At 48.6% G+C, this 113,917-nt stretch overlaps 10 protein-coding genes and 2 pseudogenes across 27 annotated transcripts; 7 read left to right on the top strand and 5 right to left on the bottom strand.

Annotated features, from left to right (window-relative positions):
* Positions 1–11,570: 11,570 nt before the first annotated feature.
* LOC111178604 (heat shock factor protein 1-like) lies at positions 11,571–13,406 on the bottom strand (annotated as a pseudogene).
* Positions 13,407–30,400: 16,994 nt separating this feature from the next.
* On the top strand, positions 30,401–33,109 carry SMIM40 (small integral membrane protein 40). The gene is made up of 2 exons (XM_030759811.2): positions 30,401–30,736; positions 32,198–33,109. Exon 1 carries the CDS (start codon positions 30,476–30,478, stop codon positions 30,695–30,697), a length of 222 nt encoding a protein of 73 aa, XP_030615671.2. The 5' UTR covers positions 30,401–30,475; the 3' UTR covers positions 30,698–30,736; positions 32,198–33,109.
* A 99-nt stretch (positions 33,110–33,208) lies between these two features.
* DAXX (death domain associated protein) lies at positions 33,209–37,581 on the top strand. 4 transcript variants are annotated; one of them, XM_022581592.3, is made up of 8 exons: positions 33,210–33,297; positions 34,194–34,452; positions 34,607–35,438; positions 35,564–35,778; positions 35,938–36,166; positions 36,329–36,803; positions 36,963–37,173; positions 37,339–37,581. In XM_022581592.3, the coding sequence occupies exons 2-8, from the start codon at positions 34,246–34,248 to the stop codon at positions 37,396–37,398; spliced, it is 2,229 nt and encodes a 742-aa protein (XP_022437300.1). In that variant the 5' UTR covers positions 33,210–33,297; positions 34,194–34,245; the 3' UTR covers positions 37,399–37,581. The 4 variants fall into 4 exon arrangements, with proteins under 4 accessions (XP_089775004.1, XP_089775006.1, XP_022437300.1 ...); XM_089918878.1 differs by having other exon boundaries at positions 33,209–33,297; positions 35,564–36,166; XM_089918880.1 differs by having other exon boundaries at positions 33,209–33,297; positions 34,197–34,452; positions 35,564–36,166.
* An 84-nt stretch (positions 37,582–37,665) lies between these two features.
* ZBTB22 (zinc finger and BTB domain containing 22) lies at positions 37,666–41,645 on the top strand. 2 transcript variants are annotated; one of them, XM_022581597.3, is made up of 2 exons: positions 37,666–38,323; positions 38,985–41,645. In XM_022581597.3, the coding sequence occupies exon 2, from the start codon at positions 39,056–39,058 to the stop codon at positions 40,964–40,966; it is 1,911 nt and encodes a 636-aa protein (XP_022437305.1). In that variant the 5' UTR covers positions 37,666–38,323; positions 38,985–39,055; the 3' UTR covers positions 40,967–41,645. The 2 variants fall into 2 exon arrangements, with proteins under 2 accessions (XP_022437305.1, XP_089775018.1); XM_089918892.1 differs by having other exon boundaries at positions 37,666–38,099.
* A 172-nt stretch (positions 41,646–41,817) lies between these two features.
* On the top strand, positions 41,818–52,214 carry TAPBP (TAP binding protein). Of its 2 annotated transcripts, none has more exons than XM_022581598.2 (8): positions 41,818–41,978; positions 42,111–42,281; positions 42,515–42,775; positions 48,912–49,310; positions 49,714–50,055; positions 50,146–50,241; positions 50,366–50,403; positions 51,094–52,214. In XM_022581598.2, exons 1-8 carry the CDS (start codon positions 41,942–41,944, stop codon positions 51,103–51,105), a joined length of 1,356 nt encoding a protein of 451 aa, XP_022437306.2. In that variant the 5' UTR covers positions 41,818–41,941; the 3' UTR covers positions 51,106–52,214. The 2 variants fall into 2 exon arrangements, with proteins under 2 accessions (XP_022437306.2, XP_022437307.2); XM_022581599.2 differs by having other exon boundaries at positions 50,146–50,235.
* Positions 52,215–52,967: 753 nt separating this feature from the next.
* RGL2 (ral guanine nucleotide dissociation stimulator like 2) lies at positions 52,968–60,587 on the top strand. Of its 6 annotated transcripts, none has more exons than XR_016394651.1 (18): positions 52,968–53,076; positions 53,301–53,509; positions 54,777–54,860; positions 55,116–55,294; positions 55,425–55,475; positions 55,567–55,864; positions 56,135–56,386; positions 56,469–56,572; positions 56,666–56,750; positions 56,832–56,900; positions 57,067–57,141; positions 57,718–57,750; positions 57,871–57,992; positions 58,085–58,180; positions 58,263–58,374; positions 58,483–58,773; positions 58,947–59,491; positions 59,635–59,654. XR_016394651.1 is itself a non-coding variant. In XM_022581589.3 (18 exons), exons 2-18 carry the CDS (start codon positions 53,342–53,344, stop codon positions 59,844–59,846), a joined length of 2,346 nt encoding a protein of 781 aa, XP_022437297.1. In that variant the 5' UTR covers positions 52,968–53,076; positions 53,301–53,341; the 3' UTR covers positions 59,847–60,587. The 6 variants fall into 6 exon arrangements, 5 of the variants coding, with proteins under 5 accessions (XP_022437297.1, XP_022437298.1, XP_089775009.1 ...); XM_022581589.3 differs by having other exon boundaries at positions 59,412–59,526; positions 59,635–60,587; XM_022581590.3 differs by having other exon boundaries at positions 56,678–56,750; positions 59,412–59,526; positions 59,635–60,587.
* A 532-nt stretch (positions 60,588–61,119) lies between these two features.
* On the bottom strand, positions 61,120–62,530 carry PFDN6 (prefoldin subunit 6). Its single transcript, XM_089918893.1, has 5 exons — positions 62,428–62,530; positions 62,136–62,214; positions 61,796–61,866; positions 61,590–61,714; positions 61,120–61,342 (listed from the first exon to the last, which is right to left on the bottom strand). Exons 2-5 carry the CDS (start codon positions 62,197–62,199, stop codon positions 61,213–61,215), a joined length of 390 nt encoding a protein of 129 aa, XP_089775019.1. The 5' UTR covers positions 62,200–62,214; positions 62,428–62,530; the 3' UTR covers positions 61,120–61,212.
* Positions 62,531–62,725: 195 nt separating this feature from the next.
* WDR46 (WD repeat domain 46) lies at positions 62,726–69,751 on the top strand. The gene is made up of 15 exons (XM_022581587.3): positions 62,726–62,941; positions 63,041–63,253; positions 63,362–63,442; positions 63,583–63,695; positions 63,820–63,907; positions 64,035–64,096; positions 64,318–64,422; positions 64,528–64,678; positions 64,804–64,939; positions 65,259–65,358; positions 68,353–68,666; positions 68,813–68,907; positions 69,046–69,141; positions 69,269–69,382; positions 69,470–69,751. Exons 1-15 carry the CDS (start codon positions 62,741–62,743, stop codon positions 69,566–69,568), a joined length of 1,968 nt encoding a protein of 655 aa, XP_022437295.2. The 5' UTR covers positions 62,726–62,740; the 3' UTR covers positions 69,569–69,751.
* On the bottom strand, positions 68,489–72,236 carry B3GALT4 (beta-1,3-galactosyltransferase 4). The gene is made up of 2 exons (XM_022581588.3): positions 71,661–72,236; positions 68,489–71,481 (listed from the first exon to the last, which is right to left on the bottom strand). Exon 2 carries the CDS (start codon positions 71,456–71,458, stop codon positions 70,322–70,324), a length of 1,137 nt encoding a protein of 378 aa, XP_022437296.1. The 5' UTR covers positions 71,459–71,481; positions 71,661–72,236; the 3' UTR covers positions 68,489–70,321.
* Positions 72,237–72,351: 115 nt separating this feature from the next.
* RPS18 (ribosomal protein S18) lies at positions 72,352–77,247 on the bottom strand. Its single transcript, XM_022581586.2, has 6 exons — positions 77,139–77,247; positions 76,571–76,669; positions 72,977–73,063; positions 72,787–72,888; positions 72,588–72,679; positions 72,352–72,468 (listed from the first exon to the last, which is right to left on the bottom strand). Exons 1-6 carry the CDS (start codon positions 77,139–77,141, stop codon positions 72,393–72,395), a joined length of 459 nt encoding a protein of 152 aa, XP_022437294.1. The 5' UTR covers positions 77,142–77,247; the 3' UTR covers positions 72,352–72,392.
* Positions 77,248–77,301: 54 nt separating this feature from the next.
* Positions 77,302–98,426, top strand: VPS52 (VPS52 subunit of GARP complex). 8 transcript variants are annotated; one of them, XM_022581583.3, is made up of 20 exons: positions 77,305–77,648; positions 78,481–78,565; positions 78,723–78,775; positions 78,959–79,034; positions 79,225–79,292; positions 79,584–79,759; positions 80,143–80,293; positions 80,576–80,676; positions 80,788–80,920; positions 81,066–81,123; positions 81,491–81,624; positions 82,068–82,223; positions 82,682–82,800; positions 83,078–83,201; positions 83,492–83,587; positions 83,698–83,805; positions 84,032–84,097; positions 97,060–97,171; positions 97,389–97,507; positions 97,712–98,426. In XM_022581583.3, exons 1-20 carry the CDS (start codon positions 77,559–77,561, stop codon positions 97,856–97,858), a joined length of 2,172 nt encoding a protein of 723 aa, XP_022437291.2. In that variant the 5' UTR covers positions 77,305–77,558; the 3' UTR covers positions 97,859–98,426. The 8 variants fall into 8 exon arrangements, with proteins under 8 accessions (XP_089775013.1, XP_089775014.1, XP_089775015.1 ...); XM_089918887.1 differs by lacking the exons at positions 97,389–97,507; positions 97,712–98,426 and adding an exon at positions 97,583–97,699 and having other exon boundaries at positions 77,302–77,648; XM_089918886.1 differs by lacking the exon at positions 77,305–77,648 and having other exon boundaries at positions 78,548–78,565; positions 78,888–79,034.
* A 3,647-nt stretch (positions 98,427–102,073) lies between these two features.
* LOC149748219 (17S U2 SnRNP complex component HTATSF1 pseudogene) lies at positions 102,074–108,155 on the bottom strand (annotated as a pseudogene).
* Positions 108,156–113,917: the final 5,762 nt, after the last annotated feature.

The following is a 113,917-nucleotide window of genomic DNA, read 5'->3' on the forward strand; positions in this document are numbered from 1 at the left end:
AACTCTCTGCTTATCCCTAATAAGCCTATCTTTGCTGGAGAAATATCTGGCAGTCTATTTATTTAGGTCAACAGTACTAATTAGAGAGTCTCTAGACTGGAGGACATCAGAGAGCAAGGGTGTCATCCTGAAATAGGAGGATTAAGTGAAGATTTAGAGTTTCCCAATGAAAGTTGAGATTCCCCGCCTTTCCCCCCACTTAGCTCACAGACCCTGACAACCAGACTGCAACCCTCCAGAAAAGAGATTGTCCAGAAAATATGACAAGGACAAAAGAAAAGACCTAAAAATACAGATGGAAGTTCCCAAGTAACAGCCCAGCTAGGTCACTACAGCAGATATCACTGCCCCCACTCGTATCCTCTGGGCAATCCCACTTCACCGTACTCCTGTTGACTTCCAGCTGCCAAAATCTGAGCCTCTTTGCCTGGAATCTCTCTCCAAAGCCAGGTAAGGCGACCTTGCCCAGGTACAAGGCAGAGGCCAGAGGTTCTACGGAATTAATACCTTCCTCCACAGGAGCAGCTCTCAACCAATGACTGTCGGAATTTGATGTATAAATACTCCAGGTCTCTTGCCCTTGTATGCAATAATTCTGAGGTGTGTGTTTTATACCATTTTCCCAAAGTTACTCCATAGCATTAAGCCTCAATCATAGTTAGCTTTACAGCTGTTTTCTCTTCCCTGTCTCACTTTCCTACTCCCCTACTTATGTTTCCACCAAGTACTTCCACTTGAATACATGGCTTTCGGTTCTCTTTTGGGAGAACCCAAACTAGGATTATCATGTTAAAGTTGAAAAGCCCCATGCAAAGTGAACAGATCTTCTAATCAGCTTTTTGGTGCACCATTTAAAAAAAAATTATTTACTTTTGGCTGCACTGTGTCTTCATTGCTGCACATGGGCTTTCTCTAGTTGCTGCAGGCGGTGGCTTCTCTTGTTGCAGAACACGGACTCTAGGGGCACAGGCTCCTAGTGCACCCAGGCTTAGTTGCTCCGCAGCATGTGGGATCTTCCCAGACCAGGGATCGAACCTGTGTCCCCTGCATTGGCAGGAGGATTCTTAACCACTGCGCCACCAGGGAAGTCCCACCATTCTTAAATATAGGCAGACAGCCAAGGATCATCAGAAATTTAAGAAAATTCTCTAACTGGAAATATAGAGATCAAAATAAGAAAATACCTCATAGGAAACAGAGACTAAAAAGGAGGAAGAAAACTTGCCAAAATATCTATTATTAATCTTCAAGAGAGTTAAGAAAAGAAATTACATTTATGAAACAATAACAGAATACTATAAAAAATAATATTCAGAGAACAAAACAGAACTCTTGAAAATGAAAAAAAAATATGATAGAAGTGAAAAACATAGAGATTTGAAAGATAATGTTGGTGAAATCGCCCAGAAAATAGAGCAAAAGGAAAACAATGTGAAAAATGAGGGGAAAAAAGGATTAAAAAATTTATAGAATCAGTCCAAGAGGTTCAGTATCTGATTCTGGGAGTTATATAAAGAAGGAAAACAGCTGGAAGGATATAACCAAAGAAATAATTTAAGAAATTTCCCAGGACTGGCAGATGAGTTTCTAGAATGACAGGGCCCAGCACATTAAACAAAAATATGCCCGTTCCAGAGTTATATCATTTTGAAATTTCACCAGTGAGGAAAAAGAGAAGATCCTAACAACTCCTAAAGGAAGATAAAACAGGTTTTGTTTGGTTTGGTTTGGCTGTACCACGTGGCATGAGGGATCCTAGTTTCCCAAGCAGGGATCAAACCTGCGCCCCCTGCAGTGGAAGCACAGAGTCTCAACCACTGGACCTCCAGGGAAGTCCCCTAAAAAAGATTTTATACAAAGAATCAAGAGCAAGAATGCCACCCGTTGAAAGCAAGAACACAGTGGAGCAATGCCTTCAAATTTCTTAGGAAATTTTTTTCCAATCTAAGATTCAGTACCAAACCAAACTACTGATCAGTGTATGAATAGGATAAATACATTTCCAGACATACAAAGTCTCAAAGCATTTACTTCTTGTGCACCTTTGCTCTGGAAACTTTTACAGGATGTGCTCCACCACAACTAGGAGATAAACAAAAAAGAAGAAGGCTTGATATGTATGAACCAGGAGGTCAAACACAAGGGAGGAGGAAAATTCCTAGGGGACAGTGAAGGGAGACCCCAAACACCAGAGCTGTTCAGCAGGACTGGAGGGCAGCCACTTCCCATTGGAGCTGATCAGAGGCTTCGAGAGGGAATTTCATTCAGAAGATGTGGTAGACTACTTGATGTGTTTGAACAAATTGAGAAGAAATACATACTGGAAGATATGTGGGGGTTGAATTAATGGTAAGAACATAGAAACAATAAACAAAAAGGTAATTATTAGGTCAAGGGAAAATGAGAGTTTATTCAGTGAGTAATGTTTGTGCAGTCATAATAGGTTAATGATGAATATCCATCTGAGCAAAATGAGCTATAATGTACTAACTCTGTATAGTGACAGATGAGAACTAGACTTATCACGGAGATCATTTCATAATGTATAAAAATATCAAATCACTATGTTGTATGCCTGAAACTGATATTATATGTCAATTATAATTCAATAAATAAATAAATAAACAGTTTTTTAAAAATGGGCTATGTTGGACTGGAGAAATGGGCAGATGGGTGGGAGAAGATATGTTTTTTCCCAACTATTTGAATCTTTAGACTATATGCATGAATAACTTTGATTAAAAAATAATAAAAGTATGAAATTAATAGCAAAATAAATAGCTAAGTGAAATAAGGTTGGGACCTCTAAACAGGAGAGGAGATAAAAGTAGGGATCAGCAGTTTACTCTTTTTTTAAAGCCTTTTTAAAAATTTTATTTATTTATTTATTTATTTATTGGCTGCGTTGGGTCTTCGTTGCAGCATGTGGGCTTTCTCTAATTGCAGCGATCGGGGGCTACTCTTCATTGCAGTGCGCGGGCTTCTCCTTGCGGTGGCTTCTCTTGTTGTGGAGCACGGGCTCTGGGCACGCAGACTTCAGTAGCTGCAGCACGTGGGCTTCAGTGTTGTGGCATGCGGGCTCAGTAGCTGTGGCTCGCAGGCTCTAGAGCGCAGGCTCAGTAGTTGTGGCACATGGGCTTAGCTGCTCCACAGCATGTGGGATCTTCCCAGACCGGGATCGAACCTGTGTCCCCTGCATTGGCAGGTGGATTCTTAACCACTGCACCACCAGGGAAGTCCTTAATTTTCTAATTTTTAAAAATTTTTTATTCTTTGTTATTGTTCTGCCTTTTTTTTTTTTCTGCTGTGCCTCACAGCTTGCAGGATCTTGGCTCCCAGGCTGGGAGGTCAGGCTTGAGCTCCTGTGGTGGGAGCACCGAGTCCAGACTGCTAGACTAACAGAGAACCTCAGACCCCAGGGAATATTAACTGGAGTGAGGTCTCCCGGAGGTCCTCACCTTGGCACCAAGACCTGGTTCTACCTAACTGCCTGCAAACTCCAGTCCTGGATGCCTCAGGCCAAACAACCAGTAAGACAGGAATACAGCCCCACCCATCAAAAAAATGAGACCACTAAAAAATATGTTACAGGAGAAGGAGCAAGGTAAAAACCTACAAGACCAAGTAAATAATGAGGAAATAGGCAACCTACCTGAAAAAGAATTCTGAGTAATGATAGTAAAGATGATCCAAAATCTCAGAAATAGAATGGAGGCATGGATCGAGAAAATACAAGAAGTGTTTAACAAAGACCTAGAAGAACTAAAGAACAGTGATGAACAACACAATAACTGAAATTAAAAATACTCTAGAAGGAATCAATAGCAGAGTAACTGAGGCAGAAGAACAAATAAGTGACCTCAAAGATAGAATGGTGGAAATAACTGCTGAAGAGCAGAATAAAGAAAAAAGAATAAAAAGAATTGAGGACAGTCTCAGAGACCTCTGGGACAATATTAAATGCACAAACATTCGAATTATAGGGGTCCCAGAAGAAGAGAAAGAGAAAGGGTCTGAAAAAAATCTGAAGAGATTATAGTTGAAAACTCCCCTAATGTGGGAAAGGAAATAGCCACCCAAGTCCAGGAAGCTAGAGTCCCATATAGGATAAACCCTAGGAGAAACACACCAAGACACATATTAATCAAATTAACAGAAATTAAATTCAAAGAAAAAAATATCAAAAGCAGCAAGGGAAAAGCAACAAATAACATGCAAGGGAATCCCCATAAGGTTATCAGCTGATTTTTCAGCAGAAACTCTGCAGGCAGAGTGGAGTGGCAGGACATATTTAAAATGATGAAAGGGAAAAACTTACAACCAAGATTACTCTACCCAGCAAGGATCTCATTCAGATTCACCGGAGAAATCAAAAGCTTTACAGACAAGCAAAAGCTAGGAGAATTCAGCACCACCAAACCAGCCTTACAATAAATGCTAGAGGAACTTCTCTAGGTGGAAAACACAAGACAGGAAAAAGACCCACAAAAACAAACCCAAAACAGTTAAGAAAATGGTAATAGGAATATACATATCAATAATTACCTTGAATGTAAATGGATTAAATGCTCCAAACAAAAGACACAAGCTGGCTGAATGGATACAAAAACAAGACCCGTATATATGCTGTCTACAAGAGACCCACTTCAGACCTAGTGACACATGCAGACTGAAAATGAGGGGATGGAAAAAGATATTCCATGCAAATGGAAATCAAAAGAAAGCTGGAGTAGCAATACTCATATTAGATAAAGTAGACTTTAAAGACTGTTACAAGAGATAAGGAAGGACACTACATAATGACCAAGGGATCAACCCAAGAAGAAGGTATCATAATTATAAATATTTATGCACCCAACATAGGAGCACCTCAGTACATAAGGCAAATGGTAACATCCATAAAAGGGGAAATACACAGTAACACAGTAATAGTGGGGGATTTAACACCCCATTTACACCGATGGACAGATCATCCAGGCAGAAAATAAATAAGGAAACACAAGCTTTAAATGACACAATAGACCAGATAGATTTAATTGATATTTATAGGACATTCCACCCGAAAGCAGCAGATTACACTTTCTTCTCAAGTGCACACAAAACATTCTCCAAGATAGATCCATCTTGGGTCACAAATCAAGCCTCAGGAAATTTAAGAAAATTTAAATTGTACCAAGCAACCCAGAGAAAAGGAAACCCTCTTACACTGTTGGTAGGACTGTAAAATTGATACAGCCACTGTGGAGAACAGTATGGAGGTTCCTTAAAAAACTAAAAATAGAACTACTATATGACCCAGCAATCCCACTGCTGGGCATGTACCCTGAGAAAACCATAATTCAAAAAGACACACGTACCCCAATGTTCACTGCAGCACTATTTACAATAGCCAGGTCATGGAAACAACCTAAATGTCTATCAACAGATGAATGGATAAAGAAGATGTACATATACATAACAGAATATTATGCAGCCATAAAAAGTAACAAAATTGGGTAATTTGTAGAGATGTGGATGGACCTAGAGTCTGTCATACAGAGTGAAGTAAGTCAGAAAGAGAAAAACAAATATCGTATATTAATGCATTTTTGTGGAATCTAGAAAAATAGTACAGATGAACCTATTTCCAGGGCAAGAATAGAGACGCAGATGTAGAGAACAGACTTATGGACACAGGGGCAGAAGTGGAAGGTGGGATGAATTGGGAAATTAGGTTTGACACAAATATACTACCATGTGTAAAATAGATAGCTAGGGGGAACCTGTGGAATAGCAGGGAGCTCAGCTCGGCACTCTGGGATAACCTAGATGGGCAGGATTGGGGGATGGGAGGCAAGTCCAAGCGGGAGGGGATATATGTATACATGTAGCTGATTCACTTCATTGTACAGCACAAACTAACACAACATTGTAAAGCAATTATACTCCAATAAAAAAAAAGTTAAAAAAACTCAAAAACAAACAAAAATTCATGAAGAAGACATAATAGTCCTAAATGTTCATGCATTGAACACAGCTCCAAAATACATATAGCAAAACTTATAGAACTGAAAGTCAAAATAGATAAATCCACAGTTACAGCTGGAGGCTTCAATACTCCTGTCTCAGTAATTGATGAAACAAGTAGACAGAAAATCAGCAAAGGTAAAAAGATCTGAACACACTATCAACAGATTTGACCTAATTGACATTTATAGAACATTCCACCCAACAACAGAAGAACAACATTCTTTCCAAGGGCACATGGAGCGTTCATCAAGATAGATAATAGTCTGGACCATAAAACAAGACTCAACGAATTTTAAATAACTGAAATCATAAAAAGTATGTTCTCTGACCACAACTGAATTAAATTAGAATGATATCTGGAAAATCTCCCAAATATTTGCAGGTTAAACAACACACTTCTAAATTACCCATGGGTCAAAGAGGAAGTCACAAGGGAAACTAGAAAATATTTTGAATTGAATAAAAATGGAAAAATAACATATCAAAATTTGTGGGACACAGCCAAAGTGGTGCCTAAATGGAAATTTAAACATTAAACTAGAAAACAAAAAAAGTTTCAAATTATTAATCCATGTTCCATCTTAAGAAGCCAGAAAAAAGAAGAGCAAATTAAATTCAAAGTGAATAAGTAAGGGGGCTTCCCTGGTGGCTCCGTGGTTGAGAGTCCGCCTGCCGATGCAGGGGACACGGTTACGAGCCCCGGTCCGGGAATATCCCACATGCCGCGGAGCGGCTGGGCCCGTGAGCCATGGCCGCTGAGCCCGCGCGTCCGGAGCCTGTGCTCCGCGACGGGAGGGGCCACAGCAGTGAGAGGCCCGCGTACCGCAAAAAAATAAAAAAGTGAGTAAGTAAGAAATAAGGAAGATTAGAGCACAAATCAATGAAATTGAGAACAGAAAAATAGAGAAAAATCAATGATACCAAAAGCAGGTTATTTGAAAAGATCATTAAAATCAATAAACCTATAGACAGATACTAAGAAAAACTATTTTTAAAATCTGTAGGAGCAGAAATCAGATCAGCGCTTGCTAGTGGCTTCATGTTGGGGGAGGCGACTGACTACAAAGGAGCCTGAGGGAATTTTGAGGTGGATGGAAATGTCCTATATCTTGATTGTGGTGATGTCTGCGACTGAATACATTTGTCAAAACACGTGGAACTGTACACCTAACAAGGGTGGATTTTACTGTATGTAAATTATGTCTCAATGAACCTGAAGTAAAAGAAAATACAAGAGTGCATTTTAGCACTTTATGTAGAAGGAGAATTTCAGGAAATTTTTGTTTTGGATGCATGTGTTCTGGATTGCAGTAATAAAATGTTTTTTATCCCATAAATTGTAGTTAAAAAAGAAAAAGCAAGTCATTGCCCGAGAACGTGCCAAGGTCTTCCCTGTCTTGCGACTTGACACTAGCCAGTCCCTCTGCCTGAAACACTGGGACAGTTCATTCTCCGACTTCAAGTCGCCCCAGGGAGTCATTTCCAGGCCACTCTATCAAGAAACCCAATGCCTCCCCTCTCTCTATAGCTCTAATTCTCTCTCACGCTGTTTATTTCCTTTATATCACTTACTACAATCTATAATTTTTTTATCTCTGTAACAGTACATTGAGTCTGTGGGCTTGTAGGTTGTAATCAGATAATAGCTTTATCCTTTTCCCCCATTGTCCCTGGTAACCTGCCCTGTGGAGCTAGCTCTTTCTCTGCCTTTGAACAATACTCAGGAAGATCACAAAGCGAATCTGCTCAATCTCTCTATAAAAAGTCCTCCACACTTCATTTTAAATTAAGTTTCTTCCCTCGGCCAGCTATCACTGGCTTGACTTGGAAAGTTGTGCTGGGGAACAAAAGACGGTGTGGCCGGATTCTTCTTTGTGAATTTCTTTCCAGACTCCCGCAGCATCCCACCATACCCATCAGTGCCAGATACAGGGGAGGAAATGCTTTACTTAACCAGCACAGACCAGAAGTGGTTTTGGTTTCCTCTGGCTGTGACAGATGTTCAGATTGACTTTTGCTCTGTGGGATGTTTGTGGGTTTGTATAGCCCCATAACTGCTGGCTATCTCTCACCTGCACTCTGTATCCCAAACTTCAAATTTATCTAGGTGTGGAATTGGCTGCAATTCTCCCCACTTCCTGTTATCTGAGCTCTTTGCAATGTGCTCTTGGCAGCTACTCCATCAAAAGGTGGAGCTTGTTGCCGCACTGCTGGAATCTGGATTGGCCTTGTGACTGGCTTAGGTCAATAAAACCAGGTGGAAGCAACCTTGTGCCAGCCAAGGCCTCAGAAAGCCCTGTACACTTCTGCTCTCAATCCCGAAACCCCGCCAGCCAACAACCTCAGGCTAGTCTTCTGGATGACAAGACCTGTGGCCCAGGCACCTCTTATCACCGCAGCAACACCCAGGCAACCTTCAGAAGCAGAGCTGTCCAACTGACCAGCTGCTGATCACAAACATATGAGTGAGTTTTGCTGAGATTACAAGAAATCCATACAGGAGACCAGCCCATGCTGCCAACCCACAGAAGGGTGAGTTAATTAAATGGTTAAGACACAAAATATTGGGATAGTGAGATACACAGTGTTAGAAAACAAACTGAACAGAGAGAATTTGAAGATCTAATTGGCTTTATTCAATGATTCATGAATTGGGCAGCATCCTATCTAACAAAGAGGAGTGTGCTCAGGGAATTCCCTGGTGGTCCAGTTGTTAAGACTCAGCACTTTCACTGATGTGGGCCCGGGTACGATCCCTGGTCGGGGAGCTAGGATCCCACAAGCCATGCAGCAGGGCCAAAAAACACCATCAAGAAACTGGGGCTTCCCTGGTGGTGCACTGGTTAGGAACCCGCCTGCCAATGCAGGGGACACGGGTTCGATCCCTGGTCCTGGAAGATCCCACATGCCGCGGAGCAACTAAGCCCGTGCTCCACAACTACTGAGCCTGCGCTCTAGAGCCCGTGCTCTGCAACAAGAGAAGTCACTACAATGAGAAGCCCGCGCCGCAATGAAGAGTAGCACCTGCTCGCCGCAACTAGAGAAAGCCCGCAGCAACGAAGACCCAACGCAGCCATAAATAAATAAATAAATAAAAACCAAAAATAAATAAATAAAAACAGCAATTAGCTAACTGATACAGTCTGTTAAGAAGTTATCTGTGCCAGTTGGATTCTTGTTCAAAATTTGCATGGCATACTCTTATCACTTTGCCTTAATTTTGTGTGTGTCCTTATGATTTTTGTTTTTAAATTAAGGGTACTTTAATTAATTAATTAATTTATTTATGGCTGTGTTGGGTCTTCGTTTCTGTGCAAGGGCTTTCTCTAGTTGTGGCAAGTGGGGGCCACTCTTCATCGCGGTGTGCAGGCCTCTCATTGTCGCGGCCTCTCTTGTTGCGGAGCACAGGCTCCAGACGCGCAGGCTGAGTAGTTGTGGCTCACGGGCCTAGTTGCTCCGCGGCATGTGGGATCTTCCCAGACCAGGGCTCGAACCTGTGTCCCCTGCATTAGCAGGCAGATTCTCAACCACTGCGCCACCAGGGAAGCCCCTTATGATTCTTTTTAAAAAGCCAAATAACAGAACCAGAATTATTGTTTATTTTGGTTTTCCAAGCTAACTATCTTTTCTTGGCATAGGCTCTTTAACTCCAACTTTGTGAAGTAGAGATTATTATCTACTTTATGGATAGTTAATTGAGTCAATGAAATTTAAAAGATTTGTCCAAAGTTACTTAGTTAGCAAGAGGCAGAACTGGAACATGAACATGGCAGTCTGGCTCCAGAGCTGATGCTATTAAACACCATCTACTCTGTTCCCTGCCACACTGACAAGTATTTCCTGGGATGTGTGTAAACCAGTTTGAAAAGCATGGTTTAAAATAAAGTATGTGTATATTTACCTCCAGCCTTTACTTTCCCGAAGTTATTTCTAAATAACAGGCAGCACTCCCCAACATATAAAAATCTCTTTCAAATCAATAAGAAAAATATTGACAACCAATAGAAAATGAGCAAAGACATAGATTATTTATAGGAAAGGAAATTCAAATAGATTTTCAACCACTTGACTGAAATAGAAATACACTTAATTTCACTAACTTTTAGAAGTAAATTAAAATAACAATGACACACTATTTCTTGCCCATCATATAGATACAGATATAGAAGTTTGATAACACTCTCATTTGGCAGGGGCCAGGGAACGAAATTAGTACTGTCCACACGTTGATGGGAGGGTGCACCGGTGCAACCTCTACAGACAGCAATTTTATAATATCTACTGAAGTTAAATATTTACATATTCTTTAATCTAGTGATTCTCCTTCAAAGAATATACATCTACACTGGACATTTTTGAGAATCTAAGGGAGCACTGTTACAAGTAAGGACTACCCCAGACACCTGCAGGTATGGTCACTCTGACTGTGAATTACATACAAGGTTATTCATTGCAGCACCCTGTGTATTGGTAGAATAGTGGAAATAACTCAATTATTCATCAATAGATGAATGTTTACATAAAAGTACCATTATCCCTACAATAGAATGTAACACAATGGTTAAAAAGGAGGCAACTCTTGTAAATACTGATTTCAAGATATGAAGTGTAAAAAAGCAAGGCAGAGAACAATGAATATGATATACTACTGTTTACGTATTTTTATAGAATATATGCAAATACATGCTTGTATATGAAGACACCGTCTCTGGAAGCTAGCAGATTCAGGTTTGAGGGGCTCTGAAACTTGTACAATTCTGGTGGCCCTTTTTAAGAAAAAGAATACAAAAAGTACAAATACAAAATTCGGTATAAGGCCTGGGGAGGGTCCTAAGCAAGCAAAGGACGCTGATGCAGAAGCATAGTTGGCTTCACAGTAAATTGCCTCTATCTGGAAAGATGCAGGAGAAACCAGTGAAAGAGTTGGCTCCTGAGAGGTGAACTAGGTGGCTGCAGGACACGAGAAAACAAGCGATGCACCTTTCTCCCTTTGGGATTTTGCAGTATGTTATCTATTCAATAGGAAGAATTCCTTTGTGAATTAATTGCAGTGTCAAACCAATACAATTCCTTAATAACCAGAACAAACAGTAATTTCTCAGAGTAAGATACATTTCTTTCTTTAGAGACTCCCTTCATTTTCAAGACAGAAAAAGAAGATACATACCATTTTTGGTTGGTTGAGCTAAGGATAATAATGCCAACTGTTGTTTTTTAAATACCAGTAGCTTCTTTCCCTCATAAGAAGAAAAGTCTGGATCTTAAAATGGGCCTTAAGGTTTTATTTCTCATATACTGTTGATCATCTTACAGCACCTCCTTGCTGGTGTTTCACAGCATCCTGTTCTTCTTTCAGAGATACTCTAGCTTATCTATGAGGAAGTTTGTTATAGTTTATGTGACATTCCCGTCTTCTCTCTGCCTCTGTTTGCTCTGTATTTTGTTGTTGTTTGTTTTTTGCCACAGACAGAGCCCGTTGTTCTTAGATCTCTGCCTGTCTTGTCCGTCTGTCCATCCACCCGTCCGTTCTCGTATGTATCTGTATATCTCTATGGAAGGGGAAAGGGGGTTTCTCATGTAAAAATCCAAAATATAGTTCTATGAACACCCGTGTACTAGTCAGTCCAAGTGTGGCTATGAAGCCCCAAGCAAACCTTGGCACACGGGGCCGGACCCTTGGTCTGGGGGGCCATGCCCAGACATGGGCCTCTAGGAGACAGTGGGGTCCCTGGCTTTGGGGGGCTCAGAGCCCATCAGCAGGGAGATGGTGGGGTCGTCGGCATGGTCGTCCTCCTGCGAGGTCCGGGAAGATCCCACATGCCGCGGAGCGGCTGGGCCCGTGAGCCATGGCCGCTGAGCCTGCGCGTCCGGAGCCTGTGCTCCGCAACGGGGGAGGCCACAGTAGTGAGAGGCCCGCGTACCGCAAAAAAAAAAAAAAAAAAAAAAGAGCACCGGCATACCGCTGCCCCGCACGTCCACGGAGCCCGCGTCCAGCAGGAGCTGCTTCCCCAAGTCAGGGCTGCTGCCCTCTGCCTCGCGAGGCCTGGGGGTCTCGCGGGCCAGGCTGCTGTCAAGGTCAGGCAGACTCCTGTCAGGCAATGTCACCGAGGGGCCGAACAGGTCCGGCAGGGCACTGGTGTCCACGCTGAAGCCGTGGCTAGTCGGCTTGGTCTGCAGGTCGCCCAGGTTGGAGTCCATGGCGTCCAAGTGGTCCCTGAGCTGGGTCCCCTGGCTGGACTCAAACACACAGAGAGGAGGAGGGGCAGGGGAAGAAGCGGGCGACCCCAGACATCTGTGGAGCGCGAGTCAAATTGTCCAGGCGGGCTATGCTGAGGCACTTCTGGGAGGGATGGGGTGTAGGGGCGAGACGGGTCACCCCCTTCCGCCCCCGCGTCTGTGAAGGGTGTGGCCGAGGCAGCCGGCGCAGGCTCTCCCACAGGATGGAGTCAATGAGGGTGGTTGGGGACAGGGGCGTATCCACCATGGTGGACGGGTGCCCGGGACCAGCATCCTCTGCCCGGGGGCTCCGAGGTGGGCTGGGGGGGCTCCTCCTTGACTCGAACCAGGGTCCTACTGGACAGGGGCCTCTAGTCGTCTATGCTCCTTCCTGGAGAGGCCAAGGGGCTACTGGGGTAGCTCAGTGATGTCAGAGATGAAGGGTCCCGAGCCGGCAACAGCATCTGGGGAACAGAAGCTGCAGCCGCTGTAGGCCATGCCGGAGCCGAGTAGGGGCCCAGGCTGTGGATGTGCTCCAGGGAGTACTGGGCATGGAATAGCTGTCGTACAGCATCAGGGGGTTCTTTCTCTTCACCCCCAGGATCTAGTTCCACTGCACCAGCAAGATGAGGAACTGGATGAGCTTGTTGACGACTTTCTGCTTCCGCTGCAGGCCAGCCACCTTCCGCCACAGGGCCTTGTTTTCTTGCTTCACGGTCAGCAGTTTGGAATCCATGCTCTCCTGCTTCCCCCTCATCTGCTGCACGTCGGTCAGCAGCTTGGTGACCCTGTCCTGGGGAATCTTTATGTCCTCGCTCTGCAGAGTGGACACGCTGGTCACTTTCCTCTTGACCAGGGGCTGCTCCTGGCCGCGCAGGAAGCACGGGTGCTGGAACTCGGTGTCGTCCCCCTCTGGCTTGACCAGGCTGCCCTGCTCAATGCGGACCACCTTCCGGAAGCCACACATGTTGAGCTGCCCCACGAAGCTGGCCGTGCTGCTGTGCTTGGAGGACTTAGGTGGCACCTCCTTGGCAGACGGGCCCTGGTTGAGCACGTGGACGCTGCTCCTGCTCGGGCTCCAGAACGTCCGTGTCTTCGTTGCTCACGAAGGTCCACAACTTGGTCAGGAAGACCTGGACGTTGCTGGGCTCCGCCGTGCCCAGGCCCACGGGCAGATCCATCCCGGGCAAGGCGGGAGAGGCGGAGGGAGTGACCACGAGGAGAGACCACGGGCCAGCCGCCACCGCGGGCCGCCCGGATGTAAACCGGCCCGGGGCCTGCGGCCCACATGGCTGCCGCCATCTTGCGACGGGTCAGCTCTCGCCGGCGCCGCCCACTGGCCTCTTTTTAACTTTTTATTTTGATTTTTTGTTCATGTCCAAAGTCTCCCTCAAATACAGTATACAGTCCTGACCTGAGTACTCCTATTTAAAAGCAAGACACCCACAAGCTGGTGGGCCACTCTGGAACCTAGGTGGGAACTAGTGGCCTTAAGGTAATTGAGTGGGAATCCAGACTTTTAAATTTTTGAAGCATGGAAATTCCCTGGCAGGACAGTGGTTAGGACTCCGCGCTTTCCTGCACGCAGAATGGCAAATTTTTTGAATCACATTCAAGCGTCAATACCTGTGGGTATTTTTTCTTGAGGGAGTCAGTTGCCTCCTGGGGGGTGAGAGTGGATTGTCAGTCTTCTGGGAACCAAATGGGGAAAGGGGGCTGGTGGTTCACTGCTTGGGATATAGGTCTTGACTAAAGGCCCCTGTGTTCAGTATGGAGCCTGCTCTCTGCTCATTTGGACTTGGTGTCCCCAAGGCCAGAATCTGTCTGGTTTGGCCTTTCCCCAGTCTTCTCTCAGCATGATGGGCTGGCCTGGGAGTTGCCTGGTTACCAACTGTGGGGGGAATTAACTGCAGGTATCTCAGCTTCTTCAAAAACTTTTAATCCATCCTCTCCTTGCACCTCTGCTTTCACGGGAAACTAGAGCTGTGAAATTCCTACATCTTCCCGAAGTTCTGCCTCAGGAATTGCTTCTTGTTGCCCACAGCTCCTGCTCTCACCCTTAGGTTTTGCTTTTTCGGATTGACAAGGTCAGTAATCACTCTTCTCTCAGCTCCACCAGTTTTCCAATTAAGATGTTGTCTTCTCCTGTCTGATATTGTCTCTTCCCCTGTTCTCTTTGTGCCTTTCTTATCCCATTTCAGGGAGGTTTGCGGCACGAGGTGAGAGGAACTTGAATGTCCAATTCTCAAGATTTAACCAAAAGAGCTTAAAATTTCTTTCAAGTTCAAAGAAATGAAGCACAAATTTGTCCTTGGATCAAGATATATCTTTGTTTGGGGATGGACTACTTCTGTAAACCTTTTGTTTAGCATTGGTTTTTTCATCAATTGATTCAAAAATATTTCCAGTGTCCAGTATACTGCACAGACTGGACAAGACAGTGTTGGTTGCCAGCCTCATAGAGCTTTGATTCCAGTTTCTTTTTGTTTTTTGTTTTTTTTTGCGGTACGTGGGCCTCTCACTGTTGTGGCCTCTCCCGTTGCGGAGCACAGGCTCCGCATGCACAGGCTCAGCTGCCATGGCTCACGGGCCCAGCCGCTCCGCGGCATGTGGGATCTTCCCAGACCGGGGCACGAACCCGTGTCCCCTGCATCGGCAGGCGGACTCTCAACCATTGCGCCACCAGGGAAGCCTATGATTCCAGTTTTGAGAAAGGAGACCCACAGATAAAGAAGAGAAGACAATATGTGTGTATATATATATATATAATAAACTGCAGTAAACATTATAATGAAAACCAATAAAAGGGATAAAGAATAATCCTATTGTCCTCCTCCAAATAAGAATTGTTAGTATTGGCTTTTCCCATCCCCCACCTCCCACTCATTTTTCACAACCCACTCCAGTTGGGCTTCTGCCTCTTACTCTCCTAAATCCCCCAATGACTTGGATGTAACTAAATACAATAAATTTCCAGACCTCCTCTTACTTGATTTCCCCAGCACCAGATAAGTGGACTTCCACTTTCTTGGGACACTTTCCTTGGTCTCCAAGACCCAACACTTTCTAACATCCACCTCTGTGATCACTCTTGACCTCCATTGCCTTCTTTATCCTGGTGATCTTGGAGACGCAGCAGCAGTGAGTGGTGGCTTGAAGCAAGATCTTAGTTCCCTGCCGAGGAATTGAACCTGGGTAGCCTGGATGAAAACCAGGAATCCTAGCCACTAGACCAGCAAGGGCTGGAGACTAGAAGTAAATTTTCTGTGGCTCTTGCCTCCACTGAAAAATGCATTTCTCAGGGAGACAAAAACTGTAAAAACAGGTATGAAGTTTATTATTAGAGACACAGCACAAGTGGGAGAGCACACAGAGAAACAGTTTAGTTAAGACAGAAGCAAGGCAGAGATAACACACCCAGAGAGAAAGGGTGTGGGCGTTCTCCCTAATGAGGAGGAGTAAAGAGTCAGTTAAATCATTTATACAGCGTGGCTCTTCCCAGTCTTTGTTTACCTTTGGCCAATTATCCGGTTTCTTTTTCCACACCTGACCTGTCCTAGGACCCTCCCCAACTTGTGTGCACAACTTTTTTCCAAGATGGATTCCAGCCCAGAGGCCTATGGGGGCCCTTGGCATCACCTATTCTGGGGTGTTGACCCCTCCTTTTTGACCCCCAAGGAGCCTTTCTGTGCATGTACAGTGTCTCCTTTGCCCTAAAGATGGGAAATATAGGACCTCTTGATCTTTTACTCAAACAGGGTTTAGCCCCTCTCTGTTCCCGCCAAGACTGTTATCTTAAAGTGTACCCACCCTGTTTCTGTTGTTATTCCTATTTTGAAGTGCAAACAGGAGGCTGGTTGTAAATATCTATCCTGGAGCCCACCTATCTCCTGTTTCAGGAAATGCAAACAGGAGGCCTGTTGTAAATGCCTAGCCTGGAGCCCATCTACTTCCTGCCCCACTGACATTAAATATTGGAGCTGTCCAAAGCTTGAGCCCCCTTCTTTTCTCATTTTGCTACCCTGGGAGAGTTCATCCTTAAGAACTGGAAATTTTAGGACTCATCTTCCTGTCTGGACTTCACCAATAATCCTGATGTTACCTTGCATACAGCCTTGACTCCTTTGCTCCTTCATCCTTTCCCAGCACTCTTGGCAAAGTCCTAATTCTCTGCCAACTCTGCCATTGCATGCACGTGGCTGAACATATCTGGAGGGAAAGGAAAACACGTACCATGCTGACTGGTCTCATTTTGAATTTTTGGTTAAGTCTCAAGTACACCTTGTGCTGGCTGACAATCATACTACATGTCCCTAGTCCAGTGGTCTTCACCCTGGAGTGTGCAGACTCCAAGGAATACACAAAGTCCTACAAAGGGACAGGAGGACATGGCCAGTTATGAATGTATCCATTTTCACATTCTCTATTTCTGTATATCCTTTTCCTAAAACTGATTTACCTGTGAACTTTTGTGCATATTTTCATTTCTCTCCTCCTCTTTAAGGCCGTTGCCCATTTGCCATTCTCCCAAGATGGGGAAATATAAAAACATCTGAGTTGCTAAACTAAAGTACAATTTGAAATTTTTTTTTTTTTTTTTTTTGCGGTACGCGGGCCTCTCACTGTTGTGACCTCTCCCGTTGTGGAGCACAGGCTCCGGACGCGCCAGGCCCAGGGGCCATGGCTCATGGGCCCAGCCGCTCCATGGCATGTGGGATCTTCCCGGACTGGGGCACGAACCCATGTCCCCTGCATCGGCAGGCGGACTCTCAACCACTGCGCCACCAGGGAAGCCTAATTTGAAATATTTGAAATATTGTTTTTGAAAGTAAATGACTCTAATAATTGAGTAATGAATCCTTTAGCAAGTCAGGTGGTTTTCAATTCGTTGCTTTCAACAAAATTAATAGAGAATCTAATTGAGTTTTCAGCTTGAATATCATTAAAATACATTTAATGATGGCTTATTATGTGATTTTTGGCATATAATTCAGAAGGAGTTCAAAGAAGTGAGTGTCATTGCTATAATAAAAGTATTTCCATTCCCATTTACTTATTTATGTGAACAAGAACTCTCAGCTTTTATTCTGATGAAAAGAAAAATAGAGAGAGAATTGTTACTGAAGGTTGTCTCATTCCAGGTATGCTATTCTTACGTTTCAATGATACATGAACTGTTACCTAAAGCAAGCCCCCTGAGGCACAGTGAGGCCAAACAATACCAGAACGTTGTTGTTGTCAGAGTCTGGAGCAGAGAAAGGTTTATTGCAGGGCCAGGCAAAGAGACAGGTGGCTCATGCCTTAAAAAGCCCAAACTCCCCAAAGGCTTTCAAGCAAAGCCTTTTTCTTTTTCTTTCTTTCTTTTTTTTTTTTTGGCCACACTGTAGGGCTTGCGGGGTCTTTGTTCACCGACCAGGTATTGAACCCGTGCCCCATATAGTGGAAGCAAGTGTGGAGTCTTTACCACTGGACCGCCAGGGAAATCCAGCAAAGCCCTTTTAAAGGCAAGATGAGGGAGTGGCGTGGTTAGTTGTTGCAAACTTCTTGGTGTGGGATCGTTTGTTCTTGCAGCTGTCCAGGTAGGTCAGTTCACAGGTCACGATGTTCCTCTAAACCTCCAACAAGACAAATACTATTCTGTGTTCAGGTCAGGTCAAGGTCAGGCTATCCTGTATACTTGAAGCTATAGGCAACATTCTTTTACAAAAGGTGCAGAGCCAGCATGACTAAGCACAGGCAACAGAGCATAAAGATTAAAGTAAAACGAGGACTTACCTGGTGGCGCACTGGTTAAGAAGCCGCCTGCCAATGCAGGGTACACAGGTTCGAACCCTGGTCCTGGAAGATCCCACATTCTGTGGAGCAACTAAGCCCATGCACCACAACTACTGAGCCTGTGCTCTAGAGCCCAAGAGCCGCAACTACTGAGCCTGCATGCTGCAACGACTGAAGCCCACGTGCCTAGAGCTCGTGCTCTGCAACAAGAGAAGCCACCGCTCACCACAATTAGAGAAAGCCTGTGCGCAGCAAGAGACCCACTGCAGCCAAAAATAAATAAATAAAAATTTTAAAATAAAAGAAAAAAGTAAAAGGAACAGATCTAATATGGAGTCAGATTTCTTCTTCCTTAATACAGAACTAGCTAAAAACCCATTAAAAGACGCATTGTGAATAAAATTTTATATGTTTATTGATAGCTATCAAAATGTATAATATATTTATGTGATTTTGATCAATTTGCTTTGTTGCTAATAGTTCAATCCAAAAGAAAAGTTTAAACATTTAGAGTATTATGGTTAAAAGAAATTAAAAAGAACTAATTTTAAAAAATATATTTTGTTACAGAGAAATATAGAAAGATAAATACAAGACTTTCACATATAAAATACATTAAGAAAAAATTATGTAGTGGAAGTGAACGAAATATGAATTCAAGGAAAAAGTAAATAATGTAAAATGTCCAGCTGTTGAAGAAGAGTTTATTCATATGTTCTATCTGGTATTTTTTTTAAGATTTTGTTTTTGGATGTGGACCATCCATTTCTTTTTAAAGTCTTTATTGAATTTTTTACAGTATTGCTTCTGTTTTATGTTTTTTGTTTTTTTGGCCTGAGGCATGTGAGATCCTAGCTCTCCGATCAGGAATTGAACCTGTAACTTTGCATTGGAAGGCGAAGTCTCAACCACTAGACCACCTGAGAAGTCCCTATTCATATGTTTTTCAAAAGGATGATGTTGAATATCAAAAAGCTATGGCATTGGGACTTCACTGGCGGTCCAGTGGTTAAGATTCTGCTCTTCCACTGCAGGGGGCACGGGTTCAATCTCTGGTTGGGGAACTAAGATCCCACATGCCTCATGGCACAGCCAAAAAAAAAAAAAAAAAAAGCTATGGCATTTAGGTTCTATTGGTTACATTTAAAACAGTAATATAAACAGTCTTATTTTTAAATGTTGATATTTATAAGATACTAAAATTTTTACACTGTTTGTAGTTATTTAAATTTACAAGGAAATAAATTAGATATGAAGTAAAAGACATGCAGGAGGTCACATAGTTTTCCAAAATGTTTTTAGGGAACATGCAAGCAAAAAAATTGAAGACTAATGAACTAGTCCTGGTACTATTAGTACACCCAGGCAAGAAGGGACTCTGCCTTGAGCCCACATTTAAGACGACACCTCATGTCAACACACACAAACAATTTCGAAGGGACATAGGGGTATCTCTGTTACTAAGGATCTGACACTTAATTCTGGCACAGTGTATTAATTATCTCTTGTTATATAAAATTACCCCCAAACTAGTAGCTCAAAACAACACACATTATTTCATGATTTCTGCCAGTCAGAAACCTGGGAGAAGCTTAGCTGGATCCTCTGCTTCAGGGTCTCCCATGAAGCTGCAATCAGGGTGTTGCCAGTGGTCTCATCTGAAGGCTCAGTTGGGGAAAGACCTGATTCTAACCTTGCTCCGTGGATTGCTGGCAGGATGCAGTTCCTTAAAGGTTGTCGGACTGAAGGTATCAGTCTCTTTTTGGCTATTTCCCAGAGGCCATCCTCAGTTTCTTGCCATGTGGGCCGCTCCAAAGTGGCAGCTTGCTTCTTCAAAGCCAGCAATAGAGTGCCTACAAGACAAAAGTCATGACTTTTAATCTCAGAATTGACATCCTGTCACTCTTTGCCAAATTCTATTCAATAGAAGCAAGTCACTAGGGGACTTCTCTGGTGGCGCAGTGGTTAAGAATCTGCCTGCCAATGCAGGGGACATGGGTTCAAGCCCTGGTCTGGGAAGATCCCACATGCTGTGGAGCAACTAAGCCTGTGTGCCACAACTACTGAGGCTGTGCTCTAGAGCCTGCAAGCCACAACTAGAGCCTGTGGGCCACAACTACTGAAGCCCATGCGCCTAGAGCCCGTGCTCTGCAACACAAGAGAAGCCACCACAGTGAGAAGCTCGTGCACCACAACAAAGAATAGTCCCCGCTCGCCTCAACTAGAAAAAGAAGCAAGTCACTAGATTCAGTCCACACTCAAGGGGAGGGGATTACATATGGGCATAACCATCAGAAGGTGGAGATCACTGGGAGCCATTTTAGAAGGCAGCCTACTAGACACAGCATGACCATAAGTCTAAACATCTGCTGTTATAATTAACACTATTCAAGTTGCAAGGAAATGTGTCTCCTTGCCTCTTGTCCTTTATCATTGAAACAAAAGGTGATGGTGACCAAATGCTGTGAAGATTCATAGGTTTTGCTGTTGCTGACCCTGCAGATGGCCACTTGTTTTGGATGCAGGGAGAATTTAGCAGTGATAGTGATTAAGTAACAGAAAAGACAAATCAATTAACTTGTCAAACCTTCTCTCAGTCAGTATGAATGTAGTACCTTCTTACATAATGATGTATCCTTTCCCAGTAGGGTCACAGTTGACCACAGTGGCTGAGGAACATGTTCCTGTACTAAACAATTAATATTACTCTTCAATTTGTATATATGCATATGTATGTATAACAAATATGGCACATGAAGTTACACTGGCAACTAAATAGGCATCTAATACTTGAATAGTTTTATTTTTATAAAAATATTTCATAGGATTTAATTAAAATTTCAAAAAGTTAAATTTTCAACTGGCAGCTTTCTTTTTTTTAATTAATTAATTAATTTTATTTTATTTTTGGCTGTGTTGGGTCTTTGCTGCTGCTCGTGGGCTTTCTCTAGTTGCAGCGAGTGGGGGGCTACTCTTCCTTGTGGTGCGCAGGCTTCTCATTGCAGTGGCTTCTCTTGTTGTGAGCACGGGCTCTAGGCATGCAGGCTTCAGTAGTTGTGGCACGTGGGCTCAGTAGTTGTGGCTCACGGACTCTAGAGTGCAGCCTCAGTAGTTGTGGCGCATGGGCTTAGTTGCTCCGTGGCATGTGGGATCTCCCTGGACCAGGGCTCAAACCTGTGTCCCCTGCATTGGCAGGCAGATTCTTAACCACTGCGCCACCAGGGAAGCCCTCCCTTCAAATGGCAGCTTTCTATAAATAACTTTTAATATTTATTCAGTATAATTTGCAATTTACACTTCAATTTTAATAGATGATTTAAATATTAGAAAAATAACATTTGAAAGCATGATAATAATTTTAATTTTACATTAACTTCATTATATGTCTTCATGAAAATATATTCAAATTATGTAAAGTTTGAAGTCAGTTGCATTTAAGTTTTATTTTATTTTTAATTAACTAATTAATTTTTGGCTGCGTTGGGTCTTCGTTGTTGCGTGCAGGCTTTCTCTAGTTGTGGCAAGCAGGAGCTACTCTTCATTGCAGTGTGCAGGCTTCTCATTGTGGTGGCTTCTCTTGTTGCGGAGCATGGGCTCTAGTTACGTGAGCTTCAGTAGTTGTGGTACGTGGGCTCAGTAGTTGTGGCACGTGGGCTCAGTAGTTGTGGCTCATGGGCTTAGTTGCTCCACGGCATGTGGGATCTTCCCTGACCCGGGCTTGAACCTGTGTCCCCTGCATTGGCAGGCGGATTCTTATCCACTGTGCCACCAGGGAAGTCCTGCATTTAACTTTTAAATTCTTTAGCCCATTACTGTTAATAGAACATAGATTATATGAAAATCTCAGTTATAACAACATAATTAGTGACTTTGCAAAAATGAAGATAAGAAAAATGGTTTGAAATATATATTTATTAACTTGTAAATAATGCATGTCTCTTTTAAATTGAGGTAACATTGGTTTATAACATAAGTTTCATGTGTACAACATTATACTTCTACTTATGTTTACACTATAGTGTGCTCACCACCAAAAATTTTGTTTCCATCCATCACCATAAAGTTGACCACCTTTACCTCTTCACCCTCCCCTCATCCCTTCACCTCTGGTAGCCACTGCTCTGTTCTCTGTATCTACGTGTTTGTTTTTGTTTGTTTTGGTTTGTTCATTTATTTATTCATTTTTTTTTTTTAATTCCACATATGAGTGAAATCATACAGTATTTGTCTTTCTCCATCTGACTTATTTCACTTAGTGGAATACCCTCAAGATCCGTCCATATTGTCTCAAATGTCAAGATTTAATCTTTTTATGGCTGCATAGTATTCCATTTAATATACATACACCACATCTTATTTATCCTTTCATCTGCCAGTGGGCACTTAGGTTGTTTCCATAGAGTAGCTGTTGTAAATGATGCTGCAATAAACACAGGGGTGCATATTTCTTTTAATTAGTGTTTTCATATTTTGGGGATAAAACCCAAAAGTGGAATAGCTGGGTCATATGGAAATTCTATTCTTAATTTTCTGAGGAATCTCCATGCTGTTTTCCACAGTGGCTGTAGCAGTTTACATTCCCACCAACGATGTACAAGAGTTCCTTTTCTCCTCCACATCCTCATCAACACTTGTTATTTCTTGCCTTTTTGATAATAGCCATTCTGACAGGCATGAGATTATATCTTGTGATTTTGATTTGCATTTCCCTAATAATTAGTGATGTAGAACATCTTTTTCATGTGCCTATCGGCCATCAGTGTGTCTTCTTTTGAAAAATGTCTATTTGGCTCCTCTGCCCATGTAAAAAAATCAAGTAGTTTTTGAGTTGTATGAGTTCTTTATATATTTTAGATTTTAAGGCCTTATCAGATATATGATTTGTAAATATCTTCTCCCATTCGGTAGGTTGTCCTTTCATTTTGTTGATGGTTTCCTTTGCTGTGCAGAAGCTTTTTAACTTGATATAGTCTCCTTTGTTTATTTTTGCTTTTGTTTCCCTTGCCTGTGGAGACATATCCGGAAAGATATTGCTACAATCGATGTCAAAGAGCATACTGTGTATGTTTTTTTCCAGGAGTTGTATGGTTTCAGGTCTTACATTCAAGTCTTTAATCCATTTTGAGTTGATTTTTGTAAATGGTGTGAGGTAGTGGTCTAGTCTCTCTCTCTCTCTTTTTTTTTTTTTTTGCATGTTGGCTGTCCAGTTTTCCCAGCATCATTTATTGAAGAGACTATTCTTTCTCCAGTAATGCACATCTTTATTTTGTTACTCATCCAGCCATATCTGGTCCACCAAAAGAATACCTAGATACATGCGATAATAATTAAATGTAGTCATTTTGATATTTTTTCCAGCTGTGTTGCTTTACACACATTCTTTTGTTGTTATGAAAGTAGACTTGGTAAAGTAAGAGTAAAGAACATACCTAACAGTTTATTAGCTTGATGATTAACTTTAAAAAATTTAGACCTATGATATGTGAGCCTCCATTTTTATTCTTGCCCTGGGGCACCTTCTTTTCTCTCCTCAAATCAACTCCCTCATGCCCAGCTGATGACATTACTTCCTAGTTCACTGAAAACCAGGGACAACAGAAAAGAACTTCTTTTTCCACTTCCCACCTTCTCCTACATTTCTGCCCTTAGACTCTGTCTCCCTCCAGGCATCACAAATGTGTCTATCTAGGATCACCCCCTCCACTTGTGCACTGAATCCCAGTCCTTCTCAGTCAAGAGCATCACTCCTACAATTGCACTCCTTGGTCCCTGTCCCTGTCTACTTTGTCATTCCTATCAGCATATAAAAATACCAAAATATGCCCATTTTAAATATCCTTCCTCTGAGCCCACATTTCTTTCTACATTATGCTGCATTTCTTTCCTTCCCTTTATGGCAAAATTCTTTGAAAGGACTGGCTGTACTCTTGTTGTCTTTCTCATCTACTACTTTGTCTTGAACTCTTTCCATTTCTTCTGTCAAGAGGTTGGTTTATAGACTCACAGACATAGAGAACAGACTTGTGGTTGCCAAGGATGGGGGGATGGGGGAGGGGAGGATTGGGAGTTTGGGATGAGCAGATGCAAACTATTATATATAGAATGGATAAACAACAAGGTCCTACTGTATAGCACAGGGAACGATATTCAATATCCTGTGATAAACCATAATGGAAAAGAATATGAAAAAGAATATATATATGTATAACGAAATTAACACAACTTTGTAAATCAACTATACTTCAATAAAATAATTTTAAAAAAGAAGTGGGTTATGAGGTCCATACCTCCTCCCCTTAAATCTAAACATGTTTGTAACTGTCTTATAACCAACAGAATGCAGCAGAAGTCATACTGCATGATTTCTGAGGCTAGCTCAGAAAAGATTATACAGCTTCTGCCTTACTCATTTCAACATGCTCTTGGAGCCATGAGTGCCATGTAAGAATCTTAACTATCTCAAGGTTGCCATGCTGTGAAAAAGCTCATGCTACATGGAGAGGACAAGTGCAGGTGTTCTGGCCAACATCCCCAGCAGAGAGCCAGCTGACGGCTACCATCAACTGCCAGAAATGTGACAGAAGATGCCTCCAGATGATCCCAGCTCTCAGTGGTTAAGTCACCCTCAGCCTTCAAGTCTCCCCAGATAAGGACCCAGACATCACTGAGCAAAGACAAGCCATCCTTACAGTGTCCTTTCTGACACAGTATTCCATAAGCATAATAAAATGGTTGTTTTACACCAAGTTTTGGGGTGGTATGTTAGGTGGCTATAGTAACTGGAACAGTGTGTGTGTGTGTGTGTGTGTGTGTGTGTGTATGTATGTGTATACATATATACATTCATATATTTCCTAGCTCTATTTGCTGAGAAGGCCTAGGAACGATGGCATCATTGTAGCAATGAAGATATCTGGCACCCAGGTCTTGGTTTCCACATACTGCCCTTTGTTAAAAGAAGCCAGAGAGGGCTTCCCTGGTGGCACAGTGGTTAAGAATCCGCCTGCCAATGCAGGGGACACTGGTTTGAGCCCTGATCCGGGAAGATCCCACATGCGTGGAACAACTAAGCCCATGAGCCACAACTACTGAGTCTGCGCTCTAGAACCCTCGAGCCACAACTACTGAAGCCTAGAGCCTGTGCTGCGCAACAAGAGAAGCCACCGTAATAAGAAGCCCACGCACTGCAATGAAGAGTAGCCCCCGCTCACTGCAACTAGAGAAAGCCCACAGACAGGAATGAAGACCCAACGCAGCCATAAATAAAATAAATAAATTTATTAAAAAAAAAAAAAAAGAAGCCAGAGGCTCTTGAAGAAATGGTTGATTCCTGGGCTGAGTCAGGAAAAGTACAAATTGAGCCTGAATTACCTCTTGTACCAGAAAGTAATCAAATAATGTTGTAGACATTGCAAAAGGACACAGGAACCAGCTTGGAGCACTTTCTCATTTGCCAAATTTGGGATAATTTTTTTCAACCTTACTTTCTGTTTAATTCATTTTGCCAAACAAACATAGTGAAAACTTTAATCTGACTAATTGTGCAGAAAATAGAATTTGTAGCAAACATAACAGGATAGATTTACGTCCCTGGCAAGCTGGATCTCCACGAGATCCCATAGATTGCCTTGTAGATGGCCTCCTGGGAGGGAGGTCCTAGGAGGGAGAGGCACAGATCTGCCAGTCCCTATCAGAAGCACAGGCTGCACGTGGGAAGGAAAAGCACAAAAAGTAGAACTGATGTTACTTGGATCTCTTATCACTACACGTGGAATAGTTCTGATTACTGGCCAAACTCAAGGTGTCGTCTTCCCAAACCCATAGTCCTTGGGCATCCTGCCTGCATCCGTAGGGGATAAGTTTCAAGTTCAATGGTTCTGAAGCCTCTGCTTCACCAGAACCTGCAACGTAAATTTGGGGGTGGGGGTGAAGGTGGGGAGGGGTAGACAAAGTCATAATTGCTGGTGTCACCGGTGCAGAGTCTGAGATCCCAGACTTCAGGAGCTTGCTTCAGGAGGAAACAAGAGAGGGTGCCAGGTCACCAGCAAGAGCCCAACTGCCCTAAGCCTCAGTACTCTCAACCAGTGCCCCAGGAGTATGAGAGAGTTCAACAGCGGCGGCCTAAGGTCCCCACTAAGCTGCTAGGTGTCTGGGAGTTCCGAAGGCCGAAATGGGACTTGTTCACATCCTGTGCTTTTTGCGGATGACAGCCATAGCCAGCAGCCGATCCCTCTCGAGGAGTTCTTCACGGAGCTTGGCCTCAGTGAGACACAGGTGAGGATGCTGCCCTTCATCTCCTTCATCTTCACCACCATCAGCGCCAGGATGTCCAGCTGCTCGTCCAGCTTGCAGGAGCTCCTCCTCCGTGGTGCCTGACGACAAGTAGAGTTGTTCGAGCCAGTATCAGAGAAGCCCTCACAGCCCTCCCCCCCCCCCACCAGCTGGGGGCCCTTGGGGCTGTGGCAGCCTCCAGCTCCGATGCTGCGGCTGCGGCTGCGGCCTATGAACTCCACTTGCACCACCAAGCCCATGGGCTTCCCATCTTCTCCCGTGGGAATGGTGGGCGCCAGGTGGCACGGATCCCAGAGTCTGGCGCTGCCCAAATTTGGGATAATTTGTGCATGAAATTAATGATGATAGTAACTAACTACAATTAATTAAATAAAATAGAAATGCATGGGTCCAGGCAATATAAGTAAATATGGTAGTAATGGATTACAAGTTATTGAGTAAAATTGGAATCCATGAGTCCATATGATATAAATAAATAAATGAATAAATGAGGGAGAAAGAAATGTTCTTTTATAGTCGATTGTTGACTGAAAACTGAAGAAGAAATGACGGAGTAAAAAAAAAAAAATCACCATTTAATAAACATCATCGGGCTTCCCTGGTGGCGCAGTAGTTAAGAATCTGCCTGGCAATGCAAGGGACACGGGTTCGAGCCCTGGCCCGGGAAGATCCCACATGCCGCGGAGCAACTAAGCCCGTGCACCACAACTACTGAGCCTGAGCTCTAGAGCCCACAAGCCACAGCTACTGAGCCCACGTGCCACAACTACTGAAGCCTGCACGTCTAGAGCCCGTGCCCCACAACAAGAGAAGCCACAACAATGAGAAGCCACAACGAAGAGTAGCCCCCGCTCACCGCAACTAGAGAAAGCCTGCGCACAGCATCGAAGACCCAACGCAGCCAAAAATAAATAACTTTTAAAAATAAAAATAAACATCATCATGCTTATTCCGATGAGAGTCATAAAGGAATGCTAAGGCAGGTAGGTGGAGATTTGGTGATGTGCCAGATACTTAGGAATTACAAAGGGACAGTTAGGACTTTAAGGTGGAGAACCTGCCAGACTGGTTTGGCAGCATCAGGAGTGAGATGGTTTTGCCTCCAGCAACTCCTGATGTGATACACAAAGGCCGCATCATTTCTCTCTTGCCCCAACATGTACTTAGGTTGGAGAGATTGTACAGAAATGAAAAGCCTGTACTCTTTAAAACTAATTCATGAAAGAGAAAGACAGAAGAACTGCCCACATTGAAGGAGTCTGCAGATATGTGACTACCAAATGCGATTTGCAATCCTGGACCAAAAAGGACAGAGGCATTAGTGGGACAGCTGATGAAATCTGAATTGTACCTATAATTAGACAGTGGTGTTGACTTCCTGATTAGGGTGGTGTATTTGTTTGCTAGGGCTGCCATAACAAAGTACCACAAACGGGGTGGCTTAAACAGTAGAAATTTATTTTCTTACAGTTCTGAAAGCTAGAAGCCAGAAATCAAAGAGTCAGCAGGGTTGGTTCTCTCTGAGGGGCTGTGACAGAAGTCTCTTCCATGCCTCTCCCCTAGGTTCTGGTGGTTTGCTGGCAATCTTTGGCGTTCCTTGGCTTGTAGACACATCAACCCTATCTCTGCCTTCACATTCACATGACATTCTGGTCTTGACGTATGCTGGTCTGGACGTGATGTTCTGGTCTGGACATGTCTGTGTCCAAATTTCCCCTTTTTATAAGGACATCAGTCATATTGGATTAAGGGTCCACCCTACTGCAGTATGACCTCATTTTATTTTAACCAATTACATCTGCAACAACCCTATTTCCAAATAAGGTCATATTCTGAGGTACTGGGAGTTAGGTCTTCACTATCTGAATTTTGAAGGGACACAATTCAACCCATAATAGATGGTTATATTGGGGTTGAGAGAAATAAGCAAATATAACCAAATGTTGACAAATGGGGAATCAGGGTGAAAAGGATACCAGAGTTCCCGATACTGTTCTTAAGCGTTTTCTGTAAGTTTGAAATTACTTCAAAAATTTTTTTAAATTCAATAAAGTGCTGAGTTTATGTATTACACAAGATCTTAGTGCTGAACCTACCATGGGGAAGGAACTATAAGGAGATGATAAAGGTGTTTGGGTGGCCTTATTGCAAACTTGCCTGAGACATAGTGAGGGTATCAGAAATTAATACATTATGTTTACACAGCACTTCATAATTTACAAAAAAAAAAAATCTTATTTCGTTTGTCCCTCCTGACAACTTTGTGAGGCAAGACTTTTTCAATTTTATAAAAAAACTAAAGAAAGGTCAGCTGACTGGCCCAAGGTCTCCATCATACAACTGTTAAAGGTAAACTGAGGCATGTTAAAATTTTAAGTTTGAGCAAAAAATGCATTCAAATGGGGCCGCGCCAAACCAGAAGTGGTTATGAGCGCTCCTCAGACCTCAGCCAGAGGAAAAACTTAAATGGAGAAAGTGTGGAAACAGAGAAAGGAAATTATTTGATTGGCTATAGCTTAGCCTAGTTGGCTGTGTGTGATTGGTTGTCCTTTAGTGTTTTTTTGTTTTGTTTTGATGTTTTGATTTTATTTTTGTGTTGCCTGTGCCTCCCAGCATGCAGGATCTTAGTTCCCCAAACAGGGATCGAACCTGTGCCCCCTGGAGTGGAAGTGCTGAGTCCTAACCACTGGACTGCCAGGGAATTCCCTCCCGTGGCATCTTGATTACATGACCTTGAGGCATTTACAGGTTTAGATTTTGGCTTGCTTAAGTAGGCCGCCATGACATTAGAGCCACTCAGTCTGATGGCCTCCTTGTTTAATTAACACAACTAATAAATGATTAGTTTGGACCCTGATCCAGTTTTTTTTTGACTTGTAATGACCTCCTGTGGCAGTAGCAAACGATAACACGAGTTGACTCTAAACAAAACTGTGACTTCCCTGGTGGTCCAGTGGGTAAGACTCCACGCTCCCAATGCAGGGGGCACTGTACGATCCCTGGTCGGGAACTAGATCCCACATATATGCCTCAACGAAGTCAGCATGCCACAACTACGACCCAGCGCAGCCAAAATAAATAAAAAATATTTTAAAAACAACAACAACAAAAAACCTGTGACATCCTTTGTACCATTTTGGGGTAAACAAGTTCTTCCCAAGAAAACAATGTCTTCTTCTTAAGATCAAACTGGAGTTTAGGTAAGAGACCATAGAGGCTCCAGATATGAGGTTCACTATGGGCCCTTTCCTCCGCTGTCCACACTCTACCCCCCAACCACCACCTACGGGGCGGGTGTGGGCCGGTCTCCATATGGACTTCGATTTCCCTCACGAACTTTCAGGCCAGTGCCTGGGGAACAGGGTCAAGAAAAGGCCTTCAACCCGTGCCACAATACAGCCTCTTGGACATTTCCCACCAGCAACTCTCAGACCACGCCCCTCACGCACAAGCTCGCTCTTCCTTATTATTGCCCCAATAGTTAAGTCCCAATCATTCTCCTTCGCACCGCTGGCCAATCATGTTCTTTCTCTTTTTATAAACCTCCGCCCTGGCTCCTGCAGTCCAATGATTGATATAATCGTCTTCAAAGTCACGAAGCGAGAGTGCGGGGTTTCAGCGCCGCAACTTCGGGGCCCCACAGACCTGGGGAAGAACTACGAGCCTGCGCGGACTGTAGCCACCAATGCTCGCTCTCCCCCCTCCCCCCACCTAGGTTAGGCGTGTCCCACCCCCACCCCCCCAACCACCCAATGTAAAGCTGAAAAGGGCCTTAGGTGCTTGACTAGCATACTAGGTCCACTTGCCCACTCTGTCTGTAGGGGCCCAAGACCTTGAGCCTTAAGCTTAGAGGCCCAGAATGACTTGGTCAGCTCCAGCTGGCATGTCTCTGTTGGGCCTTCAGCTTCCGAAACACAGAATTATAAAACGGTAAAGCTGGACAGACTTTAGGAATTGTTTAATCCAGACCATTCACATTGCACTGACTGTTCCAAAGGCTCAGAGGCCCTCCTCTCCTTTCTTTCTCTTGGTTGGGGGAATTAGGGTCAAACTCGGCAGGTGCAGGACTTGCCAACACCACGCCCCTTAATCCTGGCCAGGCTGAGTAAGGGCTTCCATCCCAGCCTCCGAGCTCCAGCCAGCTGTCACACAGCGGGTTAAGAGGGCTGAGGAGGAGGGTGACATGGACGAGGAGGACGTGTTCCTGGCGTTTGCCCGGAGGCCCTCTCCTCCCAGGGGTCCCCTGCGGCAGGCCATGGACAAGGCCTTCTTTATCTTCCTGGTCCTCATCCTGACACTACTGACGCTGGAGGCTGTTTATAAGCTGCTGTGGCTGTTACCATGGGCAAAGTTTGGGGACTGGCTCCTGAGAACACCTCAGATGGAGGAGGAGCTGGAACTGTGACCGCCTTTCCTATAAACGTCCTCTTTCCCTGCCACAGAGGTGAGAGGGGAGAAAGGGGGAAATGGGGGCTTTGGAGGGACACTTGGAGAGCTGAGAGCAGCTATCTTAAAATTTCTGCACCTATACTCCGGGAATTAATTTTGAAAAAGTTTATACTCCTCAAGTATTTTTAAGTAAGCACCTAAAACTTTTCATCATACATTAACATTGTTTCAAGGATGTAATTCCTGGCATACAAAAAAATTCACATTTTAAAATAAAACAAATCAATCTTTTGTGTGTCCAGGGGAGTTGAAATATCAGAGTGACTTGATATTCACCACCACTCGTTTAAAAATATAATTGGGAATCCTTCCTTTTCTTCTTCCATCATTCTCTTTTCTCCTAGAACTTCTATTACCATTCTACTTCTCCACAGACAATTTTATGCTTTTATACTTGAAAGTCTTTTATTGACCAATCTGTCACTCTTTCCTACATAAACATATATATTAATTGAGATGAAAAATATTTTTCTTTCTTGTGACCATAAGACTCTAGTTTTTTAGAAAAATTTCTTCTGGGTTATCATTACAATTATTATGTGAGCAGAACTGATTAAATAGCATAAAGATTGTACACATTTTCATAATTGTTAATATTAAAGGTACATTTTTTTTCTGTTTCAGCTTGCAGGATCTTAGTTCCCTGACCAGGGATCAAACCCCGGCACCCTGCTTGGCAACACAGAGTCCTAACCACTGGACTGCCAGGGAACTACCTAAAAGTACATTTTAAATGAGATAGACAAGGTGGTGCTCATGGTGCCTTGAAGAAACAGGTTACATGTCTCTTTATTTAAGACAAGGTAAGGGAATTCCCTGGCAGTCCAGTGGTCAAAACAAAAACAAACACAAACAAAACCAAAAAGCAAACAAACAAAAAACATTGTAACATTATCCCGAGGAGATTTCATGATTGAGAACTACAGTATCCTTTTTTTTTTTTTTTTAAGAGGGAGAAAGTCTATTGTAAAAGAGAAAAGGAAGAAGGAGAAGCTCTACTGCAGGAATTTACTGAGGAAAACAAATTTTGGGAAAATTGAGAATCTGGAAATTAAGTCCCTTATATCTCCCAAATCCGAGTACCCTTGGGCAAGTCTTCATGTCCCCCAATTTGAAGACTATAGGCTTAGATGACTGGAGAGAAGTGGTGTGGGATTCTTTAATGGAAGGGAGAGTTTGAGGTTCTGGGACTCTGAGGGCTTGGGGATGTAAGGGTCTGTGGTCCCAGAAAGTGGCAAGATGCTCACCATCTGTGGAATTCGCAAGGATGCAGGAGGTGGGAAACTCAGCAGTTGGAACCGTATTAACATTTCCGGTTTCCCCAGAAGCTCACCTTTGGACCCAGCTCTGCCTCCACGAGTCCCTCCAGCTTCCCTAAAGCTGGGTTAGGGGGTGGGGTGGGTGGGGGCGAGGCGGGCGTCAAAGTCGGTTTCTTCTCTCTTCCTTCTTTCATCAGCTCTCTCAGAGGAAGAGGACGAGAGAGACTCGAGGTATTTTACGAGCCTCATTTCGTCTCACAGCCTTCACAGCGGCAATTGGCACAGATTCTTCTCAGAACCCCCTCCCCACATCGCCCGTCCTCAGGCCCTGGAGCCCCTGGACAAAGCGCGGCCTCCTGGTCATCAGCGCCTGCGCCTCGGGGATCCCCTCCAGAAAAGGAAGGAGAACCACCCAGGTCCCACCTACTTGGTTGGTCATTAGTTCTGTGGTGGAGCTTGAAAAGCAAACCAACAACAATAGCAGTAATAATAACACATTTGTACAGCGTGTTGTGCTCATTTGTATGCATGTGTTATGACTTCAAGATTGGGAGATGTAGGCAACTGGATGTAGAAATAGCTTCTGGACAGCGACAAGGGAGCGCACAGCCCATAGAAAGGAATGACAGGCGCATTCGATTAAGCCGTGGAAACTGGTACCTGGCAGGTAGGAAAGCAGCGCCAGAAGTCTTGTCAATAGCCCAGTGGATGCAAAAAGTTTTATTTCCCTCTTAAGAGATTCCCGCCCTTCCATGCACCCTTGTGCAGCCTTGGAGGGCCAATTCCTCAGCTGCCCTGTTCCGTTCCCCCCTCCCCTGCTTGGACAGGTGGCTCAGTCCTCCCGGCACGCGACTCGCTGGCAGTTGGGCCAGGATGCGGGAAGTTTCTGATTGGCGGAGTGGCAGAAGCACCGGGTGAAAAGAGCTCCACTGGCGGCGCGCCCCAATCCGGGCGTAGCCAGCGCCGTACAGCAAAATGGCGTCCTCCAGGCATTTGGGACGCCCGGATGGGACAATTCCGCCCCCTGCAGGTCAGGGGGAAGGGAGCCGCAGACTATGTGGGCGGCCTTAGAAGCCCTCGCGGGGCGGGTCCACCGTCACTTCCGGCCACCGGGGGCGGGGGGGGGGGGGACTGGATTCCGTACGACAATATGGCCGCACCTAGGTGCCTGTAGCCGGAAACTCCGCGGCTTCCGGTCCGGAGTAGGGCCTGCGGTGGGAGGGGGAAGGAAGACGGAGGGAACCATGCGAGGTTCTGAGATCAGCGGCGAGGGTCTTCTCGAGAGACTGTTTCTGAGGTGGGGGCCGGACGGTGCGGGGAGCGAAGGCGGGGGCGGGAATGTCGAGGGACAGGTACTGGGGGGTTCTGGGCGCTGAGTCTGAGGGGCAAGCTGTGGTACCCTCCTTCCTATCCCTGAAGGGGAGTGGGGCGGCCGGGGGCTGAACTGGGGGAGGGGTACTTGGCGGGAAGCTCATCTAGGGGAAGGACCGGACTCAGGGCTGGAATCTGAGTGGAAGCAGGAGAGCCCAGTGTGGGGCTCACTGTCGGTTACAGGTCCCAGAAAGAGAATGGGGAGAATTAGGGTGGGGTGAGAGGGAGGGGGACTTGAGGTGAAATATCTCCAACCTAACGCCCCGGTTTGAGGAGAGCCATCAGAGAGTAGAATATGGAGGTAATTTAAGTAGGAGAAAGGGGGATGGATTGTTGGGAGGGAACCTTCTTCGCCTCAGAGAGTCTCGGAGTTGGGGTGAACCTTCAGGATGGAGTGAGGATGTGGATTTGATGTGTGTGAGAACGAAAGGGGAAAACACCTGAGGTGGTGCCAGCGGGGGTGTGGTATCTGTTCGAGGGGATGTCAAGGAAATCTGGAGTGCAATGTGAGAGGTCGTCCAGGGGTTGAGAGGAAGAATCAACTTGCCAACTATGAGAAATAGTGGGGAAATGCAACTGAAAGACCGGATATCGACGTGAGGGGTGGAGCTGGGGGTGGGACTTAAGGTTTTCAGATGGTTTGGGGCTCCCATAGTAAAGGGCCCAAAAAACATATGGTACTAATGGTTGCTGAAGATAGGCAGTGAGGACACTGTTGGGCATGGCTGGGTGTTTTGAAACCCAAGAAGACTGAAAAATGTGTGAGATGAAGGGATGGGGCTATGCTGGAGGGGCTCTGTCTGAGGCCCCATCCCCTTCCAGCAGGAATTACGAAATCCCCAACACTTCCTCCCTCCGGGGGATTTGATCCCCCATGGCCACCGCTAACAGCATCATCGTGCTGGATGATGATGACGAAGATGAAGCAGCTGCTCTGCCAGGGCCCTCTCACCCACCCCCCAGTCCGGCCTCACCCAGGGCAGAAGCCCCTGGCTCCTCCCAGCCCCATGGGGCTGGAGGAAGCTGTAGTTCGGGCGGCAAGAAATGCTACAAGTTGGAGAATGAGAAGCTGTTTGAAGAGGTGAGCTTTAGGGGAGAAGATTCTTGTACTCCAGGGAGGGGGATGGCTGACTGGCTCTCCTGTCCTTTCTTCCCCACTAACCCCACCTCACCTTCTTTCTCTCAATCCCATCCCTTGTCTCTTTCCCCCTCCCTTTTTCTCCTGAACCTTCCAGTTCCTTGAACTGTGTAAGACGCAGACGGCGGACCACCCTGAGGTGGTCCCGTTCCTCTATAACCGGCAGCAGCGGGCCCACTCTCTGTTTTTGGCCTCGGCGGAGTTCTGCAACATCCTCTCTCGGGTCCTCTCTCGGGCCCAGAGCCGGCCAGCTAAGCTCTATGTCTACATTAATGAGCTCTGCACTGTTCTCAAGGCCCACTCAGCCAAGAAGAAGCTGAACCTGGCCCCTGCTGCCACCACCTCTAGTGAGCCCTCTGGGAATAACCCTCCCGCAGACCCCTCCTTGGACCCCACAAGTGCTGAGACCACTGCCTCTGAGGCCTCAAGGACCCATGGTTCCCGGCGGCAGATCCAGCGCTTGGAGCAGCTGCTGGCACTCTACGTGGCAGAGATCCGGCGGCTGCAGGAAAAGGAGTTGGATCTCTCAGAATTGGATGACCCAGACTCCACTTACCTGCAGGAGGCGAGGTTGAAGCGTAAGCTGATGCGCCTCTTTGGGCGGCTGTGTGAGCTGAAAGACTGCTCTTCACTGACAGGCCGGGTCATAGAGCAGCGCATCCCCTACCGTGGTACCCGCTACCCAGAGGTCAACAGGCGCATTGAGCGGCTCATCAACAAGCCAGGGCCTGATACCTTCCCTGACTATGGAGACGTACTGCGGGCCGTAGAGAAGGCAGCTGCTCGGCACAGCCTTGGCCTCCCCCGACAGCAGCTCCAGCTCATGGCTCAGGATGCCTTCCGAGATGTGGGCATCAGGTTACAGGAGCGTCGCCACCTTGATCTCATCTACAACTTTGGCTGTCACCTCACAGATGACTATAGGCCAGGTAGGCATTAGTGAGATGCTCCTTGGTAACCCTCATTCGTCAGGTGTGTGGTGGAGGGGGTGTCTCTCTAGTCCCTTCTTCTAGGGTTCTGGGTGAGTACACTGACTTTATATCTTTCCACATAGGCATTGATCCCGCACTGTCAGATCCTGCCCTGGCTCGGCGCCTGCGGGAGAACCGGAGCTTGGCTATGAGCCGGCTGGATGAGGTCATCTCCAAGTATGCAATGATGCAAGACAAGAGCGAGGAGGGCGAGAGACAGAAGAGAAGAGCGCGGCTCCCCCAAGCCACCTCTTCCCACTCTGCAGACCCCTCCAAAGCCTCCTTGGATTCTGGTGAGGTATGGAAGGGAATACACCCTTCAGAGAGACCTTGTCCTTCCACTGCACTGGCCAGGAGGGAGTACGTGGTGACTGATCATGGCGTGTGCAGAAGGAATGCAAGAAGCAGCCCCTCTGGGGCAAGGGATTCCCTAGAGAAACTCCTTTGTCCCCTACAGGGCCCTAGTGGGATGGCATCCCAGGAGTGCCCTACCACCTCCAAGGCTGAGACTGATGATGAAGATGAGGAAAGTGAGGAGGAGGAGGAGGAAGAGGAGGGAGAGGAAGAGGAGGAGGAGGAAGATGAGGAGGCCACAGATTCCGAAGAAGAGGAGGATCTGGAACAGATGCAGGAAGGTCAGGGGGACGATGAAGAGGAGGAGGAGGAGGAGGAGGAGGAGGAAGCAGGTATGTCAAGGAAACAGTCTTCTCGTCGGTTCCCTCTACTCTGTTGGGCATGAGCCCCCTGTTTGAGATCCTTCCCTTCTTCCTCTTACTCCTAGTGTCCTCTCAGCAGTCTTCTTTCCCCTAGTTCTTTTGCTACCCCTCCCCTCTTTTCTTCTTTTCCAGGGAAGGATGGAGATAAGAGCCCCATGTCCCCACTACAGATCTCCACTGAAAAGAACCTGGAACCTCGCAAAGGGATCAGCGGGTCGTTGGGGGAGCAGCAAAACAAAGGACTCACAGTGTCACCATCTTCACTGGCAGAAGAGCCCCCGGCCCCCTCCAGCGTAGTTGCTGAAAGCAGTGGAGAGCACCTCGAGGAGTTGCCCCTGGAGGAAGAGAGCCCTATGTCTCAGCTCTTTGAGCTAGAGATTGAAGCCTTGCCCCTGGATACTACTCCTTCCCCTGAGGAGAGGGACGTTTCCTCTTCCAGGAAGCAATCAGAAGACCCCCTCACCACTGTCTTGGAGAATGGAGCAGCCATGGTCACCTCCACTTCCTTCAACGGAGGCGTCTCTCCTCACACCTGGGGAGATTCCAGTCCTCCCCACAAGAAATCTCGGAAGGAGAAGCAAACAGAAGCCGGGCCATTAGGAAAGAGGTAACAGCAATAAGGAGGAGAAAGAGGGAAGCCAAGGAGGGACTGCGGGGGCTTTCTGAGAGCCATACTGTGGAACGGAGTCTGCGGGGAGAAACTGGAGCTCCCCCTCCATCCTCAGTCTCCATATACCCTTCCACCCACATATGTTTCTGTCTCTAGCTATGTGGAAAGGCAAAGGGCAGTGCATGAGAAGACACATACTCTGCCCAGCCCGCCTTCCCCCTTGGCTTCCATGGCTCCAGTTGCCGATTCCTCCACGAGGGTGGATTCTCCTAGCCACGGCCTGGTGACCAGCTCCCTCTGTAGCCCATTTCCAGCCCGGTTGTCCCACACCCCACAAACACAACCCTCCAGACCTGGTACTTTTAAGGTAAGAGGGGGAGGCTGTGTTTCCTGACTTCATTCTCTTTCATTGTTCAGTTTGGGGTATTCTGTCTGCTGCACTCATCACCTCCTCTCTCTGATAAGTCCTTCCCTTGGCTTCTCGTCCGCTGTGTTCCAGACCTCTGATTCTCTGTCTCTCACTCCCCCGCAGATGAGTGTGGCCACACAGTGCGATCCAGAGGAGATCATCGTGCTCTCAGACTCTGATTAACTGCCTCCCCCTCCTCCCTGCCTCCAAAATGTTTTGGGATAGTATTTGGAGGACGGTGGGAAGCAGATGACTGAGGAAGGGATGGACTGAGCTAATCGCCTTTTGGTGGTTTCTTAAAAAAAAAAAAAAGCTTAAGTTTTACACAGAAACATTAATAAACAATAAAGTTCTTTTCTTATTGTATCCCTGTCTTTTCCTTGTCCTGCTCTCACCAGCTGGTGATTGGCACGAGCTGTTCTCTGGCTCAGGGTTAGCCGTTCCCCCGGGATAGCCCTGGATCTGCCCTTTCCAGCTGCCTTCAGCACGCCTCTCGCGGAGTTTTTCTCGCCCTCAGCCCTTCTCCTTGCCCTCTGCCAGGCGCTGAAAAAATGTACTTCAGCCTCCTGAACGCGCTTTACTTTCTCACTTCGAGCGGTAGCAGTAAAAAGGCCAATCACGGGCCGACTCAAGGTTATTTAGCCAATCCAGGCCCGGAGGTAGGGGGCGGGGTTTCAGGGGGACTGTCAGAAGCTGGGAGACCGGGGCGATTAGATCCCGCAAACCCGCTAATGGCCACAGCTCAGGGGCGGAGCCCAGTCAGCGACGGCCTAGACCCATCGCCAGTGGGAAGAGGCAGGCTTACCGAATTAAAGGGGAATGAGAGCTTCGGCCGAACCGAGTCCTGCGTCCTCAGCGGCGGAAAGAGACCTGGTACCCTTAAGGTGGAAGGAAGAAGCTGTTCTTTAAAGGAGAAGTGGCCGAGTCGGCCGAGTATTGCCCAGCGGGTCGGGCGGGGTTCCCGCCTGTGCCTTTAAAGCCTGAGGGGCGGGAGGCGGAGCGGAGGCGGAGGGCGGAGGGAGTCGGCGCAAGATGGCGGCGGGAGGGGCCCAGGCTGCAGCTCTGGCCGCCGAGTGAGGGGCGGGGGGGCCCGGGGGCGCGCGGCCCGGTAAGCGGGGACGCGCGGGGTTGGGGGGCGCCTTCCGGGTGGGAGAGGAGGTCGAAGTAGCGCTTGGGGCGGAGCAGAAGGGGGCGGGGTCCGATGTGGGCGGGGGTAGATAAGGGGCGGAGCCCAAAGCCATGGGCGGGTCTTGAGGTGGGCGGGGCCTAAATGGGCGGGGTTAGGGATAACCGGGGGCAAGGTGCGTGGCCTGCGAGAGAGCCGTGGGGTGGGGGGGCACGCCCTAAAGGGAAGTGGAGAGAGGGGTGGTTTTCAACACCAGAGCCAACCTGCCCCCCTCCCAAGAAAAGGGTACAAAACCCCAGAAAGGTAAATTTTGGAAAGTCGGGCTCTCAGGCAAATGGGAATTTCTGAGGGGAGGCACCCCACTCCCCAAGAGCACCTTATTTCTGCAACGTCCAAGGAAAGATCACTGGATTTGGAGTTAGGACACCTGCGTTTGTGGGTGCTGCCACTTAATGGTGTAACCTTGGATAATCTCTTAATCTTTCTGAGCCTCAGTTTCCTCATCTGTCAAATGGAATTGAAAGGAATACCTACCTTATAGTGTCACTGTGGGGAGTTACTCAGATAATGTGTGAACATGTTTTTAAACTGTAAAGGGCTGTGTCATTATGGGTTGTTATCATTCTTCTCTCTTTCTTTCCAGAGACCCCCCCCCGGCCGCCCTCCTCCTTCCCTTGTTCCTGTGGCTGGGGGGGTACCCCTTCCCTCCACACCATGGAGCCATCTTCCCTGTCTCCCAGCGGGGCAGCACTCCCCCTGCCTCTATCGCTGGCCCCACCACCACTGCCCCTGCCTGCAGCGGCAGTAGTGCACGTGTCCTTCCCCGAGGTGACCAGTGCCCTCTTGGAGTCTCTCAATCAGCAGCGGCTGCAGGGCCAGCTCTGTGATGTGTCCATCCGAGTGCAGGGACGGGAGTTCAGGGCTCATCGTGCTGTCCTGGCTGCCTCTTCCCCTTACTTCCACGACCAGGTCCTACTCAAGGGCATGACCTCCATCTCGCTGCCCAGCGTCATGGACCCAGGCGCCTTCGAGACTGTCTTGGCTTCAGCTTATACTGGTCGCCTCAGCATGGCCGCTGCTGACATTGTCAACTTCCTCACAGTGGGGTCTGTGCTCCAAATGTGGCACATCGTGGATAAGTGCACTGAACTCCTCCGAGAGGGCCGGGCCTCAGCCACCACCACCACCATCACCACTGCTGCAGCCACATCGGTCACTGTCCCTGGTGCTGGGGTCACCTCAGGGAGTGGGGGCACCGTGGCCCCTGCCACTGTGGGATCCGTACGCTTCCATGCCTCCAGCCGGGCCAGTGAGAATCAGTCCCCCAGCAGCAGCAACTATTTCAGCCCTCGGGAGTCCACTGATTTCTCATCTTCCTCCCAGGAGGCTTTTGCAGCTTCTGCAGTGGGCAGTAGGGAGCGTCAAGGAGGTGGCCCTGTATTCCCCGCCCCTGTGGTTGGCAGTGGGGGGGCTACCTCTGGGAAGCTGCTGCTGGAGGCAGATGAGCTGTGTGATGACGGTGGGGATGGGAGGGGTGCAGTGGTCCCTGGGGCTGGGCTCCGCCGGCCCACCTACGCACCCCCCAGCATTGTGCCGCAGAAACACTGGGTATATGTGAAACGGGGTGGAAACTGCCCAGCACCAGCGCCCCTCGTTCCCCAAGACCCAGACCTGGAAGAGGATGATGAGGAGGAAGACTTGGTGTTGACCTGTGAGGATGATGAAGATGAAGAGCTGGGGGGTGGCTCCGGGGTGCCAGCAGGGGGAGGATCTGAGGCTACCCTTAGCATAAGTGACGTCCGGACCCTGTCTGAGCCTCCAGACAAGGGAGAGGAGCAGGTCAATTTCTGTGAGTCCTCCAATGACTTTGGCCCCTATGAAGGTGGGGGTCCTGGGGCAGGGCTTGATGATTCAGGGGGACCAACCCCTTCCTCCTATGCTCCCTCCCATCCTTCGAGGCCCCTGCTTCCACTGGACATGCAAGGCAACCAGATCCTAGTCTTCCCATCCTCTTCATCCTCCTCCTCCTCCTCACAGGCTCCAGGCCAGCCACCAGGGAACCAAGCTGAACATGGGGCAGTGACCCTGGGGAGCACATCGGCAGGGGCCCTGGGCATGCCGGGTGGCACCGGCGGGACTCCTGGAGGGACAGGCAGTGGGGATGGAAATAAGATCTTTCTGTGCCACTGCGGAAAGGCCTTCTCCCACAAGAGCATGCGAGATCGCCATGTGAACATGCACCTCAACCTGCGGCCCTTTGATTGCCCCGTGTGCAACAAAAAGTTCAAGATGAAGCATCACCTGACAGAGCACATGAAGACACACACAGGCCTCAAGCCCTACGAGTGCGGCGTCTGCGCCAAGAAGTTCATGTGGCGAGACAGTTTCATGCGCCATCGGGGACATTGTGAGCGCCGGCACCGCCTAGGCGGCGGGGGCGGGGCCGGACCCGGACCCGGGGGGACCACCGGGCCAGCCTTGCAGCCCAAGAGAGAGTCCCCCGGCGGCCGGGGTAGCGGCGACGAGGCGAGTGGGGCCACGCCCCCGTCCACTCGACGGGTCTGGTCCCCGCCCAGCGTCCACAAGGTGGAGATGGGCTTCAGTGGGGGCGGAGGAGCAAACTGAAGAGGCGAGCTACTGGGGGTAGCTTTCCGGGAAGAGGGATTAGGGATCACTAGCCAGGGGCGCTGTGGCCCGTAGGTGATCTCCCAACACACTTACTGTCTTCCTATCTCTATGGACTTGTATATATTCTGGAGAGGGAACCGCCTCGCACCATGGGCCACCCCTTTCTACTCCTCAGCCCCTCCTCCCTAAAGTATCACCGGAACTCAGCCCTTCCTTCCCTTCAGATGGGTACACTGAAGCCCCAGCTCCCGAGTAGGGTGCAAGTGGTGGGGTGGGGGGGAGGGAGAGGGGACTTGTTGAGCATCCTGGAGTCGCTGGGTCGAGGGTCAGGTGGTTGTAGTCTGTACCTGAAGTCTGTGTTTGCGTAGTTGTGGGGACCAGGCCTTTGAGCCCCACCCTTGTCCTAGAACATACCCTGCCCCCCAAAAGGATGTGCCCCTTATTTCTACCCTAATCCCTCTTCCTCCACCTTGGGGGTCCCCCAACTCCATTCTCACTGGGGAGTGGGGGAGTGGAGACAAGGAGTAAGTCGTAGGAGTACAAGGGTTTTATTTTAAATCTTATTTTTTTAAAACGGTGATTAAAATATTTATTGGTCATTTCAATTGCCTTCCCGAAAACCCCTATGTGTTTGCTGGGGACCTGGCCCAGGTCGGGGAAGGTGGAGTAAGGGTTCTCAGGGAAGTGGATTCGGGGTTGGGGTGGACAGGAGGGGGTGCCTCTGGTGTGGGAAGGCTCCCGGACTCTGTGGTGCTGGGTGGTTCAGGAGGGCTGGGCGGGGCTGAGTTCCCCAGATCAGAACTGGAGAGGATGTTCCGGGATCTCTGCCCAGCCGGCGGAGGAAGCACCTGCCTCCCCCGAGCCTTCCCCTAACCGGAGCGGAGATTTCCTCCGCCCCTCCTGCCGGCCTTTGGAGGAAAGTGAAAGTGAAAGGGGGAAAGGCGGCTTGGGAACTGAGAAGATCGCGGCGCCATGAAGCCTGTGTCCCTGCTCCTCGCTGTGGCTCTGGGTGAGCGAACCCCGCGACTCTTAGCCTAGGGAAGCGGTGGGAGATGACTGCCACCACGTCTGGGGGTGGGGTGGAGGAGGTAGGGTCACCTGACGTTGGGGCCGTCCCCTCCCTCGCGCCCATACCCCTCAGGCACGGCGACCGTCGTCTCGGCGGGACCCGCAGTGATAGAGTGCTGGTTCGTGGAGGATGCGGGCGGGGGCCGGTTGTCCAAGAAACCCTCTGCACTGCTGCTGCGCCAGAGCTCGGAGAGCCCACCTCCCCGGCCGGACCTCGACCCAGAGCGCTACCTCAAAGTGCATGGTGAGTCATGCTGGACTCGCTCCCAACTCTGTCGCCTCCACCGAAACCCCCTGCTCTTTAGGTCTCACAGTGACCTCGGGCCTCAGTTTCCCCCTCTGTAAAATGAAACTGGATCACTTTTAAATCTCTCGCTACCGGGTAGTCTGTACCTTTAAAATTCCCTGGACGCTGCCCTCCCCTCCCCTTTCCTGGCGGAGATTCTACGGCAGCAACTTTTCTCTCTGTGCTCACAGACCCCGCGGGCACCCTCCTAGCCGCCTTCAGGCGATACCCGCGGGACGCCCCCGCGCCACGCTGCGAAATGAGCCACTACGTCCCGCTTCCTGCCTCGGCGATCTGGGTCAGCGGCTTGACCCCGGAGCAGAGCTGCCCGCGGGCCCTGGATGGGAGGTGGCTCATGGTCAGCATGTCCAGCCCGGTCCTCAGCCTCTCCAGCCTCCTTCGACCACAGTCCGAGCCTCAGCCGGAGCCTGACCTCATCACCGTGGCAACAGGTAGCTACCGAGGGGAAGTAGAGATAAACGGGTAGATTCTAAGGGTCCAGATCAGCCGTTAACTCGCTATGTGGACTTGAGCGAGTCATTTCCCTAGTCGGGTCTCAGTTTCTTTATTTATAAATCGAGGCAGTTCAGCTGAAGTTAAGATGTCTCTACCGCTTCTTCTAGTCCCAGCCTAGTTTAAACAAAAGTGCGGTTTGGGGCGGGGCTTTGGAGCCAGGCGGGGGTTCCTGACACCCGACCTTAAGAAACTCGCTAGGCGACGGAGTTGGGAGGGTCTCAGAAACAGGAATTTTTGCACCTTTCCTCCTAGATCTTGCTAGGCTCCCCCACATTTGCGGTTCACCCAGTTTAAAAAAACAGCCTTCGCGCCCCACCCGCGCCCACATCCGGCACTGCGGCAACCAGCAAAGCGCAGGCTCTTGAGCTCTAGCGCGTCGACCTCCCTTGACAGCCCCTTCCCTATGGCGCGTGATGATGCCCTGACTCTGTGGTCACCGAATGGTGGGCTTGAGTGCGTGGAAGGGAAGCGGCAGATCTAATGGTTCCCGCTGCAAGGGCCACTTACTGCATTGTGTGACGCAGTTTGAGGCCCAGGGGTCGGGCACCTTGCTGGGCTGGGGCGCAGGGAGGGAGTGGACCGATAAAGCAAGAATGGGGAAGATATGACCGGGATTTGGGATTTCTCGGAGGTCTTCTCGGGAGGGTGGGTAGGATATTAACAGAGTCCTCGGCTTCCTTCAGTCTTGTGCGATTTTATGGAAACAATACAGCCTGACCGGCTGGTCAACCCCAGCCGAACCCTACACCCTCCCTTCCCCAGTACCTTCTCCCTGCCACCCTCATCACTGAGAGAGAATCACCCACGGGGCTCAGCACCCACCCTGAAACCCTCACATCTGCCTAAACCTCCATTCTTAGTCCCCAGACCTCGCCGTGGGCAGGGGCAGAGGCAAACTGCTCCTTGTGGGGACAGTAGCTCTCTCTAGTGGGTAGGAATATTTCCCAGGCTGTTGGCTTCACAAGGTGGGGTGAGAATGTCCTTTTCTCTCTGAATATGCTTTTCCAACTGTAAAATGTGGATGGTTATTTCCCATCTGCCTTCCCATTGTTGTAAAAATCAAGCGAGACACTTTGTTAATTTATTCACTGATTAAATATTTATTATCACCAAGAATAAATTAGGGCCCAGTAGTTCTCAGTCCAGGCTGCAAATAAGAATCCTTTTGGAGGTTATACTGAAATCCGAGTTTTACTCCAGATGAATTAAATCAGAACCTCTGGGTGGCCTTGGGTACTTTTAAGGGTCACAAAGGTGACCGGATGTAGAGTCTACTCTCAGGAAGGTTCCCATCAGATTTGTCTTGGGTAATTGTAGAGTAGAAAGTGACTTGGACCGTAAAAGAAGTGCAGATAGGGAGCCATGGGCGTGTGCCCAGGAGAGAAAATTATTGCATCTCACCCACCACCAGGGGTGAAAACTAGCTGCTGTGTTCAGCCCTCCTTTTCAAGCATTCCTACTTGATTAGGGATTTAAGAATGTGAAAGTTGTTGTTTCAATGTAAAGTTAAAAATGAACTCTTTCCAGGGTCACAGATCATCAGTAATTTTGCTAGTATGCATTTATACTTTATTTCTTACCAAATTAATTGTCAAATACTCTAAAATGTTTCTTGAGAAATATACTTTTGTAATATACTTGTGTGTATAGTATTTAATTCTCATCATTCTTTTAAAATTGTTATAGAAAGTTTCAATGACACACTAAAGTAGAGAACAGTAAAATGAACCCCCCATATACCCATTATCTACTTGTATAGTTATTACATTTTACCAAATTGTTTTACCTATCCTCCCCCAAACTTCTATTCTTTTTTGGAAGTATTTTTAAGTATATCCCATCGTATTATTTTACTCGTAAGTACTTCAGTAAGCATCTCTATCATATAAGGACTTTAACAACCCCCCCCCACACAATAGCATTATCATACCTAACAAAACAAACAATAATTCCTTAGTATCATTTAACTCCTGGCTCATATTAAATTTCTCCCGATTGTCTCAATGATGTTATTTCACAGTCTGTTTGCTTCAGTCAGGATAAAAAAGAGGCCTATATATTCTATTTGGTTGTTGCAGCTGCTTGGGCTGCCAAAACAAAATATCATAAACCAGGGGGCTTAAACAACAGGAATTTAGTCCAAGATCAAGTCCAAGATCAAGGTGCTAGCAGGGCTGTTGTCTGGTGAGAACTCTCCCCTTGTGGTTACAGATGCTGCCTTCTGGCTGTGTCCCCACGTGGAGGGGAGAGAGAGAGCTGCGGTGTTTCTTCCTCTTCTTATAAGGGCACCAGCTCTATCAGGTTAGGGCCTACCTTTATGACCTCATTAACTTTATCACCTCCTCCTAGTCCCTATCTCCAAATACAGTCATATTGTGGGTTAAGGCTTCAACATTTGAATTGGGGGGGTTGGGGGAGGGAGAACCACAGACATTCAGTCTATAACAGTTTTGTCTCTCTTTTTTAAAAAACTTATTTATTTTTGGTCGCCTTGGGTCTTCGTTGCTGCATGCGGGCTTTCTCTAGTTGCAGTGAGTGGGGGCTACTCTTCATTGCGGTGTGCGGGCTTCTCGTTGCGGTGGCTTCTCTTGTGGAGCATGGGCTCTAGGCACGCGGGCTTCAGTAGTGTGGCTCGCGGTCTCTAGAGTGCAGGTTCAGTAGTTGTGGCACGTGGGCTTAGTTGCTCTGCGGCATGTGGGATCTTCCTGGACCAGGGATCGAACCCTTGTCCCCTGAATTGACAGGCGGATTCTTAACCACTGCGCCAGCAGGGAGGTCCCAGTTTTGTCTCTTAAGTCTCTTTTATTTGTAATTGCCCCACCCCTTTAAATGCTATTGATTTGTCATTTGTTCTGTAGAAGTTCCCACATTCTATATTTGGCCAATTGTTTCCTCATCCTGTCATTTCCTTTGTTCCTTTTCCCTCCATATTTCCTATAAATTGGTAGTTAGAGCTAGAGGCTTGATTAGATTTGGGTTTAAATTTTTTCAGTAATATATATATATATATATATATATATATATATATATATGCAGTACGCGGGCCTCTCACTGCTGTGGCCTCTCCCATTGCGGAGCACAGGCTCCAGACGCGCAGGCTCAGCGGACATGGCTCACGGGCCTAGCCGCTCCTCGGCATGTGGGATCTTCCCGGACCGGGGCAAGAATCCATGTCCCCTGCATCGGCAGGCAGACTCTCAACTACTGTGCCACCAGGGAAGCCCCAGTAATATTTTATAATAGTTTTTACCGTTCACTTTTTAACAGAAAAGCATAAGCCTATATAATACAAGCTGCAAAACAGGTAGAAATTTCCTTACCAACAGGTCCTGGCCCTGTTGTGTTTACATTTGTATTTTTACAGAGTCCAGGTTGTGGGATGCAGGTCTAAAATTGCTTCATAAACCCATATTAAAGAGCACTGTTAGCTTAAGGTTGAACTGTAAAACCTTTAGGTTTTGTTTATGAATCCTACAGATTGATTCTTACAATTCAAAACTGTATTTTTGGATTTTAATAAACTAAATGAAATTGCTTACTTTTTTTTACTCTATTGAACAAAAACAATCGCATGAAGTTCAGAGAAGTTTAACCTTATACGCCTTAGAAGCTAGGATTAAAAATTACACAAAAATAGGGAATTCCCTGGCAGTCTAGTGGTTAGGACTCTGCTCTTTCACTGTCGAGGGCCTGGGGTTCAATCTCTGGTTGGGGAGTTAAGATCCCGTAAGCCCCGTGGCATGGCCAAAAAAAGAAAAAAGAAAAAGAAATTACATAAAAATAACCACAAGAGGCTTCCCTAGTGGCGCAGTGGTTGAGAGTCTGCCTGCCGATGCAGGGGACACGGGTTCATGCCCCGGTCCGGGAAGATCCCACATGCCGCGGAGCGGCTAGGCCTGTGAGCCATGGCCGCTGAGCCTGCGCGTCCGGAGCCTGTGCTCCGCAATGGGAGAGGCCACAGCAGTGAGAGGCCCACGTACCGCAAAAGAAAAAAAAAAAATAACCACAAGAGAAAAAAATTACTTCTACCTGGAAGACCCAGACATTTCTGGCAGTGGAACAGATCTGAAGGACATGAAGTAGTTAGATGTTGGAGAAAATGGGGGAGGGACATTAGAAACTGAAGGAACCAAAGCAAAGAAAAGCCCAGTGACTAGAGTTTCTACTGGTCGCAAGAAAGGGATTCTATGTGGCTGGTTCTTAGGGTGCAAGAGAAGTCTGGAAAGATGGGTTGGGGGCTGGATTACCAAGTACCGTGAAAGCTGGAGTTTATAAATGATAGTGAACCATCAGGAGTTTTGTATGTTTGTGTGTGTGTGTGTGTGTGTGTGTGTATGTGTGTGTGTGTGTGTGCCATTTTCCCAAAAGCCTGTTATTTTACTTGATTGCTACAAAAGGTGGCAAGGATTAGATCATTGGACTAATGGGGAAAATAGAGATTAAGTCCTTTTCCCAAGATACCCAGCAAGTCCATCATGATGATGATGGCAGTAATGAAAATAGTAACAGCTAAGCATTTTCTATATGCCGGCTCCTGTTCTAAGCACTTTATAGGCATAATCTTATTTATTCCTCTCAACAACCATAAGAACTAGGTACTGATGTTATTCCCATGTCACAGATGAAGATATAGGAGACACAGAGCAGTTAGGTAATTTGCCCAGGGACACACAACTTGTAAGAAGCAGGGCTAGGAATTGAACCCGGGCCATCTAGCTCCAGCCTGTGCCTTTAGTTGCTGGCTTCCTAGGTAGCTGGGATTTTTAAACAGGCAAGTGCCCAGATCAGACTTGTAGCCACGCTATTTGGTTTCAGTGTGGAGGATGAAATGAAAGGGAGAGAGATACTGATAGAGGATAGGGAGACCTGAGAGGAGGCTGTTGTAATTGTCCAAATGTATATTGATAAGAACTTGAGTAGGAAACATGTAAGATCTATTTGGGAGACAGAATTAGGGCCTGGTGGGGAGAGCACATAGCACATTATATTTGGCAATCTGTCTCCTATGCAATTTGAGGGCAGGGGCTGCCTGTCTTGTTTACCACTCTCGTCAACCGTGAACATCCTAGGTGCTCAATAAATATTAGTTGAATGAATTAATTAGAAGAAGGAGTCTTAGGGACTCCAAATGCTTGCCTTTAGCACCTGGGGGCTGGTGGTGATCATTGGTCAAGGCAGGTAAGATGGGCATTGGAGCCGAGTGGGGAAATGTTCTAGAGATGCTATTGAGTTGGGGCACGTTACATTTGTCTGGCAGATGGTTGGCTGTAATCACAGCAAACACTTTTGTAGTCATACTGTGTTCCAGGCACTGTCCTAAGCAGCTTTCACATATAGGTGTCTTTGTTATCCAGAATCAGGAACTGCACACGTCTGAGTAGCAGGTGTTAAATGATTTAACCTTCCCTGCAACCTCATGGGATAGGTACTATCATCATTATTATCCCTATTTAGGAGATTCAGAAACTGAAGAGTAAAGTAACTGTTCCAAGGCCATATAAATAGCTGCAGAGTGGGGATTAACCAGGGCAGCCAGGCTCCAGGCACTCCACCAGCATATACTGCCTCAGTAGATCACAGATGTCTGTGTTCAGGTCTAGTCTAGAGCCAGAACCTTCCAGAGTCAGTAAATGCTCTGCATAGCACCATAGGGTTGACAGTCATGAATCATCACTTCTTCACCAGCAAACCAAGAAGGGCCTGGCTCTTCAAAGGTGGGCGTGGAGGCTGGTGGGCTGGTTCAGGTTGTGTCAGGGCACACTCAGATCCCGCTGACCCCAGAGCTGGTGCAGCACGGGCTGTGTGTTCCGAGCAGCCTTCAAGGGTTCAAGGCCACTCACTGCCTCTATTCACCGTGAGACCCCTCTGCTCACTCTGAGTCTCACTGGGTCCCACCCAGTCCCAGGGCAAAGGGGATTTGCAGGGAGGGCTGGGAGATGGTGAGCGTCAGAAGGGAGGTGTCCTCAGAGGGGTGGGTAAATTAGAGTCGAGTCCCCCCCGTAACTCCATTTCTCTATTTTATTCTCTTTCTTCCTCTCCCCCTCCCCACCTTCCTCTCCTCATCTTCCCCAGCTGTGCTGACCGTCCTCACTCACACCCCCGCCCCTCGCGTCCGAATCGGACAAGATGCCCTGCTGGACCTGAGCTTCGCCTACACGCCCCCCACCCCCAAGGCTGCTACCTCTCTGGCCCCAGGTCCCCCTCCCTTTGGGCTGGAATGGCGACGCCAGCACCTGGGTAAGGGGCACCTGATGCTGGCTGCGACCCCTGGGCTGAGTGGGCCGATGCCAGCTGCCCGAGAGGGGGCGGTGGCATTTGCTGGTTGGGATGACGATGAGCCCTTGGGGCCGTGGACCGGAAATGGGACCTTCTGGCTGCCTGCAGTGCAGCCCTTCCAGGAGGGCACCTATCTGGCTACTGTACACCTGCCGTACCTACAAGGGCAGACCACCCTGGAGCTTGCCGTACAGAGTGAGTGAGGGGACAGGGGTCTCTGTGGGTAGAGGGTGATCACTGGGGTTATGGGGACACCATGATGGGGGAAGGATGGTGGAGAAAAGGGTGCTGGGTGAGTAGAGGGAGACAGATTGGGGGTCCCTGAGAGTCATGGGGGGCAATGGGTAGAGGGTCCCTGGGAATCTGAGCGGCTTTGGGATGAAGGTTCCCAAATCTGAGGGAGTAGGGGTCCCTGAGAATGGGGGCTTTGGCATGGAGATTCCTGTGAAACACCAATGGAGAGATGGCAGGTTCCCCATCCTGGGAGGAGAAAACCCAAACCCCTCAGTATTGGGGAAGCCAGAGGGCACACTGAGGGCCTCTGAGAGAGGACAGTGTAGATTGATTCCCTCATGCTGCTTTCTTACTCTCTCCCCAGAGCCCCCCAAGGTGACCCTGACACCAGCACCTCTTACATGGGCTGCCCCCGGGGAGGCACCCCCGGAGCTGCTCTGCCTCGTGTCCCACTTCTACCCCTCTGAGGGCCTGGAGGTGGAGTGGGAGCTCTGGGGTGGCCCAGAGGGTCGCTTTCAGAAGGCCGAGGGGCAGAGGTGGCTCTCCGCCCTAAGCCATCACTCAGATGGCTCCGTGAGCCTCTCTGCACACCTGCAGCCGCCCCCGGTCACCACCGGGCAGCATGGGGCACGCTATGCCTGTCGTGTCCACCACCCCAGCCTGCCCGCCTTGGGGCGCAGCGCCGAGGTAACCCTGCAGGTAGCTGGTAAGAGCCTGAAATATGGAGAAACGGGGAGGGGTGTGGGGAGAGGTGCCTGGGAATTTCAGACTCATTCTTGCCCCTTCTGCCTGCCAGGTCTCTCTGGGCCCTCTCTGGAGGATGGCGTAGGCCTCTTCCTGTCTGCCTTTCTCCTCCTTGGGCTCATCAACATGCTGGGCTGGGCCGGTGAGTGTAAGTCCCACCCAGACTGGGACCCTTGACTGGCAGACATTCTCTTCCTCCTCCCAGAAGTCTGACACCCATCCCTCTGCCCCTCTACTGCCCCAACCCATCCCTTCTAAATTTCTCTCCACAGCTGCCTACCTGGCAACTTCCAAGGATTCAGTGGAAAAGGTAACGACACTCTACCTTCCTTTATTTTTCCCTTCTCATTTTATCCCCTCTGCCCAACTCCTCACCCAGGAGGGAGGCTGCTGGCTTGGTGGGCAGAACCCAGACTTGGAATTCACACAGACCTGCATTAAATCCTGCCATCTCAAACATGCTACACCTCAGTTTCCTTGGGTGTAGGGGGAAAAAACTGATTAGGCAGTGCTGTCCAATAGAATTATAATGCAAACCACATACGTAAATTTAAATATATAATCTAGGGACTGCATTAAAAAGGTAAAGAGATATCTAATATATCCAAAATGTTATCGTGGCAACATGTCATCAGTATAAGAAATTATAGTGTTTTTTCCATTCTAAGTCCTCAAAAACAGGAGTTTATTTTAAACTGGCAGCACACGTGAATTTGGACTAGCCACATTTCAAATGCTCAACAGACACAAGTGGGTGGTGGCTACCCTTCCGGCCAGCAGAGCCTCAGAGGGCTCTTGGAATGATTAAAAGAGAAAGGGCATCTCCTCTGGAAGATGCAAGAGCAAAAGCACTTGGCACAGTGCCAGGCTTAAAACACAGAAAATGTTAGCCTCTATCATCCGCCATCCTCTGTGCCCATGATGTTCATTTGTCTCTGGATTGACCATGAGCACGTCACCCTGCCCCGAATTCCTCACCTCCTTTTCACTTCTCTTCCAGAAAACACAGTGAGGCCAACTCACCACCATCCTGGGGAAGCCACCATCATCTCTGGTCTGAGCCACTGTAGTAACTCCCCCAAATTGTATACCCTTGGTTCCTGCACCCTCCAGTCTCTCTCCAGTGAGCAGCTGCTTTCTGAAAAGACAAAAGCCATTGACCTTCTTAGGGCTCTAGAGCAGCAGTTCTCAAAATTTTTGTTCTCAGGACCTCTTAAAAATCATCAAGGACCCTGCAGAGCTTTTGCTTATGTGGGTTATAAACTATAGATATTTATTGTACTAGAACTTAAAACTGAGAACAATTTAATACACAGGAAGACACAAGCACACGTTCCATTAGCTGTGGGGACGATGTCAATACACGTCATGTAGCTTCAGGAAAACACTGTACGTTTTTTAGAGAATGAGAATGAAAAGGCAAATAACAGTTTGGGATTGTTATGAAAATAGGCCAAACTTCGCATACCCCCTGAAATAGTCTCAGGGACCTCTGGGACAGAAACGGGTGCTCGAGAGGCAAAATCCATTCTTCTTGTCCTGGCTTGTGTATCCCTGCGCTCCAGCCACTGCTTACCTCTTCAAGCCCGCCTCGTGCTCTCTCCGTCCGGCCCTCTTCTCAATGCTTATCACACCTACGGCTGATCCTTTTCTTCAATAGCCTCCCACCCTCCCTGCGTCCCAGAGCGCTGTTCCCTCTGCCTGGTCCACCCTCGCCCTTCCTGGGCTCCAGACCAGGTCAGCCTTGTCATTCCCTCAGATCGCCGCGTGTCCCTCTTGTGCAGTTCACCACGGTTGTATTTAAGTGATTGTGCGAGTCGTTGTTAAATGCTTGTCTCCCTGCCCGGACTGTCGTCTCCTCGAAGGCGAGGATGAGCCTGTCCGTCCCCTGGTGTATCCCCCGCGCCGGCACAGGGCCTGGCGCCCGCTGGAGGGCGCTCAATATAAGAAGTTAGTCTTTTTGCGTCCTAAGAATTCAAAAGCAGGTGTTGGATCAAATAACTATTGGAGGAAGGAAGCAGCGGCTCGGCTTAGGGACCTCCGAAGGTCGGGACGGTCGGCCAGACTGACGCGGGGAGCGGGTCTAATCGTATGGGAATAAACTTGTTCAGTGCTTCCAAAGGGTGCCTTAGTTCTTCCCCAGGGATCCCCTTTGCAAGCGCAAGAACACTTCCAATCGCGTGTGGTTCCTTCCAACGACCCCGCCTCTCAAATGCCTCGGCTGCACCCAATCCCCCTTCGGAACTGATTGGGGTCGGGCGCCACTAATGGCGGACAGGACGCCCTCAAGCAGCCGGCCCTAGAGGGGTGACCGTACGTGAACCGAGATCCAGGCCCTAGCGTCGGAAACCCCCGAGCGCCGAGTCCCTAACCGGACGTGGCGGCTTCCTGCTCCGCCCCCTTCCGAGGAGGCGGGAACCCAGGGCTCTCAGGAAAAGCCGGAGTGGATTTCGGCCCGCTACACGCGCGGGTGGGGGTGGGAGTAGAACCCCGCGGGCTGGAGTAACTGTGTCCGTCCCCGTCTAAAACGCTTCCCGCGGGAGTTTTAGCCTAGTGGTTGTGTTGGGGGAGAGGAATGTCAAATTTGGCTCCTGCCCTTCCCCGGGGGCTGGAGACTGAAATCTTTATATCAGTTCAGTGCGGGGCGACTTGGGTTCCAGGATCCCCGAGTCCGGGGGGCCCGAGGACAGCGGAGCTGGAGACCCGGGCTCCTGGGTCCCGGCCCCTGAGTGTCTAGCGCTCCTCTCGTCCGCGGCCCTGGCTCCTGTCCTCACTTCCTTCCCTTTTTGGCTCCTGCTCGCGGAGCGGGCGGACGTGGGGGGAGCGGAAAGGGCGGGAGGGCCCGGGAGTCTGGCAAGGGGGTGGGGTACAAGGGGGTGCGGAAAAGCCAGGGAAGGGACTCGGTCCGGGAACTTGATCAGGGGCCGGAGACCTACGGGAACAGCGGCCCGGGACCCGCGCTGCCCCCACCCCTCCTGAGCAGGTCAGAGCCAGAGCACCTTGTGACCCTGCCCGTTCCCGTACTCGTGACCCCCTCATCCCCAAAATGCAAGGCCCCCCATATTCCACCCCTGTATCCCTCCTTCCCCCCCGCCCAGCCTCCCTGCAGGACTCCTATCCGGTTACCTAGAACCCACCCGCTTACCTCCCCTCCGGATCCCCTGCGCCCACCTGATACTCCACCTGACCCCTCCTGTCTCTCCCCAGGCGCCCCCATGGCCCGACCCCGCTGATTCCTTCACTCGGCCATGCTCCCGCGGCCCCTGCGGCTGTTTTGGGACACGAGCCCCCCCGGGGGAGTCGTGCTGAGCAGCTTCCGGAGTCGAGACCCCGAAGGGGGTGGGGGCCCAGGTGGCCGGGGCGTGGGCGGGGGGCAGGAGGAGGAGGAGGAGGAGGAGGAGGAGGAAGACGACGAGGTGAGACGCGGGAGGTGGGAGGTAGGGGGCGTGTATATTTCTGAGACTCTCCACCTTTTGTTGTCTGTGTCCCTTCATCTCTTCCTGCCTCAGCTACTTCCGCGCCTCTCGCTGGTGTCTGCCTGTCTCCCCGCTGCGGGGAGTCCCGGCGTTTCTGTGGTTCTGTGCCGCAGTGTGACTCAGGACCTGCCCGCAGGAACCTGCTCTGTTCCTGCCAGGAGCGTCTGGCTGGCTGTCCTGCGGGTCTCTGGCCCTCTCCGCCTGTGCCCGAGTTTGCCCGTCTCTCTGGGCTTGGTGTCTAGGTCCCTGTCTCCCTCCCTGTTTTTGTTTGGCGGGGAGGGGTTTGTTTCCACAGTAACCCGCTCCTCTGATTCCGGGATTGGGGAGGGAACCCTTTGACTTCGTGACCCCTCCCCCCTCTCCTGCCGGGCTCCGGGTGGAGGCGCGAAGCCAAGGTTCTTGGACCTTGGAGGGACCATCCCGGGCTGAGTGGCGGGTGGTCACCTGCTTTTCTCCGGGACTAATGGCGGTGGCCAGGAGTATGACTGGGGTCTCGGGAGGCGCCAAAAATTGGATTTGAGGCCCCGAGGCTTTGGACTCCTAGGTCCAGAGTCTGGGTGAGGGCTGGGTGACTAGCAGGGCTGGTTTTTCGGGATCGGTTGGGGGAGGGGCTGGGTCACATGACACTCTGAGTCTTTCCCCCACATCATCCCCACTTCCCCTTCTTCCTGTACTGGGATCAGAGCCGCCACCTCGAGGGGGGTCTCCAGGGCTGAGGGACCCGGGGAAAGGGGGCTAAGGGGAAGGACTAACTCTTTGGGCTTGGTCAGTTCCTGCGGGGGAGGGCGGAGCATGCGGCTGTGCCTGTGACTGAGGTTTCAGCTTCTCAAGGTCTCTGCCTCAGGCTTTCTGCCTCTCTCGCTTCCCGTCTCCTACTCTTTGCACCTTGATTCTCCGCTGTTCTGGGGTTCAGCTCTGGGGGGAAGGGGCTACAGCGGTCTCCAGGACCAGGGTTCCTGCATTCCATCCAGCTCCCCACGGCAAACCCCTAGACTCCACCGGGCCCTGAGGCGGCTTGCGGGGGGCTGTCTGGGCCCCAGTGGGGGAGACCTGGGGTCACCAGTCCCCCCCACCCCTCGTACTCGCTGGTACTGTCCCCCGCCGCAACAGGTGAGGGGTACAGAGGGAGGAGTAGGGCCTGGGGCTGAGGGTTGGGCAGTGGGGTATGGTGGGGAACTGTCTGACCTCCCCTTCCTTGCTCCTCCAGGCCCCTGTGTCTGTCTGGGACGAGGAGGAGGATGGTGCCACCTTTACTGTCACAAGTCGCCAGTATCGGCCTGTTGATCCCTTGGTGAGATCATAACTTTGACTTCACACCTCTGACCCTCCACCTCCCAGTTCCCCTTCCTCCGGCCAACTTTCTGGCCAGAGTGCCAGGTTGGAAGTTTGCAGACTGGACTCTGCTGTGTGACTTAGGTCAAGTCTTTTGCCCTCTCTGAATCTTAATACAGTGAGCCTGGATCATCTCCTAGGTCTGGGATTTCCCCCAGATATCTAGGGGCAGAGTTGAAAAAAGGGTCAGTGACTGGCCCTCTGTCTCCCCCAGGCCCCGAGGCCTCCCCCGCGTTCCTCCCGGAGGCTCCGAGCTGGCACTCTGGAGGCCCTGGTCAGACATCTGCTGGACGCCCGGACATCAGGGACTGACGTGACCTTCACGGCAGCCTTCCTGGCTACTCACCGGGCCTTCACCTCCACGCCTGCCCTGCTAGGGCTTATGGCTGACAGGTCAGGGTCATAAGGGACCAAGGGTCATTGACATGTCTGGACTTTCTAAAGCTGGAATATCCCGCCCAAATAGTCAAAGCCACTAGCATTTTGGAAAAAATGGACAGATAGAATCTCTTCCACTCCCCAGGCTGGAAGCCCTTGAATCTCATCCTACTGATGAGCTAGAGAGGACAAAAGGGTGAGTGACCCCTGATTCTTAACCTTGCACAGTTCCCTCCGCCCAGGCTGCAGCCTGACATCTGACCCCTGGCGGATTCCACTTCTCCCAGGGTAGCCATCTCTGTACTGTCAACCTGGCTGGCCTCTCACCCTGAGGATTTTGGCTCTGAGGTCAAGGGTCAGATTGACCGGCTTGAGAGCTTCTTGCTTCGGACAGGGTATGCAGCAGGGGAGGGTGTTGGGGGGGGCGGCGCTGACCTCATCCGCAACCTCCGGTCCCGGGTGGACCCCCAGACCCCCGAACTTCCTAAGCCCCTGGCCCTCCCCGGCGATCCCCCTGCTGACCCCACGGATGTCCTGGTGTTCCTCGCTGACCACTTGGCCGAACAGCTGACCCTGCTAGATGCGGTGAGACCTTGACCTCTGACCCCCCTGCCCCCTGCCCCCTACTAACCTGTCCCTGACTCCAGATCCTTACCGTGCTTCCAATCCTTCCTGATCCAGCTCCCAGTCTCCTTCGCCCACCCAGTTTTGACCTTGCCCCCTTTCCTCTTGATTGTTGCCCTTCAAACCCTGTGTCCCTCTGGTTCCTTGGCCACCTGAGATCCTCACACCCCTGATATTGGAAGGCTGACCTCACTTGACTACAAACTTTAACCTCTAACCTCTGCCCCACAGGAGCTATTTCTCAATCTGGTCCCCTCTCAGTGCCTGGGGGGCCTGTGGGGTCACAGAGACCGGCCAGGACATTCCCATCTCTGCCCGTCTGTCCGGGCTACTGTCATACAGTTCAACAAGGTGGCAGGGGCAGTGGTCAGCTCTGTCCTGGGGGCTACCTCAACCGGAGAGGGGCCTGGGGAGGTGACCATACGGCCACTCCGTCCCCCCCAGAGGGCCCGACTGCTGGAGAAGTGGATCCGTGTGGCAGAGGTAAGAGAGAGGCTCGGCCCTACTGGGGACTGTGGTGTGGAAAGAGGCCCACAGCTGCGGCCCCCTCTTGTGAACCCCACAGGAGTGCCGTCTGCTCCGAAACTTCTCTTCAGTGTATGCTGTGGTGTCGGCCCTGCAATCCAGCCCCATCCACAGGCTTCGGGCAGCCTGGGGGGAAGCAGCCAGGTGGGGAGGATGGGGCACTGGAGTCGGGTAATGGCTGGGAGGGGGGCAACTGAGCCAGGCCCCTCCTCAAGACCACTGTCCCCTGCTCCCCAGGGACAGCCTCAGAGTCTTTTCCAGCCTCTGCCAGATTTTCTCCGAGGAGGATAATTATTCCCAGAGCCGGGAGCTCCTCCTGCAGGTGAGGCCTGTTCCCAGCATTCACAGACATCCCCCCCCACCCCCACCCACACCCCATGTCCCCTTGTTCTGTCACCACCAGGAGGTGAAGCTACAGCCTTCTCTGGAGCCAAATTCCAAGAAGTCCCCGAGGTCTGGCTCCCGGGGTGGGGTGAGTGACTAGTTGGGGGTGGAAGCAGTCTGAGGGATGGAAGAGGAGGCAAGCAGCGTGAGGAGAATTCAACTTGTTCTCTGAGGCAATGGGATAGGAAAGTGCGGAGAGATGGAGGGCCCTTGGATCAATGGCAGGGGTGACTGACTCTTACCTCTGATCTCAGGGTGTGGTCCCATACCTTGGCACCTTCTTGAAGGACCTTGTGATGCTGGACGCAGCCTCCAAGGATGAGCTGGAGGTCAGTGGTGTGTGTGCGTGTGCGTGTGCGTGTGCGTGTGCGTGTGTGTGTGTGTGTGTGTATGCATTGCGATAATGGAATGAGTAGGCCTCAGGGTCAGACAGACCTCCTTCCAGAAGGGGCTGCAAGGCAGAAGCACTGCCAGGACTCTGTTACTTCGGCAAGTTTGTTTAACCTCCTTGTGCCTTAGTGATTTGTAAATGGGAAACTAGTGACGTATCTACATCAACCTTTTATTATGAGAGTTAAATGAATTAATGTTTGGCGAGTGCTCAGAGCATGCCTGAGATGTAAGCATATATAGATAGTTTGCTAAATAAACCAATACTGGGATCTTGGGCAAGTTCTTTATCTTTTCTGAGCTCTAATTTTCTCAACTGTAAAGTGGACACAATTTTGACCCATGATGTTCTATTTAAAGGGTAAGGTAGGGGGCTTAGGGCATGATGGATGAGAGGGGGAGGAGGGGGAGGGCCAGAGGAGTCAGAGAGGCTGAGTGAAGTGAGTGTTTGGGAGAGGGGATGTTCTCTCTGTGGCAGGGTTGGGACCCTCACCCCATCCCCTTTATCCTTGCAGAACGGATACATCAATTTTGACAAGCGGAGGAAGGTGAGGGGAGCATTTGGGCTGAATGCTAGCTGTCCCTAGCTACATCCCAGGAAGGGGAGAGGAGTGCAGAGTCAGGGGTTCCTGAATTTTGGCACCTGCAGTCTGTGGGCTCCTTCCTAGGAGTTTGCTGTCCTTTCTGAGCTGAGGCAGCTCCAGAACAAATGTCGTGGCTATGACCTCCGACCTGACCCCGATATCCAGCGGTGGCTACAGGGGCTCCGGCCACTGACAGAGGCCCAGAGGTGACTGGCTGGGTGCGGTTGGGACTTCAGGGCTCAGGCTGGGCGTGGGGGTATGTCATGCACTGACCTCTGCCCATTGCCCCCATCCCCAGCCATCAAGTGTCCTGTGAGGTGGAGCCATCCAGTAGCAGTGACCCTGCTGCCCCGCGGGTGCTTCGGCCAACGCTTGTCATCTCGCAGTGGACAGAGTGAGGGAGTCAGTGGTTGGAGGGTGGTCTCTTGGGGACTTGTCCTTCTCCCTCTGACCTTCCCAATGTCCTGCCACTCCAGGGTGCTGGGTTCTGTTGGAGGTCCCACACCCCTTGTCTCCTGGGACTGGCCGAATGTGGGGGCAGAGGAGGTGCCTGCAACCCCCGCTCCACTGCTGACACGGCTGGCCCAGGTGAGCTCCGCTCCTGACCTCTGACCTCAACACTGACCCTGACTTCGTGAATCCTTCTTCCTTGACCTCCCTGCCTTCGTGCCAGTTCCCTGTGTCGTTTGTCCCCAGCACATGAAGTGGCCGTCCGTCTCATCTCTGGACACTGCCCTGGAAAGCACTCCAGCCCTGCAGAGTCCCGCTGACCCCAGCCACCTCTCTCCCCCAGCTTCCTCCCCGAGGCCTTCTCGAGGTCACCGCCGCTCAGCCTCCTGTGGCTCCCCGCTCAGTGGGGGTGCAGAAGGGGCCTCCAGGGGGGCTGGATATGGGGGAGGGGGGCCTGGGCCAGGGGCCTCTGATTGCCGCATCATCCGAGTCCAGATGGAGCTGGGGGAAGACGGCAGTGTCTACAAGAGCATCTTGGTGAGGGAGTTGTGGGCTGGGAGGTGGGGTGAAGGATGGTGCCCCGAGGGACTAGAGATGGATGATGTCTTAGATGTCAACAGCCAAATGGGAGGATGCTTTTACTTTTTTTTCTTTTTTTTTGCGGTACACGGGCCTCTCACTGCTGTGGCCTCTCCCATTGCGGAGCACAGGCTCCGGACGCGCAGGCTCAGCGGCCATGGCTCACGGGCCTAGCCGCTCCGCGGCATGTGGGATCCTCCCGGCCCGGGGCACGAACCCGTTTCCCCTGCATCGGCAGGTGGACTCTCAACCACTGCGCCACCAGGGAAGCCCTGTTTTTACTTTTAATTGACCTTTGGTTTTAGCAACCATGTTTTCTTTTGAAGGTTACTTTGCGTTAGCTGGTGCACCTTGAACTTTGGGTGGCTGTATTAGATTTTCAGAACCAATAGCAGTTTCCCCACAGGAAGCAGCCCAGCAACTATGTGGGCTGGCGGATGGAGTACAGGGAGCCACCATGTTGGGTTTCCCTCTTCGCTTGAAAGTTTGGGTGCGGGTAACCTTTTCTGGTTGGGATTACTGGCTAGGGTTGGAAAAATGGAAAGCACAGGTCATCATGGCCAACTGATTGCTCTTTTGGTCTGCTGTCCTGCCAGGTGACAAGCCAGGACAAGGCTCCAAGTGTCATCAGTCGTGTCCTTAAGAAAAACAATCGTGATTCTGCGGTGGCTTCAGAGTATGAGCTAGTGCAGCTGCTCCCAGGGGAGCGAGGTCAGAGGCTGGGAGGGCAGACAGACTCTGGAGGAGAGTGCGTCCACATCCGGGGGGGGGTGCGGGGAATGACTGTGTTTGTGTTTGACACCCTTTCTGAACCTACAGAGCTCACCATCCCCCCCTCGGCTAACGTCTTCTACGCTATGGATGGAGCTTCACTCGATTTCCTCCTGCGGCAGCGGCGACAGCCCTCCACTGCTACACTGGGCCGCGCCAGTGGCCCTTCTGCCTCGGGAACTCCCCCAAGTGAGGGAGGAGGGGGTTCTTTTCCCAGGATCAAGGCCAAAGGGAGGAAGATTGCCCGAGCACTGTTCTGAGGACGAAGCCCTGTTGGCTCCTAGAACTCACGGTGGCCGTGCCAGATGTGGGGAGCCATCCTGAATGGTGGCAGTTGCCACACTGGGAAAAAATCCAGAAGGATGGCCAACCACCCTGGGGCAGTGAAGCGCCACTGGTTTACCAGCCAGCCGAGATCCAGCCCTATGGGAACTGCTAATCTTGGTACCCAAGACGGATACCTGTGTATAGCTTCCCACTTTCCATGAATGCAGCACACAGCTAGTGCTGGGAAAAGGATCCGTTTCTGATTCCTGGCCACATCCTAACATGCTAAGGGCCAAGGAAAGGCCTGGAAGTAGGGGGAAAGGAAAAGCCTAGAGGCTCTGAGCCCCAGGGGAAGGGAATGGTAAGGAAAAGGTTCTAGTAGGAGTTCCTCTTCCTAGTCTGGGGGTTCCTGTCACTGTGACAACACTAATAAACCAAAACACTACCTGAACTCTACTCCCATCCTTGCAGTGTGTACGAACTAGCTGCTTGGAGTGGGGGTGGGGAGTTGGCTGAAGGTAGACACTGTGGAAAAAGAGGGGCCCAATGTTCTCTATCCATGAAGAGCTGGAAGCAAGGACTTGGTGGAAACAGTTTCCTCAGAATGGTTTGTTCCTCCCCAGCAACCTCGCCATCCCTGGTCCCTTTATTTGCTCTTACGTTTTTCTCCTCAGTTGCTACAAACCCATGTCAAGTACTAGCCATCCCAATTAAAGTGATCAGTATGAAGAACACCCCTGACTCTGAATTTGTAAGAAACAATTTTAGGACAAAGAAATGGAAGAACAACTTTGTGGACAATGTACAAACTGGGAGACCTTACAATATTACAATGCATTATGTGCTGGGGCTTGAAATCAGTTTAAGCTACACTCAAATTCTAGGAAGAAAGAGACTAAAAAGAACTAATATGCCAGGGCTATTTTGAGGATGACAAGAAATCATAGCAAAGGAGGGTCACCATGTTTCATTCTGGGGTTAGAGAATTGTGAGTTCTTCAATAAACTCACTTTCCCTGAAATTATTGTGTTGTAAATGCCCTTTTCATGTTTCCAACCAAGATATGGAAGAGTTAAGGGTTCCACATACAGGCAAGAATTAGGTTTGAGACATTTCGGATTTTAGTCTCAAGAAAGAAGGGTTACTCTGCCACACAGAGATTCCAGTGCAAGGATCTGGACCTGAGAGAGTAATGCAGGTGATAAACATATAAGGTGGAAGGGACCAGGAGAATGGATGGAGACAATTATGACAGAAGCGACTGGTCAGAAAACGGCCAGGTATTTTCACACTTTATTAGCTACAGTATAGACCCTAGAGCTGCCTCATTTCCCCCCCTCCCCCGCCCCCAGGACAGGGTCAGACCTTCCCAGGAGCCCCTGCTTTTGCTGCCTGGGCCCGCTGGAACTCCTGCTGCAGCTGAGCAAGGGTCTCTCTCTGTTGCTCTGACTGCCGCTCTAGGTCCCGGAGCTGGGATTCGTATCGCTTACTAAGGAAAGGCAAAAAAGCAAGTAAGGAGAAGTTAGTGAGACTTACTGTTGAGGGTGCTGAAGGCAAGAAGAAGATTGGTGGAAAACTTGAGATCTAAGGGGAGGATGGAGGAGAGGAGTTACAAGGGAAGGGTTGGAGGAACTGGACAATTGGGGGATACTCTGGAGAGCGACTCTACAATGGTTCCTCAACACCTTTTTCCCAACGCGTCAGGTACATCACAGGGGGCTGGAATAAAGACTCACATCTCAGCCGTGATGTAGTCCAGCCTTTTCCCCACTGTGGCCCGAGCTTCCCCCAGCTCCTGTTTGACCAGCACGGGACCCAGAAGTTTAAAGACCACATTGGATCCATCCAGCAGGGCCAGTTCCTGATGGAGGGGTGGGACATACATGATCAGAATTACTGCCAGGACAGATCCCTCCTCACCCCACAAATCCCAGTCTCTCACCTCCTTCACGATATTATTTTCTGTTAGTTGTGCCTCTAGTTTCTGCCTCCCTGACATGGATTTACTCAAGTCTGGTGGGTGGAAGGAAAGACTTTATTAGAGACATCACATGTGCCACCCGACCCCCAAAATCCTGATGAGAAAAAGATGCAGTTGAGGAAGTAGGCCAAGGACGGGGCGGCGAGTCAGTGGATGGGAAGAGTATAGAGGTGGGGATGGACCCGCACGCTGGGGCCGGGAGTAGGGGGGTGGGGTGGGGGCAGTGCAGAACACATGGTCTGGGTATGGCTTTGGGTTTTGAGGGAATTGGCGCGAGGCCACACCGACCCTGCTCCCTTACCCTTCTGTAGCTGTTGATATTTCTCCACTTCTCCCTGTAGCTTCTTCTGGATTAGCTCAGCCATGGCGGGGACGAAAGCCTGCGGGGAGCGGGAGGGGGGCGCTGGGTCTCACACTCTGGAAGGTACCCGAGCTCCCTTTTCTGGCCTGCGGAAATGACAGCCCTCCTGACAGGCGGCCTCTTGGAACACCGCAGTCTCTCCGGATCCGGAATATCTGCTTCACCCCTGCCCCAGGGGGTGGCGGGCGAAACAGGACCCCAAACCCCTCAACCGAATCCCTGACCCACTCACGTTCTCCCGTCAGTATTGGTAAACCCGGAAGTAAACAACGAATGCCGGGAAAAGACGGCGCCGGAAGGTTTCGTCTGGTGCATGCCGGGAAATGTAGTTCTAACATGTTTAATGAGCGGCTTTCCGCTGAAAAGACTGGATTTGGAAGGTTTTAGGCAAGATGGGGAAACCAAGCCGGAAAAAGAAACTGCACGGTTGCTTGGTTCCTGGCCCCGGACAGCCTCTCTTTCATTACTCGGGCATAAGCTGCTGCACGGGAGTGCCGGGCCACGGCCCGCGGAGGCCCTCAGTGGCGAGCGCGCCCTCAGTCAAGATGGCGCCTAGAAGACTTCAGACCTGGGGCGGCGCTGATTGGATGAGGGTCGGAGAACTTCCGGGAGTTCTCCATCCGATTGTGGGACAGCTGAGAAGAGTTTGCACGTGTATCGTGGTTCGAGTGGACAAGATGGAGACGGTCCCCAAGCTGGGCAATAATGTCCCGCCCAAGAAAGACAAACTTCAGGGCAAGAAGAAGGTAGAGACCTCTTTGGGGTTGAAGGGAAGTTTTTAGCTGCGGGGTTGGAGGGGCGGGGCGAGGGGCAGCGCACTATCGGGGATCCTGATCTGCTGGCAGAAACCGCGGCGATACTGGGAGGAAGAGACCACTCAGACTGCTGCCGGAGCCTCTCCAGGTCCACCTCGTAAACGGAAGAGGAATCGAGAGCTCCGCCCCCAGAAGCCAAAGAACACTCACAGCACAAAGAAGTCTCGGATCTCCAAGAAGCCCCAGGTCCCGAAGAAACCCCGGGAACGGAGGAGTCCAGGGCCTCAGCGGAGCTTGTCTGGGGTGAGCCTGGGCCCTGATAGGGTGGCAAGGCAAGTCGCCTTGTGCTTGAGGGTACGAGGGTTGGGGTCAACCTGAGCCTGTTTCCTAATTGCCTCCTCCCTGCCCCAGGCCCAGGACCCATTTACAGGCCCCGCCCCCGTCCCTGTGGAGGTGGTTCAGAAGTTCTGTCGCATTGACAAATCCAAAAAGGTGAGGACCAGTCGGAGAGTGGGGAGGGGTTGCAGGCAGGGAGTGTCTGGGTGAGTTGGATGGAGGCGGGGCCAGGTGGCTCTCTTGTGACCCCCATATCCCTTGGTTCTTCTCCCACTCCTCCACCAACGATGTTGTAGCTGCCACGTTCTGAGACCAAAATCCGGAGCCGACTTGAGGCGGCTGAAGCTCAAGAAGAGGAAATAAGTGTCAAAGCTGCTCGTTCTGAGCTGCTGCTTGCTGAGGAACCTGGGTGAGTGGACCCTAATGTGGGCCTCCCCAGCCCCTGCTTTATGGGGCTCTCATTTCTCATTTTTATGTTGGTACACCCACTTCATATTAGGAAGCTTTAATTCATCCCTGATGCTCATATGCAGGTTTCTGGAAGGAGAGGATGGGGAGGACACAGCAAAGATATGCCAGGCTGACATCGTGGAGGCTGTGGACATTGCAAGTGCAGCCAAAGTGAGCCTGAGGATGGAAAAAGGGCCAATGGGTTGATGGATGCAGAGTAAGATGGGAGTGGGGACTAGAAGAGAAAATTACCAAAGGGAGCCAATGATTTCTTTTTTTTCTTTTCTTTTTTTTCTAGCATTTTGACTTGAACTTGAGGCAGTTTGGACCCTACAGGCTTAATTACTCTCGCACTGGGAGGTAAGGAATTCCAGTTACTTCAGTCTTGCTCATCTCAGCCATACCAGTGTGTGTCTGGGTTGTTGATGTGGGGAGGGTCTTGTGATTTGCTTGCATGTGAGGGTGCGCGTGTATGGCAGCATCTCTGCTCTCACCTGGAGAGAAGGAGCTGGTGTGGGGCAGACGTCTGAGCCCAGGTGCCCCCCTGAACTGACACCCTGCCTGTCCTCCAACTCCAACAGACACTTGGCTTTCGGAGGGCGCCGGGGTCATGTGGCTGCCCTTGATTGGGTGACAAAGAAGCTCATGTGCGAGATCAACGTCATGGAGGCAGTGCGGGACATCCGGTCAGTGGCCTCGGTTAGCAGCGGTGGGGCTGAGACAGCCCATCCCTGATCGAATGACAGCCAGTGACTCCCTTTCATGTTGTACTGTTACTCCGCTCCTCCCAGGTTTCTGCATTCGGAGGCACTGCTTGCTGTCGCCCAGAACCGCTGGCTTCACATTTACGACAACCAGGGCATCGAGCTCCATTGCATCCGCCGCTGTGACCGCATCACGCAGCTTGAGTTCCTGCCTTTCCACTTTCTCCTGGCCACAGCTGTGAGTGGCTGCGGAGCACAAGGACCGGGTGGCAGGCCCTGAGAAGACTGACCATCCTCCCCTGGGGCCCCAGTAGAGGAAGGACAGAGGGCAATCAGGACTCATTTTCTCTCTCTCTCTCTTAGTCAGAGACAGGGTTTCTGACCTACCTGGACGTGTCAGTGGGAAAGATTGTGGCAGCTCTGAATGCTCGGGCTGGACGGCTCAACATCATGACTCAGAACCCTTACAATGCCGTCATCCATCTGGGACACAGCAATGGTCGGTCCCTGGGTGAACTTTGACCCTGACCATCCTGTCCTACTTTTCCTGTCTTTTCTTTTCTTTTTTTCAGCTTGAGGGATCTTAGTTCTCCGACCAGGGATCGAACCTGGGCCCTTGGCATTGAAAACTCTGAGTATTAACCACTGGACTGCCAGGGAATGCCCCTGCTTTTCTTCTATATTTGCTTTTAACGGGTCCCTTCAGGTTGCTCCTCTGCTTCCCTCTCTTGTTACTTCTTGGCCTTGAGTCCCCATCTTTCCCAGGTTTAATCACCTCAGCACCCTTTTAGTAACTAAAGTTCTCCTCTGATGCCTAGGGACTGTGTCTTTATGGAGCCCAGCCATGAAGGAGCCACTGGCAAAGATTCTCTGTCACCGTGGTGGGGTCCGGGCTGTGGCAGTAGATTCTACAGGCACGTAAGTCACTTGTTTGGGCCTGAGGTGCTGGGGGGTGAGGGGCAGTGTGTGTGTCACAGCTCGGCAGAAAGGAGAGGAGGGGCACAGACGCTGCAGCCAAGCTGCTTGGGTTTAAATCCTGGTGTTATTCCTGACCAGCCATGTCAGCGAGCATGTTAGGTGACCTCGGTGTACCACTCATTGTCCTCATCCTGAGACTGGGGATATGAGTGTCTCGCTCAAGGGCCAGAAGACTTTTTCTGTAAAGAGCCTGATAGTAAGTATTTTAGGCTTGTTGGCAGTGGGGCATATCTGAGTGATTTATGTAGGTCCTTAAATAACAAGAGGAACCACAGGATTGCAAATTTTTAAGCAATGAACTTAGAAAAATAATTGAACACAATATTTTTGTAATACAGGTTTACTCATGAGAAGAACTGGATTCCTGTTTTTGAGAATAACATTTGGTTTAATTGAGGTTGAAAGTTAGTGTCCCAAGTCATCCAACCCAATTGCAAATGTTTATCTACAGATGCCGATCTGTGGAGAGATTTTGGTACTTGAAATGCTCTCAAGTGAGATGCTTTATGTGGTGTCAGTCTTGACCACAATACCGTGCTGTCTTAGCACAAAAAGCAGCCACAGAATAAGTAACTGAATGAGTGTGACTGTGTCCCAATAAATCTTTATTTGTAGATGCTGACATTGGAGTTTTCAAATAATTTTCATGTTTCAAAATATATTTCTTTTGATTTTTTTTTCCCAACCACTTAAAAATGTAAAAACCATTCTTTACAGCTTGTGGGCTATACAGAAATAGGTGGTGCGCTGGCTTTGTTGGCTCATGGGCCATAGTTTGCCAAGCCTGGGGCTTAGCTTAGAAAACTGTTGTAGGCGTGAACGCGAGTTAAGGCCTATAGAGTTGATCATGGTGCCTGGTGGGTAGGGAGCGCTGTATTTCATCATCTTTGTCAAAGACGATTGTCCTCTTTAGGTCTGGCTGGTGATGTGAAGGGTTGGGGGTGGCTGGTCTGTTTTGAATTTCCGCCTCACGACCGCTGTGAAGTCCTGACTGCTTTTCCCCTCCAGGGTCCCTCCAAGGTCTGTTTCTCGCCATTCTCAGTGTCACAGTTTCTAGCCTCCAGTTCTTCCTCCTTCTTGTGTGTCCTGGGTGTTGATGTCAGAATACTCTTTCCCACATTGCTTTCCTCCTTTTACACCATTGTTCAGGAATCTTCTACATTAAGTATTAACTCCATAACCTTACTTTTAAGTTGTTTGACAGAAAATCAGGAAGAAGAAAAGCCCAGTGGCTACCAACTTATGAAAGCCTGCCAGATGCTCACGCTTCCTGGGCCCCCCATAGTTGTGTCTCTGTGGACAAGTGGTTTGCTTCTGCCCTGTTTACTCCATGTCTGTGCCAGTCTGGTGCTAGGACTGTCAGGGGGCCTGTCCTGAGGTTTTCTGCCTTCTGTGGGCCATTGGACCTGAGCTGGACTTGGCCTTCCCCAGGCTGCCTGGGTCAGCTACTCCTGTGCTCAGGGCTCCATCAGTTCCTTCATGGAGGTTTGGTCAACAGCCTGACACCAGACGGCTCTGGTCCTTGGTCTTAGGCCCACCCCGGCTTAGCTCTTGTCCTCCTCAGGGGTGCCTCAGACCAGCCACAGGGGCTCCAGAGATGAGGCTGACTGTCGTCCTCAGCTGGCTTTCTGGCAGCTTGCATTAGGATTGGATTGGACTTGCAAAGCTGAAGTGTTTCTTGCAAGTTCAGTAGCGTGGTAGTGTGGCCTTGGATACCCATCTGGCCACTGGGTGGGCATTTGCACAGGGGATCCCAGAGCTGGGTGTGTTTGGGGCAGGAGCCAGCGTGTGCTCCTCAGTTGTTGGCTCAGTGAAGGGTGTGACCCTGTGTCCCAGGAGCCCTCCATAAGTCCTGGTTTGTGCTGATGGCCTCTCCCTCGGGTGGAGCTGGGCCCTGATTGTCTTGTCAGGACAAGTAGCCAGCTGGGCCTCTCTTCGGCCCCATCACAGGCCAAGTCTCTGCTCAAGTAGGAACTCCTTAGTGTCTTCCTCGTGGGTTCACAGCCAAGGGCTAAGAGGAGGGTCTTTGGCTTCTGGCAAACATACATCCCCTGGCGTGGCTGGTCCCCCTTCAGCCTCCCTGAGGAGCAACTTGAACATCAATAGAAACTCCAACCTCTGCAAGTAAATGACTTGCATGGTACATGCTTCCTTGAGAGGATTTGGTCACCAACCTTGACCACCCTCCTTCCAGGGAAGGGGGCGGGGCAGAGCCCTCTAGTGCATCACTTCCTTGCTTCCTAAGGAGGTTTTTTCAGGTCCATGCAGTCTCCATCTTGTGGCCTGTCATTGCCGGAGAGCAGCTTTGGGAACTATCTCGCGTCCGACCTTCAGGAGCCCCTGCAATTTGTCCCCTCCTGGCCTTCCTGGCCATATTTCCCACCAGCCTGGAAAACAAACCCCTGCTTCCATCTCCCTGTCTCCATGCTCTGATGTTAATTCATTTGTACTTGCTTATACAGGCATCTCTGTTTTTTGTGCTTTCTTGAGAATTACCTAGAATGGCTCAAATCCCACGAAGCCCTCCCTGACCACTGCTGTGAGCCCTTCCCGCTGCTTACCGATGGGCTGCCTGTCTATGTGGTGGGACCTCACACCTGGGTGTAGATTGTCGTGTGTGTCCTCCTTTTCATTCACATGTCGTGAGTGGGTAAGAGCACAGACACTAAAGACACAGGTCTGACTTGAATTCTAGCTCTACCACTCCCCCTGATTTCCTTTCTCTGAGCTAGCTTCAGTTTCTTCTCTGTAAAAGGGAAATGGAAATAGTACAGCCGCCTCACTGAGCAGAGGTGCGTGGAGTGTGTGGTATGATGGTAGTGATTACTGTCATTATTGGTTTTCTTCTCCTCAACCAGACCTGGTGCCTGGACTTGGCCACAGGCCTGCCCAGTAAGCTCATACTATGGATTAATCAGCCCCCCTTGCCCCCAGGCACATGGCCACCTCTGGCCTGGACCACCAGCTGAAGATCTTTGACTTGCGAGGGACGTTCCAGCCTCTGAGCGCTCGGACCCTGCCCCAGGGAGCGGGGCACCTGGCCTTCTCCCAGCGGGGACTGCTGGCTGCAGGAACGGGCGATGTGGTCAACATATGGGCAGGACAGGGCAAGGCCAGCCCCCCGTCCCTGGAGCAGCCCTACCTCACCCACCGGCTCTCAGGCCACGTGCATGGCCTTCAGTTCTGCCCCTTTGAAGATGTGCTGGGAGTGGGGCACAGCGGGGGCATCACCAGCATGCTGGTCCCTGGTGAGTGGGCAGGGCTGGGGCTCTTAAGTGGATGACCTCAGGATGGAAGCTGGAGTGGGCCTGACCCTGAGACAGCTGGGGGCCAGGGGCTTGCTTAGGCTGGAGCAGGTTCCTGTTTACAGTTCTGTGTTCCCTCCTCCCTCCAGGGGCTGCTGAGCCCAACTTCGATGGCCTGGAGAGTAACCCATACAGGAGCCGGAAGCAGCGCCAGGAGTGGGAGGTGAAGGCCCTGCTGGAGAAGGTGAGGAAGTGTCTGCGTGTGGTTTGGGGCCGGGGGTCTTGGGAAGTGGGCTTCAGCGGCATCTCTGGTTTCCGGCCCTCTTTGGTGTCACCCTCCTGTGGCTCCTTACGCGTTCCTGTCCCTCTGTGACACACCCAGGTACCTGCAGAGCTCATCTGTCTGGACCCACGAGCCCTGGCAGAGGTTGATGTCATCTCTCTGGAGCAGGAAGAGAAGGAACGGCTAGAGAGGCTGGTACGGAGCAGGCCCCCGAGGGCCCGGGCCTTCCTCACCCCCACATCCTGTCCCCACCATGTCCTCAGAAGTGCAGTTCCCTGCCTTGGAAGTCTGTTTCAGGTTTCACTCCTGTCCCCTCCCTCAGGGCTACGATCCCGACACCAAGCCTCCCTTCCAGCCAAAGCCAAAGCAGAAGGGCCGCAGCTCCACAGCAAGTCTGGTGAAGAGGAAGAGGAAGGTCATGGATGAGGAACACAGGGTAAGTGAGCGCTGGGGGATGGGCCAGGCGGCCTGTGGGCTGTGCCCTCCTGCCACTTCTCACCTCGCCCCTTTCTCCCCACCCCAGGACAAAGTCCGGCAGAGCTTGGAGCAGCAGCCGCAGAAGCAAGAGAAGGCCAAGCCCATGGGGGCCCGGCCATCTGCCCTGGACAGATTTGTGCGCTGAGCCAGGCTCCAGGGGTTCCTGGGAACGACATTCTCTCCCCAAGAGCACCTGTGGGGAATGACCTGTTCCCTGGAATGAGGAGGGAGCAGTGAGGCCCCTCCCCCACAGGGGGTGGAAAGCTGACTCCTGGGTGTTGGGGGAGAGGGCTTGGTATTAAACAGGAAGGTGGGTTTTTGGATAACATGTCTGGATCATCCCGTGGACCTGTTCCCTTCCCACGTCCGGCCTGGGGCTGCTCTAAGACGCGAGAGGTCGTGGTGTCTTGCTTCTACCCTCACCCCTATCTTGTGGTCGCTGTGGCTTTAGTCTGGCTCTCTAGGGCCTTCCTCCAGGGAGAGGCTGTCCTCCCTCTCCCACATCCCTGGAGATGTCCTTTCCATCCAGCAGGCTCTGGTAGCCTTCAGGTTCCCCAGGTTTGTGATCTGAGACTCCTGGTGAGGACCACACTGTACTCGAAGAGGAAAAGAGACAAGTTTATTGAGGGGCTTGTGCCCCTCCCCTGCCGTGGCTGGAGAGAACAACCCAGCATGTGCGGCTCTTCCTGATGACCATGTTTGGGGCTGGCAGGCCAGGCAGCCCCCCTAGGTGTGTCCTGTATCCCTCAGTCTTCGGTGACAGACTGAGCATCTGGTGTAGGGCAACCGATCAGTTGCAGCCAGCTACAGCCCCTGCCTTGGGCCCGGGAGAGAGAAGGTGGTGAGGGTGCGGGCGGACTCTCAGCTCCTCACCCCTCTCCTGGGCGCTCTTGCCCTCTCAGCTGTGAAGCCAGGCTATTACCCGGCATCGGAGGATGCCGAGGACTCCCTGGAGCCGGGAGCAGAAGGGTACAGTTCTTTCCCCGTCAGAGCCACCCACCAGCTTCCAGGCTTCCTGCATCTCCCAGGGGTCCAGCTTGTGGGATGTCAGCAGGAATTTCCCATAGCAGCACCGATCCAGGGGGTAGTGGGTGGCACCAGCCAGCTTGACACAGTGGGTTGGGGCGAGGCCTCCTCGTCGGGCACTTAACCCCACAAAGACATCCTCCAGTGGCAGAAGGGGTGCCCGGCTGGCTACCTTCAGTATGAGCTGCACAGCAGAAGCCGATAGCACATACCCCGTGCCTGAGGCGTAGGGGGGAAAGGGGCCCCAGGTGGGAGGCCACTGTTTCTCTGATATCTGGTGCTTGCCCCCTGGTGTCCGAGAGGGGTGCACCCGCCAATGCACACGGCCCAGGTACAAGAGAGGCACAGGCTGGCTTGCCAAGGTGGGGCCTCCTTCCCACTTTTCATCTCCAACTTTCGCCTTTCTCGGGGGCCCCATGCCCCTTTCCCATTGCTCCCAGCGGCCTCCTCGCCGGACCAGCTCTGATACCAGTTCGGGGACATTGACGAACACATCATCGTCGGTCTTGAGGATGTAGCGGGCCACGGGGCAGTGTTTGTCGGCCCAGTTCAGCCCGCTGAGGGTCTTGAGAGTGAGGTTGCGGTAGGAATCCTGGAAAGCTGCCTGCATTATGTCCCCCTGGGCCGCTGACTCCCGCGCCAGGTCGTTCCCGCGCGAGCCCCAGCTGGGCTCTCCCAGCAGAAAGACAGTCTGCACCCTGAGCCCTCGGGCCTCGCGCAGCCGGCCCCACGAGGCCCGAATGGCGTTTCTCTGGTTCAGGTTATCCGGGGCCGTGCACACCAGGATTAGCAGGAAGGGCGGGGGGCCGGGACCGCCGCACGCCTCCTCGTTGGGGATCAGGAGGCGGGGCAGGGTCAGGGGCGGCCCGGGCGAGGCCGGGCCTGGGAGCAGGGAGGCTAGCGAGAGGCTCAGCAGCTCCTCCCCTATGCCCGAGGGCCCAAAGAGCGTCCAGACAATCACGAGCAGCAGGGCGGCCAGGAAAAGGCGCCGGAAGAGGCTGAGGCGCATGGTGCGGCGCAGTCAGAGGGGACCTGGAGGGAAAGATGGAACGCGGTTAGAGGGCGGAGAGTGCAGCTCTAGGACACTTCGGTCCCTAACCGGCCACGCCAGGGCTGGGGCGGGCGGAGGGCACGGCCTGTACCAGCGCCCTAAGGTGCCGGCGCGGGAGGCGGCGCGGCGGGGCCCATGGCTGCAGCTGAGGGGAGGTTACCTTGTCGGCTCGGCCGCCGAGGCCTGCCTCCATGGCCGGCGGGTTTCCGCTTCAACAGTCACCTCCCCCGTCCGCGGAAGAGGCCTAGTCCCGCCCCTCTCGCTGGGAGGGCGTGGCGTGCGCGTCCCCGGGAACCCCGTCAGAAGCTTCGCAGCCGCGCGGCAACCAGAATGCAGAGGGGAGGGAGCGTGGTGTACAAGTGGGGTCTTCCCCGAAACTGGGCAAGAATGGAATTGGACCCGCGGGCCTCGGGCACAGCGGGCGAACGCTGTGCAGCCGGAACGGCAGCGGCTGCCTGGCAACAATGCGCCCCCCCCTCCCCCCCCCCGCCGCTCAGCTCTTCCGGGTCACCAAAATCATCTCCCCCCAACTCTCAGAAACCTAGGGTGGTAAAGACCTGAAAATACTCACCTAAGCGGCAACTGGCTAGGCTCAACTACCTCCTCGAGGATGAGCGTGTTGGTTGCCCCTTCTCCCACCCACCTGGAGAGCAGGGCACCACTAAGTAAAATGTCGCTTCCCGCAGTGGGGAGTGGCAACAGCATAGCTTTAAACAAGACCAAGGACACTGTCTGGGCAACTGAGTGGGGAAATCAGGCAGGAGGGAAAATGACCAACAGGGCCCAGTGTGAGAACATGTTCCCTATTAGTGTCTCCAGAAAAATGCAAAGAACCATAAAGAAGAAAGCCGTAACTGTATAAACTATTTATTAACAGACAACGCCCACAAATTTATTTCTTCTTGGACACACCCACGGTGCGGCCACGGCGGCCTGTGGTCTTGGTGTGCTGGCCTCGTACACGAAGCCTGCAGGTGAGAAAAGAGAAGGGTTACAGGTCTTACACCATACAAACGTCTGGAAAAAGAGCATGAGAATTCCCTGGGAGTCTAGGGACAGGCAGGGATGAACCCCCTGCCCCACTCACCCCCAGAAGTGGCGGAGCCCTCGGTGGGCCCTAATCTTCTTCAGTCGCTCCAGGTCTTCACGGAGCTTGTTGTCCAGACCGTTGGCCAGGACCTGGATACAGAGAAGACGGTGAGGTATGCTTGTTCTACCCCCTGGCCTATGACCAATTCTAACTGGACACACTGCTTTTCTCTAATCTCCCCCATCTTAATACACACCTGGCTGTATTTTCCATCCTTCACGTCCTTCTGTCTGTTTAAGAACCAGTCTGGGATCTTGTATTGGCGTGGATTCTGCATAATGGTGATCACACGTTCCACCTGGCAGGCAGGACAAGGGTCAGGTCCAGATGGTCTCCCCGCCCCCTCCCCATAGGCCCAACCCCCAGCCCCCCTTCCTTGTCCTCACCTCATCCTCAGTGAGCTCTCCTGCCCTCTTGGTGAGGTCGATGTCTGCTTTCCTCAACACCACATGAGCATATCTTCGCCCCACACCCTGAGGAAAGGTTTCAGAGTCGGATGAGTCTGATTTTTTGGGTTTCCTTTATAGACCCATGATTCAAAAAGCACAGAAAGGTAGGTCCTAAAATAACCTAATGCCTTATACTTTTCCAGATACAAAGCCTAATCATTAAAAGAGAAAAAGTTTTGTTCAGAGGCAGGGCTGGACCAGAGAACTTGGGGCATATACCCCTTGAAAGCAGAATCTTTTTTCCCCACTTGCCCAGCATACGGACATAGCTGTAAATGCTGCTAAGACAATACAGCAGCATCCAAGAACGGCACCTCCTCATTTCTGCATCGTGGAGAATGAAGCTGATGTCCCTCAGAGCTGATGTAGCACCAAGGCAGCAAGATTAGGGTATTGTGAATTAATAAGGTTGATTAAGGGGTAGGAATGTCAGTTGCTCACGATGTCTAAGGGTGACAGGCCATGATCCTTTGGGCAGGTCACTGCACGATCAAAATAAAACACTTAAATCAGTGACATCATGTCACCACCACCACTGGTACTCCTTGCCACCTGAATTCACAAGCCAAATTGACTTGGATAGTGAAGGACTGTGTGCTGGGTTGAATAGTGTCCCACCAAATATATGTCCATCCGGAACCTCAAAATGTTATTTTATTTTGAAATATAGTTTGTTAAAATGAGGTCATACTGGATTAAATCCAATGACTGGTGTTCTTATCAAAGGAGAGGACACAGACACAGAGGGAAGAAGGCATGTGATAAGAGGCGAGACACTAGAGTGATGCAGCTGTAACACAAAGAAACCAAGGATGTTTGGCATCCAGAACTGAGAGATTAAGTTTCTGTTGTTTGAAGCCAACAAGTCTGTGTTACAAGGGCCCCAGGAAACTGAAATAGATGGCATTTCCTTTCTGTAAGAAAGTGACCAGGAAGTCAAATTACCAGATTGATTTGGAAGAGACCAGGATCTTAAGTCTCTCTCAAACTTTCTCTTCCTTCTATTTTTTTTTTTTTGCGGTACGCGGGCCTCTCACTATCGTGGCCTCTCCCGTTGCAGAGCACAGGCTCCGGACGCGCAGGCTCAGCGGCCATGGCTCACGGGCCCAGCCACTCCGCAGCATGTGGGATCTTCCCGGACCGGGGCACGAACCCGTGTCCCCTGCATCGGCAGGCGGACTCTCAACCACTGCGCCACCAGGGAAGCCCCTCCTTCTACTTTTAAGTGTTTACAACTTTCCATAAACAAGTTTTTAAAAAAGTTGCTGTCAAGCTAAGACTTTTGAAAGCCCTATTTAGATACTGGCTTGCCAACCTCCTAAGTTAGACCCACAGATCCCCTTTACTCTGCCCCAAGCAGACCACCCTTATTCTCTCCATCCAGAAGAGTACACTACAGGAAATCATCACTTTCTCATCTTTGTAGCTCAAGGGCCTGGACCATATAACAGAAGAGTTGATACTAACTTCATACTAGTCTCTGAAACCCAGTCATTGTGACCAATTCCAACCCCCTCCATGTTTCCAAACAATCCACAGACAACAGTTATCATCCTGATTTAGAGAAAGAGCAGAACAACCAGCCTTAAGGAATGTTCATAGCAAAAGTGGACAAATGGAAACAAAACAAAGGGATCATGGCACAGAATAACCTTGCAGGTGTGTATTACCTCTCAGCAAATACCCTCTTCTGCTTGTGCCAACTTCAATACTTCACCTTTCCCTGGCCAATTAACCTTGCTCCTCTAACTACATTTTGAGGAACCCCTCCTTATACTCAACCTCCCCCGGCAACTTTCTTCCAATTTCTAAGTATTACCCCGCCCTACATTCCAGATCATTAACAAAAGACCACCTGCAAAGGTGGTGGAGCAACAGGGCTCCCATACACTTCTGGTAGAAAGTGTAAATTGATACGACCACTTTGGAAAACTGTTTAGCAGTATTTACTAAAGCTAAACATATACATGTCCTATATACCTACGAGAAATGTAGATGGATGTTCTTTAAGAATGTACATGTACTAGAACATTTGTAATAGCACTATATGTAATAGCTAAAAACTGCCCCCCCCCAAAAAAAGGCCACCTGCAAGCTTCAGTTGTCTCACCAGAGGAAGAGCCAGCAAAGGCTGACTTTCCACACAAGTAGCAACGGCCCCAGTACCTGTCTATATCTAATCTTTCCCAGTGATAAGTAGGGCATCAAGTTAATAAAAAGATTTATCAAAATACTCATTAAGTATCGGAAACTGCTTTGGTTAAACTGTTTTAAGCTACAAAGGTTGACACATACTTAAGGTAACAAATAACAAACTAATTAATTTCAAAGAGGCAGAGGAAGGGTTTAACAGAAGTATCCTACTAACCATGCTCATCTTTTATTTTCACTATCTCACCTACAGCCTTTAAAAAGGGAACAGGCAACCTCACAGATACAGTGGGCTCAGTTCCAGACCATGCCAAACAGTGAATATTGCAATAAAGGGAGCTACACAATATATTTTGGTTTCCCAACACATGTAAAAGTTATGTAATCTATTAAGGGAGCAATAAATTTATGTCTCAAAAAACCCCATACATACCTTAATTAAAAGATACTTTATTACTATAAAGTGGTAACCATCACCTGAGTCTTCATCAAATCTAAATATTTTTGCAATAGTAACACCAAAGGCCGCTGATCACAGATCACCATTAACAAACACAGTAATGAAAACGTCTGAAATCTTGCAAGAATTACCAAAATGTGACAGAGACACCAAGTGAGCAAATGCTATTGAAAACTGACTTCCTTGAGACAGGGCTGCCACAAAAAACACGTTATTGCTAAGCACGATAAAATGAGGTAAGCCTGTACTGTATTCCACACTGCCTTACTAGTTTCACAGAACAGAAGGAAGCAATCTTCATATGTACCATTTAAGTATGAAAGCTGTGCTCCTTGAATTACAGAATGAAAAAGTAAATGCGATGGATCTTACAAAGAAAAGCTTATGATATACTGTTTTAAATTAACAACCTATCTATAAAATACTTATAATGGTGTCCTGTCATGACATAGTGACACCTCCCATCTCCCAACTTAGAATCTCTCAGCTTTTCTACTCACCCTTCAAAATGTACAATAATCCAATTTCTAGTATATACACATTTCCCAGGAAGAGTTGCTGTTATGATGCACTGGGGGAGAGCGGCAGAAACCAAATTCAGCACGGACCTTACAAGCTGATTGATGGCTGATGGTCCAGGAAGTTTTTAGTGAATTCAGGTAGACAACCAAACCCATTCCCCATCCCCTAGGTGAAATACATTGGCTTGACCTGAGACTGTTCTTTGGCTTTTATCACTTACCTTTTGGGTCAAATATTGTTAAGGGGATAAGGGGACTAGTTGCACTCTTAACTATTCTTTTTTTACCCATCAGATGTGGTGATCTGGTTGGGACTTCCTCCACCTTGCCTTAACGAAAGCTCAATTGTTAACAACCCAAGTTTCACCTACAACCCAAGTAGTCCTTACCCTACTTTACCTTAATTGCAGTGATGGCAAAGGCAATTTTCCGCCGCCCATCGATGTTGGTGTTGAGTACTCGCAAAATGTGCTGGAACTTCTCGGGGATTACTAGAGACTGACAGAGATTCGGGGAGAAATTAGACACCGTGAACTACTATTAAACTGTAACCTCAAACACGAGCGTTAAGCTTGTCACACAGAGAGCAAGAAGCCCCCGTCAGGTTTTCACGACACAACAAACTCCTCAGTCCTGCAGACAGCAGGAGCATCAAGTGTTCAGGCTTGGAAAAACGCAACCTCCGGGAGGAAGCACGTCTCCTGCCCGTTCCCAAAGTACACTCTGAGTGGCGGAGGCCGGAGGGCCCCACTCACGCCCAAGCCTTTCCAGCTCCCGCGGAATGACTTCCTCCGGCCCCACTCCCCACAACTGGATGTCTTTAGTCGTCCTTTTCCAGGGCTGCGATCCAAGGCTCCACACAGAAAGTTGCAGGCCCCCAATGTAGGACATTTTCGGCCCCCTGACAGCAGACCTTCCTTGCCCCGGTTCCGATGTCGCCAGATCCCCGTACCGATTCCAGTCTTACCATGGCGGCGGCCCCAGCGGCGGCGTGTAGGCCTCCAGTGGAAGAGAGAGCGGAAGTGACGTACCAGCACTATATCACCACCCGTCGGAAGGGGCGGAGCGATCTTGATGAGGAGTTTCCGGAAACTGTGCAAGAGTCTGAGTTGGGAGCCAAGACTTCCGGTGCGGTTTTTCTTTACGTGTTCGTAAAGTTCTTGGGTGTGAGAGCAACGAGGGTTCCGGATTGAGATCGTGCTTAAGACTTCCGATTCCCATTTGCACTTGGGTGAAGCGGTTAGAGCTGAAAGGGAAAGGCTGGAGGCAAACACTTTAACTCAAATATCTGGGAGCGATTTCGCGCAGTGCAAGACACTCCAGGACTTGTAGTTCCACTCCGGGGAACAGACTCGCCTGACAGCTGCCGGAAGTGAGGCTGCGCGGAATGGCCGCCGCTGCGAGCATGGCTGCAGCCGCCCGGGAGCTGGTGTTGCGGGCCGGAGCCTCGGATATGGAGGAGGAGGAGGGCCCGCTGGTGAGAACGCAGGGCTGTTTCTCCTCCAGAGTCTCGTCCGATCTCCTCACGTCAGAAAGGCCTGGGCTGGGTTTAGGCACAAGGTTGGGAGCTCGGCTGCTACCGGTGATGCTACCCGGTTTGGCTCTCCATACACCTTCCTGGAATCGGACCTGAACCTGAGCGGGGACCAGAATGGCCGAGACTCAGGTTCTGGGGCCACAATTTCAGTTAATCTCCAGATGTTTGGGCAGAATAGAGAAGCAGTGTAGAGTAACGGCTAGGAACATGGCCTCTGGAGTTAGATTGCTTGGGTTCTAATTCCATTTCTGCCACTTACACTGTGTGTCTTTGGGCAAGTTAACTAGTCCCTCTGTGCCATCACTTTCCACACCTATGAGGTGAAGAAAATAAGACCTGTATAGGTTGTCGGTTAGGATTAGGCAAATGAATACAAATAAGATGGCACCTGGCATGTAGGTAAACACTATAGGTTAGTTGGCATTTCTAGAAAGGCTGGGGCTCCCGAGAGGGATGGTGATATAACACCTAAGATAGCAGGAGTCTAGAGATCTTAAATTCAACTGCAGGTTCTGCTCTGTCCTCTGCATCTCCTAATTTTCCTCATTTGGTCACCTCCGCCCTTTCTGGGTTGCCTGTCTGCTGGTCATATTCCCTACCCATCAGCCCCAATCAGTAAGACTGAGACAATATGAGGCTTTTGGAATTTTTGGACTTAGTATTTACCTATGGCTCCCCAGTGAAAGTCCTTCTCCCCGACTTGAAGGGTTGGTGATTATCCCATTGTATTTTGTTCTCCCCCTTGCTTTCCCATTAACCTGTCCCTCTCCAGGAGGGTGGTCCGGGTCTTCAGGAGCCATTGCAGCTTGGAGAGTTGGACATCACCTCTGATGAATTCATCCTGGATGAAGTGGATGGTAAGTGATGGCACGGGGGTGGGGGGATGCAGTTCCTATAACCTGAGAGGCATGGGGGCTGGAAGTACTAGGGCAGGGGTTAGTGTGCGGATGTTCAATGTGGGGATGGAGCTGTGGAGGAGCGGGATGGACCCTTATGATGAACTTCTATTCGCAGTTCACATTCAGGCGAATCTGGAGGATGAGTTAGTAAAGGAAGCTCTTAAAACGGTGAGGTTTTCCACTATACTAATCTGTCCCTCCACTTACCCTCCCCTCAGAGAAAAGAAGAAGAAAACAATTTCTTGCTCTTCTAATACCACCTTGGTGTCTTACTCTCTAGTCCTTCATTGACTCTGTTCCAGCATCCCTTCACTGACTCCCTCCTGACCTGTCATGTTTCTGCCCTCCCAGGGTGTGGATCTCCGTCACTATTCAAAGCAGGTTGAGCTGGAGCTACAGCAGATTGAGCAAAAATCCATTCGGGATTGTATCCTCCAGCAGAGAAAAAGGGTGGTGTTATTAAAATGGGCATTTTGGGGGGGATGGTGCTGACAGCCCAGCTGGGGCTGCCATCTTCTCTCTGAGGTTTATGTCATCTCAGGCAGAAATTGGAGGGGTCCTGCTGGTCTGAGGATCTCCGTCTCCACAGTGAGGCCCCTTGACTTTTTGTGAGTCAGATATCCAAGAGAGTGAAAACATAGCATCTCTGCACAACCAGATCACAGCCTGTGATGCTGTCCTTGAGGTTAGTAACCCTCATAATCCTGAGCCCAGATCATGGTCTCTGGGACCTTTCTTTACGTCATCAGCCTCAGGCGGGGACAGTTAGAGTCACTTTCAGGGTGACCTCAGCAGCCGTTTTTGTTGTTGCCGCTATGACTGATGTTATTTGCCAGTGACCTTTCGGGTACCTCTTCCCTTATCATCCACTACCCTCGGACTGATAGATACTGGAGATTTTACCAAGAAACTTGGGTGGCCCCCTCGTCCCCTAGCAACCCTATGGCCATTCAGTAACACTTCCACCTTCCCCCAGCGCATGGAGCAGATGCTGGGAGCTTTTCAGAGTGATCTCAGCTCCATCAGCTCTGAGATCCGGACACTGCAGGAACAGTCAGGAGCCATGAACATTCGGCTTCGAAACCGCCAGGCTGTCCGGGGGAAACTCGGGGAGCTTGTCGATGGTCTGGTAGTGCCCTCTGCTCTGGTCACGTGAGTCATCAGTTTGAAGGGGCATAATGTCTGTACCAAGTAGATGGGCTGGAGCGACCTACCCTACTTACCACATGGGTCTCCATCACGTCGCTTCCAGAAACTGATGAGTGGGTTGACAGCTCTTCCTAACCTTGATGCAGGCTTTAGGCATCAAAGATTAGGAATCATCCAGGGTTGGGCGTAGAGAAGGCGGTCCAAGGCTTATGTGGGTGGTGGAGGTGTGTGTCTCTAGGAACAGAAAACTTTGTATGTGTGTCCTGACTCTATGATGCAGTGTAAGAAGGGAGAGGAGACAGAGGCTGGATGCCAGGGGTATGGTTTAGAGTCTAGGGGTGTCTGGGTCTCCCTCCTCCCCCATCCCACCCCTCCTTGCTCCCCAGGGCAATTCTGGAGGCACCAGTCACAGAGCCCCGGTTCCTGGAGCAGCTGCAGGAGCTGGATGCCAAGGCAGCTGCAGTCCGAGAGCAAGAAGCTAGGGGCACAGCGGCCTGTGCAGACGTCCGAGGCATGCTCGACCGGCTCCGGATCAAGGTGGGGAGGGGGGTGGATACCCTAGAGACTACTCAAACCAGCTTCCCTGAGAAGTCCACCCTGAATTGCCCTGGCAAAGCTCATTGTAGCCTGTGCCTAAGAGCTTCACCTTGCCTTTACCTAGCAGAGCACATCTCTGGGTTCCCCTGAAAGTCTTAAGAAATATCAAAGAGGTATTCTCTACTCTTACTTCTTCCATATCCAACATTTGTTCCTTCCCTCAGTAATTCCCAAACAGTGAGGTTGCAGCTTCATGCCCTGTGTTTGGTCCCCCATGTCTAGGCAGTGACGAAGATCCGAGAGTTCATCCTTCAGAAGATCTATTCCTTCAGAAAACCAATGACCAACTATCAGATCCCCCAGACAGCCCTGCTGAAGTACAGGTTGTCGCCCAAACGAAGGGCTGGGGGTGGCCTCGGAGCCCTTGAGCAGCCCAGCATGATGCTGGGCATCTTGGGCCGTCAGGGAGACTGACTGGTCCCTGGCATCTCCAGGTTTTTCTATCAGTTCCTGCTGGGCAACGAACGGGCCACCGCAAAGGAAATCAGGGACGAGTACGTGGAGACACTGAGCAAGATCTACCTGTCCTACTACCGCTCTTACCTGGGGCGGCTCATGAAGGTGCAGGTGAGGCACGGAGGGAGAGGCAGTCCTGGGCCCCTGGGCTGCGGGGAGGGGCAGCTATGGGGCAATGGGGGACAGGATAAAAAGACATTTTTTTGTTGCACTTTGGGAAGCGATGGTTCCCAGTTCTCTCTGCTCTTTTCTCTAGTATGAGGAGGTCGCTGAGAAGGATGATCTAATGGGTGTAGAAGATACAGCCAAGAAAGATATCCTGGAGCTGAGGGGCCCTCATGCTGGGTCTGGAGAGTGAGGGGGCTTCGGGCTCCAGCCTCCAAGGCACTGCTGCTTACCTTTTTCTGTGGGACTAAAACCTTTGAGAATGTGGTCAAGGCTGTGGCCTCCCTCCCCAGAAAAATGCACAAATCATCTTGACACAGAGGTTTGCATATGATGTTAGGGGGTGTAGAGGCTCCTTAGGGCTCATTCACCGACGTGAGGTGAAGTGGGGCCCCAGAACTGGGAAAGAGGGACCCTGGGGCTGTGTCTGGCTGCTGGGGGCCCCTGGAGGTCCTGAGTCTTTGACCTTCCATCACAGTTGTGATGTGACTGTTTTCCTTGACTCTGACTCGCCACGATTCTTCTCAAAGCCATCCCTCCGCAGCAGGAACACCATCTTCACCCTGGGGACCCGGGGCTCTGTCATCTCCCCCACTGAACTGGAAGCTCCCATCCTTGTGCCCCACACCGCCCAGCGGGGAGAACAGAGGGTAGGAGGAGGAGCAAGCCTTAGCCGACGGGGTGGGGGTGGGGGGCGGGAGAACTCCGAGTACAGACCTCAGGGCAAAGCTTCCCCCACTGCAGGCCCGTGGGAGTCCCCTTCTCCAGTCACCCCAGTGTTCTGTGATAAGAGGGTTGGGACCATTGACTTAGGGTGTAGAGAGGGGAGAGGTGGGTGATATGTCATGAGGCAGGTGTGAAGGAGGATATGGGAGCAGCAACAGCAGGTGGAGGCGGCGTCTTCTCATGCCCCCCCTCCCCCTACCTCTTCAGTACCCGTTCAGGATGCTCTTTCGCAGCCTGGACTAGGGGTAGATGGGGAGGGTCTCCTGAGCTCCCATTACCCAGGTTTGCTGATTTCCCAGCTGTGTCCATGGACTGCTGGTACTGGGGTCCATCCCGTCTGTCTCTTTTCTTACCCCTTCCATCCTAGTATCCTTTCGAGGCCCTCTTCCGCAGCCAGCACTACGCGCTCCTCGACAACTCCTGCCGTGAATACCTTTTCATCTGTGAATTCTTTGTTGTGTCTGGCTCGGCTGCACACGACCTCTTCCACGCAGTCATGGGCCGCACGCTCAGCATGACCCTGGTAGGCTCCCTCGCTCCCAGGCTCTTAAAACTCTGTCCCCAGTTCTTGTCAGCACCACAGTGAGGTCACAGCCCTGGGGTTACTGAAACCAGGATCCCTTCATTCTAAAATGCATGAGCCACGTCCTCGCTGTGTGATTCCCCATGAAACCATCAAAGCTTGGGGTCCCAGGGGCTCCTGGGGACACACAGGTGACAGCACCTGAAAACTCAGGGGCCCCTAAACCTTGGTGCTCAGCCCTGAATTCTGCTATGATGGGCTTGTGATCTTAGATCTGGGGAGCAAGGCTGCAGGACCACGCGAGTGGCCAGTGGGCAGGGAAGGAGGGAGCATTTCCCATTTAGATCCCCTCCCCAGTGCCACGTCCCCAGGGGAGCACAAGCATCTGTCCATGGCCACTGGGAAAAGCAAAGTAACAGATGCTCTCTTCCAATCCCCTGCCTGTTCCTAAATCACAGAAACACCTGGAGTCTTACCTCACTGACTGCTACGATGCCATTGCTGTTTTTCTCTGTATCCATATTGTCCTCCGATTCCGCAACATTGCAGCCAAGAGGGATGTTCCTGCCCTGGACAGGTCGCTGAGTTCTGGTCCTTGATGTCCCACTGGCCTTGAAATCTTTGGTCTTGCACCAGCCTGCCCTGACCCGTGGGCTCCTCCTGACCTGAACCATTGACCCTGTTCCCATTTGTCTGTCTAGAGGCAGTACTGCTGCTTCCAGACTCACCTTTCACACCCACTCCAGCCTCCACCAGCTATCACCTGTCGATCAGGGTTCCCGCACATACACCCTCCCCCTGGCCCCCACCCCTGACGTTCCTTGCCAGATCTCTGATTCTGATCAAGCCCACAGGTACTGGGAACAAGTGCTTACCTTGCTGTGGCCACGGTTTGAACTGATCCTGGAGATGAACGTCCAGAGTGTCCGCAGCACTGACCCTCAGCGCCTCGGGGGGCTGGACACTCGGCCTCACTACGTGAGGGCGGGCAGGGGTAACGGGCCGTTCATAGGCAGGGCTCGAAGCCTCGCTACAGGGGTCACCCAGGGTCATGATTGTGTCCATGGGCCTGGCTGGACAGCTAGCCACGCTGCATGAGGGGCAGTCTGGGAGTGTGGTCAGACTCAGGGTGGGTTGGGCACTGTGGTGGGAGGGATTGGAGGTGGGAGTCACCCAGAGACCGGTTGGCCAGCTTCAAGGGAGTTGGGGGTTTCATGGGTTGGGCCAGGGGGTTGGCTTGATTTTTCTTCCTACCTTCTTTCTCCCAGATCACACGCCGCTATGCAGAGTTCTCCTCGGCTCTTGTCAGCATCAATCAGACGATTCCCAATGAACGGACGATGCAGCTGCTAGGCCAGCTACAGGTGAGGGGCGGCTGGGAGAGGTTTCCGAGCCACAGCGCTGCTGCAGGGGGCTGGAGTGTGAGGTGGGGGCCCTTGCCTGCTCCTGTCACCTCCTCCTATCATTTTTTCAGGTGGAGGTGGAGAATTTTGTCCTCCGAGTGGCAGCCGAGTTCTCCTCAAGGAAGGAGCAGCTTGTGTTTCTGATCAACAACTACGACATGATGCTCGGGGTGCTGATGGTACCTGAGGCCCTTTCTCCTTGTCTCTCTCCCTGGAGAATTTGGGTTCCCCCCACTGCTCCGTTACCTCCACGAGGGCAAAGATCATGCTGGCTTTGTTTGGTGTTTTATTCTTGCAGACTGGCACAGCGTCTGGCTATGTACAGTAAATGTGGGGAGAAGGGGATATTCTGACGTGAAGGGCAGCTTCTCCCCAGACTTGAGATTTCCCTCTGTCTTCCCTTAGGAGCGGGCTGCGGATGACAGCAAAGAGGTTGAAAGTTTCCAACAGCTGCTCAATGCTCGGACACAGGTAGGGGTATGGGGAAGAGGAAACGGATAGTCCCATGTGCTGTTTAGTTCAGAGAGAGAGAGAGAGAGAGAGAGACGGAGAGAGGGAGAGAGAGGGAGAGGGAGAGAGGGAGAGAGAGAGAGAGAGAGAGAGAGAGAGAGAGAGAGAGAGAGAGAGAGAGAGAGAGAGAGAGAGAGAGAGAGAGTGTGTGTGTGTGTGTGTGTGTGTGTAGGGGCCATTAGCTACGCGGGCCTCTCACTGTTGTGGCCCCTTCCGTCGCGGAGCACAGGCTCCGGACGGGCAGGCTCAGCAGCTATGGCTCACGGGCCCAGCCGCTCTGCAGCATGTGGGATCTTCCCAGACTGGGGCACGAACCCGTGTCCCCTGCATCGGCAGGTGGACTCTCAACCACTGCGCCACCAGGGAAGCCCTTCTTTTGTATTTTTTTAATGATATAGACATCCATGAACCTACCACACACCTTGGCAATAAACCCCACCCCATCACCCTGCGTCTCACACAGAGGCACCTCTTGACCTAAATGTTGTCTTTATCATGCCCTGGCTTTTAAAAATACAGCCATAGGGACTTCCCTGGTGGTCCAGTGGTTAGGACTCTGTGCTTCCACTGTAGGGGGCACGGGTTTGATCCCTGGTTGGGGAACTAAGATTCCACATACTGCATAGTGTGGCCAAAAAAAAAAAAAAGTAAAAAAAGGGCTATAGGTATGCAAAAACTAACTATTTGGTTTTGGGTTTGAGTGCCATAAAAGCAAGAATCACAGGATTATTTCATGCATAATTTTTCTAGTATTGTCCTGTTATGACATATGGCTGTAGCTCGTTCTTTTTCACCAATATAATGTTACATTGTGTGAATATAACAGAGGACATTTGGATTATTTCCAGTTTCTTGCTCCTGTGAGCATTGTTTTATGAACAATTATGTCTTTTAGCACACATAGATATATCAAAAGTTTTATCAAGAATCTCTCTTGGGGCTTCCCTGGTGGTGCAGTGGTTGAGAGTCCGCCTGCCGATGCAGGGGACACGGGTTCGTGCCCCAGTCTGGGAAGATCCCACATGCCGCGGAGCGGCTGGGCCCGTGAGTCATGGCTGCTGAGCCTGCGCGTCCGGAGCCTGTGCTCCGCAACGAGAGAGGCCACAACAGTGAGAGGCCCACATATCGCAAAAAAAAAAAAAGAATCTCTCTTGGAGGTAGGAGTAGGCTTGCTGCATCTAGAGAACGCTAGTATTCAACTTTATGACACAATGCCAAATTGTTTTCCTAAGTGATGGGACCAGTTTATTCCTTACCTGAAATGTATAAGAATTTTCAATGAGTCATATTTTCTCCAACATATGATAGATCAGACTATCTTTGCTTTTCTGGTAGGTGTCTCACTGGGAGCTTGATTTGCATTTTCTTGATTACTAATGAGATTGAGCATCATTTCAAATGTTAAGTAACCATACAAATTTTTCTTTTCTGTAAAATGTCTGTCAGCATTTGACCTTTTAAAACTTGGGCTGTTTGTGTTTTTCTTATTGATTTATAAGAGTTCTTAATACATTTACCTACTAATCTTTTGTTGATTGTATAGGTTGCAGATGCCTTTCAGGAGGTGTTTTATCTTTTAACTTTTTTTTTTTGATTTAATTTTATTTAAAGAAATTTTTTTGCCCGCTCTGCGAGCCTTGTGGGATCTTAGTTCCCTGACCAGGGATCAAACCCAGGCCCTCTGCAGTGAAAGTGCAGAGTCCTAACCTCTGGACTGCCAGGGAATTCCCCTTTTTACTTTTTCTATGTTGTCTTATGATGAACAGAAATTTCTAATTGTAACTTGATGAATTTAATAATCCTTATTTTTGTGTCTTGTTTAAGGAATCCCTAATTACCCCAAAGCCAGAAAAATATTATACTTCATTTTCTTCTTAATATTGTAGAATTTTGCTTTTTACTTTTGAGCCCTAAATTTACCTAGAATTGATTTTTGTGTATGATGTGAGGTAGGAAACTAATTATTTTCTGTTTGGAAAAATGATTGGCCTAGAACCATTTATAGGAAGTCCCTTTCTTTCCCCATTTGATCTGTAGTCCTGTCTCTGTCACACAGCAAAACTCCACAAACATGTGCCTCTTGCCTCTAGTCTATTCCACTGATCAATTTGTCTACCTGCAAAACAGTTTTAATTATCATGCTTTTAGGACAAATTCTCCTACCTTCTTTTTTGTTTGTTTTGTTTTGTTTTTGGTGGCACCGTGCAGCTTGTGGGATCTTAGTTCCGCAACCAGGGATTGAACCCATGCCCCTGCAGTGGAAGTGCGGCGTCCTAACCACTGGACTGCCAGGGACTTCCCTCTCCTACCTTCTTTTTCATCATTATCTTGAGTATTATTGGCCTTTTGATTTTTCATGTAAATTTTATGATCAGCTTATAAGTTTTCAGAAAAGCTCATTAATGATTTTGAATGTAGTTGCATTGATCAGTTTAGAAGAATTGATACTTTTTGATATTGAAACTTCCCATCCAGGAACATGGCCCCTCTCTACATTTTTAAATATATTCTTTATTGTCTTTTGATAACCTTTTATAGCCTTCAGCACAAAGATATTGCAAACCTTTTGTTAGAATTGCTCCTAGGTAGGTGTAATATGTAGCTTTAGTCCTACTAGGAATACATAAATCCTTCCCAATTCTTTACCTTTAATTTCTTATGTCTTTGATCTTTTACTCTTCTGGCCAGGACCTCTATGACAGTTTAATAGTTGAATAATATCCTGTTCCTGAGTTTAAAAGAAATGCTTTTATCATTTTCTCATTAGGAGTAATGTAGATGTAGGTTTTTTTGTAGATGCCCTTTATCAGGTTAAGAAAATTCCTTTTAATCACTCTTGCGCTAAGAGTTTTTAATCATAGTTTTTCCTGCTAGAAGTAAATCTACATTTATTTAGGGATAATTACTAAGAATAATACTAGGAATTACTAGAAGTAATAACTACATTTTTTTCCTCTCTGTTTGGACTTTATTCTTTTAGGATTTGTCCTTTAAATAAACTGTTGTTCCTTAAATATTGTGTTTTAAAAAAGAAATTTACTTGTTTGAAGTGGTGTGGAGAAATGCTGTTGATTTTTGTACATGGATTATATAGCCAGCCACCTTCCAAAATTCTTTCTTTTTTTTAAGTATCATTTTAACTTTATTTTTATTTTTTTAACTTATTTATTTATATTTGGCTGTGCTGGGTCTACATCGCTGTGTGGAGGCTTTCGCGGTCTTTCTCTGGTTGCAGCAATCAGGGGCTACTCTTCATTGCGGCGCGCGGGCTTCTCACTGAGTTGGCTTCTCTTGTTGTGGAGCACGGTCTCTAGTCGCGCGGGCTTCAGTAGTTGTGGCACTCGGGCTCCATAGTTGTGGCTCATGGGCTTAGTTACTGTGCGGCATGTGGGATCTGACTGGACGAGGGATCAAACCCGTGTTCCCTACGTTGGCAGGCGGATTCTTAACCACTTCGCCAGCAGGGAAGTCCCCTAAATTATTTCTAATAATATTTTTGGAGGTGTGTGTGTGTTTCTTTGTAGGCGTTCATCATCTCTGAATTGTGACAGTTTTATTTCTTCTTTTCTGATCCCTATGTATTTAATTTCTCTATGTCTTTATTCTCTTACTGCATTGGCTAGTACCTCCAGTACAAAGCTGAATGGTTGAACAGAAGTGGTGATAGTGAGAATGCTTATCTCTTCCTAATTTTAAAAGGAGTGCTTTCATCATTTCCGCATTAAGAGTACTGTTGTTGTAGGTTTTTTATAGATATCCTTTATCAGGTGAAGAAAATTCCTTTCGATCCCTAGTATGCCAAAAGTTATTAATTTTTAAAAAACCATGAATGGGTATTGAACTTTTAATCAAGAATGTGTGCTTTTTCTGCATACATTGAGGTAATCATATATTTAAGTTTTAAAAAAATCTATTATGTCATGGGTGGGATAAATTAGGACTTTGGGATTAAGATACACACAACTATATATAAAATAAACAGCAAGGACCTACTGTATAGCACAGGGAACTATATTCAATATCTTGTAATAACCTATAATGGACAAGAATATGAAAAGGAATGTATATATCTATCTGTATATATATCTATATCTGAATCACTTTGCTATACACCTGAAAGTATCACAATGTTGTAAATCAACTATACTTCAATTAAAAAAAAATCTGTGTGGTATATTACATTTGTAGATTTTAGAATGTTAAACCATTCTGGATTTGGTCTAATTCATATGGAATTTTTGCTTCTCTGTGCAGAAGTGAGATTGGCCTGTGATGTTCTTTTCTTGTACTTGTACTTGTGTGGTTTTGGTACCAAAGTCATACTGGATTTGTAGAAGAAGGTGGGAAGGAAGTATTTCTTCATTCTTTTTATTCTGAAAGAGTTTGAGATTGAAATGATCTCTTCCTTGGAAGTATCTTAGAACTTGCCAGCACACACATCCAGGAAGATTTAAAACTATGAAATTCCTGGGCTTCCCTGGTGGCACAATGGTTAAGAGTCTGCCTGCCAACGCAGGGGACATGGGTTCGAGCCCTGGTCCGGGAAGATCCCACATGCCGCAGAGCAACTAAGCCCCCGCGCCACAACTTCTGAAGCCCGCGTGTGCCCTAGAGCCTGTGCCCCGCAACAAGAGAAGCCACCGCAATTAGAAGCCCACGCACCACAACGAAGAGCAGCCCCCGCTCACCGCAACTAGAGAAAGCCCGCGCACAGCAATGAAGACCCAACGCAGCCAAAAATAAATAAATAAATTAATTAATTAAAAAAAAAATTGTGGCACTGCCATTAAAAAAAAAAATACTATGAAATTCCCTCTAAGTACTCCTTCTATTGAGTTCTGTAGGTTTGAATATGTAGCATTTTTATTATTCAGTTCTAAGAATTTTTATATTTCAGCCATTTCTTCAATCCATGAGATTTTTTAGAGGAGTGTTTTAAAATTTCCAAAAGTAGTTTTTTATCTTTTTGTTATTAATGTCTAACTTAATTGCATTGTGGATGGAGAATGTGGCCTTTTGGTACTGAATATTTGAAATTTGAAAATTTTTTGAAATTTATTTATATTTGCTTTGGCCTAGGACACGATCAACTTTTGTAAATGTCCAATGTTTTTTTAAATTTTTTAATTTTTAAAAATTTGTTTATTTGGCTGCACCGGTTCTTAGTTGCGGCATGTGGGATCTAGTTTCCTGACCAGGGGTCGAACCCAGGGCCCGTGCATTGGGAGCACAGAGTCTTAGCCACTGGACCACCAGGAAAGTCCCCCATGTATGTTTGAGAAGATTGTGTATTCTTTGATTGTCAGGTGTGGAAATCAAGCTCTTTAATTCTGATGTTCACATCACCTATATCTTTACTGATTTTTTTTTGTCTACTTATCAGTAGTTGAGAGAGAGGTTTTGAAATTCATAAGTTTATCAGTTTTTCACTGCAGTTTTTTTTTTAACATCTTTAATGGAGTATAATTGCTTTACAATGGTGTGTTAGTTTCTGCTTTATAATAAAGTGAATCAGCTATACATATACCTATATCCCCATATCTCTTCCCTCTTGCATCTCCCTCCCTCCCATCCTCCCTAACCCACCCCTCTAGGTGGTCACAAAGCACCGAGCTGATCTCCCTGTGCTATGCGGCTGCTTCCCACTAGCTATCGGTTTTACATTTGGTAGTGTGTATATGTCCATGCCACTTTCTCACTTTGTCCCAGCTTACCCTTCCCCATCCCTGTGTCCTCAAGTCCATTCTCTTGTAGGTCTGTGTCTTTATTCCCGTCCTGCCCCTAGGTTCTTCGTGACCATTTTTTTTTTTTTTTTAGATTCCATATATATGTGTTAGCATACGGTATTTGTTTTTCTCTTTCTGGCTTACTTCGCTCTGTATAACAGACTCTAGGTCCATCCACCTCACTACAAATAACTCAATTTCGTTTCTTTTTATGGCTGAGTAATATTCCATTGTATATATGTGCCACAGCTTCTTTATCCATTCACCTGTCGATGGACACTTAGGTTGCTTCCATGTCCTGGCTATTGTAAACAAAGCTGCAGTGAACATTGTGGTACGATTCTTTTTGAATTATGGTTTGCTCAGGGTATATGCCCAGTAGTGGGATTGCTGGGTCATATGGTAGTTCTAGTTTTAGTTTTTTAAGGAACCTCCATACTGTTCTCCATAGTGGTTGTATCAATTTACATTCCCACCAACAGTGCAAGAGGGTTCCCTTTGCTCCACACCCTCTCCAGCATTTACTGTTTGTAGATTTTTTGATGATGGCCATTCTGACTGGTGTGAGATGATATCTCATTGTTTTGATTTTGATTTTCATTACTCTAATGATTAATGATGATGAGCATTCTTTCATGTGTTTGTTGGCAGTCTGTGTATCTTCTTTGGAGAAATATCTGTTTAGGTCTTCTGCCCATTTTTGGATTGGCTTTTTTGTTGTTCTTGTTATTGACCTGCATGAGCTGCTTGTAAATTTTGCAGATTAATCCTTTGTCAGTTGCTTCATTTGCAAATATTTTCTCCCATTCTGAGGGTTGTCTTTTTGTCTTGTTTATGGTTTCCTTTGCTGTGCAAAAGCTTTTAAGTTTCATTAGGTCCCATTTGTTTATTTTTGTTTTTATTTCCATTTCTCTAGGAGGTGGGTCAAAAAGGATCTTGCTGTGATTTATGTCATAGAGTGTTCTGCCTATGTTTTCCTCTAAGAGTTTTATAGTGTCTGGCCTTACATTTAGGTCTTTAATCCATTTTGAGTTTATTTTTGTGTATGGTGTTAGGGAGTGTTCTAATTTCATTCTTTTACATGTAGCTGTCCAGTTTTCCCAACACCACTTATTGAAGCGGCTGTCGTTTCTCCACTGTATATCCTTGCCTCCTTTGTCATAGATTAGTTGACCATAGGTACATGGGTTTATCTCTGGCTTTCTATCCTGTTATTGATCTATATTTCTGTTTTTGTGGCAGTACCATATTGTCTTGATTACTGTAGCTTTGTAGTATAGTCTGAAGTCAGGCAGTCTGATTCCTCCAGCTCTGTTTTTTTCCCTCAAGACTGCTTTGGCTATTCGGGGTCTTTTGTGTCTCCAAACAAATTTTAAGATTTTTTGTTCTAGTTCTGTAAAAAATGCCATTGGTAATTTGATCTTGATTGCATTGAATCTGTAGACTGCTTTGGGTAGTATAGACATTTTCACAATATTGATTCTTCCAATCCAAGAACATGGTGTATCTCTCCATCTGTTTGTATGTCTTTAATTTCTTTCATCAGTGTCTTATAGTTTTCTGCATACAGGTCTTTTGTCTCCCTAGGTAGGTTTATTCCTAGGTATTTTATTCTTTTTGTTACAATGGTAAATGGGAGTGTTTCCTTAATTTCTCTTTCAGATTTTTCATCATTAGTGTATAGGAATGCAAAAAATTTCTGTGCATTAATTTTGCATCCTGCAACTTTACCAAATTCATTGATTAGCTCTAGTAGTTTTCTGGTGGCATCTTTAGGATTCTCTATGTATAGTATGATGTCATCTGCAAACAGTGACAGTTTTACTTCTTTTCCAGTTTGTATTCCTTTTATTTCTTTTTCTTCTCTGATTACCATGGCTAGGACTTCCAAAACTATGTTGAATAATAGTGGTGAGAGTGGACATCCTTGTCTTGTTCCTGATCTTAGAGGAAATGCTTTCAGTTTTTCACCATTGAGAATGATGTTTGCTGTGGGTTTGTCATATATGGCCTTTATTATGTTGAGGTAGGTTCCCTCTATGCCCACTTTCTAGAGAGTTTTTATCATAAATTGGTTTTGAATTTTGTCAAAAGCTTTTTCTGCATCTATTGAGATGATCATGTGGTTTTTCTTCTTCAGTTTGTTAATATGGTGTATCACATTGATTGATTTGCATATATTGAAGAATCCTTGCATCCCTGGGATAAATCCCACTTGATCATGGTGTATGATCCTTTTAATGTGTTGTTGGATTCTATTTGCTAGTATTTTTTGCGGGTTTTTGCATCTATATTCATGAGTGATATTGGCCTGTAATTTTCTTTTTTTGTAGTATCTTTGTCTGGTTTTGGTATTAGGGTGATGGTGGCCTTATAGAATGAATTTGGGAGTATTCCTTCCTGTGCAATTTTTTGGAAGAGTTTGAGAAGGATGGGTGTTAACTCTTCTCTAAATGTTTGATAGAATTCACCTGTGAAGCCACCTGGTCCTGGACTTTTGTTTGTTGGAAGATTTTTAATCACAGTTTCAATGTCATTACTTGTGATTGGTCTGTTCATATTTTCTATTTCTTCCTGGTTCACTTGTGGAAGCTTATACCTTTCTAAGAATTTGTCCATTTCTTCCAGGTTGTCCATTTTACTGGCATAGAGTTGATTGTAGTAGTCTCTTAGGATGCTTTGTATTTCTGTGGTGTCTGTTGTAACTTCTCCTTTTTCATTTCTAATTTTATTGATTTGGGTCTTCTCCCTCATTTTCTTGATGAGTCTGGCTAATGGTTTATCAATTTTGTTTATCTTCTCAAAGAACCAGCTTTTAGTTTTCTTGATCTTTCTATTATTTTCTTTGTTTCTATTTCATTTGTTTCTGCTCTGATCTTTATGATTTCTTTCCTTCTACTATCTTTGGGTTTTGTTTGTTCTTCTTTCTCTAGTTCCTTTCTCTAGTTCCTTTAGGTGTAAGGTTAGATTGTTTATTTGAGATGTTTGTTGTTTCTTGAGGTAGGATTGTATTGCTATAAACTTCCCTCTTAGAACTGCTTTTGCTGCATCCCATAGGTTTTGGATCATCGTGTTTTCATTGTCATTTGTCTCTAGGTATTTTTTGATTTCCTCTTTGATTTCTTCAATGATCTCTTGGTTATTTAATAGTGACGTATTGTTTAGCCTCCATGTGTTTGTGCTTTTTACGTTTTTTTCCCCTGTAATTGATCTCTAATCTCATAGCGTTGTGGTCAGAAAAGATGCTTGATATGATTTCAGTTTTCTTAAATTTACTGAGGCTTGATTTGTGACCCAAGATGTGATCTATCCTGGAGAATGTTCTGTGCGCACTTGAAAAGAAAGTGTAATCTGCTGTTTTTGGATGGAATGTCCTATAAATATCAATTAAATCTATCTGGTCTGTTGTGTCATTTAAAGCTTGTGTTTCCTTATTAATTTTCTGTTTGGATGATCTGTCCATTGGTGTAAGTGAGGTGTTAAAGTCCCCCACTATTGTTGTGTTACTGTCGATTTCCTTTTTTATAGCTGTTAGCAGTTAGTTGCCTTATGTATTGAGGTGCTCCTATGTTGGGTGCATATATATTTATAATTGTTATATCTTCTTCTTGGATTGATCCCTTGATCATCATGTGGTGTCCGTCCTTGTCTCTTGTAACAATCTTTAAAGTCTATTTTATCTGATATGAGTGTTGCTACTCTAGCTTTCTTTTGATTTCCATTGGCATGGAATATCTTTTTCCATCCCCTCACTCTCAGTCTGTATGTGTCCCTAGGTCTGAAGTGGGTCTCTTGTAGACAGCATACATATGGGTCTTGTTTTTGTATCCATTCAGCAAGCCTATATCTTTTGGTTGGAGCATTTAATCCATTCATGTTTAAGGTAATTATCGATATGTATGTTCCTATTACCATTTTCTTAATTGTTTTGGGTTTGTTTTTGTAGGTCCTTTTCTTTTTTGTGTGTTTCCCACTTAGAGAAGTTCCTTTAGCATTTGTTTTAGAGCTGGTTTGGTGGTGCTGAATTCTCTTAGCTTTTGCTTGTCTGTAAAGCTTTTGATTTCTCCATCGAATCTGAATGAGATCCTTGCTGGGTGGAGTAATCTTGGTTGTAGGTTCTTCCCTTTCATCACTTGAAGTATGTCATGCCACTCCCTTCTGGCTTGTAGAGTTTCTGCTGAGAAATCAGCTGGTAACCTTATGGGAGTTCCATTATATGATATTTGTCATTTTTCCCTTGCTGCTTTCAATAATTTTTCTTTGTCTTTAATTTTTGCCTATTTGATTACTATGTGTGTTGGCGTGTTTCTCCTTGGGTTTATCCTGTATGGGACTCTGCACTTCCTGGACTTGGGTGGCTATTTCCTTTCCCATGTTAGGGAAGTTTTCGACTATAATCTCTTCAAATATTTTCCCTGGTCCTTTCTGTCTCTCTTCTCCTTCTGGGACCCCTATAATGTGAATGTTGTTGCATTTAATTTTGTCCCTGAGGTCTCTTAGGCTGTCTTCATTTCTTTTCATTCTTTTTTCTTTATTCTGTTCCACAGCAGTGAATTCCACCATTCTGTCTTCCAGGTCACTTATCCCTCCTTCTGCATCAGTTATTCTGGTATTGATTCCTTCTAGTGTATTTTTCGTTTCAGTTATTGTATTGTTCATCTCTGTTTGTTCTTTTATTTTTCTGTGTCTTTGTTAAACATTTCTTGCATCTTCTCGATCTTTGCCTCCATTCTTTTCCGAGGTCCTGGATCATCTTCACTATCATTATTCTGAATCCTTTTTCTGGAAGGTTGCCTATCTCCACTTCATTTAGTTGTTTTTCTGGGGTTTTATCTTGTTCCTTCATCTGGTACATAGCCCTGTGCCTTTTCATCTTGTTTGTCTTTCTGTGAATGTGGTCTTTGTTCCACCTGCTGCAGGATTGTAGTTCTTCTTGCTTCTGCTCTATTTCTGTTTTGTAGACAGGTTCATTTGTACCATATTAGATTCCACAAAAGATTTTTAAGTGGAAGTAGTTTATTTTTAAATGGAATAAAAGTTTCATTTTCACCTTACCAGATCTTACTATTTGGGTTGGGTTTTTTGTTTTTGTGTTTTTTTCTTTTTTCTTTTCCTATTTTAATTCCTCCCTTCCATTGTTTTTTACTTGTTTGTTTGCTTTTCATTTTAACTCTGTGTTTTGGGAAATTTCAAATGTACATGCTATATAGAGGATAGCATGGTGAACTCCCAGGGGCCATCACAGATCTTCAACCAATAACAACTCACAGACAGTTTTGTTTCATCTGTATCAACACTCACTGTTCATTCTTCTCCCACCTGTCCCCCCTACCCACAGTGATTTTGAATTTAAAAAGTTTTTTTTTTTTGTCTGCATTGGGTCTTTGTTGCTGCGCGTGGGCTTTTTCTAATTGTGGCGAGCGGGGCTACTCTTCATTGTGGTGCGTGGGCTTCTCATTGTGATGGCTTCTCTTGTTGCTGAGCATGGGCTCTAGGCGCACGGGCTTCAGTAGTTGTGGCGCTCAGGCTCAGTAGTTGTGGCACACGCGCTTAGTTGCTTCACGGCGTGTGGAATCTTCCCAGACCAGGGATCGAACCCATGTCCCCTGCATTGGCAGGCAGATTCTTAACCACTGTACTACCAAGGAAGTCCCTGAATTAAATCCTATACATCCCTATCACTTCATCTGTATCAGGATGTGTTTTAAAAACCACAATACTTTATCACACTTAAAAAAAATGATCACTTTCAGGGAGTTCCCTGGTGGTCTAGTAGTTAGGATTTGGCGCTTTCACTACAGTGGCCCAGGGTCAATCCCTGGTCGAGGAACTGAGATCAGCCGTGTGGTGCAGCCAAAAAAAACACTCTCAAAATAGCCAGTATTCAGGTATCCCCAGTTATCTCATAAACAGTGGTTCAAGTCAGGATCCATATGCGTCCATACATGTCTCTCTTTTTTTCTTTTTTTTCACATGTCTCTTTTTAATCTATAGATTTTCCTTCCATCTTACCCCCCTGCCCCGCTCTGCAATTTATTTGTGGAAGAAATGGAGTCATTTGTCATGTAGAATGATGTACAGTCTGGATTTTGCTGACTGCATTCCGTGGCATGCCTAAACTGTTCCTTTTTTCCCATAAATGTGTAATTCGATGGAAAGATTTGATCAGGTTCCAATTAGAGTTTTCTTACAAGGCTATTTGAGAGGTAGTGGTGTGTACTTCTGTCAGGGGCACATAATGTCTTCTTGGCTCTCTTTTTGCCAGTAGCATCAATGATCACTGCCTAGACCATTAGATTTCTGTACTTATCAGTGTCTCAAAAATTTCCATCTCCTTATCTGTCTGTGCTGCATTCTGAGTCAGTTCTTTAATTATAAATTCCAATTTGCTCTATCATGCTTCCAGGTATTTCTAATCTGCGATTCAGCCAGTTGACTTTTTAAAAATTTTTAAATCATTTCTTTAAAATTCCATTTTGTTTCAAGTCCTTCCATTCCTAATCTTGTTAATTGGTCATGTTTGTGTCTGTACCTTTAGCTTCTTTGAACAGTTTTTACAGAATGTACAGCTGCTCTGTATCTGACAGTTCTAACATTGGCAGTCTTTGGAGGTCTAAGTCCATTGCTTATTGTCTGTGCTGACTCTCGTGGTAGCTTGCTTTCTTCTGTGACTGGTGATCTTTGAGTTCTTTTCTTGGTCTTAAGCAGTCATAGGGGCCTAAACTGGGATCGAGGAGATTTCAGAGAAGATTTACCTCTCCTTTTGCAATAGCTGAAAGATGCCGTCCACCTGGGTCTACATTGGCACCTCTTTGAGGCTCTTGTGAGAGACCAGGCTCAGCATCCCCACTCAAGGCTAGCATTCGGCTCAGCTTCCCGATAGCAGAGTTGCCATGGCCACTCGCCTTCTTGTAGCCCTGCCTCTCCCAGTTGTCCACTTCTCTGGTTCCAGCCCTCTGCTCCCAGCTCAATTTTTTTCAAATGTAATTTAAAAAAAATTTTTTTTGAGGAGGGTAATCCTTGGAGATTTCCCCTACTTCTTGTGAGTCTGGCAGTGTCTTAAAGTATATGACCTTTGCAGAGTTTAGCTGTTCTGTTATGGGAGTTTTCTAAGGACCAAGTTGGGCATGTGCCAGAATTGGGGAAAATCTGCCAACACCAGTAAACTCAACTCTGTACGTGTGTATGTTTCTACAGGAATTCATTGAAGAATTGCTGTCTCCCCCCTTTGGGGGTCTGGTGGCATTTGTGAAGGAAGCTGAGGCTTTGATTGAGCGTGGACAAGCTGAACGACTTCGAGGGGAAGAAGGTCTGAGAATGGGGTGGTTGTGATGGGGTTAGTGGAAAGGTGAATGGAAAAGAAAAATTCAAGGATGCAGATTACATGGGGAGGGTGTCGAGCAGGAAAGAGTGGTTTGGGAGAACACTAGGAAAGAGGGCTTGCATGGTGAGGATGGCTATGCCTTGGGGAAGACGTAGAGGGATCAAATATCACTTAGCTATGATCTCTTTCCTCCTACTCTCAGCCCGGGTTACTCAGCTAATCCGTGGCTTTGGTAGTTCCTGGAAATCATCAGTGGAGTCTCTGAGTCAGGATGTAATGCGGAGTTTCACCAACTTCAAAAATGGAACCAGTATCATCCAGGTGACCTGCAGTTCCCAGTCCCCACTCCCACCCCACCCCATCACTGATTGTCCCCCCTCTTTTCTCTGGGCTCAGAATCATACAAATGACCCTTGATCTTCAACTACTAGCTGTGCCCGAAGTTCTGGATGAGCCCTAACCTGACTCCTCCTCATCATCCTTAGCACCACCCCAACTCTCATCTCTGTGACTTTCTCTGAGCAGGGAGCGCTGACCCAGCTGATCCAGCTCTATCATCGCTTCCACCGGGTGTTGTCTCAGCCGCAGCTCCGAGCCCTGCCTGCCCGGGCCGAGCTCATCAACATCCACCACCTCATGGTGGAGCTCAAGAAGCACAAGCCCAACTTCTGATGCGCCGGACCCTGGGAGCCGCCAGCCCTCTCCATGGACTTCTGTGCCCCATCCCATACCCTTCTTCACCTGGGGGCCCCCTTCCAGTTCTTCCCTTGCCTCCCAGGTCCTTGACATGCCTCACCCTTCCTTCATTCCCAGGACCCTGCCTCATCAGGATAAGCTGAATCCCTTTGGCTTTCAGAATCTCCCATGTCTTCAGGTTTCCCAGGACCACTTCCTCCTGGGCTTCCTAAATGACCTTTATTATTTTTCCAGTTTTGTCATTCCTCTTTCCCTCCACTGCCCCACCCCCAGGGCTTTTTTCTTCTCCCAGTAAAACCTTCTGGTTCACTGAGCTCTTGTCACCATGTTATGAGGTGTGAAGCCTCGACTCTTCGAATTGGTGTGGCAAGGGGAGACTGCCTCATAATGGTTGATTTTTTTTTTTTTTCCCTTAAAGTGAGTTCTTTTCTGTAGCTTTTTGACCTAAGATCTCAGCAACTTGAACACTAACCAGTCCCCTCCTGGCTTGAGAGTTACACCAAGGTCAGTCTGCAGAAAACAATAAATATTTAACATGACATAACACTCTTTTCCCATTTCTTTTCTCCTTCCTCCTGGGGCCTTCAAGTAGCCCCATCTCTGCTCCAGGGTCATCTTTGCTCTCTGACTACCTCCTGGGCCTACATCCCTTCTGGTGGGTGTCCAGAAAGTAGGGGCACATGGTTACCTCTCACCTCTAGCTACCTCAGGCCAAAAGAGTGGCTGTAGTGCTTTTAGGGTGGAGACTGTTTCATGAGTATCCAGCCTGGTGGAGGAAATGGCCCTGGTTAAGATGGCAGATGCATCAAGGGCTGTGCCACCTTGGGCACTGTCCAAGGTCTGCCTTGGCTCCCTGACACCAACACCAGCTCTCTTTGCCTCCTGCCTCCTCAGGCTGACCCTGGGATTGCCTCCTCTCCTTCACTGTCAGCTCCCTAGCTCCTCTGATGTGGTTGTCACAGCCACTTGCTAGAGGGCTGAGGTACCCACACCACTGGGGCGTTAGTAGGCCAGGTTTGCAATGTGACCATCTCATCCATTTCTATGACTCGGCGCCTGCCTGCTGCCGCTGCCTGTACACCTCGTTTGAACTGAGACTCTAGACTGGGGAGACATGGGGGCGCCTTAAGTCCTAAGGGGGAAGGCCTGGGCAGTCGGGAAAATGGTAATTTGGCGACGTTTCCTCCGCCCCTATGGCCTAATCATTCCCTCCCAGGCCCCGCTTCGGCAGTCTGGATGCAGGCCCAGCCCGCCCGCGGAGGCAGAGAGAATAAGAGTACAAAGGGGTCCCGCGTGTGGCCTGAGCGCGGGTGGCTGAAAGCGAGGACCGCGCATAGCGAGGCAGAGCTGGACCGGTTTCTGCCGGTGGGCCCTGCCGTTGGCTGCCGCCGGGGGCGGGGGGGGGGGGGGGTGGGGGTGGGGTCGCTGGAGCCGCTTTCTCCGGCTCCCGCCGTTTTGGGGTTCCGCCCCACCTCTGAGAGCAGCGCTCTGATTGGCTTTGGGACCCATATCTCTGAGCTTCAGTCTCAAGGACTGAAGAGCCGGGGAGGGTGCAGAGATGGTGGGGACTGAGGGCGGCTTCCGACTGGCTCAGACGCCTCCGGGGCAGAACCAGGACAGTGTCCTTAACTGACCTCACCCGGTGTCACCACCACTTTCCCCCTCCACTCGGCGTCCTTCCAGGTTTACCCTGCCTGACTCTTCGCCCCAGACATTCCCTGAGGCCTGCCCAGTGCTGGGCGGTGGTGTGCTGGACTCTGGGGGACCGCGAGCTCACCGCTGGGCGCCTCCACCTTCCTGTCCCGTTACTACCCCCCAACCCCACCACCACCAGGGGGATCCAGATATTCTCACATTTGACCTGATTCCTGCCCCCAGAAGGGCCCAGGATTTGGGACTTGGGACTAGGGAGACATAAGCTGCTTTGACAGAGCGGTTTCTGAGAAGGGGGTCTCTGGATATCCCACGAGGGAGATTCCCGAGACAGGTGTCTTCATCGAAAGTCAACTAATACTCCGATGGGAGAAGGGCTGTGCGTGCTGGCATCTTGGTTTTCGAAGTTCTGCCCTTCCCTTCTCCTGTCCATCCCTGAACCCAAGTATATACGCTGGACTGATAGGCACGGTTTCTTGCAGGCCTCACTGAGGAGCATTGCTGGAATATGAGGAGGCTCATATTCTGGAGCCTGGAGGCATTAAAGTTACATTGGAGCACACAGTTTTCGGGGACATTGAACTGCTCCAGGAATCCACAGGAGCCCTCTGACCCAACGGTCTCAGGAGGGCATGAAAAGGCGACAGAATCGCGTGAAAGGGAGCCGCGATACCTATATAGACCTCCAGGGGGCAGCATCGACCAGGGGATGGAGTTCTTCATCCGCTCAAACTTGGCCGACTGCTGAAGCGCCCCCTTCATGCTCCCTTCAAGCTGAAGCAACTGAGGGACTTTTCCTTCAGTCTAACAACCTTCAGTCCTGTGGCTTAGATGGGTCCTTGTGATCCCCAGGCTGAAACTCATAACTTCTGGCTAACATCACCGCCCCTCAAGCTTCTCCTTCACTTTTTTCCTTTTGCTGATGACAGACACACTGGCCTCACAGACCCAGAAGCAGGAGGGATCACTCCTTAGGATGGGACTGTGTCAATATCCTCCTTCCCTTTGCTAACCTGTAAGACTCGTGTCTGTATCTGGTACATCGGTCCCTGTCTTTACCGAGTGTCATATAGGAAGGACTTGGAGGTGTCCTTATGGATTGTAATAGCGCCCCAATGCTAAGGGATCTCTGTCCTTTAAAGAAATATCATTTCCCTCTATTTTTACACCTCTGTGCCCTCACCTTGTCCTGAGTTATTTCTTAACTGGACTCTCTGCGAAATATCTACTCTGTGTTCAACAGCTCTGTTTCTGCGTAAAATGGGGGTGCCCATCTCAGCGTCAATTTCAGAGCTATTGAATGTGGACATGTACCCTGAGGACAAAAGAAATAAGAGATTCCTCCTTCCCATCCTATCAATATGGACCCACCCACCCTCTATTTAAGAAGGGTGGCTTTTCAGATTTTAGGAAATCAGGCATGAGGGGAAGCAGGCAAATTGGCTGGGTTCCAACACAGATTTAGGGTAAAGATTCAAGGAAAGAAGGAGAAAGCAAGACCAAGACAACTTTGAAGGGAAGAATAGAATCAGCTCTCTCCATCCTGGGGAAAATGGATGTAGCAATTCATGTTGCATCTGAGTTTATAGAGTGTTTTCAGATACAAAGTTCATTAAACCAAGGCATATGTATTGATCCCCTTCTCTGTGTTCTGTGACAAGCACTGTAGATTCAGCAGAGAATAAATCAAGGTCCCTGAAATCATAGAGCAGATATGTCATCTCACCGAATTCACACACCTGTCCTTGGAGGTGTTCTTCCTGGTTCATGTGCTGGAGTAAGTAATGAGCCCAACACCACACAGCCGTTCAGTGGTTCGAACCTTCTGTGCCCCAAATTCACCTGTTCCATGACTCCAGGCTGGGAGTCATGGAGCTGAGGAAGCAGCTGTCTGCAGAGAAATAACAAATTAACTCTGGTGAAGTAAGAGTAAATTATTAGAAGGATCTTTACAGAACTGAGGGAAAAGCTGGACAGGCAGGATTTAGAAAGGACAGAAGCCAGGACAATTCCAGGATTTAGGGACCAAGGGTCAGAAGACTGGTGGGCGGGGAGCAACATGTTCTCCTGACCTGGCTTCCTTTCCACTCTGAGACATCGCTGGCTCTAAGGCAAGGCTCTCAATCAGCATCCCAAAGGATCTGTGAATGAGGATGGGGAAAAGTACATTTTATTATCACTAGCCTCAAAGTGAAATTCAGTATTTCTTCAGTTGTCTGTAGAGAATTTTAAAATAATACTAAAATCGACGTTTTATTGTTACCATGCACCAGCAATTCTACAATGATAGTGACAAAACACTGCTGCCTGTGGTGCAGCGCCCTCCCACTCCACCTCTCTTGGTATATCACCGCACACAGGAGAATTAACTATTTTCAGTTCACATACACACACTTAGCCTTTGGAGATTCCCCTTTACCCTCAACTCTCCCTCTCTCCTGAGGCCTCCTCAACCCTATAGTCTGTAATCTCATCCCCTGCGTGGGCAATGATTTCATGGCCATCAAACCACCTTCCATCAAGGGTATGAATATAATAACCAGCTTCCTCTGCATTCCTCAAGGACACGTAGTCCACACCAGCTGCGTGCCTATCAAAGAAAAGGAGTTTCTTAATTTGTCCAGGCTTGGAACACTCCACTCAGAGGTGTTCTCTGACCTCCTTCGGCACCAATGGATCATCCTCTGAATCCACTGGATGAAATATATTTTTGATGATGACAACTCACTCGTGGTACATTCTGGTTGGCCCATCTTGCCTCTCAGGTCTCCAGTCCAATTGCTTCTGTTGCAGAGACAGCTTCTTCTTGTGGATTTGAGGCATCATATCACTCCTTCAGCTGAAATTTTGCCACTTTGACCTGTAATGTGTAGCTTCCCAATGTTGTGTTAATTTCTGCTGTACAGCAAAGTGATTCAGTTATACACATATAGTTTTTTTATATTCTTTTCCATCATGGTTTATCTCAGGATATTGAATATAGCTCCTTGTGCTATACAGTAGGACCTTGTTATCTGCTCTATATGTAATAGTTTGCATCTACTAACCCCAAACTCCCTGTCCATTCCTCCCTATAGCTTCCAATTTCATCTTCATCGAAGAGCTGTAATGCAAGATCCAAAGATTTCCTCTTCAAATAACAGCAAAGCCCACCTCCTTTAAGATTTCTTCGATTTTCTTTGTAAAACTTGACCTTAAATTCTTCTGACGATCTCTCATAATAATGCAAAATTTGGATGTCAGCTGTGTAAATTCACCTACTGTAATGTCTAGAGGCAAATTAGATATATAATACATTTGTATTTCTATCTTTGTGGACATGAGACCATCTTGCTTCTTCCTCTTCTCTCCCCTCTTTTTGGGATCAGTGGGTTTGAGGTTTTTCTTGCAGAAGTTCCTCTGCATCCCTAGGATGGACGTCTTGTATTTTTGCGGTAGAGCTAGACATGCTATCATTAGAGAAGCCATAATTGGCCTGATATGTAGCAAAGAAACCTTCTGTGATCTTGGGGAACCAAGCCCCCCTCCCAGAGGTAGGCAGTGACCCCAAGCCGCTGCCCCCAAAGAGTCCATTTTTCTACCAGGATCTTCTTGGGTGTCTCTGATCTTGGAGTCATTCTTGCATTTGCAGCTCCTCATCAAACTCCTCGTTCCCATCCAAGGGGTGGCTACTTGGCTTTCCTACCTAGCACAGGGCAGGGGCCAGGTGAGCCAAGAGGCTGCTCCCCGGGCTTGGGAGCCACCGCCGAGTTGTCTGAAATGCCTGTCCGGACACTGTTCTCAGCATTTAACACACTAGGTCACTGGCTCAGCACAGCAACCCCGTGAGGCCAGAGCTATTGTTGCCCCATTTTACAGAAGAGGAAATGGGGGCCCAGAGACCTTGCCCAAGGTCGTGCATGACAACGCTGGGATTTGAATCCAGCAGGTCTTCTCTAGAGGCCACGTCCTGAACCATCACTTCTTATAGCTTCCCAGCGACTAATGAGATGATATCCAGCCTGTCTCCCATCCCTGTTTTTATATTTAAGAGTGAAAATGTAAACTCCCTGGCCCACCTACTCTACCGGGTTGTTGTCTCCACCACACTCTGTGCTTTCTGGCTCTGACCCACGTGCCCCCTCCTGAACCCACCCTCGTGCCCTCTAATAAGCTGGGAGTCTCCTCCTACCCTTCACTTCTCCTTGGAGTGCCCCCTCCACTTCCTGGCTTTAACCGAACTTGAACTCTCCCTGGAGGGTACTACCTCCTCTGCAGGCTTCTGAAATGACAGCTGTTTATTTTCTTATAGGTGAGGGTGCTTTCCTTGCTCCAGATTGCTGCCTCCAGACCCTCCTCCTCCACCCACCCCCCCCAAGTTTCTGCTTTAAAATAACCCTCTGCCTCCGGGGCTCAGCCATTGGGCTAAATTGCTGTCTTCCTTTTTGCTACTGTCTGTCCCCTCCCAGACCTCTCCACCTCGCTCAGGGGGACTCTGGCACTCGGCAAACTGTCTGTCTCTTCCCATCTCATTGTCCAAGGAGGGGACCTGTTGCCCACCTGACATCTGAACACCTTGGTGACTTCATGCCCTGGACCTTCTCCACTCCGACTTGGCCACCCTTCCTCACTGTCACACCCTGGACCTTGGCATCTGCAGTGGCTCCTCCAGAATCACTCAACCCCCATCTCCTAAGCTTCCCCCCTTCAGTCTCTCCTCTCGCAACCATTTCTCAGTCTCCCGGGACCTCCGGGTCAGTGATGCCTCCCTTCCTCCAGCCCATCAGCCCCACCTTATGTGGCTACACCTGTGTGGTCCTTCATTTCATCAACTCTCTCGACAGTATCCTGAACTGCCTTGCCCCGCTATATTTCCATCCTTTGTATGTCTCAGGCAAAACCTCAACCCTGGTGAGCCTAATGATCTCTTTTCTTCAGGAGTTTATTCTTCAAGCTAAGAAGTGTTGGAGGAAGTCTCGAGCCAGGAAGTGGTCACCACTCCTCATTCGTGGTCCCTAAGAGGCATTGCTTAGTTAGCCAGTCACATCAGGCTGGTCATTGGCTACATTAAACTCCCTGATCCTGGAGCCTATGAGATGCCTCTCTGTCTCCACCTCACATTCAGTTGATGATCTTGCTCTTACATCACAGAGAAAACTGAAGCCATTAGAGGTGGACTCCTTCAATCACGTGTTGCCAAATCCACGTAGCACCTGTGCCCATCTCTCCCTGTTCCTTCAGAAAAGAGCAATGGCTTTCCAACTAGGTGCATCAGAATTGCCTGGAGGGCGTGTTAAAACACGTTTCCTATTCAGCGGGTGGGTGGGTGGGTGGCTAGAATTTTCAGTTGTAACTAGTTTCCAGGTGATGCTTGATGCTGCTGGCTGGGGACCCCACTTTGAGAACCACTGGAGCAGAGGCACTGCCCTCCTCCTGCCCAAAGCCAGTTTCTCTACCTGTGACTGCATCCCATGTCCTTGATTACCCTCCCCCTTTTCCCCTCCTGAATCTTCAGCCTCTCCCTCTCAAAATAAAACACGAAAAACCAACCCCCACCTCCACCTCACCTCCTCCTCTGACCACTCCCTGTACCTTTCCATCCCCTCATCCAGCCTCACTCTCTCACACACAGCGCGTGTACATTGATGGGATCCTAATTTGAAAAGACATGTATAAAAGACATTTGGGGGTTCATCTGAGTATATTCTGTATATCAGGTGGTATTAGGGACTGGCTGTTATTTCCTTAGCTGGAGGAAGTCCTTATTTTGAGGCAATGTGTGCTGAAGTGTTCAAGTGTGAAGCATCACGATCTCCTAAATTTTCACATGGTTCAAGGACTATATCTAAATATGCAAATATTTGTATGTATGTATAAATGATAACGATTTTAAATTAAGTGGTGGATGTACAAGTGATCATTATACTATAGTTTCAACTTTTCTGTATGCTTGAAACTTTTCATAATAAACAGTTGGGGGAAAATTCTCTCTCTAGTCCCTCACTTCCACTCACTCCTCAACCCTCTTGGGCTGATGTCCACCTCTCCCAGGCCACACAGGTGCTTTTTTTTATGACCCTCATTTCATTAAATCCATTTTTTAGTTTTCTTCTGCTTGACCTCCCTCCAGTATTCAATGCTTTTGACCAATTCTTTTATTTATTTATTTATTTTTGGCTGCGTTGGGTCTTCGTTGCTACACGCGGGTTTTCTCTAGTTGCAGCAAGCCGGGGCTACTCTTCGTTGCGGTGCACGGGCTTCTCATTGCGGTGGCTTCTCTTGTTGCAGAGCACAGGATCGAGGTGCGGGGGCTTCAGTAATTGTGGCGCGCAGGCTTAGTTGCTCTGTGGCATGTGGGATCTTCCCGGACCACGGCTTGAACCCATGTTGCCTGCATTGGCAGGCGGATTCTTAACCACTGCACCACCAGGGAAGCCGTTGACCAACTCTTCATTGAAACACAGGCTTTATTTGGCTTCCAGGACTGAGCACTCTCCTGGGTTTTCCCCTCTCACTCTGGCTGCTCCCTGCTCCTTTGTTGGCTCATCCTGCTCTATTTGGTCGTATTGGAGATCCTCAAGGGTCCTGAGCCCTAGACCCCTCCTCTTCTCATGCTACACTCTGCCTCCAGGAGATCCATCACTCCTGACCTACGGCTTCAGTTGCTATCAGCTGATCACTCTCAAATTTATGTCTTTCCTCTGATCTCCAGACTTGTGGATCTGACTCCCTACCTGGCATCCCTACTTGGATGTCTCAAAGGTACCACAGACTTAGCATATTCAAAAGTGAATATGTAAAAGTGAATTCGAAGTGAATATGAATATGATCACAAACAGTGTCATGCTCGGATCTGGACCACAGGGGCCCTGCTCTGGTCCACAGACTTTAGGGGACCTCACCTATCATGTGCAACATTTATGAAACCACACCTGGGCACCTTTGTCACTTGGGATCCGGCCCTCAGTTCTGGCACAGCACAACCTGAAACCCTGAACTTCTGCTCTCATAATTAACATCCTTCTGGCCCCAGGGAAATGCTTCTGCAATCTCTTATCCTATATCCTGGAAACAAAAGATGACTACAACCGAATCCTGAGAAAGTTTGAGGTTGTGTCTCTGCCAGATTCCAAAGCACACACTTTTGGGGGGTGGGGAGACGTTAAGCAGTAGAAGCTCATTACAACAACCCAATTGAGCAAATCTTCATGGCTGCATTGCCTCTGTTGCTTTGTATCTTTTTCTTTAAAAACAGTAATTTAAAAAAGCATTACAGTTATAGCTAAAGCTCATCCCATTCCTCTCCTTTCTAGGTGGTAATTATCATTCTGAAGTCACTGGGAATTATTCCCATGCATATTTTCTACTTTAGCAAACAGGCTTTTGTTAATATAAGTGTAATTTATTTATTTTTGGCTGCGTTGGGTCTTCATTGCTGTGCGCGGGCTTTCTCTAGTTGCAGTGAGTAGGGGCTACTCTTCATTGCGGTGCGCGGGCTTCTCATTGTGGTGGCTTCTTTTGTTGCGGAGCAAGGGCTCCAGGCGCGCGGGCTTCAATAGTTGCAGCATGCAGGCTCAGTAGTTGTGACACATGGGCTTAGTTGCTTAACCACTGCGCCACCAGGGAAGTCCCAACAAATAGGCTTTTTTAAACGTGTATCATTGTTTGTGTATTTTAAAACACATAAATATCATACAACATCCACTTTTGCAACTGTCTTTTACTTATATGTTGGTAAATAAGTCATTTATTTTAACTGCTGTGTAGCAGTCCACTGTAAGAATAAACCACACTTTATTTATCCTTCCTTTAAGGACAGATTAGGATGTTTCCACGTTTTCTTGACAATCACATGATACTGCAATGCCCATTCTTATCCTTGCCTCCTTGTACATATGTAGAAATTTTTTTAAGAGTTATGCATGATCAGGGTTTGTTTATTTATTGATTTATTTAATTTATTTTTGGCTATGTTGGGTCTTTGTTGCTGCGTACGGGCTTTCTCTAGTTGTGGCGAACGGGGGCTACTCTTCGTTGTGGTGCGTGGGCTTCTCATTGTGGTGGCTTCTCTTGCTGCGGACCAAGGGCTCTAGGTGTGCGGGTTTCAGTGGTTGTGGCTCACGGGCTCAGTAGTTGTGGCTCACAGGCTCAGTAGTTGTGGCTCGTGGGCTCTAGAGCGCAGGCTCAGTAGTTGTGGTGCACGGGCCTAGTTGCTCCATGGCATGTGGGATCTTCCCGGACCAGGGCTCGAAACCGTGTCGCCTGCATTGGCAGGCAGATTCCCAACCACCGCACCATCAGGGGAGCCCCTATAAATGTTTTCCTAAGGAATACATCTAGAAGCCGGAGCGCTGGGTTTTAGGGTATGTGTATTTTCAGCATTAAGTGTTGCCAAATTTCCCTTCAAATTTGTTATAGCTGTTCACACGTCAAGCCAAAATGGATGAGTTCCTAATATCCCACATTTTTGTCAACACTTGGTGTTATCAGAGTTATTTTAATTTTGCTGATTTAGTAAAGTAGTATCTCATGGTTTGGTTTTGCATTTCTGCATTATTAGGGAAGTTGAGCATCTTTTCCTATGTTTATTAGCTATTTGGCTTCCTCTTTGATGACTTACCTGTTCATAGCTTTTGCTCATTTCCCCCTGCCTTGTCCTTTTTTTTATTGATCTGCAAGAGTTCTTTATAAATCCTGAATACCCATCCTTTATTGGTCATATAGGTTGTAAATAGTCTCACAGTCTGTGGCTTGTCTTTTTGTTTTGTTGTTTCTTGTCTCATAGAAGTTAAAAAACTTTTTTTAATGTAGTTGTATGTGTCAATCTTTTATTGCCTGTGTTTTCGTATCTTGTTTAAGAAATCCTTCCCTATGCTGATATCATCAATGTATTCTCTTGTATTTTCTTTGAAGAACTTAAAGTTTTCTTTTTCACATATTTAAGGTATCTGAAATTTATTTTTGGATCTGTTGTAATGCACGGATCCATTTTGTTTTTCATTTGGTTAGCCAGTTAACCCCAGACAAGTCAAGAAATAGTCCATCCTTCTCCACTGACTTATGTTCATTTTGTCATATACAAAGTTCTCATATCTCTGCGGGTCTGATTCCGGACCCGTGGTCTATCTGTTTGTCCATGTGTCAGGCCTACACTGCTTTAATCACTCCAGCTTTAAAGCTGTGATATACGGTGAGGCAAACACTCCAGTATTCTTGCACTTCAAACTTGTTTTGACTTTTTTTGGCCATTTACTCTTCCACAAGAATTTAAAGAACAGCTTGTTAAATAGAATTTAGATTAGAATTGTACTAAATCCTAGAACTTTTTTTTTTTTTTTTTTTTGCTGTACGCGGGCCTCTCACTGTCGTGGCCTCTCCCGTTGCCGAGCACAGCCTCCGGACGCGCAGGCTCAGCGGCCATGGCTCACGAGCCTAGCCGCTCTGCGGCATGTGGGATCTTCCTGGACCGGGGCACGAACCCATGTCCCCTGCATCGGCAGGCGGACTCTCAACCACTGTGCCACCAGGGAAGCCCTCTAGTACTTTTGATTAGAATTGTACTAAATGTATAGATTTGAGAAAAACTAATCAGCTGTATTTTGAATTTTCCTCTTCATGAGCATGGCATATCTCTCCATTCTTTTTTGTCTTCTCTTCATGTTCTCCAATAGAGTTTTATAATTTTCTCCATAAAGCTCATGCACATATTTTGCTATATTGATTCCTAAGTATCTTATAGTTTTTGTTGCAATTACAAATGGTATTTTCTTAAAACAAAATTTGTTTATTGCTGTTGTATAGCCATATTGATGTTTGAATATTCATCTTGCCCCCCAAAAGGGTGTTAGTTTTAATTGTTTGTAGGTTCTCATAAATTTTCTATGTAAATAATCAATCATCTATGTATAATTATGGCTTTACTTCTACTTTTTCTTATTGTGCTAGTTCAGACCACCACCACCCCCAGCACAAGTTGAATAGAAACAGTAAAAACTAGTATCTTTGTATTAGTGTTGGAAGTTATTTTCTATTCCTAGTTAGCTAGATTTGTTTTTTAAATCATTAGTGTTAAACTTTATCCAGGTGCATCTCTACATATTGGGACAATCATATTTTTTCCTTTTAATATGTCAATGCTGTAAATATCATTAACAGATTTTTTAAAGTAGACCATCCTTGTATTCCTGGAATAAACTCTGCTTGGTCACACATACACACGTGCATATATACATGCACTTGCACAAACTCCATTGGATTCAGTTTGCTAATATTTCATTTAGGTTTTTCAATCTTATAAGTTCAATTGGTCCTCTTTTTCCATTGTCTGGGACGGTCTATATAAATAAATAAACAGTTCCTTGAAGAGTTAGCAGAATAATATACTTATAAAGCCATTTGGGTAGTGTGTGTGTGTGTGTGTGTGTGTGTGTGTGTACTTAAAATTTCTCATTCAATTTATTAGAATTTATAGAGCTGTCAGGCTTTCTATTTCTTCTTGAGTCAACTTTGGCTGTCTTTCATCTAATTTCCCCACCTGTTCAGGACTGAGACCTCATCTGTCTCTGGGTGGCTGGTGAAACAGAACAGGTTGACAGAACCTGTTCCTTCCCAGCCCCCTCCTAGTAACCATAGCTACAGTCAGCTCACCCTCTGGCTTTCAGTCTTCTCTTTGTTTCTAGCACCTGGGATTTTACTTTCCTTTTGAGAACTCAGTTATATGTTTAATTTTTTTCCTTTTTATCAGTATTTCTAGGTGATGGTGCTTTTAGATTTTCCACATCCTCCATCTTGCTTGATTCTGAAGTTGTTCCCATTTTACAGATAAGAAGGCTAGGGTTCAGAGTGGTTTAAAAGCCAGCTGAAGGTCACACTGCTAATCCTTTTACCTAGTTATTGAACCCAGATTTCTGGTTCTGAATCCTCCGCTGTTGCCATATTATTCCATGCTGCCTTCTGAAGCCAAGGAGGCAAAACCAGGAAGGGGCATTAGGAAGCCAAAGGGAGAAGGGGTCTCATGGGCAAGGTGGAGGAGTCTGGGACGGAGGCTCAACCGTGGACGGACAATGCCCGGAAGCGTGGAGGAAGGAATGGTGTTAAGGAAATGACATATGGGACTCCTGGGCTGCAGCTTTTGGAGGGAGAATCACGGCCTCAATCCATCCTGAGATCCTGAAATATGCGTCCCCTGCCCCAGATCCAGGCATGCATGCATCCTTTCAACCAATATTTCAACTCCATATTCATAGAGTGTCCAGTTCCGGGTCCAGGGAATGACAAGAGTGAGGCATCTGCAGTCCTGGCTCCTGCCCTCAGGGAGCTTACGTTCCATGGGGAGCCAGACACCAATCGAGTAATCCCCAAAAAACACAGATCTGCGACCACACACAGTACCTCGGAGAAAGAGTGCGCCTTGGTGTGGGAGCTCAGAGGAGGGGAATTTGACCCGAAAGGAAGGTCTGAGTACCTTCCCTGAGAATGTGGTAAAGGAGCTGAGATCTGAAGAATGCACAGGAGCTAACTTAAAAGAGAAATGGAAGAAGCCTTTCGGGTGGAGGGCCCAGCCTGCGGGAGGAAGCACGCCACGGTGGTGTAGAGCGCTAGGGAGTGACAGGGGTGAGTAGTGGGAGGTGAGGCTGGAGAGGCCGGTGGGGCCACACCCCAAGGGGCCTTAGAGGCCAGGTTAAGGACTTGGGTCTTTAACTTAAGGTCGGTGGGAAACCATTGACTGTGTTTCAGCTGGGTGCCTGAAACCATCAGATTTGCATTTCAGAAAGGTCTCTCTTACTCAGGCATGCCTCTTGTTTCAGAGAAGGTCTTTCCGGCCTCTCCAGTGATCTCAGTGATTCAGAGAAGAGCCAGACAGTCCAAGTGGTGGCTGGCCCAGGGAGGTGGAGGGATGGAGAAGAGTGGACAGACTTGAGAGATATTATAGTGGATACACTCGTTAGGACTAGATGCTGGATTCAATATTGAGATGCTCACCACGAACACCTGAGATCACATGCTTCAAAGGCGGGGCCACATCACACACCTGTTTGTGGTACCCAGGTCCTAGAACAGTGCTGACACATGGTGGACTCAATACATAGTTTCTGAAAGGGTGAAACTGACCAGCGGTCTCCCAAGTGATCCTTTTACCTTAGAGGTTCTTTCATCCCTTCCTGCATGTGGCAATAATCAGCCTCTCTGATACATCATCGGGAGAAATCTGCCAAGTTCTAAAGAGTTTTCTTTGGGGGAAGTTAATACAAGAACTAAGGTCTACCTTATCCTTGAACATGAACAATAACAATAAATTTACTGCAGGGGCCGCCCAAGGGGGAAACTCCCCTAGCAGAACCTCCTACAAGAGTGAATGATGACGGTGCCATCCTCGGGGCCACGCTGGGCCCCAGGGTGCCAGTCTGGAGGGGACGCTCCGCAGGGCTCCCTGCTGACTCTTGTTCAAAACCAGTTTCCCAGCACATGAAGAAGACAGTAAGTGAGGAATCTTGCGGAAGAAGTGCAAATGCAAGGAAGTGCTTGTACTGGCCAGGTGTTTCTTGTCTTCTCCCACACAGCCCTGTTCTACTTTTTCCACACCCAGAACCTCCCGCTTTCTCCCCCAACCTCCCTTGGCTTCTTCCACTGGTCTCCATCTCCTCCATTTCCCTTCCTTCTCCTTGGATACATGCCTCTGCCTATTTTCACCTTTCAATAAGAGGCCCATGGTGCTGCTGGAAAGAGCAGCCTCCGTCTGGGCTTTATTCTTAGCGTGAAATGCAGTGAAGGTCACAGAAAGCCCTGAAACAAGGCCCGTGGGTCCAGGAGTGGGCACAGGGAGTTGGCCTCATCCGATGGGGTGCTGGGTGTAGCTTTAGCACCGGAGGCAAGAAGCACCCAGCGGCCTCTGGGGGAAGTGATGGGGTTGGGTGGGATTTGTGGGCAACTAGAATTTGATGGTGGGGGTTGTCATGGAGATCTCTGGGGATTCAGTTATCTCTTTAAAAAATCCCTTCAAGAAAATCCCGGGAAATCTGATCCGTCCGCGATGGCAGTAGGTCTCAGGCAGCCTGGTTAAACTTCTCAGATGGAGGACAGGAGATTGGAAGTACAGATTCCTTTCTAAGAAACAGGAAAAGCTCTTTTCCTGGGGGATTAGATTGTGGACTAGAAGTGAGGTGGACCTCGCCATTCCAGCCCTGAGTAGGTCCCGGTGAGACACTCTGATCACCTAATGTGGTGGCTCTGGCGGGGATGGGGTGGGTCAGGGAGCCGTGCCCCATTATGCCTCCCACAGAAGAGGCAAGTCACTCCGACTGTGGAGGGAGTCTGTCCCCAGGGCTGCCCTCCTGGAGTGCTGCGGGGTTGGCGGCCCGCTCTGTTCATCCCTGTCCTTCCCACTGGGTGTGGACGGTTGTCAAAGCAGAAGGGGGCTCTGAGTGAAGCCACAGCCATGGAGGCCAGAGCCATAGGGCCTGTCACCTGTGTGGGAGTGCAGGGGCAGGGTCAGGTGGCCCCGTGGCTGCAGCACTTCCCACACTGGGGGCAGGGAAAGGGCCTCTCACTCAAATGGACCAGGCGGTGCTGGGAGGGGTGGGAGCATGACAAAAGGAGGCTCCACAGTCCAGGCCAGAAAAGGGCTTTGGGGTTGGGGCAGGGGCTGCTGGGAAGAACGTGGGACAGGGTCAGCTGTGACAGCAGAGGGGTCAAGGGGTAGATGGGGAGCTGGAGGTCTGTCCTGCCTTCTCCTTCTCCTCTGCCTTGGCTCCCAGCCTGTAGGGGAGGGGGATGAAGGTGAGAGCAGCCAGGAGGAGGGGGAGGCAGAGAGACCAAGGTGGCGCAGGCAGGCTGAGCCCCGCCCTGAGGAACCCAGGGCACAACTTTCCCGTTAGCAGTTTGCCAGGGTTTTGAGGGCAGCTGGGTGACAACCAAGCCCTCAGGGTTAGGCCTCACCTGGGCAGGGGTCTCCTTTGGTCCTGGGCTCTGGGGCTCAGTTTCTGCACTTAGACACATAATCTGCTATGGTTTGGGGACCAAGAAGCCTGAAAGAGATAAAATGAGGGGAAGACTAACAGAGAGAGAGGCTCCCCTCCCCCACAGGCCCCCCACCTACTTCCTTCTTCCCTCTCGTCCATCCAGCCTGGTGGCACCTCCTCTGAGAAGCTCTTCCTGACCACCCTGCAGCTTCCAGTGATGTCCCTGCCCTGAGGCCTGGCATCCCTCCAAGGGGACACTTGTCATTCACTGTAAGGACCAGAGCATCTACTGCAGGGGTTCTGGGCCCCGAGCACATCAGATTCACATGGAGGGCTTGTTAATACACAACTGCGGGCCCCACCTCGCAAGTCCCTTTCCTATGCGAGGTCGTGTGGTTTCTAAGTGGCGAGGTGGAGATTTGGACCCCGATCAGTCTGAATCTAA

This window comes from Delphinapterus leucas, chromosome 10 (assembly GCF_059928025.1).
Source record: "Delphinapterus leucas isolate spDelLeu-1000000601 "Yukka" chromosome 10, BTC_Dleu_Yukka2, whole genome shotgun sequence".
Classification (NCBI taxonomy): Eukaryota; Metazoa; Chordata; class Mammalia; order Artiodactyla; family Monodontidae; genus Delphinapterus; species Delphinapterus leucas.

Coding starts and splice junctions, on each gene's coding strand:
- DAXX (XM_089918878.1), top strand. CDS start 34,246: ATGGCCACCGCTAACAGCATCATCGTGCTGGATGATGATGACGAAGAT. Junction 36,804..36,962: donor GCCGGGCCATTAGGAAAGAG/GTAACAGCAATA, acceptor TTCTGTCTCTAG/CTATGTGGAAAGGCAAAGGG. Junction 37,174..37,338: donor CCAGACCTGGTACTTTTAAG/GTAAGAGGGGGA, acceptor ACTCCCCCGCAG/ATGAGTGTGGCCACACAGTG.
- ZBTB22 (XM_022581597.3), top strand. CDS start 39,056: ATGGAGCCATCTTCCCTGTCTCCCAGCGGGGCAGCACTCCCCCTGCCT.
- RPS18 (XM_022581586.2), bottom strand. Junction 73,064..76,570: donor TTGCCATCACTGCAATTAAG/GTAAAGTAGGGT, acceptor ACCTTTCCTCAG/GGTGTGGGGCGAAGATATGC. Junction 72,889..72,976: donor GAGAGCTCACTGAGGATGAG/GTGAGGACAAGG, acceptor CCTGCCTGCCAG/GTGGAACGTGTGATCACCAT.
- SMIM40 (XM_030759811.2), top strand. CDS start 30,476: ATGGACGAGGAGGACGTGTTCCTGGCGTTTGCCCGGAGGCCCTCTCCT.
- VPS52 (XM_022581583.3), top strand. CDS start 77,559: ATGGCCGCCGCTGCGAGCATGGCTGCAGCCGCCCGGGAGCTGGTGTTG. Junction 80,677..80,787: donor ACAGCCCTGCTGAAGTACAG/GTTGTCGCCCAA, acceptor TGGCATCTCCAG/GTTTTTCTATCAGTTCCTGC. Junction 82,224..82,681: donor GCACGCTCAGCATGACCCTG/GTAGGCTCCCTC, acceptor CCTAAATCACAG/AAACACCTGGAGTCTTACCT.
- TAPBP (XM_022581598.2), top strand. CDS start 41,942: ATGAAGCCTGTGTCCCTGCTCCTCGCTGTGGCTCTGG. Junction 42,282..42,514: donor GCGCTACCTCAAAGTGCATG/GTGAGTCATGCT, acceptor CTGTGCTCACAG/ACCCCGCGGGCACCCTCCTA. Junction 50,056..50,145: donor GGTAACCCTGCAGGTAGCTG/GTAAGAGCCTGA, acceptor TCTGCCTGCCAG/GTCTCTCTGGGCCCTCTCTG.
- PFDN6 (XM_089918893.1), bottom strand. CDS start 62,199: ATGGCTGAGCTAATCCAGAAGAAGCTACAGGGAGAAGTGGAGAAATAT. Junction 61,867..62,135: donor ATATCAACAGCTACAGAAGG/GTAAGGGAGCAG, acceptor TCCACCCACCAG/ACTTGAGTAAATCCATGTCA. Junction 61,715..61,795: donor AAAATAATATCGTGAAGGAG/GTGAGAGACTGG, acceptor CCCCTCCATCAG/GAACTGGCCCTGCTGGATGG.
- RGL2 (XM_022581589.3), top strand. CDS start 53,342: ATGCTCCCGCGGCCCCTGCGGCTGTTTTGGGACACGAGCCCCCCCGGG. Junction 56,751..56,831: donor GCCGGGAGCTCCTCCTGCAG/GTGAGGCCTGTT, acceptor TGTCACCACCAG/GAGGTGAAGCTACAGCCTTC. Junction 59,527..59,634: donor GCTGCTCCCAGGGGAGCGAG/GTCAGAGGCTGG, acceptor CTGAACCTACAG/AGCTCACCATCCCCCCCTCG.
- B3GALT4 (XM_022581588.3), bottom strand. CDS start 71,458: ATGCGCCTCAGCCTCTTCCGGCGCCTTTTCCTGGCCGCCCTGCTGCTC.
- WDR46 (XM_022581587.3), top strand. CDS start 62,741: ATGGCGCCTAGAAGACTTCAGACCTGGGGCGGCGCTGATTGGATGAGG. Junction 64,423..64,527: donor GAGGCAGTGCGGGACATCCG/GTCAGTGGCCTC, acceptor CGCTCCTCCCAG/GTTTCTGCATTCGGAGGCAC. Junction 69,383..69,469: donor TCATGGATGAGGAACACAGG/GTAAGTGAGCGC, acceptor TCCCCACCCCAG/GACAAAGTCCGGCAGAGCTT.